Source organism: Cygnus atratus, chromosome 4 (genome assembly GCF_013377495.2).
Source record: "Cygnus atratus isolate AKBS03 ecotype Queensland, Australia chromosome 4, CAtr_DNAZoo_HiC_assembly, whole genome shotgun sequence".
NCBI classification, from domain to species: domain Eukaryota; kingdom Metazoa; phylum Chordata; class Aves; order Anseriformes; family Anatidae; genus Cygnus; species Cygnus atratus.
The window spans coordinates 21,166,027-21,310,205 of NC_066365.1; the positions used below are offsets into that span (position 1 = coordinate 21,166,027).

The window sequence follows — 144,179 nt, forward strand, 5'->3', positions numbered from 1 at the left end:
TGGTGTGAAAGAAGAGAGGTTTACTTTCCCAGATGAATTCTCTTGCAGTGTGGTAGCTGGCAGTGTGTGTGCTTTATTGAGCTCGTGACAGTAGGCAGGTGAGTTCGCCACAAGAGATCGCCACTCTTTCATCTATTTTGAGGTGACTATTTAATAAGGTAGGACTCCTCAGCATGGAGAAGACCTCTGTGTAAGCATATTAAAGAAGTATGAAGTATGAAAACAAATGAATTGTTTTGAGGTAGTGAGTTAACGTTAGGAAGCAGAGTGAACAAGCATTCATAAGAATGAGGTGCTAGTAAATAAAACGATCTAGCAGTGAGTTTACAATTAAAGGGGGAAAATATGATACAAGGCAAAACTAAACTGTGGAAGTTACTGTTGTAAGATGCTCTGGATGCAGTAAATATGTACTTTTCAGGCAAATTCACTGGGGGAAGGTCCATCAAAGGTTATTAAACATAAAGATGTAGGCTTGAAGTCCAAGTTCAGGAGATTTTTACACTGTAGGAGGAAGACAGTATCAATCTATCCTTATCACATTCTTGTCTTCTCTTCCTTCCCTGTTATCTGCTGCTGGGCTAGATAGACCTTTGGCTTGGCCTGCTGTCCTGTAGCCTTCTATCCACTTGTATATATTTGCAGAGCTACATTTACTAATACTAAGCTCAGTGATGTGTACATCTGCACTTTATTTATACGTTTCTTTAACTCATGTAGCTGCTATTTTTTGTACGAAATAATACAAAGATTTGAGTACATTGCAGATTGGTCACTTTATCAGTATCACTTGCTGTGTACTATGTAAAAGAAAAAGTAGATTCTTCTGTGTGACCAACGAATAAGAATTCAAAGCAGATGTCTGCTCAAGTGAACACAGCTTGTCTTTATGTTGGGAAATATGAATTGTAATAATTTCCACAATCATTTTCTTGCAGTCAGAACCTAAGCTCCTTCGCTGTCTTTCATTTGTGGTATAGCATTCTCTGTTTAAGCGTTTGAATCTGTAGTACAGAGGTAGCCCTTGCCTCTGTGCAAGTAGTGTTTAGAAAGTATGATACTCTGCAAAAGATGCTTAGCACTTTTGCAGGATTATTTCCCACATGTAGCAATCATCAGTTAGGTAAAAGGAAAATAATTATCACGTAACTGTTGCTGAGGCAAGATAGAGGTCTTCAGCAGTTGCCTCTCTCTGGGTTGCTACTGGACAGAGCCAGGCATTATCTCAATCTACTGATGCAGATTTAACCAGGACTCTGCAGTCTCACCTGTCTCAGCTATACAGTATTTTGCAGTACATGGTGCGTTGGATGTGTTAGTGGATTCTCCGCATCATCCTTCTCACCTCTGCAGGCAGTATTTGACATCAGAGGATGCTGCTGAGTGGCAGCAGTCAGTGAGAGGGCCAGGGGAAAGTGAAGGGAGGAAACTGCTCTTGTTTCTTCTCTCCCTGCACCCATTTCTTCCTCAGGGAGCCCGTTTGGCCGTGTAGAAGTCTCTATTTGACCCTTTTCTCACTGTCCTCCTGAAGGAAGCTGAATGAATAGACAGAGGGCTTTGGGCTTTTTGTGTGTAATGGATGGAAGGTGAGAGGAAGCAGAGGGAAGGTGTGGGAACGAATGTTACAAAAGATGATAGTAAGAGGTGTATGAATAAGTTTCAAATAATACTGATAAATATTAGTGGTTTAGTTTGTTAATGATGTGATGTCACAAACTCTTTCATGTATAAACTTGCTAAGATTCCATTTGTGGGGGAAGAAAAACTACTTTTTGTATCAAAAAGCTCTGCAGCATTAGAGAGAACAGTTATTTGCTAGGAAAGACCTTCCCTTTCTGCATCTCGTAGCTCCCAGCACTTTGAGAGGTACAACACTTAAACTGTTTAGCCAGTAGAATCTAATGGAAAAAAAAAATCATATTTCAAACTACTACAGAATTTGTTTAGCTGCTTCTGTCTCTTCCCCCTAAATCCTAATTGTGGCAGATGAACAAAACGCCACAGGTGTCCCTCACCTCCTTCACCTGTCAGACACTCTCATGTCTCATTTCACACCCTGGCTAGCTCAATGTTAAAAGATATGTGCAATCTTCTAATTTATGGTTAACAAGTCTATATTATCTTTGAAATCCCTGTTGTCATGCAGTAACAATTCCAAGTGCAGGTTCAACTAAGTGCTACAAATTTCTCATAAGTTTACTGAAAATATGAAACAAGTCTTAAGGAAAGAGAAAGCTTATTATAAAAATTGTTTGTGGGTGTCAAATGAAGAGCGCTGTAAAAATACGTGTGTAACACTTAAACCAGAGTCTCATAATAAGAGATAGATAATGATAAGCCTATACATTTCACAGCTCAGAAATTAATTTCTTAGACCTCCATCATTCAAGGAAATCACATTCCAATCACTGCAAGTGACCTGAGTTTTCATACTTATAGTAATCTCCTGTATTAACAGTGTATCAGAACTAGTTCCCTGAAGGATAAGGCTAATTTCCTTACCCAGTCAGCCCTCACTTTGAAGTCTGGATTGGGATGGTGATGGCAAAGTTCCTGCAAAGGTTGAAGTACTGAGCCTTAAAGCATTCTTTATTCTTCCAGTATAATGATGGCAAATCCACCCTCTCTCATTTCAATCTTTTGAGCAAGTTCCTAAAGCAGAGAGAGGCAGTTTCACCTCGCTGTGCTTAACCCTTTTAGTTCCTTTCCCTTCTAGATCTTGTCCAACTGCCGTTAATCCTACAGGACATCTAATTTCAAGATTTTGATTAATCTTGCAAAAGTGAAACTGTTAGCAAGGCTTTTCACTTCTACAAGTGCATTTCTTTTGCATCTGTAATACACTCTTGTTAAAATTGCTTAATTAATTACATCTGGCATTTGAAGAGGGAAGATATGCAGGGTTGGGCAGCCCTTGCAATACTGAAAAGCTGGGAATACGCCTATTTGAGGAGGGAGGCCCTTTTCAGAAGGGCCAGCCATGGCTTTGCCTTTTCTCCATGTCTGAAGGCTCCACAGCCCCTTGCTGCCTCTCCTGAAGATGCTAAGGGGCTGTGTGTGTGCTGAGCGCTCACCTGCTGCTGCTGCCCTCGCCCCAGCTCTGCCTCGTGCTCTGTGCGCCAGCCCTGGTGCAGCAGTGCCGTAAAACTGTCTGCAGCGGCTGCACACCAATTGCTGGGGTGCGCTCTCTGCCAGCAGCAGGGAGGGTGGATCAGAAGAGGTGATGTGGCCTTCGTGATGATTTGCTTTGCCTCTATTGACCTGTCCCCTTCTGCTGTAACTTCACAAAACATTTGGCTGTGTGTGTCATGGCTTCTTTGCTCTAGCAGCATCCAAGCACTCACTGAGGGAAGCTCTCTTTAGATGTAATACAGAAAGAAGTACTGTAGTCTCAAGTCATCACCTCTAAATATTAAGTTAGATATTTTATCGAAGTGTAATGACATCATGAGCCAACTCTGTATTTCAAAGTATAGCCTCTATTCCCCTTCTAAAATGGAAATGCTCATTATCTGCATCACTGGCATAACCCCCTCCCTGCTGCCTCTCTTCAGTGCTTTTCTGACAGCTTCTGAGTGTTCAAAATGAAGTATTGCTGTTGTGGATCAGATGTGTATGTAGCAACTAATGCTGTTCATACGCTGGATTATCTGGCTGAGGGTGTATCTAACTTGGTAGTGTTAATTTCAGTGGGGGAGACGAGGAGGAAATTAAAAGAATAGTAACAACTTCAGTAATAAATAAAATTCAGATCAGTCTGCTTCACTTCATTAGAAGGCTATAATATACCTGCTATCACTCTTGCAAAGTTGATGACTGTCAGCGTTTGAAAGCACATAGTTAATTTTTCAGGGAGAAGTCAGTCTCTTTTTCTACTGTGGTGCTCTGCGAAGCCCCCTGAAATTTTAAGATCCGCCAATACAAATAATTATTTTTGGCCCTAATGTCAAAGTTCACTTAAATGCGGACTGGAGTAAGTCAATCTGGCTGGCAGCACGGGTTGTGTTCTTTGCTTGATGTTTGTTTGCTTCCCTGAAGGGCACCAAAACCAAAAGATGCTCCAGCATCACAAAATGCGATCTTAGCTGGGTAAGAAAATGCTAACTCCCAAAACTTGCAGTTCAAGCTGTAAGGTGGGAGGCAAAAGACTGCCAAGCTGAATGAACTAACTCACTTGTAACAAGATGCTGAAGGCACTACCATGCCAGCTTCTGACAGTAGCTGTCTTTTGCTGGCTTATATAAGATTTAGCTATGGAAAAAAATCTACACACTGGCTCTTATTTCCATCTTTTGCATATGCATTTATAAGATGGAAATCCAAAGACAAGAGACACCCATAAATGATTCATGAAAATACTAGATATTTAAATGAGCCGTGGAAAATATTTAGGGAACTCAGTTCCCTATTTTCAGTTCAGTCTTCAGAATTAGCAAAAATTATGGCAGTGTCTGGGGAATGCTACTGGAGACGCTTTCACTTCATAGATCAGCACACTTTTGGACTGCTGGAGAAGAATAAACAAACCCTCAATGTGAACATGCTTATATCTTACGTAAGAACTGAAAATGTAGGAAAGAGTCAGTCAGTCTTTTACAATGCACTGACTGCTTTTGTGGGATTCAATTTCTAATCTGCTCCCAAAGTGCCGCACCTGATATTTCTTTCTGCTTATGCTGAACAGAAAACTTTAGTTAACTGTGTGGGCTGCAGAGCTGTGTACAGACAACAATTCCCCAATACTCTTTGCAGGGGGTAAAGTATTAGTGTACCTAGTGTACAAGTGTACTCTCTGGCCATGAGGTTCCCAGAAGAGTTAAGGTAGTGCTAAAGCTTTTAAAGGAAATACCTATTTGCAATATGATTCAGAATTCTTGTCTTCAGCCTGAAATGGTTTGTGGGGAGAAAAAAGTGTAATGCGCTCACCTGCACAAAATGATATACATGCTGATCATCCTCATTCTGCTTTAATCTAGCCAAAATCTAGTCTAGTCTACTTTGCAAATGATGCTTGGAGGTGATGAGAATGAATGAATGATGTGATTTCTAGCACTTAAAACAGCATTACGGAAATTGTAGGAACCCAGTTGTGCCCTGTGCTTTATGTTCATGGGCATCAGCTGTAATGGGAGCTACAAAAGCTTCATGTCTCACAGAACTGGCTGCTGAAACAGTCAAATGGCAACCGCAGCACGTGTGAAATGTACGGATGTGGGTGTCTGTGGCGAGTGCCGGGCTTTGGGAGGGTGTGATGCTACGGCGAGCCTGCTGCCTCAGTTCTTCACACTGAGATTATTTCAGCTGCTTAAGATGTTGTAGGATGGTACCCCTGAACGCTGCATACATTGGGCTTTATTTAAAGCCTACAGAAAAAGGTGCTCCAAGACCACGCGATCAGAAGCCCCTCTAAATGCATCCTCTCCCTTTGTACCTCAAAGCATGCTGTTCACTGATAGCTACACCACGTTCCTTCTTGGCAGCCTTGCATTAGACAAACACCGTCCTTGCTGCAGGGGCTGGCAGGGGAAGCAGAAGGGGCTTGTCCTGGAGCAGCTCACCAGTGTGTGGCCCCATGGCCTCAGCTGCGGGGATCCCCCAGGGGCGGCGACCCTGCCTGGCTGGCTCGGGGGGCAGTGGCCATCTCCACCGAAACCCCTTGAGATGAAAGGGCTGGTGCAGCCCCCGGTGCTTTGGGCCATGCGGCTGTCAGCATCTGGTTTATGTCATTGCTGGGCACAGCCCCACGTGGTGCGTGTCTTGTGGCTGCTGTGTATTGCCCGATTCTAACCCCTAGGGTCAGCACTAGCTCCTTCTGTGTAGGCACAAGTTGAGCAAAATAAATTTTTTCCAAGAATGAGACATTTTTAGGTGCAAGAGAAAGAAAGAAGTAATAGTGGGGAGGAAAAGTGTGGAAGAATCACAAGGGAGATAGGACTAAGACAGTTACCAATCTGAGAATTCACCTAATCTAGTTTCAGCTAGAAGCCCTTTTGTGTCTTTGTGGGCTTGCTGAGATTTTCGTAAGATTGATAAGTTCCAAGTGAAGGCATTTCAGACCTTGTTACTAGCCTGGCAACAAGGCAAATCTTAGCTGTTTTTTCTTCCACTGGAAAAACAGAGATCCTTTTATAATCTCGCATGGGATAGTATAAGGAAGCTTTTGCTTGCCCCGAGTTACTGTGCGGTTAACAGTAAGCTGCAGAACGGAATTGGCAGCTCTTACTGCTTCTGACTGCTATAATTTGAAGGCTGGCATACTGCTGCTGCTACGGTCGGCGTTAGCAGAATGAATGGCCTTCACGTGCCTGATCTTGTGCTTTCACACTGCATCGACTGTTGGAATTAGCAGCAGGGAAGGAAATGTTAAAGGTTCATAGACGAGGGAAGTGCAACTGGCTGCTGGTAGTAGTCTGGCAGTGACCATGATTTAAAAGTCAAATAAGCATGTAGCCCCTGAATGAGCAGAAGCACTCCTGAAGCGGAGCTGTTTATCTGAAAAATTATTCAAATGACATTATGGAGTTTCTCATTGAACGTCAGGATGATTTCCAGAACTAGTTTCCTTGCTCTGAAAACAGAAAGGGGAGAGAAGCAACACTGCCAAATCTGAAAGTGCAATCTGGAGTCTGAATGAATTTTTATTTCTTATGCCTAGTGGGTGGCCAAAGTTAGAGCCTTGCTTGCATCAATTTGTTCCCAGTGTTGTCTGTAATATCCTTGGTGATATCCTGCTCTTGTACGTGGTAATTTTTTGACCAGGTGTAAGTTGTTTGCCTGAGTTGGCACACAAGCATAGGGGAAACAGATCATCTTTCTTTGTGTTGGCTCTTCACAACTTGTGGCAGTAAAAACACGAGGGTTAGAAAGTTTTGGAGACCTTCAGAAGCAGTGCCATGCTCTTCCATCACCCAATAACCCATTTTGAACAACTGCAAATGAAAATACACGGATTTGTCAGACTTGGTACTGTATCACATCCAGCAAATGAAGCCAAGGAAGGCTGGAGAGAACCTCAGGGTTGTACATGCGTGCATGTTTGCTCTGCTCAGCTTTCTCCCATACAGGCTCTGCTGTTGCCTGTGGGGGGCAATAACAGACAAGTGTTCTCCCTGCTGACCCAGCAGACAAGCACCAATACAGCTAACGTGACAGCAGGAAAAAGCAGGGGTTCCTAACGGGGTAATGTCATAGTGGCATTTTGCTTTGATCAGAAAGGTACTAGACATCCCCCGGCCCTCGGGGCTCGGAGTGCCAAAAGCTGTTAGACACTAGCGGATGCTCTGTGCCATCTGGGACATGGGCTGTAGGAAAGGGGACACTGGGCTAGTGTAAGCTGCTACCGTGGTGTTGCTGAGGTCCTGGGGCGGGTACAGCTTACCCTGTCTGATGAGCTGCCTGAGTTCATTATGGTGGCGGGATGTCTAGGATTTCATTCTCTACGGTACTTTGACCATACCCGTCTCCTTTTCCCCTTAAGAGTCGGTCAAAACAAAGCCCATTTTAAAAGAAGTGAATGTAGAAAATGTGAAACGTAAGGATCTTTTACAAAGCGTCTTTTACAGTGCTGGGGACATAAAACAGGGCAGGGGAAGATAAGCCGTTATGTATGTTGAGGAAGTCTAAGAATAAAGATTATAGGCAAACAGTCTACCTTTCTTTACAAGGCCCTGATTTACATCCCTGAAATCTCAAATTTAGCCATTACAATGAAGTCCTGTTGCACACAGAGCTGACTTTTTATCACCACTTAAAATCTAATTAATCCGTATTGAAGCACAAAGATTTCCGTTGTGTTTTAGGGTGAGGGGTCATAGAGCCTTCTTTGTTCATCCTCAGGCTTGTAATCATCAAGCATTGGGATATAATTTTACCAAGCAAATTGGAAGGTAACAGATCAAATCCTTATCAGAAAGCCTAACTCATGGTTTAGCGAAGTCCTTCGTCCTTTATGTGAAACATTATATTCGTGAAGAACAAAACAGTGCTTGAGAGCTCACAAGGGGTTAACAGCAAAGGCTTATATTCGGGGCAGCAGAGAACTAAAATCATCATAGCGTCCACCACGGCTCAAGGTAGCAGTTGTTACAGAGCGGCTGGGGAGACCTTCCTCCTCGAGCCTCAAGGACTGCGCTCTTACAATGGCCTTGGTCTATCGGCCAGTGATGCAATTAGGTGGCATGTTGTTATCTCTGTTGGGATGGGTCCTGTCCTGCCTCACTACCTACTTACCCCAGTGGAAAAATCTTAACTTGGAACTGAATGAACTGGAGATCTGGACCATGGGACTCTGGCAAGCTTGTGTTGTCCAGGAAGAAGGGGGAATGCAATGCAAGGACTTTGATTCTTTCTTAGCTTTGCCTCCAGAACTCAGGATTTCTAGGATTTTGATGTTTTTCTCCAATGGATTGGGGCTTTTGGGCCTCTTGCTCTCGGGATTTGGGTTGGACTGTTTGAAAATTGGTGAAAGACAACAGGATCAGAAGAAACGGCTGTTGCAGTTTGGAGGAATGCTCTTCTGGATATCGGGGATTACAGCTATTGTCCCAGTTTCTTGGGTTGCCCACTCCACAGTCCAGGAATTTTGGGATGAGAATATACCAGATATTGTTCCCAGGTGGGATTTGGGGGAAGCGTTATTTGTTGGCTGGCTTGCTGGATTTTGCCTTATATTAGGAGGATTCCTACTTAATTGCACAATCTGTTCAACTGAAGTCCATCCATCTCCAGGCCATTACGCAGTAGCAGAACAGCAAGATCAGTGTCAACACTTGGAAACTGAAACCAGGCCTTAAAACCAGGGGTTTCAAGTAGTACAGAAAGACTGCCCTATCTTTTCCAAACTCCAGTGCAAGTCAGAAGCTTGTTCCGTAGTAATTCAAAGGACTCTTTGTTACTTAGCTGATTCCTAAACTTTTATGTTTTCTTCATAACTGGTATTTGAAAGTGGTGTATTTTCTCACCTGTAGAACTATTTAAAATGTTGTTTTACAGGAGAATGCTAAAGTTTTTCATAGACTGTGTAGAAAAGGTGCCTTTATTTTCTCAACTGCACTGTAAAATCCTCAAGATGAATATGCATGTTCTATTACGTCTTGGCTTTTAACCAAAATACGTACGCTTCCTTTTCATACGAACCCAGTTAACTGAGCCGCAAAGCTTGATTCCCTGTCGCAATTTTCCACTTGCCTAATGCAGTGACACATGAGCTCGAGTGTTTTTTTTCTCATCCTAAACAGTCTATGTAAATTCATTGCCTCAAATTGTTTTTCAGTGTACTAGCAAATCGCTGTGCTAAGAAAACTGTAGATTTCTGACATGCTACCGAGTTGCGGATGTCTTTTTGTGGATGGGGTGTTACGGTGTGGGTGCTTCATACCCAAGAAGTTGTTTACCCAATCTAGCACACAAAATTGCCCATACAAGTTATTCTAAGATCTGCGTACCTGATGCACCAAAAAGAAGCTGATACACAGCTTTCTAAATACCTACCTGTGTCAGAAGATAGTGCACTGAGGTTTTATGTGCTCTGTCAAAGGCTTCTTGGTATCTATTCACCTATAGCAACATGTTGCTCTCAACGTGTAGCCGTTAACTTTAAGCAAATGATACTTAACCAGCCTCAAAGCAGACAGCCTCACTTAAGTAGGAACATACCAATGTGGTATTAAAATACCTTGTATTTGTGGTTCTTAGTTTAATTTAAAAACAAACTATGAAATGCCAAAGTTAGCAGAACTGCTGTAATGCTCTAGCAGATCGATGCACAGCAAAGTATATAATTAAAAAAATTAAATAACTTACAAATGCAAACTAATGAAAGATGAGCCTGGCTGTGGTCACACCCTTCAATTACTGGTTTACCACACTACTTCCCAATCCCCCAAACACTGCACATAGCATAAGGCTGGAGGGGGAGGAGTATTTCATGCTTTACAAAGCATTGTTTTAACTTTTGCCAACGTTCAGTATATGTTGTCTGAAAAAGCAAGCAGTTCGGTACTTCTACGACTGCTAAAAATGAACTTGGTCCACAGACACAGGCTACAGTTAGTTGGATTGCTGTTGTCTACGCTAGGATGGATTTTAACCGGTACCTGTAACTATTTACCAGACTGGAAAAATCTCAACTTAGACTTAAACGAACTGGAGCTTTGGACTATGGGACTCTGGCAAACATGTATAGTCCAAGACGTAGGAGGAACACAGTGTAAAGACTTTGATTCTTTCCTAGCTTTGCCTCTAGAATTCAGGATTTCCAGGATTTTAGTATCTTCATCAAATGGACTAGGCTTTCTGAGCCTTGTGATCTCTAGTCTTGGTTTGGACTGCCTAATGATGGAGGACACAGAGCAGAAGCTAAAGAAACAGCTGTTACTTCTTGGAGGAATACTCATGTGGATATCTGGCGTTCTGGTCCTAGTCCCTGTTTCTTGGGTTGCTCATAATATAATCCAGGAATTTTGGGATGAAGAGATCCCGGAGATTGTACCCAGATGGGAAATAGGGGATGCACTGTTCAGTGGCTGGTTTGGGGGATTTTTCGTAATTCTAGGAGGCTCCCTACTCCTCTACACAGTCTTCTTGTCATCTGAGCATCAATTACCAGAACAGTATACAATGGCAGATATGCAAGACACCCATCAGTATGTGGAAACTGGCAACAGAAGACATTGAAAAGGGTAGATGCTGGGTTTTCAGATTTCGTACTCCTGCATTACAGTAAGGAAAGGCTGCTGAACGGACAGGTTATTGTTTACAAGACTGAGTGCAGGGGTTGTTTCTTACTGTGTAACTCCTTTAATTACACTAATGGATGAGCTCTGCAGATCCAAGTCACCGTTGTTTTTTCTCCAAAATCTGATCAATTGCAGTGTTTGTGTGTGTGTGTTTTTAAATGATAAATGAGTATAAAATCTTGGATCTCTAGGTATGCATGGAGACTTGACCATATTTTACATGGCAGAAGCTGTACTGACGTAGTGGGGCTGCTTTAAAGAATGTCTTTCCTACAAAAAATACTCAAGTCCTGAAACAGTTTGTAGTGCTAGTTCAACACACAATACAGAAATCTAATACAAGGTATAACCTTAAATGAAATTCCATGGATTTGTATTCATTTATACCAGTGTAAACTAAATGTTCTCAATGTCATGAAGTACAAGATTCTCCATCCAGACAGTGTGTGTGTGTGTGCACATACGTGATCAAATATATTCCAGCACACACACACACGATCTCTGGTAAGCCAGCAGTTTTGAATAATGGTAAGATGCTGCCTGGTGGAGAGTTGACTGTGCTCATCGCTACTGAAGTTCTTATTTAATGAATGTAAAGAACTAACTTAAGTGTATGAATAGTTTTCTTTATAACTTATCCTAAGACTTGTCAGTGATTTGATGTGAACTTTCTATAAATTGCAATGATTTTACATTGACAAACCTGTAGCAGCCATCTGTATCTGCAAAGAGCATATGAAGACATAGAACAGCAATAAAAGAAATAAAACACTGGTCTGGAAAAGAGCTTTGTTTAAAAAAAAAAAAAGTATTTTCCAATCACTGAAACACATGGAAAGTGCAGAGACAAGTTAATCTATGTGATGTATTTGTATACTCTTACAGACAAAATTAGAACAGAAACACATTCAGAATATAACCTGATTAAATATTTAGTTCAGTCCTGAGCATTTGATATTTAATACAGTATAAACATAGCAATAGTTTTAAAAAGATGATTTGTTCTATTAAAATTTCTGCTAACCTTTGCTCATTTGGCTAAATATTCTTGTACCAGTAATATCTAGATTTTGATATATGCAACTGCATGATATTGGTACCTGGAAACAGAACTAATTACACTTGTTATACCCTGCTGTGCAGAGTAAATTCTACTTGGAGTAATATTTATAATTTTAAACTGATGGGGGGTTATTGGTATGTATTATTTTAGCTTATTCTATTGAGTGTTTTGAGTGTGCATAATTTGAATTAGTTAAAAACAAAACAGAACTGTTAAAAGCTGCCCATAAATATATTCAGCCTTACCAATGTGGAAAGGGAGGAGCACAAATATGTTTTAAGTCTCTCATTTAAAAATGAGTTTTGCAAGCGAAAGCCAGCAATACTTACATTTTGGCCTTACCCCATGCTTACAGATCAGATAATACTTTTTGAAAATTATTCAACATGTGAGAAAAAACAGCTAAGCTGGCAAGAATTTAGACAGCTCTAAATACTTTTCACAACAACAACCTTATTTTTTATGGCCAGAACTGAACTATATTAAACAGAACATAAATAAGACTGTAAATAAATAAAAGAAAAATCATAAAGTATACCTCTAAACATTATTCTACAAACATCTTATATAATCAAATTGAGAAGTTGAAACTGCCAACCTTCATTTCACCTCTACATTAAATAATTCCAGACTTGTTTTTTAAAATTGACCTTTCAAATATGAATGTTATCTCAAACCCAAGAAACAAAAAACAAATGGGGCATTCATAAAGGATGTTCAACCAGTCATAATGCCCAAAATAGCATGTTTTGCTATACATTGAAGTGAACTGATGCGTTTGTGCATAAGAAAACCCTTGGGTGAGGCTTATACAGACCTCTCATGACAGAATTGTCACTTTGAACTTCAGACAGCTGCTACCATATTGTGGTTATAGGCACTTCCATTTTCTCACCAATTACAGCCTTTTTGAAAGATAAAGACCATGCATATGCGGCCTGTTGCTTGGGGAAGAAAACTTCAGCCACTGCATTAAATACATCTGAGTGCAACATACTAAGTAGAAAATGAACTAATTCTGTCTACGAGGTCTGCCTACTTGTACAGTCCAAACAAGGTAAAACCCCAACTGCTTTTACCCAGACAGGGCTGTGTAAACATCCGATGTTCTGGACTTCTAACAGAATGAATACAAGCTGATGTTTCTTCCTAGGAGGCTTCTTCATATAAAACAAGTTTGAAATGTGTTCTTCATATCTACTTATTAAACCTGTGCACGCTCAACTGCATACAGGGTCAATTGTGTATTTTTAACAATGTTTTGTACTGAAATATGCAAAGCCTTCTAGTTAGGATCTTTTCAGATCAGAGAGGGTTTACGTTACCAACAGACTGAGTTACTGTCTGACAGATTTTTCTATTGGTACAAATACTTTAATAAAAATCTCTTTGTATTTCTAAGCCTAGTGAACATTGTTATATTCTCCTAGTCAGCAATAAGAGCCTTTAGGACAAAAGATTCGTATAGAGGAAACCCCCACTAAGTGTACAGTGGCTGTAACTACTCTGATTTCAATGCTGGTGTTACAAATTTGATTCAGCTTCCAGTTCAGAAAGCAGCTGCCCTTTTGGTAGTCTCATAATAAGTTTTTAGGGTTACTTGTCTGCTTTGTCTTTCCTCACTCTCCCGCAGATGCAAGAAACCTTTTAGTGCAGGTTAAAGTACTGTACATTCACAAAACTAAACTCTGGACTCTGTTTCTTCCTATAAAGTATTAAAAACAAAAACAGAATAAATTTGTTTTCAGAAACAAAATTCCAATGTGAGTGATGAATCTAATTAGCAGCTGTTGTGAGGCAGCCTTGATGTTTTGGAAAGGAGTTTACAGTTGTAGTTAACTTCAAACTATGAAAGTCACACTCTTATACAAAAATATTGCATGGCAAAACAGCCATCTTCACAGTCTGCTCACATGAAAATAGTGAAAAGATAAACAGTCTTCTGTTGAACGTAATATTTCTCAACACAGTGCGGTTCAACAGGATACATGCTTAGTACTGCCTTTGTTCCTTTGTTCCATCTTTACAAAATAAAAACACACATGCAATACATACAAACTGTACAAAATCAGCATCAGTATACCAAAATTAATCTACTTTGGTTTTCTGGTTGTTGTTTTTTTTTTTCTTTTTCAGGCATACAACAATTCAATTCACTGTATTTTACAAATAAACATATCAATAGTGAATGTAAAATAGAAGATCTTTAAAGCAGGTCACTAGAACTAAAAAGTTCATCGAAAAAAGAGATGAGCAAGTGGGAAAACACTTCAATGAAAATGCATAATTATACGTCATCAGCTGGAAGGGCTGGTATACTGATCTTTGCTCTTGTGAAATATGCTATCTTCTCCCTGAAATTAGAAACAAAACCAAGTTGTTATTTCACCATTTATAGCATAACTCTAATGTCATCTACTGTAGAGTTGCTAATGTCACAGCATAGCTCTTTAAAATACAGGCTTGGAAAAATACACAGTGAGGAAAACACACAGTGAATTTATTTACAATTGCATTTACCAGAATATCTTCTTGTAATTCCTTTCTTAGGCAGATTTATGTAAAAAGCAGCTCCAATATTGAACAAGAAAAAGTCAATGTTTCAGTAATAACTGCAATGACAAGACTAAAATATTGATACAGTCACCGCATTTCCTATGATGATATCTGGGGTGGCGGGGGGGCGCAGCAAAGAAAAGGCAAAACATTTGATTCTGACATTGGAAAAGGGAAAGAAAACTTAAGAACTAGGTCTGGGCAAGCAGCAGAATTGTCATCCCAGTCTCCAGTTGTTTCCCCTGTGCTGTTACCATTTCTGTCTCTCACAAACTGAGAGATTAGTGAAGCGTAACAAGTTTATACGTGCTTGTCTGCCAGAAGGCTAGAAAGCAGATGATAAATACTGGGGGCTTAAAAATCAAAGCTCAGAAGAGACACTCTTCTTGAGAGTTTCAAAATGCCTCTGTGTGATTAGTCTGAGGCCACATCATCGTACCAAGTCCAACTAGCAGGATGACTACAATTCAGCCTTAGGAAGTAACTATTTGTCCAAGAGACTAAACCATCTTTTTCACTGGTAAGCTTGAGTTCTGGTCAAAAATAGTAGCCCAGAGCAAAATCAACTACATAAATGGGATTCCTGGGCTAATTGTGTTGTGATTAGGAGATAAAGGAGAAGGGAGGCTTACTATACCCTTCTTGCAGAGGAATGATAGTGTCTCAAGCACTATCACGTGTTTCTGTAAACTTATGCAGCAGCATTTCTGTGATGACTGTTAAATTACCATCACTGCCCCCCCCCTTCTTTTCAAAAAGAGTTGCTGAGAAAATGAAAACTCTTTGAAGATGCTCTGAATTTCAAACTGAAGTTAAATAGCCCAACTGTAACGCTTCTTTGCTGAGGAACCCTTTCTGCTTCTCTCACCCCGCTTTCTTACCACCACCACAGCTCAGCTTCTGTCACGTGAGCAAGTTACCCAGTCCTCTGAAACTCCAACTTTTAGCTGCGTTAGAAAGGCATGATGTATCTTGCAATTCAAAGGTGTGTGGACTTTTATTGCAGGTCATGTTTAGTTATATTTAGAAAAAAAGAAAGATACTTAACTACACTAAAAAAAATTTGAAAAAGCATAAAAGGCCATACCTGAATGACTGCACCTGCAGTGGCACTTTCTGGCTTTGCTCCCGTAACCGGCATACATCCTTAGAAGCTTTCCTCATCAGTTTCTCAGCACTTAAACCTTGTTTCTGCTCTTCTTTTGACTGTTCAGCCTGTAAAATAACTATAACTATATTTTGCTAATAATGAGCAACTGCTTATTTCACAGAAATGACAAATTCTTCTGTCAACCAATATCTCTACACAAAGGGCCAGCAAGACAGAAGACATTACGAAGTCTAAGCAATGAGCACTCAGTAAGGTAACAGAGCATTTTCTAAAAATATAATAAAAACAAAAAAACACGTGCCATCACAGGTAGTTACTAAGTGCTGTAAAGTTTGATATTTCTTAGGGCAATACCTAGACAGTTAAACAATTCTTAAATTTGTACAAACAAATGCTGTCTATCCAAATGTCTTTTTAGAACTGAGAAACAGTAATCCTCTTTCTGGGTAAAATATTTTTATTTCCTACTGTCAGCTGTTAGGAAAATTGTCTATACCTAATCTGAAATGACTAAATGATGAAATTATTAAAAAAAAAAAAAAAAGCTCTCAAAATACACATTCAAGTTCTGCTAACCTTCTTTGCAAAGTTAATATTCATGAATTCTTACACTTTTATTCATGACACAACACTATATTTCTATTTATATACAAACCATATTTACCATTACTCAAATGCATGTCAATTCTAATACTTGCAATAACACTGTATTTTTTTGTTAAAAATGCTAGGATGCACTAGTCTGAAAGAAATGTGAGACTAAAGACATATCCTTTCAAATTGCCTCCACCCAACTGAAAGTCTAGCTTTAGTATCCACTTCAGCTTAGAGGTATTCTGTAATTTTATGTAAGAATATACCTATTTTTGAAAAATGCTTACTATATACTGAACTGGTTAGTGGGAAAAACAAAGCTGTAAAATAATTGTTTTCTTCTGCAATGTATTTTTCACATCACCATCTTCTACTATTAAAACGCTTTATAGGCACGGAGGGCATAAACCAAAATGAGGTTAAGCTGATGCTAAATGCATTGGAATCAAGTTCCCCGTACCACACAAGCAAGTATGAGTGGGAAATACAGTCACTTATCATTAACAAACATATTCAGTTTACTACATCCAAATTTTCTAGTGAGATCTACCGTAAGTCCTTGTTTTATGATGTTACTAAGGGATTAAAAACAAACTGGTAGAAGGGTAGATACAAGACAAAGGCATTTTGTAAAAAACAGATGTGCTTAGCATTTTCTGTAAGGTAGCCCCTTCCTTATTCTATGAATCCCTTACTAGAGACCGCAAATAAAAGCTCAAGGGAACAGCAGCTTTGGAATAAACAACAGGCGAAAGATGAGAACTCCCAAGGGGTGTCTTTGCTCCATGGACACTGATTTCCATCTCAGCAACCCTCCCTGACTTGCTTGTCCCTAGAGCTGGTGATATCCATCAATGTTCTCTCAGTCCTAATGGTAGTGAAATCATAGACCTAGTGGAAAGGTACACGTAAGTCGCTTAAAAAACACAGATTTTACATGTGGATAAAGACTCATTCTTTCATTTGCATTGTAGCAGTATCAAAGCCAAGGCAAGAACACCAGCCTGGTACCAAGGTATCTGGCCTGGTTTCAAGGCCCTTTCTTGATATGAATGCAGTTCAGTAAATACCTACCCACCAGTAAGCTTGTGCTGCTGTTAACTTCAGTTCCCAACTCCAAAAGAGCAAAGATTTTAAAGTGAAATTAACCTGTAAACGTTGTTTCCCCTATTAGTTAGTGAACATAAGTTTGCAATCTACAGCTGGTAGTGTATTAATTAATTTTATGTATGTCACTGGCCATATGTTTTTATCAGATCCCCCAGCTAATATTTATCATCAATGCACTAAACATACAATTTTTCAAAACTTACTAATTTTATCTTTTCCGTAGTTATATGCAAGATTTTTGGGACTACTGCATTTCAGGCTAACAGCATAAATACAATGACTTTTTTCTTACTGCTGGCCATTCACCTTGCTGATATTGCACTCCTTATATTTTTATCAGAAAAAAACTTTAATTTTTTATATGCATGATATTACTCTGAGCCAACAACACATAGCGAGAGACCAAAGGTCTACAGACTTGTGATCTCTGTCAGACAGGTGTCAAATTCATTTTGAACTAGCGTGTCAGGCTGCAGGAAGCGAAGAGACATTCCCTGCTAGTGCAGAGCAGCGATCTCCAGCAGAAGGAAGGAGCAGACAACTGAGGGAAGTAATCTCTCCCATTTGCCACAGCTACCTCGAACATGGATTGGGACTCAGAACTTGACAGTTTCAGGATGCTCTCAGGTAGACTTTGATTTCAGTCTAGTATGAGAACATGCACGTGAGAAGGTATGTACAAGACCGGGACTGTATTAATATCATGTTTCTTGACTGATTTATAGTCAGTCAATCCTCCATCCATCTAAAACACAAAGGCACACTAATACTTTGGCTGTGCATTCCTTAAGCGCCAAAAATCTGACCTCAGCCAGAGAGGAATCTCAGTATCCGTGCTTAACTTAAGGATGAGATAACAAAGAATAAGGAAAGACAAGCAAAATTAAAGCTGAAATGTTAACTCCTGTCACGTTCATTTTTTTGTATAGAAGAATGAAAGTGTGCCTAAAGAAAAACTGTTAACTGTGCTAAACACCAAAACACTGGAAACAAGGACATGCTTGTGTTATTAATGACACAATTAAAGGTTACTTTTACATAGAACGTGTATTGGAAAAAAAAAAAGATATTTGTGGCTATACACAGGAATCTTTTTTGGACACATGCGAAGAGGAGGTACTTCAAAGGACGCTAGGTATCTGAAAACTTACTTGTATGAGGATTTAAGACAAACTTTGAAATCCTGGATGATTTCTCACAGAAATGTGACCTAAACAAGAAACAATGTTTGTGCTGCACAGAATTACCTACTGTTTTTGATCCCCAGTTATTAGTGGGCTTTACATTCTTGCTATACTTAGGAATGTGTGGTGGGCAGGGAAGGAATGGAGTCTGGGCATTGGGCTTCAAGCAGAGTAACTGCATGCTAGCAAGCAGCCACTGATTTTCAATATCCCCTACATCTGCAGTTTCTTCTTCCTCTTGAGACTCTCTCAGTTGTTCTGGCACTTCTAGCTGCCGCATTAGTCTGTGCCATTATAATGCCTGCAGGATCTCAAAAATAATGTATGATGATGTTCTGTGGACTGCTGTGTTCTGCTAACCCAAGAGGAAACACTGACAGCAGAGTACAGCATTCTCAGGGTTGTTTTGTTCCGCAGGGGAAGGCTTCAATGATACTAAGGGCAGAAATATTTCTAGAAACTTGGTAAGCACTGTTCAAAGAGGTGGAGTGGCTGTGATCATTGATCTCACTTTTAGCTTGGAAAGAGGGACTTAAATGCTGTGCTGCAGCCTGCATGTATTTTAAGAATGTTTATTACTGCCCTTATTCCTCATCGCAGCATGTGTCACTGGGCTGATAACTGACTCCAGAAATATAAGATATCAGGCACCTATCTCCTTGGAAGAGCTGGCTGAAATAAGAATGCACAAATCCCAAGGATTTGTAATATTAAACAGTGCTCTATTCTAATGGGAATAAGCTTGTGGGTTTTGTTTTAAATTAAACAAACAATTTAAAATGATTATCCTGCATTGAGCATTAGATACAACCTATAAACTTCTAAACAAATGTAGATAAATTTCTTTTATATAAACCACTATTCTTATGGGTTAAATTTTTCAAAGATCAAATACATCCTATGAATTCAAATAATAATAATAAAACATGGATACAATGTGATATTTAACCGTTGTGATGTCTTACTCCATTTTAATCAAGGGTCTTTCAAAATACTTTTCAACACTGAGCCTGAACTGTGCTAGTTTTTATAGCCATTTTAAAACTTAGCTAAGTATGGCCAACAGCAGAAGCCAAGGAAAGAGACAGAGAGGACAGCACTGGTCAAGAACAGACTTGGGAGAACATACTGGGAAAAAGCTTTGTTTTCTAAGCTGATGGTCAAGGCCTTCTTGAAGTAGGTGATATCACTCTGGTTAATGACCTCTGCTGGATTTTTCTTCCATGAACTTATCAAACTGCTTTTTGAGTCTACTTACACTTGCGCTATTCACAATGTTCGGTCAAAAGTACTGTTACAGCTTTTAAACAAACATGTTTATTTAACTATGTTTGTTTAACTTGCTACCCCTTCATTTCCCTATTTCTCATATTATAAAAGATGATGAGTATATAAGTGCTTGCCTTCACATCACTCGTGATTTTACAGTTGTTGCTTTAGTTGTAGGTACTTGGCGATTCCTAACACAGAATCTGTTTCCTTCCTTTGACCGTACTTGTTCACCCTCCGTAGTCTTATTATCTACTTTGAGATGGGGAACCATACTGAACAATGTTTAAGTTGCAGGTAGAACATGTATTTATATCATTAAAGAATGATGACTTGTTTTGTTCCAGCCTTCTAATTCCCAATGTCTTATTTGTTTTTTGACATCAGAGCACTGTGATGTTTTTGTTTCTTGTATCTGCAATATCTCATTCCTAATTCAGCTAATTCAGAGCCCATCTTTGTATGTGTAAATATTAGGATTATCCCTTCCCTACACAAGGCTATTTACTGACATCAACTTTTTTTTTAAAACTGTTACTTACATATTAAGAGGTCCTCTGCAGCTTGTTAAAATTGGCTTCCATTTTTACTACTTTGAATAACTTGGTGTCATCAAAAACACTCATCTATCAACTATGAACAGCTAAAGAACACTAATCCCTCCTGAATGTCACCACCAACCTCCCCCCTCATTGAGAACTGATGTTTACAGACTGACATAGAGAGGAAGGGGGCTCCAGGGGGCACCTACTCCAAGTGCCTCTTCAGAGCAGAGCAAGTGAGAGCTGCATGCTCAGGGTATTGTCCAGTTAAGTTTTCAATATCTCCAATAGGGGAAAGAGTAGAGGTTGTTTTTTTTTTTGTTGTTGTTTGTTTCTTTCTTTGTTTGTTTACAACCTCTCTGTGCCCTTATTTCAATGCATGATCATAGAATGGCTTGGGTTGGAAGGGACCTTAAAGACCATCCAAGTTCCAACCCCCTGCCATGGGCAGGGACACCTCCCACCAGACCAGGTTGCCCAAAGCCCCATCCAGCCTGGCCTTGAGCACCTCCAGGGATGGGGCATCCACGGCTTCTCTGGGCAACTTCTTCCAGCGCCTCACCACCCTCTGAGAAGAATTTCTTCCTTGTATCTAATCTAAATCTCCCCTCTTTTAGTTTAAAGCCATTATCCCATGTCCTATCAATATCTGCCTGTGTCAAAAGTCACTCTCCAGAAGAAGATGATCGCCCTCACAGTTCAAAAAACACAACCAAACGCTCCCCTAAAACAAAACAAAAAACACTTAACATCCAACTTTTTTCATGTATTGAGTCAGAATTTCCCATGGTCCAGCTTGTCACTGCTGCCTCTCATCCCTTCTATCCTTCTTGTCTTTACCCACATGAGGGCATCCCATCTTAGTTTGTTAGATTAGAGACTGAATATATATTTGTATTCTTTTAGAGACAATCCCGTGGAGAGCAGAATTTGGCTTTAATCTGCCAAAATTAGAACAAGTATGTCCTGCCTAAGGAACTAAGCCACAGTGGAAGTACCACCCTTCCCGTACACCCCCACTACTGTAAGTAATGGCCATTGCCTCTCTCTACCTGTTAAAATGATCTTTTGGCTACCAGTTCTGTGAAGGCTGCAAATCAGCTAATGCTGGAGGACAAAAAGCGTACGAAACTCTGTAGACATATGGCTGGGATGCAAACATTAAATGAACTTTCAAGTAGACACCTCTGCTATTTTACTACACCAACCACACCTATTACCTCAAATAATAGAGTTTCTACTCTGAATTACTACAGCATTTAGGTAGGGGCGCTACAAAAATGCTACTTCAAATTCTAGGTGTAAATGCTGTAGTATTGACTAATAGAGGAAATAGTGTTTACACATCTGAATTACATAGCATAAGTAGTCAACTCTGAGCTTCCGTAAAAATCTGTAAACGCATTTGTAGAAAAGGTAAGGGCATATCTCTGTTCAATCACACAAAATCTGTATGCTGCTCATACCTGTTTTTCAGCTTGTTTCAGGAGTTTCTGAAATCGTTCGTCCTCGAGCACACACAGGGGAAGGTCTGTCTCTCCTCTACCTTTCATTTCCTCGAGCTTCTGTTTAAGATCCCGCAAGGCCTGAAGCTCATCATTCAGTCGATTCTGTCGTGTGCGTGACGCCTGGAGGTCCAGCTCCAAGTCAAGGGAAGTGCGGATAGGGCACTCTTGCATAGCTCTTCGCATGATCGGTTGGCAAACAGGCTGAATCATTTGGGAAAGAGAAAAATAAAAATTAATATCCAGAAAGGCTAGTGCAGAATTTGACAGAATACATTCAGAAAAGCTCAACTGCTTTCTGTTTTCCCTTAGCAGAAAGTTGCTATGATAAGATCCACATCCAAACATCCATCTATTCTGCAATTATTCTTTGGTCAGTAAGTAAAAATAAGTGCAAAAGTTTCACCAACTACTTGTAGAATGATATATTGACAGGTTAAACCCGAAAACCCCTGGTCTGATCCTCAGGACAGCACAATACCAGTAGTCCAAAACTACACAGACTTCCAGATTTCAACTATATAATTTATTATATTATTTATTATATTATATTTATTATATATATTATATTATTATATATAATATATATATATTATTTATTATATATATATTATATAATTTATATATTTTTTACTCAACATTTATTTTTTACTCAACAAACATTTATTTTTTAATCAACAAACATTTATTTTTTACTCAACATTTGCTTTTTCAAGGCCCAAGCAAGCAAGGTTATGAACTCTGTAAACAGGCACTTTTTTCATATACTTCACATTTATTTACTATCCTTTCACTGTGCATTTTCACATGAATAAATTGGGCAGTACAAGCTGTCCTAGGCTACTTTATACTTCTTTCTTATGCCAAATGTAATCCTGCTACCTGGTAACAACCCTTCTGGGGAAGCATATTTTTAGTTACAATCAAGATTAAAATACACCTCACAACTTATAAGAATGAACTCTATGTAAAATAAATATAATCTTACTTTCTTCTCCTTCAGTCACTTTGTTACTCATACGCTCTTGGAGAAGAGTAAATCAACTTTAAAAGCATATCTGAATCCTTGAAATTTCCATCAAAATTTGCTCAAGATGCATGCTGCTGATGTTCACATCTGTGCAGCTTAAGCTGCCTTGGGTCTCTTTGTAACACTATGGTTCTTTAACTCAGACTGCTTTGACAGTAACACGTTAAAATCCAATAGTAGATGTTGCAATGCTGAACGCCAGCATCGTGCTGCTGGCTCCAGCCACAACTAGAGCAACATAAGCTTTGTCAGTGGAGGATGGTGAAGGATGAAGACCATTGTGGGGAGGTCTCAACCTGAAACTATAAAGTCTACATCTGGTAACTTGCATCACTTTTGCTCAAATACTTGAAATAAAGCATATGGCTTAAGTTATTTGCTATTCCTCATCTCCAAACTCTTAGCCTTAAACCATCCAGGTAACGCAGCACTCACCCGTTTAACTCTTAGGCTCCTCCTTTCTGTGGCGTTTCTCACAAAGAGAGACTTTTTGGCTAGTGTTGAGCTGTCACTGTCACTTCGATTCAACTGTCAAAATGTACATAATGAACAGAGATATAAAGCATCTTCACATACAAATATGTCTGTATCGATAAAGCCAGTCCGAAAACCTCAGTGTTGATCATACAGGTAGGTCATTCTTACTATAAAATACAAAAAAAAAGAACTAGAGCGTCTGCTCTAAATTTCTGTTCCTATGCCAAGACAATCATTGATCCTACTGAACAGTAAGTAGACTATTCAGAAATTACAGAAGATAACTGGCTATTAAGTACCACCAAATCACTGGCTGGCTTTTGTATGACTGCAGACTATACTATGGAGTTCATTTATTACGGATTTCATTTACTTGGGGCAGGCTTTAACAGATTTACCACAGGGAAGGAAAATTTCTGTAGACATGCACCTGTTTTTTTGTATTACTATTTGTAACAAGTACAGGTGTGCGTACAGCTTCATTCAGAAGTACTTTTTCCTTCTCAAATATGCACCACAGAACAACAGTAGTTTTTTTCTTAGTTATAGCATTAGTCCCATATACATCAATGCAGGCTGATTGTTAGATGCATCAACGTGCATGGTGGTAAATCTTCAAAGAAAACAGAAGCATCTATCTAAATATTTATTTTCACCTCCTCAGAGAAGGACAGATAAAAAGAATCACTCTGCTAACGTTTCAATAACCAACTTGCCAGAGCCCTAAAGCATGTTTATACAGGACTGACTGGGAGTTGGGGGTGAGAAATAAAATACTTTTGCAATATGAATACACTTCTCTAGAGAGAAGTCTGTCTTTTCACCACAGAGAAGCTGCTGAGAACTCACCCCTGGATACACACAGGTGGTGGTCATCACTGACCACCACTTTAAGCACTTTTCAAGGGAGATTTTTCAAAGGTGCCAACAGACTTCGGGTCTGTCCTTTAGGCCTCAAAAACAGTTTTGTTTGTTTGCTGTAACATCATATGAGAACAGGTGCTTTCTTAAGCTGGGCTACCTCTTCTGAAAAGAGACCAGCTGGCAGCTAGCCAGAGCACACCCTTCACATGCTTTCGAGTACGGTACCACAGAGCAAGGAACGCCGGCTATGCTGGTGGTGTTCACTGGGGACTAGGACCGCGGAGACACGAGTGCTCAGCCCTATCCACAGACTCGGATGCGGCTACAGTGCCCACTCTTGAGCCCAGGCAACAGACCACGAGTATTTCTGAAGCTGCAAAAGATGGATTTGTGCAAACGTGTTTTTTTTCTTGGTTACTTTGCTTCCAGGACATACTGTACGTATGGTCACAGCTTGTTATTTCAGGTTCTGGCTTCAGGCAGCAGGTACGTGGCAAGTTTCTAAGCTACAGAAGTGCAGAACTTTATCGATGCAGAAACCTCAGGGGTTTATACTAATTAAACCATCAGAGCACCTAGTGTTATTTCCTGTAGAAGACCTCCACAGGTGCTAAGTTAATGGCCCCCCCCCCCCTTTTTTTTTTTGCCACTACAGACAGTTGCCAGTATACAGGAATTAAAATGAAGGCTAAGTTCTGAATTCAGCCAATGATCTATCCAAATCATGTACAGATTGTTACAATACTATCCACTACTTTTCATTCGTATGTATGAATAGTTATTTAAATATTTACATACTGACTATAGATTTTTAGGTCAATGAGAATCGTAGAGAGGCAACCAACATTACCATTTCCAAATGATAAACACAACCACCTCTAACTGAACTGGAGAAGAATTAAAGCATCAAGTATTTTAAAAAGTCATACTTGTGTGAGTAGCCTGTAGAAACTGAAGATCAGAATAACCTGCCTTTTCTAGCGTGTCTGTAAGCGACAATCTATAGAGCTAGTAGTCCATGCTTTAAATCTTCAAACACATGATTTTCTCAGTTAGCTTAGCAGCAACAGGGTTGATAATTTAAATATTCTTTTTTTTTTTCTTCCCATACTACCATCTATAGAAACTGGAGAACTTTGTCGTCAAAGCCATGTTTAAAACTTAGCCCCTAGGCTGTGCTCACACATCCTTCAAAGAGGTAATTACAGCAGGATTCGGGTTGCCCAGGTTTAAAACCAAAGGTTTAAGATACAAAGTGATATTTACAATTGATGACCGAGCCCTTTCCACACTGTTACATTTAAATGGTTATATTATTAAAATATGTTAATGTAATGGCAATTTACAGTGAACTCTATTTTGTTTTAACAAATTATTTTGCCGTGTGAGAGCCGTAGCTGCTCATGCGCAGCAAAACACTTTTTGCAGACAGCCAGCACAGGACAGGACTTTGTTACTTCTCTCCAGTAGGAGCTATTTTTGCCCTAGTAAAGGAGTTTTGCAAGAGCACAAAACTTTGCTGAAGCCAGTTCGACTACACATCAGGTCAGTTAGGGAAAGAACAAACTGAGAGAAAGCACAGGCTCTGCCTCTTGCAGGGAAAATTGGTACACGACTCACTGTCATTAATGCATCATTCCCAAGAAGTTAAATGACTCTTTAGTTAATAGCTCTTCATTCCAAGTGTTTTTCCTCTTACCCTACAGATGTATTGGTTCCGCTCGCCTGGAGAGAAGGTTTGTGAGCGCACTATCATGCTGTTCCTGACAAAGGGACGCTGTCTGGAGCTCCAGCTGGTCCTGTCCTTGGGTCGGACTGTTGCATTCTCATTAACTGGTTCCTCAGTGTTAGTCTCTTTATCAACCTATCAAAAGAAATGTGGTTTATAAGAACTATTGTATCCAGGCACATGCCACTGCATAGTTTCTCTGTCTTTGGATTTTACAGGCATTCTTGTCTCCTTACAGGGGATGGAAAAATACCAGTAGCAAAAATCATCTTGCACATAACAGAGAAGCTGTGGCAAGTAAAGAAAAGCAAAACTCCCAAATGTGTAGAGGCACTGGGGGGAGTCTTTGAAGGTACCCTGTGTATCCTACAGAACAAAGGCTTCTGCCTTTGCTGCCCTGCAGATGGTCTGATACTGCCATGGTACAAGTGTTTTGGTTTGCCATTTGCAGAGATTATTATTATTGTTGTTATGACTATGCATTTTGGCTTTGTTCTGCATTTGCAGAAAAACGAGGTTCTGCCATGCCCGAGATGGTGCTCGGGCACCCTGCAAGCAGCAGCTGGGAAAGTTGCATTGCCCTGGCCCTTCCATACAGTTACACAGCCCCAACGGCCCAGCAGCAGGGCTTCTATGTGACAATCCACAGAGCTTTGCCAGCCTTGTGAAACGCAGGCAGAACACATTTCTAGCTGCTGTCCCTCAAAAGGGGCCACTGCCTAGTGTGGTTGCCCCAAGACTGTCATGGGGAGCCTCAGGTGCAACATCCCCATAGGTGGCGCAGTGTGTGCTAACACGCAGCAATCACCTTGACAGGAGGGCTACAACAAGCACTGCAGCAGCTGGCATGTTTGATATTACTGATGTGCATTGGGGCATTTTCTCCAGCTTGGGTAATTTAATGAGGTCCATGGTTTTGAACGCGCAGGTGATAAATACAAGGGCCTAAATAGCACAACTGCAACCCTGAGAGGCTCTGGCACAAGATCATCTGTGCTGTGGCTGGTTTGTAATGAGGTCTGCTATGTCTTTCACTCACTGTCCGGATCCAGCCTTGGCTTAGCAAAAGACTTGTGTGTGTGTCTAACCTTCAGATGGTTCTCCTTGATGTCTCCCCTTGCTGAGTTAGAGCTTTGATCTATATTTGTCTGCTACCCAGAAGACTGTCAGTCCTTTTATACCACAGCCTCGGTTCATTTGGCATCTTTCCACATTAATTGGAAGTTAATTACAGTTTCCAGCAAGTCCACCGAGGTGTCAAACTTTTGTATTGTCAAAACTTGAAGGATCAAGCTGTCATTCTTGTCTTTTTACCTTGCTATTTTACAGAATCTGTATGTCTAATATCTGCACCAGTACTTTCATTAAAATTTTATTTCTAGAGTTTGTGCTACCACATCAAGCATATCTGTATGAAAGGTTTTCTAAAGGTGCTCTCCAAATGGTGGAGTATAATTTTAGGTAAACAGTTAACAAGAACGTGGAATTTGTTGTGTGCAGTGTGTGAGTAGTTCAACAGTACACAGTTTAATGCACATTTTGGAATTTTATGTTAAATTAGTCTTTCTGCATCTGCTCTGCTAAGCAGTTTTTGTATTTCATGCCCTAATATAAAGAGAAGAAATAATAAAATCCCCTCATTGGTTTAAAGATCTTGACCCCTGTTCTGTTTTTCCCTCTATTTATTAGAGGGGAAACAGAGCAGATAAATCAGAAGAAAACAGGCAACAATGAAATGGGCATGCAGAAATATTTTAACTACTGAACTGCACCTGTACCTTAAATATTCTCACTGTGCAACAAAAAAAGAAAAGGTGAAGATTGACATTTTTAATTAATCGTCTTTAACTTAAAAGCTCTGGGTAGCATATCTGTTGAATGCCTTCCGTATGGTTCAGAAGAGACCACACCAGTTTTGTTAAAAGTACATACAAGTCCTACAGCAAATGCCACATCAAATTGTGAATGCTCAGATGTGACAGATTTCTAGATTAACTGCTCAGAAACAGGTCTTCAGACATAGCAAGATACCACAGGAATGCATATTCCAAGATACTCACCAGTGTTAGTATTACCGCAGCTTGCTGGCTTTCATGGCCCTCATCATTGTTCTCTCTGTCCTTGTCTTCCTCCGTTTCTGCTGCATCAATGAATAACCCCATGTCATCAGCACAGCTGCCTTCTACTGCCAGCTTAATGCCATCTTCCTCTTCGTCAACAATTTCATCAGATGCTTCTACAAGCATTTCTAACCTGTACAAACAAAAGTAGCCCAGGTTTATTCTTGAACTGATAAAGCCCACCATATCCACCATAAAGGTATTGGAAGGCCTTCACCCATGTATAATGTATGCGTTTTCCTGACAGGGAAAATGAGTATCACTGAAATGTTTCCAAGAAGTTCACATGAAAGCACTTTTCATTATATGCACCAGTAAAACCCAGCAAGCTCTACTACAGATCACCTTCGGGATCATTATGATAACACTGTGCTATATACTACAGCTGTGTGCTGGTAACATTGAAGGACTTTGGTCACAAAAAGTTCACAGCTTCTTTGAAAAGAAGATGATCAGTGGAAGCACCTACACGCTGACTCTGTTGGGCAGCAGGTCTCCCTTCAAATCCTATTAATGCAACTAACACTTAATATGACACATTTAGTACACCTCCAGTGGCTTAGGCACTCCAGATGGGTTCACAGGAAGACGTGCATGGAGGGGCATTGGCCATGGGAGTTAACAGAGCAGCCAAGACGCTGTAAACCTAAAAGAAGGTGAATGAATTGATCACAAAAGAGAATGAGGGTCCCCTCGCTGACATCTCCTCTGGAAGTACAGCCCTTTCATTTGTCTAAGGATAGGGAGAAGGAGCAGATTCAGGCCTGAACAGTAAGGGGAAAAAAGTGGCTTTACCAGTCTTCCTCAGAGCCCCTTTGCTCCTGTTCATCCTCCTCCTCCTCATCTTCAGCCAGCTCTTGTTCTACTGCTTCCAGCTCAGCAGATGTCCTCTCCAGCAGAGCTGACACAGCATCCTGCGTACAGGGAACGTAGAGGAAAAAACAGAACTGAGTGATATATAACATAAGCAAAAAATAAAATCACAACTCCCACAAGAGCTGTATTACCCTGGTGCTCCCTGGTGCCAGCAAAAATGCGACTTAGATCACAAATACAAGGGGTTTGAATTGTCATTGTATAGCACATTAACTAATAAATCTCAATCAAAAGGAGATTATTTGTAAAATGGTCATGGAATCAAATATATTTCTGTCATCATGTAATACCTTGTCTCTCTTTTCCCCTCATACTTGTAATATCACTAGGTAAAAAAAAAACAACATCGCTCTTTAGAGTCACATTTTTAAATGTAGTTCTCTTAAGGAGGCATTGAAGCAGAAAAGCTTATTTAACTAGAAAAAATTGGCAAGTGTTTTGCATAAATGGCTTTTTTTAAGCACACAAATTCAAAAAATAAATAGCAATTTTTAATACACGCATATGAAAGTCAATGGTAAAGTTAATAAAAGCTTTGTTAAGATTATTTTCAAGAAGAAACGGCTCAAGTGTTGTGAACTGGAGTGCGATTTTGTAATCCACTACGAAGCCTCATCCCTAGCCACACTTAGCAACAAGTTTGTAACACCATATAAGACCCACTCACACAAAAAGTCAATATGAACAAAACTGCAAGACTGGGTCTTGGGGGAGGACAATTAATACGCACAGAATCATAGCGCAATGACAAGTCTCTGGCTTTTTTCCTTGTTATTACAGTAATAGCCAACACATCACTCACCAAGTCCAAAGAGTCCGAAGACTGCTTGCTTAACAGAAACATGGATTCTTCATTCGGTTCCTTGTTTTTTTTGCCAGGAATTTGCTTGCAAGGCAAAAGGTTGTACCACAGAGTACAAGTCTCATCAGAAAACGATAAATCTGCCAGACTGATCTGAGTTCCAGCCTGCACAAAAATAAAGGGAAAGAAAGAAGTTTAAACGTGTCATTTTCCTGCAAGACAGCTGAAAATAAATTCTACAGAATTTATCAGGTAAATTAGGCAGCACAAATTTGACATGGATCTTAATTTTCTTTTTAACTGTACAATTTTTCTATTTCCCTCCCTTTCTAATTAAACAAAATAAAGAGAAGTACATGGGAAGGCCCACACTGTCCATTCTGCTGTCTTTTGTTTCAGTATATGGAATTTCTCCCCACATGCACGCACACAAATCCCTTTCTATCAACATAACACACGCCTGCTTCCTATAGCATTCAATAAGGGAAAACTGTGTCAGTGAAACCTGCAGCGTCAACTCATGGAGCAGCAAGTTTCAGTCAATTTTTTCAGTTGTTTCACCACAAAAATCATCAATACAGCAAACAATAATGGATGACCTTGTTTGCTCTAACCAGTGAGGAAGCAGATGAAAAGACACTATATAAAGGAGATTAAGAAACCCTTTCATTTGGACAAACACTAACATCCACTGAGTTGGCACTCTGGGAAATTATGAAATACTTGGTTTGGGGCTGTGCCTTGGAGATTACAACCCTTCGTTCTTTGGCAAAGCAAATCATCCTCACAGCTACTGGGCTGAGTACATAGCTCTTGCCAAGACTCTGGTCATGTTGCCCAGGGCTTTCTGCTAGGGGTCATATTCCCAAGTCTTTCATTTGATCCTGTGATTAGCCCTTATGTCTTTTGGTTTGTTGTTTTTTATTGTGTTTTTTTTTTTTTTTCCTTCAGCTTTGAATCCTCCATTCTGTTGCATTTTTGTTCTTTGACTGTTCCTTCACCTGAGGGGAAACCTCTTGGTTTTCTTCACATCAGTCAAGCTGATAAGTTCAGTCTGCTAACACACTGAGAAAGGCCAACACATCCCCCAGGAACTAAGTTAACTTCTGCATTTTTGAAAGTGAGAGGCCATTCCCAGTAATCTGGTCTGATGAACCCTTACAGAATTCCAGCATCTCTTCAGGGTGTTTTAACTAAAAATCTCACTGTGCTACTAAGACAGACTTGTGGTGAAAAAGTAAGCTGATTTGCACCAGAAAGTGCAAAAGCAATCTGAAAGTAAATGAAGCATCACGGATTAGGCAATGACCACAATTAACGACAGAATACAAGAAAGCCAGTTTGAAATAGGCTGGTCTATGAATGTGATGCCTTATTATTATTTCTACAGATCACAAAGACTAAAAATGTGGACTTAATATAACCTACAACAATGTGCAAAACTTTATTTAGCTTAATTTTGTTCTTTGTGACAAGTTTTGATAAGGAGGGTTCACAAGGATTTTTTTGGATTTATTGTGCCTCTCATTCAGCTTTTTACAATCTAGTGTTAAAGTAATGTTGCATTAAATTTGTGATTATTTTAATATCTAAAACTGCAAAGCTGCAGTACCAGTCTATAGCTAAAGGCTTAAGGTAATGCAGTGTTAGAATTATCAAAACACCTCCTAAAACACCCATCCAGGCTTAGATTGTGTATCTGGAATTTCAGAGAAAGGCAGTATTTTAAGTATTAAATCAATAAGCATGAAAAGAAAAAAAAAAATCTGAAGCAAGTACTGTGAAATTTCAGTGGCCCTGACCATCAAAAATTAGAGGAGACACAGTAAACAAATGCATGCCAAAAAAAGCCAGAAGTAAACCTGCATACCAAGCACTCCTCCCGACGACTTCTACTGACAGCACAAACGTCTATTCTCAGCGTCTTCTGGAGCAGTGTTACTTGGGAAATGGCCACTCTGAATATCTCATTGAATAAAATGGTCTCCATGGCCGGATGAACTTTTGTGCGGAACAGACAGCTGATATCGGTTGAGGATGGAAGTACTGCTACTCTAATATACCTGCCGGAAACAAAAGAAAACCTTTACCTGTATTTAAACTAGCACTTGCTGGTGATGTGTGATAGAAGTCGACCCCACTATCTAAAGGACTGCATGCCAAGAAAATCAAACAGCAGCAAATCAGAGGTGGAATCAAATAGGTGAAAAAGAGAGAAGGGGCCGAAAACCTACCCCCCCACCCCATGCCTTGCACAAGCATTTCCCCAAAAGGAATGTCTGCAACTGGGATGGTAGTAGCAAAACAGGTAGCTATTTCTGTCTCTATCCAAATTTATCCTCTGGTGTAGTACTGGGAACACTGAAGACCATGTCCCAGACAGGAGGAAACATGATCTTAATGTTAGTTACAAAAAAAAAGGTAGAGGTAAAAACTGAAGTCTTAGAACAGTGTGAGCAGCACTGAAAAGCAGCAACATGTCCTTTAATCTTTTAAAAAAGCAAATGATACAAAAACTTCAAAGAAAATAGAAAACTAAGAAAAATGAGGAAGAAAATAGTTAGGGCCACAGCCGCTTAAGACTAATTCGTAAGACATGAAGTGAGACTTAAAAGAATGCGGCCTGAAAGCCTGAACTTCAGTTCAGGAAATATCTTGAAATTGTTAGGCAGCCACATTCTATTTATTTAACAAATATGGATGGATACTGTGTGAATAAAGGTAGTTAACATCTAACTTGAAAGTCTCACTTTAATAGTGATTTGATGGAGTGAAGACATTCCTAATGCAATTTGTTGATGTTATTTACCTAGTGCACAGCACCTCATACACATGAATAGAGCACCAGTAATTGTTTTGCATCTTCTCTGTGCCTACTAACCTGTTTCTGGTATTGGTTTTAAATATTATTAATATTCACTGTAGAATAGAATGCAATGAAGCTAGCTAAAGCAAGAAGAACAAGTGGGCCAAGGAAAAGTATTCTGAAAAAAACTTTCTGAGAAAAAAAATCTCCTCAGAGTTACAGCAGTATTACTATATCTTTTGGTAGTGATTTTATACATACTGTTAGTATTATTAAAAATTTAGTTTTACATGAAATGAAACAGAAGAAATTAGGTCTGGGAGAAGTTTGATTTTGCTTTCTGAATTTAGGCATATCTTTTATTCCCCAATTATGTTCAGCTTCTTGGGGTAAAGAGTAAGATCTAAGTTGTTTGGCTATCAAGTATAGCCTGGAGAGCAGGCGTACAGCCTTTTGACAAACCAATCCCAAAGTGGCAGTGTAATGGAATTTCAGTAATGCTGCTGTGGTATTCACGTAAGTGTAGCTGAGCAATTTGTATGGTCTACTGAAGGTAGCCATTTTAGTAGATTAAGAAATACAATTAGGAATCGTTCAGAAAAGAAGTAGGAATAGTAGATAGAGTATATTAAAACTGTGTTTAAAAGATGGTTCACTGGAACATTCTTTTAATATTTGTTAGCCAATTTATTGGCATCAGGCCAGAATGATGGGTAAACAGACAAATAAAAGATGAAGTGCTCACTGGCTTTGTTTAATGTGAGTGCTTACTTTCATTTTAATTAAAAAAAAAAAGTTTAAATGTCAATCAATGCCTCAGATTTTGCTGTGACAAGCCTCTATCTTCCCAGGTGATCATAAATGCCCCTGACACAAATATTAATTATTCCACTTTAATGTGCAAATTTTCTGGTAACTTCTTTTTCCTGCAGCATTGATACAATCTGTAAAAGCTAAGTACTACTATGGTTAGAAATGTTTTATACGTATTTTAGTGTTCTTAAGCAGTAAATCAATCCATTCCTTTGGAAAATGTATACAGTGTATTATTATACTCTCATATTTCAACACTACTGCTCAGTGATTGTTTGACTTACACTTTAGAGCCAAGGGGGACAGAAAACGCTGGAAGATTTCTGAGCTGGACTATGATTATCACAAAACTTGAATTGCTGTGGTCATATCTGTTAAAGAAAGGACAATATGAGGAAAGCTCAACATTTACATTTACATAGGAAGAGAAATAATCCCTTTGCTGGTCACTCACCTGAGTCCTATTTGTACCTGGGCAGCCTCGAGAGTTGCTGCATCATCCTCACTATATACAATGTCCTCGGTTTCGTTTGGTCTAGGGCAAACAAGCAAATACTCAATCGTTAGGAAAACTGTACTTAGATTTCAGCAATAATTGACGTACGCACACACAGAACGTGTATATATTCTCCTAAACAGGCTGATTTAATTGCACCATGCACTCCAAATGAGAATTTCACGGCCTACATAATAGCAACTCCTGTTTTAAGATAGTTGGTGCCTGGATGTTTTGACTACTCCACTAATGAGCTGGAAAGGCCTTATGCTGATTACTGAGGCAGGCCAGACTAACAGGCAAGAGAAAAACTGATGACTTTTTATATATGTTTTGTACTTCTTTATCCCCCTGAACACAAAATTGGAAATTAAGGTTTCTAATAAGCACCAGACCACATGTATGCTGTATATGAAATACTGCTTCAGAGAACATTTAAGAGGAACTCTATAATGAAGAGGTTTCTGTGCAAACAAGAAAGATCTTTCTTCTGAGCCTGTTTTCAAAGCCATTCAAAGAACCAAAAGGACTCAATCCTTGTAGCTGAAGAGCAACTCTAGTACAGAATGGAATTACAGAGAATCAATGTGGCAAAAAAAATCCAGTTATTTTCTGTGAGGTTTGAATGAGGATGTGGTATTAATATGTTTCAATTATTTTTAAAAACAGACTGTTGGGATCACTAAACGGTGGTCAAAACAGGAAATGTGGAGAATGATACAGATATCCCATATGTTACCAAGACATGACAGTGTTATCTTAAGACTCTGCATTTAGAGGTTTCCCTGTACTAGTCATTTCCTAGCAGCTGGCTAATATGATAGGGTGTATTTATTTCCTCCCGTCTTAAATGACTCAACACAAAGGACTGGTCTATACAGAGGAAATCACTGTACTGTAACTTCAGGAGCACACCGAGAAATTTTAAGTTATTCCATACACAGTGCTCATAAAGATACTTCTACTAAACATAAGCGAATCACACAGAGGCACTTATTACCTCTTCACTACTTCCTACTCAGTAAGAATTAAGAACGTCCACACCTGGAGCTATCACAGGAAATCTAGTGTCTGTAAATCTTAGCGTGCACAAATGGCAATGGTTTGCTTTTGTGTACAGGCTTAGTGGATGCAACCGTCTCTTCTTCTCTCTTCCTGAGTAATAGCAGGGAAAAAACAAGAATTGGTTCTGTTTTCCAGCTATCCTTCCAGTCACTGGAGACGACAACTAAAGAGCTTCACAGAACATCCATGGCTTTTGGTCCAATGGTTGTTCATTTCTACCCACTGTGCTTATAACCAGAGCAGAAGGCAAATTCTGATCACAGTGGCTCAGAACTGAAAGTGGAAAGACACCAATGGCTAGTGAATCAAACCAAACAATTGCAGTCACTTTGTCAAGTGAAGGCTGAATTTTCACAGAGTGGTTGAGGCTGGAAGGGCCCTCAAGGTCATCTGGTCCAATCCCCCTGCTCAAGCAGGGACACCTACAGCAGACAGCCCAGGACCATATCCAGGCAGCTTTGAAGATCTCCAAGGTCTTCAAAGAAGGAAGCAAGTCTCCACTACCACTTCGAAGGAAGAACTCTGCTACCTCTCTGGGCAACCTATTCCAGTGCTCCATCACCCGTACAGCAAGGAAATGCTTTCTGAAAGAAGTAGTGCTGTCCTTTTTATACACAGAACTTTACTTCAGTGTAAGAAATTGCTTTAGGTCGAACTGAACATAGGGAGCAAACTAATACTAGGATTCAGAATTCAAAGTGAAGTATGGGTCCATGATCTACGCTGAGATGGAATGGCCATTGTAATACTTCGTGTCAAATCCTTTTTTTATTTGTGCTTTTCTATTTAGTGAAATCCATTTTTGTTACCTTTTAATTTGTGAAAGACTGCACAAGTAGAAATACCTTTACCAGAGGCCAATAAAGCCTATTTATGATACCATAATGAATGCACCTTTTCTGTCCTAATAAAAAAGCATTTAGCCTGGCAACAGAAGACATGCATCTACATCTTTGTAAGCATCCTGCAAAAATAGCCCTCACAATACTCGAAGGACAAAAAATTCTTAATGTCAAGAACTTGCCAACATTGAGATAGAAAATGAAGATTTTAGTTTCTCTCACAGTTTGCAACAGTCTTCTGTTATCCAGTCTAAAGTTTATTCTTCTTGCTGCTAGAAGAGTGAAAATACCATATAAACAAGTGTGAAGAATCCCATGGAAGTCATGTCTTGTCAAAAAGCAACGATAGCAAATACTTTTCTTGTATGCTGTCCACCACAGTGAAGTGTGAATATTAAACCCTAGCTTAGATTATTTTTATACTAACGTTTCAGCTAGGGATCTTCTCATCTTTCTAATCCCCACTTTTTTAACAAAGAAAATATTCAAGCAAAATGCTTTGCAGTCATAAGAGTTATACAAAACAGTAAGTAACAAAAGTCACTCTGAGCAGTGTCAATACAGCCACATGGCAGAACCTGTACAGAATGTCTGAACTCCCTACGCTGATATTACATAACTGCTTATAGGTATGTGTCATTTTTTGGTGGAAAGGCTTGCATTATTTCTCAAACCTACTGTTTCACAGAAGCTTCATATACACCACTATCTCCAGCTACAGACTCATCAGACACGGCAGCAGATACACAAGCTGTTTTCTCTGCAAGCAGGTGACCAGCTGCTCTTCTTGGTAAGTCAACACCTATGAAAAGAAAGAAGAAGGAAAATTAGTCCAAGAGATTAATAGTCAGGAAAAGAGAAGTGCATAGCTTAGAAGGCTGTCAAGTTGAAAGCAGTGACCCTTAACTGAGTATCACAGACTAGTTTTGTTCCACATCATTAAACATTTTGAGACTGTATTACTGTTACCGCATATTCTGTCTAGGGGATATTTCCAAACTGATGAACTTCAAAATGTACAACTATTATTCCTTTCCAAAGATACATGCTTCTATCATCACCTGTATCAGTTGAGCTAGTTATTATCCTTCATTATCTTCATTATTAACTCCCATTATCCTGATCTTTGAACCTGCATTTGCCATGTTCACATTCTGCACTGTTGTAACACTTCAGCTACATGCAAAGTGACTGAGTGCCGACTGTTTATTAAATATTCAGAAGTCAGACAGAAGCCCTCTTCCCAGCAATTTAACTACTAGAAATGAAAAACACCCTCTAGTTTACTATCATCAATTTTTTATTTTATTTTATGAAGTCTTTACTATCAGCTACTGCTCACCTTTAATCTTCAGCTCCTACTCATGTGCTAGTCTCACAGAGCAAGGCAGCAGCACTCACTGAAAGCCACGTTCTGCAGTGTGGTGCGGTAAGGGCCTGTGCAGTACTTTTATCTGCCGAGCGGTGAGGATGTTGGTATGCATTATCATCCCCGCCTGAATCATGACTTTACATCTTGTTAAGATGTTTAAAATTTAAGGCTTCAGATTAGATGATTGATTGCTGCATTTGTGCTTTTATTTATGGCAGTAGGAATGCTTTTTCCTTGATGATGAAGTGCTCTTCCCCTTCCCCCCCCACCACGAGGGGTGAAGGTGATGACATGATTTATTGATTACCCTTAGGAATTACCACAGCAGCCTGAATTGACTTTGACAATGACAGAGACTGACTGTGGAAGAACTACATGATATTCCAACTTGGTTTCTGACAGCAGGGACGTGTACAGAGGGGCAAATGTGTGTATGGTTCACCTGTGGAGAAAAGTCAGGGACAGACAGAAGGTGGTGAGCACTGCATCTAAATAGCCACGCTAGCTTACGACATGAAAATACTACCTACACCGTCTTCAGCTGTTGGTCTACCCCCAAATTCAGATTCTGTAGTATTCAGACTCGTAGTCCTGTAAAACTTGCACTATCACGCTGAAATTTTCCGTGCAGGTTTTATGCCTCAAGCTTAGTTTGCTGAAAACCTTCCCATTCACCACTGCAGCAGCTCCAAGAGGGAAATTAGAGTAGGAACACTGAACCCACCCCAGCTCACTTCTATCGTATTGAAGCCTCACCATGAGGCCCATTCTACTGTGGAAACTTGTCGTATAGGAAGCTTAATTAACTAATTTCTGGCTTTTCAAAATCTGAGTGCTCGTTTTGGCAGTCTTAATGCAGATTTTAAAATAATTTACATTATATATGTGACCCTACATAAGAAAGTATCAGTGTGAAGAATACCAGGATGAATTTATACTTTAAAATCATAACTGCCTGTAGAATTAAAAGATACCCTGACATTATCAGGAATTACAGGTCCTCAAAAACCTCAAAAAGACAACTACATAATGCCTTTGAAAAACGTATTTCTTTAAATCATTATTTTTCCAAAAAAAAGAAGATTCTTCACAGCCTTGTGTTCCCAAATTCCAAACAGTCTTAAATTCAGCTTTCAGACCAGATGGATTGCAGCCAGATTGCAAAGACAGACAGAAAGTTGGTAGTTTGGAAAGGATATGCTGCTGAAATATGGGCAGGGAAATTAACTATTTTTTCCATGTTCTGTAAGATAGCTCAAAAACAAAATAATTACTGAAAAGACAAAGGACAAAATGGCACTCCCTCTCCCTCCCCACCTCCAATTTCTTTCCATGTTTCCTGCATGGTCAATATGGAAATTGCACTGGTCAATATGGAAATTACTAAAATATTGCACTAAGCTAAGCTAATAAATCAACAGTTGTGACAACAATTCCTTGATATTAAAAAATAATAATAATTTGCTCATTAAAATGTGTCTGTATGTATATGCCCTGGTACTTTTTTTTTTTTTTTTTTTCCAAACTGGCAAATTCCTGGCACAAGAGTTCAAACTTGGTAACATATCTGGACAATGCACTCTCTAGCTACACCGTATTTTAATTCTGAGACGCCCAAACTTCTCTGTTAGCTACTTCACTATTAGCTCAGCCCCAAAAATGCAGAACTGGGAATATCCGGTGCTGATGAGACGCATTTCATGTGGTTTTTTTTCATGCTCTGTGCTAGAGGAAATCTGGCTCCTTTGGTTCGTCATTGGCAAAATGGATCCACTGCATGATACTAGGAAACGTCAATAAATAAACGTGCAGAGAAAGCACAACACACTGTCAACCTCAACAACTGGCAGCAAAGTCAGCGCTCTAAGGACAAGCCTTTGATTCCTGGCAGCTGGGATTTTTGAAGTTCTGACTCTGCCAAAGGCTGTGACAATATGAGAACCCTGTGTTGCACTGCCTTTACTACAGACCAGGAGCGGAATTCATTACACCTAATTCTGCCATCTCAAAGTTAATATTACCTAGTTACCTCAATAACTCACAGGATAATTCATCCATCTTCCTTACAGGGAAGCAAGTTTTGGGATCGGACGACTCATCCTTCTGGAAGTTACCCACAGACTGTAGGGGGAACCTAGACTAGCTTAGGTGCTCTGTTCTAACTCGCAGGTGGATAAAAAGCTGAAAGCTATGAAATCCATGTTAAAAATGGGCAGAGAGTTTCACTGTAACTTACACGGCACGTGGTAACTTGTCCTGTCCCTCAGCTCACATCCAAAATGAACTGCAGATCTTTTGGTGACAGTAGGTTCAAATACACATAAAAATTCTAACTCTAAGTCCAGAAATCTCTTACTGAGGATGCCAGCTTCTGAGACAGCTGTTGAACAAATGTAGATGGAATTGGGGTGATCACAGCTCTCTGCACCTGAAGCTAGAAGTTATGCAGTGTCCCTCCGAACTAATGCCCACAACGACAAATGTATGTTCAAACTACTCCTCAGTTACAGGAGATATCTCTCTATTCAAAAGCCATCTGTTAGTTCGAAATCTTCACGTTACGTATACATTTGACATTACATTTTTTTTAATTACCTGAACTTCCTTCATGTAGAGAAGGCAGAGGCTGCCTAATGCTTTCATTAAGATCTTTATCGTCTGTAGGAATCTGAGATCCTGCTCTGGCTTCAGAGTCCAATAACATTTGGTTCTCACAGAGACTAATGCCTGCAAAATCACCTGAAAGGTCACAGTCTTCAAAGTCTGTAGTGAGGTGATGCAGAGGGGAATTTTGAGCCGAGACAGAAAATGCAGCTTCTAAAACCAAAGGGGAGCCTGGGGGGGACAACGAGGACAGCGAGGACCTGGAAGACAGCGATGTCACGGATTTGGGAGGCTCAGTCAGTTTGGGGTGGTCTGCAGCTGAAGGAGAGTCACTGTAACCCAGTCTCCCATGGGAGCTGACCACTTCATTTTCATGAATAGTAGTGATAGGCCCCAAAGGAATGTAACCACTTTTTTCTTGCAATATGAAGTCAAGTTTATACTGATAGTCCAAGTCTGTTATCTGATCGCCTGGGTTATAGTAGAGATCCGTGGAGCTGAGTGAGTTTAGCGACCCTCTGCTTGACGTGTTCAGAGACCCCCGGCTGGATGCCAGCGATCCCAAACTGCTCCCTGAAGACACAGACAACGTGCTAGCTGAGAGGCTGCAAAGAAAGAACAAAAACGTACACTGATGTTACTAAACTGAACCAGCAGAAACAGCAGGAGCAGAGATAAGACTGACTGGGAGCTGCACCGTAACGATTTCTTACACTGAATGCTGCTCAGGGCATTTTTTTTAATGCGATCATACGTGGTTTAGCTCAGTGTGCCCAACCTGCACACCATCAATGCACTTTAAACAGCTTATGGCCTGTTCCCAAGGCCCCTTTTCTTCCGGAGAAGGCTGCGCGTTTGACAAACTGGTCTGGCAGCGACAGCAGCTTTCTCAGCTGCTCTGCTCCCTCAAATGACCCTGGTGTGGGTGCTCATGGGGGTCAATGTCACAGCAAAAGAAAGAGCTTATGACAGCAGAAGACTGCTGCCACCTCCAGAGAAATTTATGCGGCCTGCTCTCTGCCGAGGCACATGGGAGAAATGGCAGCTTTCAGAAGCAGAGGACTCACAGCAGAACTACTTCACGTCTGTAAGACACTCCACACGCACAGGAAATACATAAGCTTGGCACAGGCCATAACACGCAATCTTTTCCTCTTAACAAGTGAAGACAAGGAACCCTGCCAAGCCAGAGAAACTGCGTGCCACTGCCTTGGCTCAGGAGGACTCTGATGGGGAAAAAACAGCAGGAAAAATAATTCAAGGCAGCCCCTTTTAAACAAACAAGATTACAAACTACATTAAAAAAGGGTGGTGGTGGTGGATTTTTAGAAGACTAGAAGACTATTTCTCTAACTGATCGCCAATCAAGATGCAATGTACAGGATCTGGCTGAGATGTTTGAAACAGTTAAGCCAACCTAGACTGCCAAAATAGGATGGTATGGCTTATTGTGAGGGGACCTTTAAAAATGCTTAAAAACATTTTTCCTCTTAAAGACCCATTTTGATTTTTAAAGCAGTACCCAAACATTAATGCAGGTATTTGACTGGTGTATCCCACTGGGATACATAAGGAGTTTGACCAAATTCAGGAAAATAAATATACATATAAACATAATGGACACATGGTTTGGTAGCCCAGAGTGCAGTCCAGAAATGGGAAAAACTCTTCCTCAGGACAACACATGAGCTGTTAAGTATTAGAATTCCCATCAGAGCAGTGAGTTTGAGTTCACAATTGCTGTAACTGATTACTACTTTGTTATCACTATGAATTTCATGAACCCAGAGTCATATTTTGAAACAATGACTGAGGAAAATATATCCTGCTGAGAGTACTTCTCTGTCTACAGAAGGCACAAGTCAGTGTTGAAGAATAAAATCAGAACCAACTATTCACACAAGTATTTACATGTACACATGCATGCGCTGAGCCACTCCATTTATTATGCAGATCAAAGGCTGCACTTCTCATTTTACATAGATGCCTGAGAAACAATTTTGTCTCCTCAGTGACAGCATTTTGGAGATCTGACCAATTAGAGAATTCACAATTTGTTTATTTATTTACACTGGAGCAAGAAAATGTACCTCTGCTTAATTATAGAAACAATACCAAAAAAAAAATCCATTTAATCTGGTCTTGAATATTTACTAAAAATATGAAGGTACACCAGGTTCACACAGAGGCAAAATGCTTGAAGCTATTATACTTGCATTTTCTTACTTAAATATTAAACAAATTTTGTTCAGCCTCCAGATAAGAGAAAAATCCAAGACTGAAGTTTAGACAACCAAGTCCACCAGACTGTTGCTGAAGCCAGGTTTTACATTATGCAGTACAGCCTCACCTCCTAAGTTGCGAATGCAAATAAGTAGTCAGTTTTGTAGTTTCTTCAAGTTTCTGTACCAACTCTTTTCTTCTCTCCTCCAGTTTCAACCTGGAAACAGAGGTACATGTAAGTAGAGGAAAGCATTACTGAATAATCACAAGGCTAAAATACCTCACAGGTAAGACAGAAACAAAGTGAACATCCCTCGTTTTCATCTGGTTGCTGACTACTAAAATCCAAGAGGCTGCGTTAGCTCTCAATCCTGTCATTAAACCCCAACCACTCCAGCAGAGTGACTTTGAGTGGAGAATACTAAGCACTGTAACAAGCCTGCTATGCGTGCAAGTGAGCAGCACATTGGTACGTTCATACTGCACCAAGCGAAACAAGGACTAACACACAAGCACTGGGAAAACAGCTGCAACTTCAGGAAAATAAGATCTGCACTAATACTAATAAAGCCACGCTACAGATTGGCTTCTCACTTAGTATACTTTCAGGGGAAGAAAACAACAGCACCACAAACAGCAAAAGACACCGATACCACTACTGACGCTGACAATGCGAGAACTTGGGGTAGCACTGCAGGGAGTTTAAAATTAAAGCTCTCCTTTTGATCTCAGAGTCTTCCTCAAGAGATAAAGCACAACAAATAGGCCGGATCCAAACGTAAGGCTCTGAGATGGCAGATCCTATTTAGGAGTCCTTGATAAAGATTTCTACATTCCCAACTGCTTTTTCATCACATCTGAGCAACATGGCATTGTAATGCTCATTATCGAGGCTCACCTTTATTACAAAGCAGGATTATTACCTCCTGCACTGCCATCCAGCCTAGCTCTACAGCTCCAAATGGTAGAGTTCTCCCACTCCTTTTGGCTGGCTGCTAACAGAAAGGATTCAATAACCTTTACAGTGGCTTTTCCTTTTATAACTCCCTTTTATCACTCCATTTGCAACACCAAATAAATTGCTTTCCCTCAGTGGATTCAGCTAAAACCCTCCTGTAGTTGTGGATTAGTATATTCTCCTCTAGCCCCTGTTCAGTCAACTGATACATGTAACAAGTTCTTAAGCAACTAATCTGAGGAAGGGCAAAAATTTCTCTAAAAAGGTTTCAGGTTCATTCTCAGAAACCTTTCCTCTGGCCTTTCTGGCATCTCAAAGACGTGTAAATTAAAATTCAACTGCAGAGAAACACTTCAAAGAACAAAACCAAAAATCAACCATTGCTTTCTTATGCAAACTGAAGGAAATACTCCAGAGTTCCCAGAATTCGCTCCCCCAGTGCAAGATACCAGTTAAAAGGCATTAAGTCCTCAATTCAACAAAGCATGAAAAGCACTTGCTTACACCCATGCTCATTCAGCGAGCGATTCTGGGTTATGCAAAGGTGAATAAGTTACCCCGAGGTCAGCCAGGGTGTGAACTTCCACTTCACTGCGTACGCCGCATGTGCTCCTACACCGCGGTAACGCCTTCATCTGCCAATACCTGCTAGCGCTGGTAAAAGCATAACACGGTATTTCATTCTCTGCTCATGCACACAGGTTTCCCAACCAAGAATTAAGCTCAACTAGGGTATCAGACATTCCTTCCCAGCACATTTTACTACATAGTGCCTTCTGCCTTCTTTTAAAGCACAATCTATCCCGCTTTTCTCAAGCAACAGTGCTCTTCGTTAACTCTTTTGTGACTTTTCAATAAATAAATTCATTATCCCACAACTAATTGAGATTCAGGCTATTTTTTCCCTCCTACATCAAACCAAATTCCATACTTTTAAACCTACTTTATAGCATAGACACGATCTTTAATATGCCATAGACCATGTAAACACCCAAACCATCAGCAGGGTAAACTCCCCCTGCAACCCTCCTATCTGAATTCATCCAGTGCTCATTGCAGGAGTGATTTGAGACACCTTTCTCCAGTTTTGATCATAGACTGTAACACTGATGACAGAGGCATAAAATCTTTAACGAGCAAACAAAAACATTAAAATGTTAGCATGTACACACTTCACCTTTCAGTGGAAATTTATGTGGACACGTCTGTTTGCGAGACACAAGACTGGGGGGCCAGTACTACAGGCAACAGCACAATCAAGGAGATTAACATGCATCCATCTAAAGGCCTGTGATTACTTAGAAGATTTTGCCATGGACTCCAGAATTAATGGAATCTCTCCCTAACACAAATGCAGAGGAAAGAAAGCAGCGGACAGTTCTCAGCAGTTCCACAATGCAGCTATTTCTGAGCAGTTGCTGGAAGGCTTCTTCGAGCAGTTAGACTAAGCCCTGTCTGCTTTTTTGAAGCTGATATGTTACGATTTATACCCTCCTTCTGCAAACTGACTCCAAGTACATCTACTAGTGGCAGTTTCAGCACTCTTCTCCAAAATAACCCAGGGCTACACTGGCAATGTTTGTAAGTCAGAGCAAGTTTTCTGTTTATTCTTCTCCCTTTTAAAAAAAACACAAAAACTTACGAAAGGAAAAACAACTTGTCATATCAAGCTCTTGACACAATCCACAGCTTCTTATGCTGTTGCTTTATTATCAGTATCAGTGAAAGACCAGAAACCTAAGGTATTCATGAAACTTTATGAAAGAAAATAGTAATGCAATGACAGTGCTGCACTTTGAAGGTGGGGCGGCTCCTCCACTGATAATGGAGAGCACAATCTTCCTCATCTCTAAGGAATAAAATGACGACATTTGATCTGACACAATTAACTGCAGTGTTTTTATAGATTCAGGAAAAGTTTCATCATCTGAACGCCTCTACAAAAATGAGGATTTTCTTTACATTCACAGCAGACACACCAGAAACAACCCCCAAAATAGCTTGGTGTGAAAGAACTGACTCGTTCTGAAGTCATCAAGGGAAACACAGTTTTAATATGATAAAGAGCTGCACGTAGAGATTATTGGAGCTTCCCTGGAATGGCACAAAAGTAAGCCAGAAAACACCATAAATACTGCCTCAACTAGCAGAGTATGACATGAAATCGTATGGTAACCTCAGAAGACAATTCCACATCTTCAGCTGCAGAATAAAAATCAAAGGAGAATAACTTGAAGAAAATAGAGAGAAAAGAATAATAACTTACCTGTGTCACTATCAATGGAAAAACAAAAACAGAACAAAACAAAATAAAAAGCTGCTGTTTCATTTTTACTTGAATGGGAAACAGTTTTTTTTGCCCTTGGTACTCCAAGTTTGGCATCTGGCATGTATGGGAAAAAGGTTATGTGCACAATTTTCTTTGGCACTAAACATTCAAAACCAAAACCAAAGACTAAGTAAAAAGCTAATTATTTACAGCAATAGTCAAGACTTAGCTATTACTTACAACAGCATTATCATCAAAACCTTAGTTTCAAATTTTTTGTCAATGTGATTTTATTATTTACCACTTATTGTCCATTTATTAATGGAAGCCAGATAGCAATGGAGCCATTGTAATTTGGATACTACTAAGACAGACAGGTAATTTCTCCTGTAGAAGCGTAGTTCCAGTAGGACACAACCATTATCCTAAAACACTTTTGGATTCTCAATATGGTACAGTTTAAAATATTAGGATGTATACAAATACATTTAAAAACCATGCCTAATTCACACACACCTATTTGGAAACAAGAACAAATTTCCTCACTACTCAGCTAAAATTTAGGAGCTGCCTTCTAACGTCAATAATAAGAATTTCACCATTCAGTGAAAACGGAGGACCAGCAGGTGTTTCCTTGCTGTGGGAAGTAGGAAGTCTTACAATGCTGATTATATTACTTCAATAAGGCATACTGCACTGATAAATAAAGCGACATTTTGTGCTTATTGCATTTTTATGTGTGCTAGAGATTCCCATAAATTTATTTCCACTTACAGTTGATGAAAAGTCCATTTGTGACAGTCACCTTTGATTTTCTCCAACTCTGAATCTGTCTAATACCATTTATCGTGGGAGTTGCTTCAGTTGCCAGTTAGGAAGCAACAAGTTAGGAAAGTTTTGCAGCAATTATGCTTCTCCTCTGAACTTTTTTTTTTTCCTTTCCTTTTTTCTCTTTCAGTTGCATTTTTGCATGCAATAAAACTCACAATGAAAGGCTTCAGATGTTGCAACAATCAAGATAATCTTTGTAACCTGAGTTCAAATAGTTTGCTGCTATTATCAGACACCAGTGAATGATGTATTGCCCTCCTGCTGGTATGTTGACATTCCTCAGTTATTTAACATCTGTCACAGGCATTTTCATGCTGGTAAGAAATGCAGAGCAACTGATATTGCAGAGCACATACAGGGTGTTCGCATTCTCTCAGAGGACAGAAGACTTCTTTGTGTTTCTGCCCACTGGGCTAATAACAAATTTAATTAAGACCTACATAGAACAGTTACTGAAGGAAAACAGCCCATCAAGGCACAGTTCAGGGTCTGTAATGAGTACAAAGGTTAGACTGCAGAAAGAGGCATTTAATACCAGCAGAAACAACTCCTTACCTTTCAGCAAGTGCTTGACTGGGTGTGCTCTTTACAGAATGCAGCTCCTCTTCAAGCCTCTTCCTTTCTGCTTCTAGCTGCTCTAGCTCATCTTGAGTACGTTTGCGTGGTGTAATAAACTGGAGTTCCTTCAAAAGCTCTTCTTTTTCATTGATTAGCATCAGTTTTTCCTTTTCCACATCCAGTGCCCCAGGCCAGGCCTCACTATCTAGCTTAGACAGTTCGATCTTTAAGTTAGCCATGCTAAAATAAAACATAACAGATTTGTCTGAGCCCAGCACAGCACACAATTCCAAGGAAAGACAGAAGTGATACAATATTTTGAAAGGCATAAGTATATAACTACTTTTTCTACTTTCTCCTTTTCTTACTTAACATACTTTTAATTACATTTACTTCACAAGAAAGCAGACTTTGCCAGAGAAGCAAGCCACCTATCCAGGCCAACAGGCTGTATAGTCCTCTCTGCCCTAAATACCTCAGAAGAATGTACTTCTGAGAACGAAGAAATTAATGCCAAACCTTGGAACTATGGTGCCCTTTCTAAAGTTACCTGCTTCATATATGGAAGAATGCTAAAATGGACAGTAACATGCATATGCATTAAAAGTGAGTTCCTCCTGAGTTGAATTAAGCGTCTCGACATTAATAAAAGCTTTACTGAAAAAGCTTTACTTTGCTTTACTCATCTAGGAGTATGATCTATTTCTCCAAGCTGCTGCAGACTGATTGCTTCTCAAACAGCGAGGACCACTGTTAAAGAACACACACAATATCAAGGTGCTCACTTCAGCAGCAGATACGCATGCAAATCTTAAAAGGCAAAAGCATTGTTCTTCTGTGTGATGAAAAAGAAAAGGTAACATGACAGTAGACACCTGAAGGAAAAGTATCTGCTTGGAAGTTTGTGCAACTGCTATTCCATTGTAGACGTCTGATCACAGAGTTAGGAGCCCCAAGATTTGGGGTAGCAAAGGAAGTTCCCTACATTATTATTGTACGATGGCTCAGTTCTGATCAAGAAAGGTTATTGCCAGTATTCAGTCTCCAGAACCGCTCTGCCATTGGGCTCAGCAGCATAGCACAAAAGTGCAGGTTTTGCAATAAAGACTCATTGTCCACTGGAAACCATATAAAGTATAAAAATTCCCATTATAGGTGCCACATATCTAGCCAGATGGTAACTTCTAATCACTTCCAGCCTTAGCTATGCCTGAAATAGCTGCATAGAGAGTTATGGGAAGCTCTGAACTACGTAATGGCTCTGAGCCTTCCACACCGCTTTATTGTAGGCTGGGAAAAGGCAGAGAAAGGAAAAGTCAAAATAGAAAGATATTCCCTGACAATCTAGGGCAAGAGGAATTTATCTGTTGCTTTTATTTATAACTATCACAGTTAAATGCACCTAAGTTAGCTCACAAATTGACCCAAGTCTGTGCAACTTCAGTGTTAACAGGCACTGCCTAAGGTAATGACCCATGCCATGTTGCATCATCACGCACACATAATTTGGTTTGTGTCATATTTCTGTAGTCCCGACAGATTTCTAGGAAAACACTTTTCATCCTTCCAGTCTGTTTTCTGTCATTTATAAAACTAATGATATCATGCTTATTTTGCAACTCAACTATTAATTTTGCAGTACATTAAGGCTTTTATTTATGGTCAAAGCTAAAAATAGTTAATATTAAATCTAACTATCCTGTTGCTCATACTAGAAGCTTAAGGGGAACCTCCCCTGTCTTTTTCCATGGGTAAAATTTATCTCATCTGCACCTCAATGAAAAAACAACAGCTTAAAAAATATTAATTAAAAATACACCCACCAAAGTGCTGCAAGAACAAGTTTGACTCTGAGCATTTTCACAAAACAACAATGCAAAATAAACAGAAATACCATCAGCAGTGTTACCATAACCAAATGGCAGGATGAAATGAAATGAAGCATTTCAACATATTTTGCAGCTATGTACACAATTTAACAGTCCTTTAGAGGAGCTGTATGCAGAGGGAAAACAACTGAATCGTTTCAGATGGATAATGAGGTGTTAAGATTTCAATCTCCAGGTCACTAGCTCCTGCTAACCCTGTTCTGTAGCTAACCTTGTTCTAAGTAGCTGCTATTGACAGCTGCTTGATGGCTAACGGAATGGGATGCGGGTCTCCCAACAGTTCTTTTGCTCCCTCTGCTACAGATAACCCTCTGCTATCCTGATACCCTTCTCCACAGACAACATTCCACCTCTTCAAGACACTGCTGGCTAAACAACATAAAATATGCAACATACAAAATTATCTGATAATTTTGGAAATAATTTTTTGAAGTAAACAACTTCACTCACAAGATCTTCTCTCTCTTTTTAAACACAAAGCAACTAAGAATTTGCACATTTAATATTTCAGAAAAGATGGTCAATATTTATTAACTTCCAGTGATGATTATAATGGCCATAATAATTAGGGGGAATGTAATTAGATACTGCATTTTAGTACATTTCTTCGTTATTCTGAGATTTGTACACTTTATTAAGTTTACCCTACAGTCACTGATAAAACCATTCCAACGGTGTCGTCAAGTAATCTGTCTTATTTAAAGTGGAAAGGAATATCCATTATTTGGAAGTTCTCAGACAAAACTGAATAAAGACACCATTTAAAAGGTATTTTAAGCTTGAAACACACTGATGTTGCACAGAACAAATACTTAGTTATGTAAAGATTAAGTACTTGAGCTACTGCAATTTTGACCCACATTCTTGGCTAATTTATGAGAAAGTAAGGTCCTGTGCTGCAGTAGTCCATACCCCAAACACTGTGCTTTTTTATTAGCTGGAAGCGATACACCAATTTACTGCCAGGGTACCTTCTTGTTCCTGCAAATGAGATATAGAACACAACGGTGGGACTTCCTTGTAACAAGACATAGACAAAAGAGAGGATGATCTGGTTTTTGATGAAGGAAGTTGACAGAAAATGCCATCTACATGCACCTGAAACACCATCTGACAATTAATACTACGTACACAATGATTCTGAGGCAAAATCACCCAAGTTCAATACCGAAGAAACACAACAGCCACAGCACTCTTTGTTGACTGCATTGATTATATAATAACTTTTTATGATCCCTAATGAGGCTATAAAGGGTTACTGTTGTTTCCAGCAAGGATCATAGCTACTAGTATATATGAAGAGGATATATATTTGGAGCTAGGCAGGAAAACATCAGTTGTGCTGCCTCCTGCTTTTAAAACATATAAATACAAAGTAAAGGCTTACAATATCTCTTCCTGGTTTTCTAATTGAGCATGCCACAGTATTCCAAATGAGTTAATTATTAAGTCACAGCGTAAATGGAGTTTTCATCATAATTTTCATCTGTGGAAAAGTGCTAGTTTTTATTTTATTGTCTTGCTTTGTTTTTTAACATAGAGTAGGAACCTTGGGTGTGAGACTTCTATTTTTGTTAAAGTACATAACAAAGCTGTATGGTTTCTGAATAGCTGATACTTAATTTTGTGGAAAATATTAGAAAATAATACAATACAATTAATACATTAATAAATAAAAACATATCCATGATTTTTTTTTAAAATAAAATAAATCTTCCCCCAGTATTATGCAGCACTACTCCTCTGGTGTACCAGGAGGCATGTCACTCTAACCCAGAATGTTCTGCTTGCTGATGACCATTCTTTCAGTGCTGTGGCAATCCATCAAAATGACACCGCTTTCAAGAGCAACCACTGCAGAACTTTATTTGAAAAGCATTTCACATTCAGCAGTGGGACAGTTCCTGACTTCTTCTCTCCTCAGGTTAAACTCATTAAAAAAATAACCCCACAGTGATAACAAGTATTTAAATTATTCAAAATCTCAGGGAAAAAGAGATAATTAAGCCTACCAAACCTGCACTGAAAATTTGAAGCAACTCTAAAACTGAAGAACCTTCAATGGCATAGTGAACTGAAATGATGACCCCTAAGAAGGATTTACACGGACATAAATAGACTAGCAACCCCTGTCAGTGGAACGCCATTTCACTCTATTCCCTTAATCCTGGATCTGCGCTTAACTTGTCACTGTCTGCATTTTATTTCTTAACATATGCAACTTAGCATTAAATGTAAAAACTACTGCTCAACAGCATTAAAGGCTCCTGAAAGCCTGCTTTGCATTCTGGAGAAAAAGAAACATTTTGCAGTAATGCCTACAGTGTTTCCAGAGAGGTGTCCACTAGATGTCACTGTGAGCACAATGTTAGTACTGGAGAGGTCGGAAACCTCCCAGCTCAAGACTGTAATTTAACAAAGCAACTAACCCCATTACCTTCTTTTTGCCTCTTCGTACTGAAGACTTAATCTGACCTTCTCTGCTAAATTTGATCTACTTCTTGCTCCAACCTGTTGAGAAAAAAATATTAGCCTTATTACTGTGTAAAACTGTAAAATGAATCAACAACACCAAACAAATGCACAGGGTAGAAAAATTACCACTTAGAAAATAAAACCACACCCGCCTTCAGCTACACTGTTGCTGCCATATACACGGTTAGGAATATACTCAGATACACAACAGTGCTGTTTTCTTCTCATACAGTTCATCTGCTATTAACTTCTGTACTACCTACCATATTCTATCAGAGTAAATCAAGTGCATTTTCAAACAAGTCTTGCATTGATTGCACCCAAAATTTTGAACTTTGAACTCCACTGAACTCAAAATTTAGGGTTAAGTCAGTACATCTTAAAGGAAAACTTCAAAAATTTGCTGCAAAACATAGACAAGTGTAGCTCTTTGTTTGGCAAACGTAGTGCTATCTGTTCCTTACAAATCTAGCCCACAGAAGTTCAAAGAAGGTGCCAAAATTAAGCACAGCTTTCTGTCACTGTAAATACACTGTCAGTGAAACAGAGAAATTATTAATGAATCACTGAAGAGGTAGTTCCATTAACAGCGTTTCAGCTGTGTGAAATGAAATTGCACAGTTAAATTCTGAGATCTTGTTTCTGAAAATTAAAAGCATCTTCAGATCAAAGCAAGTCTGTAAGGTGCAACATAACCATACAGACAGATCCACAAAACACTACCTACTTACGCTGAACTTCACTGTACTGGAACTGTTTGATTAAATCAGATGCCAGATAAATGTTTCATGCCAAATGTAAAAACTTCATCTGAATTCTGATTTGAAATTTAAGGGGAAAATCAGTTAACTACGGAATTTTCTCTTTAAACATGCATATATATACACCTATCAGCAACAGTAAACAGCCATTTGAAACAGCCAGTTCCATTAACCACAGCATTCTGCTTTAATTTCTCTTTACATTTGACAAAATGAAAAAAGCTCACCTCACCAGAAATGTCAGTCTGAGACCCTGTATCCAATGTTTGTCTAGAAAAACACAGCTGGGAGTTTACAGAGCTCGAACTCAAGTCTGGTTCAGATGTCCCAATGGTCTGGTCAAGACTGAATTTCTCTCTCAGCTTTGCAAGACTCTGTTCAGGAAACAGAGAATGAGGTGGTGTTAAAGTGCCTTTGTACTTTACAGCATTTGTACCAGTTTCTCTTCAAAAGATGTTTACCTAAAAGATTCCAGTATAAATTTTCTAGTTTTCATTGTTCAGATTAAGCAAACTAGCCTTCTAACCAAGCAGTTCATAGATGATACTAAGTATGACCATTCCATTCTTGTTCTCTCTCTCTTTCTCTCTCTCCCCCCCTTTTATCAAACAATTAAATAACTGGATGATTAAAAAAAGAAAAGATATGGTTTCAGAAATTGATTTAGTGCAATTTAGATTTGGAAGACTTGCACCGCTTACACATCTAAATGTGTATCTCAAGTTTTGTCCATTTAATATTTTAAATCGTTTAGAAGTAACATGCATTGCACCTTACCTACAAATTCAGATATCTACATTCTCTGACTGCCATAGAGTGACTTTTTGAATTAAGAAAGTCACAGGCTTCAGTTTCTGCATCTGAAAAGTGATTTTAATGCTACTTTCATTCACAGTTTTGAGCATCCCTTGAAAAAGTCTAACATGTATTTAGCATCATTAAAGCTCCTTACAATAAAATAAATCCACACAAAACTTACATCAACCCTATGAAATACCTTCATTAAATCTTGTTTTTCTCTCTCCCCTGAACTTATCGCCTTTCTGATAGATTTCAGTTCACTCAGGATGGCTTTGGCCTCACACAGTTCATACCCACTCTGGCCTCCAGACATTTTTTGGTCAATTCTGTGGAAAACAAAGAGTATTAATACTGAATGCAGCAAATAACACCTCTGCTGTTTTGTTTCTGACAAGCATAGTTAGAGAATAGAAGGGAAGGAGAGACTATTTCCTTTAACAGACGTGTAAAGAGAAAACAGGACACCGAAGTCTGCATTAAAATACTTACTATTTAATGCTTGGCAAAAGCGTCAAGGCGTCTAACACACACACAGTGGATGGGTTTCGCTGACACGGGAAATTTTATGGAAAAACCTAACACTGGCATTAAAACCACCTTAGCTAAACTATCAGGGCCTTACCAAAAGCAGAGACTCCACGTTTTTTAGTTGATCCAGTCTTAAAGACATGTGGGGCATAGAGCAAGCACTATCTGAAATAATACTCCTAACATGCTACCAGAATTATAGTGTATTGCTGACAACATAATCAAAAATCCCATCCCCACCCTAACTCTCTGCAGCAGAGAAGCAACTTTGGGGTACAACTTTAATAATATTAACTGCGCGTGAGCCTTACAAAAGCAGAATTTATTATGAGCAGTATTCCTCTACCCAGACCCACAATGTGACATCCAACAGACAAGCAAGCTTCTTGGTACTCATGACCTTTGCAGAGAAGACATTTAACCATATTCTTGTCTCAGCTTCCATCTTGTTTACTCTAATCCTAGGCATTAAGCACCTAGAATAGCTGTTCTGCTCCCCCAGTCACCAGGCTCTTTTTACTCACAAAATATTTGGATAATTAATACCATGTCATAAACCAGACAATTTACTGAATACCTGGAATATCAATATTTAAAAAAAAAAACAACAACAACAACAAAAAAACTTAAAATTCTGAGTTCCCAAACTCAGAGAAAAAAAAAAAAGAAGCTATTTTATTTCAGTCTTGACTTAAAAGTATAGTTTGTAAACACATTTCTCCAACCTCTAGTTTAACTGAATATTTCATAGCATCATATAAATGATTGCAGCTGTGCTTTGCAAAATTAAAAACAACAGGCATCTTCACAAAAGCCTAGCATCTAGTAGAGAATACATTTTTATATTGCAATTGGTTTCCTTTTTTTTTTTTTTTTTTTATCATCACCCATCATCTTTCCTACAAGACATTAACCTTGTGAGTGAAGACTGATCAAATGCTTTAGTGATCAGAAGTGATCTTGAGCATCCCCTGCAAGAACACAAAACCTGTAACAAAGTATTCTGTTTTTCTTCTAATTTTATGCACAAAGATATCCAGGTTCTAAAGCAGTCATTAAAGATGTGACAGTATCTTTTTTCCTTTCTCCATGTTTCAGTTTTTATGCAAAATAGAACAGCCTTTTTTTTTTTTTTTAAAGAAAATTTGATTAAAAAAACACGACTCAACACTCAAGATTCCCATTCAAGAATATATTTGTTTCAACGTGAAAGATCCTCAAATGCTTTCATAGGTATGCACACACTTCACAGACTTATTCTCTGCAAGCACCCCATTTCTGGTAACTCATCAGGTTGCTAAAGTCAAAGAGATAGAGGATATGCCAACAATTGCAGCCATGAATGAACAGCTGGGTAATACACCACATGCTGCCTAGTAATACAACGTGTCACTTTCAAATTGCAACTACTTTATTCTGTATATAATTAAGATGGACAAGAAGGATCTCTGACACATACAATATTCCATCTTCCTGTTTCAAATTAATGGGATTAGTACTGTTCAAAAGTGGCTGACTGAATTTTTAGAACAAATATCCATTGTGTTTCTGTGGACTGCTGTTGACAGTTTCTGAAACATGCTTTGGATTCCTATCAAAATGGCTTGTGAGCAAGCTGCCTCAAAACAATACTTCATTGTTGAATTAATATAATAAAACCAGCATGATTGGCTAACCTTTAATCTTGGGACAGCAGCATGAGTTCTTATTACCTTAAACTTTAGAATCAGTATGTCTGTCTTTTCTAAACTCTGCTTCAAATGAAATCTAATTTATTAATCTATTTATTAAATTCAGTCAATTATCTTTTTCTCCCCTCCACTCCAGTCTTTATATATTTAAATAACAACAAATGTTACATTTCTGTGTTAGTCAAAAGGAAAGAGGGTTTGATTGGTATCCTCCTAAAGTGCCAAGGGTTTTCAGTTCCTAATCAACTTCAAACTCTTCATACTAAAAAAAATAAATAATTTGCTCCATTTGGACAAGTCTGTAATTACAATAGCATTGATGGAGCAACATTTGCTTTCACCATTTTTCCTGGCCATTTCTGGGACCAGAATTTCTTTCTCCCAGTTCAAAAAAAAAAAAAAAAAAAAAAAAGAAAGAAAGAAACCAAAAAACCTACTGTGCAAAACTGATCTACTAAAATACACAGGAAACAACCTACAACATGCTTTGGTTAGAAGTGGGAAATTAACCCCAGTCACTCAGCTCCAAATACAGATACTCTGTCATCCTGGGCAAATCACTTCTCTGTGTTGTAGCACTCTACCAGCAAGATAGAAGTATACTTCCCTTCTCCTACATTTTGTCCATCTTCCCTATATATTCTGCGAGCTCTCCAGAATAAAGGTTATTACTTATACGACATTACACTACCATACACAGGAGGTCCTGAGGAAAAGGGTAAAAAAAATCCAGACAGTATTACATTAACAATGAAACATTGCTTCTGCTACTGGAACTAGTGTACCAAGAGCACACGGCTCAGCATTTTACTGTATTAATGTATGAGTACATACCACAATACAGATAATGACTACCATTAATAATTCTTTGTTCATGTTAGTTAAGAAAACATACTTGTTAGTAAAGTTTCCTCTGCAGCAAGTAATGTCCCACAGTGAACCACCATGTTCTCTGTGGTGATAGTTTTGAGTTATGTTTAATACTTTATGGCCCAACTTTGTAAGTCAAGAGCAGCTGGGACTGTTCTGACTGGGAAGAAATAATAATAAAAAAAATCAGTTCCTAATAGTCCAACTGGTTAAATACCCAGAATGTTCACCCAGTTCAGCATCAGCCCTTTGGAGCCCAGGCATCCCAGCAACTGGAACAAAGGAAGTCAGGTCTCTAATCCTCAAATTGTGACTCACTTCAAACCCTGCACAGTTGTGGCACCATTTATACCTCTGAGATCTGCACCCTCCTCTCTCTTGAGCTGAGATTTGGGGAAGGAGGAAAGACAGACCTAATCACTTTGTGTGTATGTGTGTGTGTGTGACCTTCTTTCTGCTTCTTTGCAACACAAGCTCCTTCATGAAAAAAATAGAAGGGGGAAGAGATTTCTCACGTTAACACTTGCATAATAGGTTTGCTACTTCTACTGATTTCCTGTTTCCTAACTGCAACAAAAAGAGTTGTTATATTCTCATTTTTCCACCAATAATTATCTCATATAAGATGTATTCAATTCCATGACAAAAAAAAAGAAATCAGATGACTGAATTAAGTCAATTTCAACTATTTTATTACTCACTGTTGCAGCGTTTCAAAGCCCTGTTCCTTGTACAGCAGCTCTTGCTTCATCTGAGAGAGTTCCCTCTTCAGCTTCTTAACCTTGTGTTAAATCAAAGCAAGACTTAGAAAATTCCTCTTGTTAAATGGCATAACACATGGCTTTGAAAAATTAATGTATTCTCTACATCGGATGAGAAAAAAAGAGAGTAAATTGCTCTACTGACACACATTAAAAACAAAAGGATCTGCTCTCTTCCTTATGTCTGTGGGCAACATGCTTTAGTATTAAAGGGACACAAGCAGATTAAATCACATTCCTTATTTGTATTGATACCACACTGCGTTATTAAACCTGAGAGAACTTTAACAAGTAATTTACTTCTCACTTGTTAAGCATGCATTCCAACTGTCCTACAGGGACATTCCTGTTTATTTTTAAGCTTATTATATTTTCGCTTTTTCATTCCAGGAAGCTCTCAAGTCATTTGCACAGTAAAAGACAAAGTGTGGACTCCCCTTTTTTTCTGTGAATTACCCTTTCTTAGAAAGCTTTACAAACATTGGATCCCTATGAATAAAATTCACATTCATTTAATTCCAAAACAACGTTAACTAAGCACATTAGGATCACAAATATACGCATCTATCCAATAGATATGTCTTTGGCAAAACCTTCCCTGCTTTCTCTAAATTTGCATGCTCAATTGTTTTTTAACCCCAATATTGCTCTTTCAGAGGCTAGCAGATGAGTACACTACAAAATATTTACGAACCAGGATTATATTAAAAGTTAAATGGAGGGTTGTTTTTTGTTTGTTTGTTAATGTCACCCTTCCCAAACACACTAAAACAAAGTTTCTGGACTACCCATAAAACAGCATACTTCTAACACAAATTAAAATTAATCCTCAGCACGCACAGAGACAGAAATGTGTACATGAAATGTGGACTCCCAAATTTTGGTATTTATACACCTACATCTGCCTCATTTGCACTCCACATACTAGCCAGATGTTTATTTTTTTTTTAAACTCTCCAATCAGTAAGGTGAAAAAAGGAAAAGCCTGCTAGAAGTCCTCTGCTCTCACTATCACTGTGAAACTCTTGCTTGTTTTCATATAGGTCTTCAGATGCTCAACTGCATTTTGAAAAACAGACTGTATTAAAATAAATAATTTTGACCACTTTAATAATTTCAAAATTATGTCTCCAAGACTGTTTGCAAGCATTTCCTTTTAGATTTCCTACTTCATGCTATTCTTCAAATCAAAAAATGTGACCAAAAGCATGAGAAGCAGCTGCTGTAGCTTTCCAAGAGACTTAAAATGCTTCCTATGTCTGAAATAATCAGTGATTTGGGTGTTTTTACACATGGGTTTGTAAATGACACTTTGGCATTCAAGTTTGTATCTTCTGGCTAATGAATTTTCTTTGACAGAAATAAAATGCTTACGATCTCCATTTTCTCCAAAGCAAATCTGCTACTAGATTATTAGGGGTTCCATTCAGACTTTTAGAAACTATCATCACTAGTTGCTTTAATTGACAGAAAACTGCTTTTATTTTCACTATACTGAATATTTAGTATAATAAATTGGCAATGCCCCTAACTAACTACACATTCAGCTCTCTTCAACTATTTCTTCCCTGACTAGCATGATGCTTTCCTGCAGTTAAGCAGAACAGAGAACTAAGCGAGAATATTAAACCGCAAGAATAATTTCTCTCAAGAGTTTCAGTCAGGTTCATAGAAAACAAACATACCACCACTGGGTTTCAGGTAAAGTAATGTATAGAATATGAAAAAAAGCCACAACTTTTCCAAGAAATGAAGAATGACTGAACTTTTTTTTTTTTTTTTAATCTGAAATGTGAATTTATAGTAATTGCAGAAGGCACACTCGCTTTCAACTGGATCTCTCAGAAGCCCTTCCATTTTTCTCAAGATCATCTTTTGAGTGTCCTCTTCTGCAATTCATCATCATTTCATTATCAAGAAATGTGAGTTAGGTATGTTATCATAGAAGGACGTGACCTACATCATAATAGGGACTCTGTGTTTACTGCACTGTAGTCGCATTAAACTATACTTGTGCTCCTCGCCTTCTCCTTCATAACTTTTATATAATCCCCTCTTTTTTACAACTCTTCACGTGTTTTATCCTTCACCCCCTTCCTACTGCTTCTGCACATCTTCCCAAGGCACCTGGCAGGCCTCTTGCTTCCTCCTCCTAACTGTATCTTCAATCAGGCTTCTGTGCTAACCCCTTCTACCCCCAGCACTCAAACTTAATGGAACAACAAAAATCTTGTTATTTCATAAAGGTTCAGCCCCTACTTGCTGCATATGCATAAAACAGACTTTGATCACACATCAAATTTTTGCCCCTGCTCTCATATTTCTGTCATGTGTTCTCCGTGACATATTGTGCACTAGGCAGTTCACGTATCCAAAAGGTTCCGTGTGCATATATTAAGCCCAGCTAACAAGGAAAAGGCCAAAAGCCACTTCAGAACTTCCTCGAATGCTGAGTTTCCCCCCCTCCAGCCACCATTAACCTGACGATGCCAGTAAGCCTCAGCCAGTGTGAGAGAGAGAAACAGGTTTAGTACATCTGACCTAATGGTTCACTAAACAATGTGCAAATTCTAACTAGCTGGCTCGCAGCTCGCTAATGACTAACTTTGTTTCCCATTAAGTCCATGCATGCATGTACTGCAGAATGCCGGAAGGCTGAATATTAGCAAAGCATCCTCAAACATTCAAAGAAGGGTAAACTATGATATAATACAGTCATACCTCTCTTGCCATCTTCCTCGAAAACCACTTTCCAGCCCTAGCATCGCAGGGCTCCACTTTTTGTTATCTCAATGATTTTCATATCCAGTGGGTTTGGATGACAGCACACTTTATGCTGATACAGATATTCTTGGACTGCACCCTTCTAAACTCTGCAGACAAGATTCAGGTCACCTACTTCAGGCACATACGCAACTTGGACTTTGCAATGCCATTAAACCTTGTGTTGAGAACCAGCAGGATGCTAGGTTTTCATTGACTCCAACAAGCAATGAAGAGAGGGAGGCACCTCCAAAAACTTAACTCCTGTGATTAGCACATTAGCCTCTCACCAGTGAATGGACAATTTGTAGAACTGTAGCCAAGAGGTGATTCAGTGTTTGTGCATTCCGAGTTGGGAGCTGACCAGAGTATAGTAACAGGAAAAACTGAGCATAGGACCATGTTTGAATATTCTCCTCTGACTCTCAGGTGACTATATTTACTTTTGGTCATGTGTTTTGTTCTTCAACACCACCATTAATTTCCCAAATATACCAGTGATCCCCTTGCCAACAGGGAACCTCTTTTACTGCTGTGCTGGCTTTAGAAAGAAGCTCTGCCCTTGTCTTTTCAATCTTGTTCTTGGCCGGGGTCCTTATTGTCACAGATTCTCCCTCTGAAGCTTCAGATTTTTTCTCCAACATTCTAACTGCTGAAATGGGTTTTCTCACTAATAACTTTCCCTTCTGTTTAAAAAATAAGGTACTACAAACTGGTATTTCTAAGGAAGGGCAGCCTGTACAAGCAGTCAGGAGGGCAACATCTGGACACCAGTTTTACAGTGTACTCCATCTTTCATTTATATCATTTTCAAATTTTAATGAGCTATTCCACATTCCACAATTCCATTTAAACATAAATTGTTTAGACTCCTAATTATAACTCATTACTCTCAGCGAAGTCTCTGAGGCTTCTGCGAGTGCTGCTCTGTGCAGAAGCCAGGAGGGGGCAATGGAGGAGCTGAGTAACTGGCATCGCCTGTGCTGTCTCTGCTCATGCAGCATCTGTATCCCAGCCCTCATTCAAGGACTGTGCTGTGAGGTGCTGTTTTTTCATCCTGCATGGTTTGATCTGATTTTTTTTCATTACTAACTACAGGAAGTCCAGGTTATCCATTGAGCACTATACGCCACAGCTTAAATAAATGAACTCTCTATATGGATTTTAAATGTCTTCCACACCGTTTCCTCTTCATTCAAGATGAATTCACTAGAGACTAACCTGTGAATGAAAGTTCTTTGTACGGAGTTTGTTACTGACTATACCGAAAGGAGTTGACCAAATAATGTTTTTGCTTGTTAGCAATTTCAAAAAATGAATAACTTTCAATCTTGACCGAAAATGTTCTATTTTGACAAATCAAAGCAAAGTTTTACACCATTACTGGCAAGTTTTTAAACCAACAGAAATTTGTGAGGCAGTTCATGTAGCTAATGGTCCATTTCTCACAGAAGAAAGAGTGCGTAAAAAGTCACCTAGCTGCACCTCATCTTTGCCTACTACTTTATTTTCACCTAATTATTTTTATTCTTCCTTTTAAAAGCAGGAGCATAGAAGTGAAAATAGACCTCCCATTTTTTTAAACCCACATCTTGTTAGAATATCTGTCAAAGTTTCACCAAAGTGTGCTCTCTAGAAGTAGCTGAGACAGCTTTAAAAATTCACTTAAAATTCATTAAAAACCCTTGAATGATATTTAATGACAATATTAGGAGGTTTCACTATCAGGGTACAACATACCTCTGCTAGTTCAAACTTCGCATTCTACAGTCAGGAAGTCTGCATACAGAATACAAATGAATATGAATTAAGAACTCTCACCCTTAATCTTGTAGTGGAGATTTCAGCCTTCAGAATGTCAGGGTCATACTTCGTGCTTGATGAGGAGCCTGAGAACACTTTTTTAAAAGATGAAAAAGGACAAATATTTAAGTACTTTTAGATCACTAATTACTCCCTTCCTTGACAAAACCCCATTGACCTAAAACTATAAAGTACAGAAAAACATGAAATACTTTACAAATATATGTCCTTTTATAGAACAGTCAGCATTGCAGCATGGCAATAATAAATGAACAATCAAAATTTCCCTTTCTTTCCTCTATCACTATTTTGTATCTCCCCTCCTTCATTCTATTGCAGAATCCAAAAGTAGCATCTCATTTTCCCTGGCTTTCTAGCCCTTGCTTTCTGTTCCTGTTCTTCCAGCTGAGACATCTCAAAATCATGCAATCACCTCTTCCTGGAAGGCATAGCTTCTAAGGAGGTTTTTGGAAAGCAAAAGATTTAATTCAGAAGTCTCAGAGGTCTGCTGCTCAGTTCTTCCCAAGCTGCACATGTTACTTTTATCACACCATCCATTTCTAAGAGAGATATTTAGCCAACAAACCAAATACAGGCTTCTGAAAGCACTTCACCATACACTAATTCCTCGCCCAATACTGTAATACGTATCTCTGCTTCACACCTTATCACTTCATACGTGCTGCAAGATTATTGCATGAAGCAGCAACAAATTCTCTTTTTGGTCTACTGCAGGTACCTGTCAACATAGTAGGGTCATTTCAGTATGCAGCCACGAAATGCAGGAGATCCTATTTACTTTGAACCTAGATTTGGCAGAATTTTATTCTGACAAACAGCGTGACAAAACAGAGTTCAGAGCCAACTACTCTAAACCAGGGCTCAAAGGAGTTCAATTGTATTGGACAGAAGAGAGCTCTTTCCAGCAGAATACCTTTATATTAAAAAAAAAAAAAAAAAAAAAAAAAAAAGAGTGATGCTACCTCTTAAAAAAAGCCAAAGTACAAGGTGTTCATAGCAAACCTTGAAAACTCATCCTAAAGCGAAACACGATCTCCTGCAGGGCACAGATCAAAGAGGTTACATTGTATTTTCTACTGTACTTACAGCTTGTACGAGAGCTTGATTTTTCTTTGTAGGCATCATTCAACCGTACATACTCATCCAGTGCAAGTGCTAGCCTCTGTTCCTTCACCTGGTACAGCTCTTTCTGAGTACTGAGAGCATCCTGGGCTACCATAAGATAATCCTTTAACATTCTCTCTTGCTCTTGCCTCCATTGTTTCCTGGGATCTTCTATTTGTGTTGTTTCTTTATGGGAGGAAAAAGAAAGAATTTAAAGGTACTTCTGCTGAAACAACCGAATTGTTTCTTTGCTTGCAATCCACAGTTTTGGAAGTCTAAACCACAGCTTGGCTTTGCTTACTAAGCAGATGCTCGGTTTTATAGAAGTTTCTCTTTGCCACAATAGTGTGCTTCAGAAACAGTACTTCAGTGACAACTTGTAAAACTAGGAATTAGTGCACAATATGTAATGCTATATGTAGATCATTCTTACACCCCCAACACTGAATTAAAATATATGAAAACTTTTCACCCGTATTTTTTGCATCCAAGCATTTGGAAATAATAGGATCAATAAAAAGTCTTCGAATGACACCTTAAAATTAAATGCATTTCTGAAGAAAAAAAAAAAGAAATTTATTTTTAGCTATTACATTAAAAAAAACACAACCCCCACTTCATTAATTTTTGCAGCCATCTGTTTTTCATGTTTTATTGTGGTTCTCTCTCTCCTTTTCCTCTATGAAAACAGTCTTTCTGTTTAGCTTTTCCACTGCAACTGAACTGACGATGTAACATAGTTTTATTTATGGTCAACAGCAAGAGAGGGACACACCTGAGACACGTGCCTAAGACGTATGGGACCAAACCACCTTTCTGAAGAGCCTCCTCCTTTCCACTGACTACCCAGGTAATATAACCAAGAAGGCTGGAAAAGGCCCTTAAGAAGATTTTACGTGAAACATTTTAACTCAAGTAGCTACACAGAAGTAAGACTTGGGTAGAAAGCACAGAGAAAGCCATCAGACATCTGGCAGTGCTATATATTACAGAAAGTAGTGACTATCAATCTAACCAGGACCAGGTTTTGATTTTTTTTTTTTTTTTGTAAACATGCGAAGAGGAAGAGTTAAGCTGAATGTTCAACCTTATCATTCGTATTTCCAGACTTAGCTCAGCACGTTTTGAAGCTGTCCAACGAACAATCTTCCTTTAAGGCTGTACCAAGTAGAAAAACTGGTGTTCTCGTAAGACGTAGCCATGAAAAGTTTGAAAGCTGCATGCAAGGTGGGCACCACACAGCATTTTCTTTCTAAGTTACATACTATAAATCCATGTGGATCCACATTGACAGAAACATTCAGTACTAAGGTATTTAAGCACAAAGTATTTACTCTTTTTTTTTTTTTTTTGCAAGAAGCAGGTGAAAAGGTTACTCTCTGGCTTAAGTTTTCTGCCACTTTGATTCCCTAAATTGGTTCACTGTGAGCACCGGGGCAGGGTGGGAGAGGGGAACAGGACTGTGTGGCTGAAGACACAGGGGAGAAAAGAACTGCAGCACCCCATTGCCCCAGCCCCTATCTGAACTGCTGTCCTGGGCAGAGGGCATTCACTCAACTACACATTTTCATATCATATCACAGCATGGGTTGGGAGGGACCTTAAAGCCCACCCAGTGCCAACCCCCTGCCATGGGCAGGGACACCTCCCACCGGCCCAGGCTGCCCAAAGCCCCATCCAGCCTGGCCTTGAGCACCTCCAGGGATGGGGCATCCACAGCTTCTCTGGGCAGCCTGTGCCAGGGCCTCACCGCCCTCTGAGAGAAGAATTTCCTCCTAACCTTTAATCTAAGTCTCCCCTCTTTTAGTTTAAAACCATTCCCCCTTGTCCTATCACTATCTATCTGTGTCAAAAGTAGCTCTCCATTTATTTTATAAGCCCCTTTTAAGTACTGAAAAGACTTTTTGTAACTGCTGATAAGGACAAGTTCTGGTTAATAACAATTTCTCATAACAACTAACTACCTGTTTTTCAAAAGCTCTTCTTGGTGCTAACATCCCATAAACCAGAGATGTGGAAATAAAAGAAGCTTCCCACAGACCTAACTCTGTAAAATCCTAAACCGACAATGTCTGTGTAACTCCTGGTGCTCTGACAAACAAACCAATTCACGTACCCCCACCCCATGCTGGTGACTCCCCCACCATTTACAAACACGTCATGCTTTTGCGTTTATACATGGGAAGGTATTTCCTAGGTGCACACAGTGGAAGCATGGAGAGTATAAATCACATAACCCAGGCGTGGTGCATAAAGGATTAACATGGAGAAGCTTTATGCACAGTCGGTTTTCCAATAGCCCCAACGCGAACATTCTCCAAAAAACTACCTCTAGCTACAGCCGCACACATCGGTGTTTGTAGCCACCTGCTCTTTTCCACAAAGCTATCAGGAGCACAAAGAAGCAAATCAATAGCTTTTCTTTCCTAAACAGTCAACACATGTCCCTATCTGTGGCCACTTAATGCCATTGTGCTTTAAGGCACCTCCACATTCCCGGTTATTTACCCAAGATAAGAAGTGCCTGTTTCCAGAGGTGTCCTTCTTTGTGAAGCGGGATGAAGAGCATGAAGCAGGATTCTCATGGGTCAGTGATCAAATAGGATAAATGCAGTTATGTTGCTTTTTTAGAAGAGTGTAATGATGTGATTGTGTTTTAAGAGTGCAACCAGCAGCCACCGAATAATCTTACAAGATTGGAAGGTCTCATCTTCGAGCGTGTTGTAGGTAATTGCCTTGTAGGTTTTAAGTGAGGATTGCTCGACATGCAGCCCAAAGACCAAATGTAGCCTGCAGAGTCCTAAAATGTGGCCTACAGATGCCCTGTCCTTGTGACTGCAAGAGAAGGACAAAGCTGATCAAGAGCAGATGATTTTTTATTGCTGACAAATACGACCATACATTTTCTTTTTGCCTCTCAAAGCTGCACGTGCAAAACAAAGCTCTGATGATATGACCTAACTTCTTTTACTCAGACAGTCGTAGATGAACTGAAGGTGACCCTGCCTTTTAAGAAGTGCAGCTTCAGCACACTGAGGTTTGGGTAACTGCCCAGGTAGGTAAATTGGCTGGCCAAACTATGCTCAGCCAAGTCTATCTGTGGGTATTTTATTCCAGAACGAATGCTCAGTCAAGAAAACATAATCCCGGAAAAGGCAAAGCGTTATTGGGATCATTATCCCAGAACTGATACTGGTGTCAGCTTTCACCACGCAGGGAAGGCTCCAGAGTATTTTTCACTCCATGTCTTCTCAAATATGATGAAGTGGAAACCCCCCCATATTAAATTACTTGTTTGGCAAGATGTTCATATATATATATATACATGTGTATGTGTAGCAGCATGAACGCTTGTTCATTTATAATTTTCAGTCATCTGAACTGTAATCAGCATTTTTACCCCACAGAGGGAAAAAAAAAAACATTGACAGAACTATGGATAATAGTTCTGGTATTGTAATGCTACATTGTGAAAAGTAAGTTCATTGAGCACACGTAATTTGAGCACATGTAAATTAAAAAAAAAGGCAGAGTTCTCCTTTCAAAAACAAATATTTATAGTTCTCAAAGCTAAAGCCTCAGAAAGATAAGATTATTTTTTTTTTCCTTGAAAGAGAGTGTCTCAAGAACCTGCTGTTAGGGTCATATTTGTACATACAGAATATTATTGGGGCAGTTACATGCATGGTACCGAGGGCACAGCTTGCTGAGTGTTTCAAAGTGAGATGTGAAGCCCTTTATCTTTAAACTACAGAGTGGGATTTAAACCACAAATAAGACCCCAACAGTCTCCTACCCTTATAATTCAACAGCTGATGAAAAACAAACTCCAGAGAGGCCCATTCCTTTTTTAGGGCAGATAGGTGTTTCCACTGGTGACTGCAACAGGGCTTACAACTTTGTCTAGAGCAGAAATGAATCATGCAAGAAACTCTACGGTTATATCTGTTCTAGAAAACGCCAGCTGGACTTCCTCCCATCATCAGCAGTGGAGAACAGACAAACCACCTCCCTAGGCATCACCTCTCTCAACCCTTTCTGCATCACCAGATAGTTAAATTCACTAGTTCAGCTGTTTCTTGCAGAGAAAATGAAGATTTAGTGGCCATCATTTTCTGTGGCATAAACTTTGATATGAACAAAAGGCATCTCCTTAAAATGGATCTTTAAACAACTAAGAGTGGTACATCAGGCTCTGTCGAGAGCAGTGACTAAATTTAGAAAAATATATATCAACTTTCTCAGTCCAATCACAATGCAAAATAATAAACTCTAGTAGCAGAATTCATGGGGGGGGGGAGCATGTCTAATAGTTATGTTACACATTCCTGATGTAATTTGGTTTTAGCATCATTTGGCAAAGCCATTTGTGAATCAAAATTACTGGATTCTATTAAGAGATCTTGATTTAAAACCAATTAATTTAACTTTAAATAAATTACTCCAAGTATGTAGATAAGTAATTTATGCAAAATTACCAACCAGCAATTTATTTCCTTCCATTTTTAATGATCTGAGCGACTACCCCTGGCTGAGGGGAAGTTCTGGACGGGCGGAACTGCACAAGCAGCAGGATGGCATGCTCCACCCAAGGACGTTCCTGAGCACTGAAGTTATCACAGACCTGCAACGTGGAAGATCGAGCTGCGTTGGCTTTGATCACCCTGCTATTAATGAAATACAATCTTCCTGGCTCACTGCCAGCCAGGTTTGATGCACTTAAACCGAGTGAAGGATCTGGCCCAAACAATCACTCGGAGCCAAAATACCAGGACTTCACTGCCCTTGAAGCGAGTTCTAACCAAAGAAATAAACAAAGCTTTTCAAGCTATAATGTTACACTTGCCTCATGTAATTATGCATAAGATATATATTATATATAGGACACACAGGATATGCAGGCATGTCTTTTTTTTTTTTATTAGATAGTCAGATGTTATGTTTCTGTCTGCTACCCAGACACTCTGCCAAATTTTTACAGTCTACTTCAACAGAAGGAAACTATTACCTTATCAGCAGTAGATCGTATTTCTCTAAAATACATGGAATTAAAATCCCACTAGAAAATCCCACAGGGAAGGGAACGGCTCCCTGACGCCCTACTGCTAGACATGAGAGAATTGGACATTTTACTACGGGATTAACAATATGTGGAAGCAATAGTTTTTCCAGCATCTCCCTTTGCCAAATAAAATAATAGTGTCAATTGGCTCTAGAATGACCCGTACGAAAGCTGTCTTCAGTCCGGCAGGTTGTTTTCAGGCACCACTGTTAAGACAGCAAGCGCTCCGAAAGGGCCCCACCAAAAAAAATGCCGGAGATTCTGGACTGCTACTTGAGAAGGACACATGCAGAGCAGGTGGAGACAACGCTGTGGCATTACACTTCTCATCCAGATGACAGAGCTCTCATCTGTTTAATCACTTGCCCGTATTACTCCAGTTTGTAAGCGTATCAGAATCTCAGAATTCTGGGACAGAATTTGCACTTTTCTGGTGCAGGTTTTCACTTGAAACTAGTTTCAGGATTTCAAGTGAGACTAGTTGACCTTTATAGAAACACAGACCAGAGTCCCAAGACCTGTATGGCAGAGGGGCATGCTAGAGCAGGGGGAGTCTCATCCATCACAGCTGTAGCTGTGATAAAAGCCCCCTTTTTGGGGGGGAGTTTCCACCATGTTGTCTCCACCGATGCTCCACAATGCTGCACATTCACATGTTCTCCTCTGCACAGACTGTGGTGTTCACCCAACCCAGCACAAAGCCCATTCGACACACTAAATCCACCCAAATACTCACTCAGCCAAAAATATTATATAAAAAGCAAGTGTATCGTGTCCTGGCAGTTTCTCTGCCTGAAAAGTTAACTGATGAAAAGATAGCTGTTACACCCAGCATTTCTGGTTATCTTGCATCCTAATTACGTGACTACCACCTCCAACCAAACAGATCCCAACTTTAAGAGAACAGCATGGGCCTCGAAAACTCAAACGCAGTAACTGACTACATTCAGGGCTCCTCCATCCCTGGAGTTTCTCCTGAAGTACAGCAGCTGAAGAAAGTGTTCAAACTAAGTCCAGTCTGGTCTTTGAATAGTCCCCGCTGCCTCTGCTGTGGTAGCGTTATGTCCTGTTCCACAGAAGTGGTTTGAGAAGGAGGGGACAGCTGGAAAACAGCCCGCAGAGCCTGCTGAGGGCAAGTCCCTGCAGAACGGCTGCAGCGAAGCCAAACTGGGGGTAGCCGTGGTGAGAGAGAACCGGGATTTCAATGGTATCTCGCACACAACCACCTCACGATGGCACCGGCACAAAACCACCACCAACCCTTTGATATATTACATCAGAAGCGGAAAACGGGTGTCTGATACCAACCATCACAGGGCAATTCAAGCTAGCTTAATGGTGGGTGGTGAAAGCAATTTTATAAACAGCATTATGTAACCACCATGGATATGTTTATTCTACGAGTATATCCTGTGTTTCTTGATAAGCAAACTGGCTCTCAAATCTCCATTTTTTTGCCTGCAATCAGACGGAAGTACAGGTGAGAAAAAAGAGTGTAAATATTACTTCATCATACTTCAGCTGGCATAACAAATATTGCAGGTAACTGAGCTGCAAGCCCTAACCAACAGCAAGGGAACAAATGCACTAGCACTAGTTTCAGGGAGCATAACAAAGTGTTCCCGGACTAGCGTAAGGAATGTGCTTCATTGTTTACATACCAGAGGCTTTCTGAAAGACTTTTTTTTTTTCTTATTCCTTTTTCTCTTCACTTCCCTCCTTTCAAAATACTTAGTATATACTTCGTAGTCAAACTCGAACAATAAGAAAAGCAATTTGCACCCGCAAATTTGAGGACAAAGTCAAGAAATATTGCATTGTTTCAAACTGATGTATTTGTTCAATAGGTACATAAAATGAAGAGCAGCACATTACAGAGAAGCAGAAGACTGTGCAGCCCAACAAGGTGACATATGCAGTGTCTTTACAATGATCTAAAACACTGCTGGATACTCAAAGAAAATCACAGTCTACCACATTATATAAGATGGAATATGGCTTCTAAAGAGAGACATGAAGGAAAATTAGGTTATTCAGAGGATGCTTTGAACTGAGCTCTCTACAGTTTGTTTCCTGCCGTAGAACTCGCACAAGAACAATGCTTCCTCCCTTCCAGAAGCCTTATTCACTTTTCCATAAAATTATTCTGTGCTTGAATTGAGAAATGAGAGAAAATGAGAATGTTTTCCAGCTCTACCGTGCAAGCGTGAGCAGATTTCCAAGAAATATTTATTCAGAGGTTTTTACTAAGAAATACTGAGCAACATGTTATCCTTATGGCACTTTAGTTTCTTCTAGACATTGTGGTAGCATATGCTTACACATCTTAGAGACGAGAGCAGTAGAAACTCTGAGCATTTGTTCTATAGACATTATCTCATAGGTAGGCAGGTAATGTTCTACTGCTATGGCTATCAGAAATATGACATGCGGGGAAAGAAAAAAGAAAAAAACAAACAAAAAAAAACCAAGTATAATCTTTACATAAAAGTCAGCAGCTAAAACCATCTTTAATCCAGAGCCTTCATTGCCTTCTGTAGCCAGCACAGACCAGATTACTCTAATCCCTTCTTATTACATAGGACTCTCTATAGCCAGGGGGCAGGGAAGATAGCAACCTATAAATGAGATTTGAGATAAGATGCACTGCTCTTGGGTTTTCACCATGCGTCTGCTGACAGTAAGGAGTTTTCACAATTGTTTCCCAAATGCCTGCATGGCACCACTTGCTTAAAAGACAGTGATGTGTCGTGGGAACAAACAGTACACACTTACAAAATACACAATCCTACTCTCTCAAGCTAATGCTAAGTGTAGACTCATGGTGGGATTTTCAGATTTTTTCCTTGTCCAAGAATATGGTCTGGCAACATGTGTAGACGTACTTCAGTCCCAGGCTGGAGCGGAGAAGTGTCACTCTATCCACAAAGTCCCTGTGACAGATAAACCAGTCACACAGGCATAAAATGGCATGAAAGCCTCTATGATTACAGCAAGAAAAAGAGCACCTGTAGTTAAAATATTGTTAGAACTGTCAAACAGTGTATGTGAAAGCTAGGCTTTGAAATTTTAAGAAGGAAGGAAACCAAGTGGGGAAATAGGGACCTTCAGTGAATTCTCATCTTGAGCTAAGTAGACGCAAATCCCTGTAACTCCGTGCTTCCTGACCTTTTAGCATCACTCTGACTTAATTTTCTTTTTCTCTGCGGAGGAATCAGTGGCAGAAAACAGCCTCTGGGAAAGAACCAAAATGTGCATTCATGCTTCCAAAGTGGAAAATTAAAACTAAGTAGGGAGGAGCTGCAGAAGCAGAGAAGGTAGATGCTCAACTTCTTCTTTGAAGAAAAGTGCTGGGAGCAGAGGGGTGGAGGGCAGGGAGAAAAAAAAAACCAGAATACAATGTAAAAAGTTAAAAAAAAAAAAAAGAGATGCAATGAATTGAAATACAGCTGGGCTAGGAGTAGCTATTCCTCCCCATCCTTATCTTTTAAATACTGTCACTCAGCTCCTTTCTAATACCTTTGCCACTAACCTACCAACAGCAGAGTACCTGTTTTCTAGGTTAGCTAGATCAACGCCATGAGGAAAACAACCTCTTGCCTGGTTATTCCTGAGCCTGAAAATAAATCTGGAAGGAGATGAGTTATTTAGGAACATGTAGGGTGCTGAAAGCATGGCAGAACTTGTCCCAGCCCAGGATTCCCTCAGACTATTCATGTTGAGCCAAAAGTAGAAATCTTTCAGATAAGCCAAGGTCTCACAAAGAGAGAGTGTTTAGAACGACAGGACTTTATTCCCTGAGCTCTGTAAATTCCCAAAACGTACAGGAAACAGGCTTCTTGAGTACCATTAATACTAATAATGGAAATCAACTAGTCACGTTACAAAGTAATCTCTCAAGTTTCAAGCATTTAAGAAAACAAATCAGGATTTCAGCACTTCAATCTATTATTATAGAAAGTGCTAATAGTACATTGATATCTCTAGCAATGTTGAGGAAAATAAAATTTCTGTCATAGACTGATACATCCCTGTGCATCTATACTTGCTAGCTTTTTCTCTTTTTTGCTTTTGCTTGTCTTTAGATATTGAGATCTGTTATTTGGACCCATCCAGAAACAAATGAAACATCACCACAAGGAGACACAGACTCAGTAAAATGAATCTGGAAGTTTACAGCTCAAGCGCAATCTTGATGATGACGAAGATCTGTGCAAGGATTTCAGTTATCGCCCTTCCTTCCACCAAAACCACAAACCCACTGAAGTTCATCAATTCAGTCATGATAAAACAAAAGTTAACTTATAGTAATTCCCTTTGACAGTAGGTTGTTTTTTTGTTTTGTTTTGTTTTTTTTTGAGAAACTTCCTAAAATGTGATTCTAAGCATTTTTAATAAAGTAAAACTCTCTACTTAACTGGAAAAGTTGAAAAAAACTTTGAACAATTGCTAAACTGTGATGACCACACTTCTAGAACTGAAAAAAAAAAGAACCCACACAGCAAAAAAACACGACTCTCTCAACTTGCTATCAATTACAGCAACTATTGCTTAAAACTGTATTACTTCAACAAAAATCCCAAATCGCTGTCATACTGAATGACACATTTACTAATTGTTCATTTAAGCCCAAAGTAAAAGTTGTTGAAAAAAGCTAGGGTCTTAAAAATGTGGCTTATAGCAATGGGAATCTACAAAATTTGAGTAATAAAGTCCAAGTATAAATCTGCATAGCATCAATTTTCACCAATGAATTACAAAACACAACAACCCTGCCCATCATTTTGGAAGTATATACGTGTTATTTACACAGTATGGAAATGAAGACGTTCATAAAAACAGGTCTGCTACCTATCTATTTTACCTCTGTATTACTTGAAACTTTAGGCTTTTGTTTTGTATCCCAACTGACTAAAGCACACTACCTGAAGTAGAAGATATTTAGATACTTGGCCAACCACTACGTGCTAAGAAACCTAGAAGTGTGCAAACAGTTATCATTTCTTAGCGATCCCTCCCTCTTTGTGTCAAATACAGAGTTCCTAATTGATGCTATCTGCAGATGCAATAGAAAAAAAAAATACATATAAACATGTTGACTCAACTTCCTAACTTCATTTATTCAAGAAAAGAGGAACAATATAGTTAAATCTAATTCACTCATTTCAATGAAACTCTCATTTTCCACAGGCCCATATACTTCTGCACCTACAGTCTGTAGACAAGCATGTTTACAGGGTGAATGTCCGTGGCGTTGACCATCCTTAAACTTGACTTCCCTTTCGCAGACCGTTTCCCACACATGAGCCACTTCCACCAGCTAAAAGGGCTCCCACCCTACTCTTCTCCCATTGCCACCTTTCTGCCGCTGTTCATGTACACTCATCCGAGGCAGCGATCCAGTTCAGAAAAGATAAGCAGCAGCGGGGAAGGAAGTGGAGGAGGGGGGTGACGACTCACACACCTCAGGAAGCAGAATGCTCACCCATCGTCCTTGTTCCCTACACGGTCACACTGACACAACGTGGGGCAGGAACCAGAGTAAGCAACGATTACTGCAGCTGGCACCACCATTTAAGAACCGCACCTGGATATCACAGCCTCACAGTCAAAACTACTTCCTGGCAAGCCTCCACAGGGCACAGACCAGATGAAAGTTCAGGGGTGTAGTTTCAAAATGCCTTTAACCAGTGCTACTGCAAAAAACTGCTGTCCCCTGTGTCATCTACCTGAACGTTCATTCATATTCCCGGGTCACCTTCCCTCCCTTGCATAAACAGGGGTGTGGAAAGGAGAACAAACAGCAACTTTTTTTTCCCAGTGCCGGATTAGTTTCAACTCGAATCAGCTCCCTGATCTGATTCACTGTCTGGCCATGCAAATATTCATGCCAGTATAAGCAAAAACACTGCAGGGACAGAACAAAAGGCCAGAGGTAACAATAGAGCGGGACCAATTCTTTCAGAGATTCTATCAGCTTAAAAGTGTTTGCAAATCCAATCTTTACAAGCACAAACGTTTGCACCTAAGCCACTTGAAATCTGATGTTGGAAAACCTGCAGGAAAAAAAAAAAATGGAAAAATGTGGAAGTGACGTCTTTGCTTGCAGATATATGAAATTAAGCGGAATAATAGGTTTGTGTTATTTTTTGTATTGCTTTGAGTTCCTAACCGTATTATTTAGCAAAATTAATGAATGTTAGCAAATTAGACATCTAAAGTGGCTGAATACGAATACACATGGGTAACAAAAACTTTAAGTGTGAACAACACAAGATAAAAATCTTTGAACTCTCCCAAACCACAGCAAGAAGGATCCTGCGCGAAAGGAACTCCTCAGTCCCTGATCACCAGATAATATCCCTTCAGTCATCCCTCTAACAAAGGGTGCTACTGAACCACAGGGTAAGCATTTAGTTTCTTACGGTATTAGCTACCCACATCATATGCAAGCATGTTCTGCCGTGACAGATGGCCTGTAATCTGGTCTCCCTTGAGGCTGGAAGTATCACATTAAGACTCGTAATTGGGGTAATATATTCATAAAATAATGACCTCAGTCAGTGTTTCTCAAAGTGGGTTACATCATCAGAGAGGATCATGAGAAAGCTCTAAGGCAATCACAAAGAGCTAGAAGAAAATTGTACTTGAAAAGAACTCCACAGAAATATATAAAAATACACAAAATGTGTGATGATAATAAAACCAAATTATACTTAAACATATTGACACCAAATGCGCAGTTCCTCAAGTTTGAGGCAGAGTGTTTACGATTGCAGACTGCTCACAGCCAACTCTTACCCCTCTTTGGAGGAGAAATTGAGTTGCCACTGGCAATTAAGGCTTTTCTCAGTTTGTATGGGAGAAGGGAAGGTAAAGGACTAGGACAGTTAATTACAAAGCTGGGGAAAATATTTACAAGGTTTTATTTTAAGATCTATTGATATGAATATTTGAAGAATTTAATCTTTCATTATAGAAATTTGGCAGAATTTTTTATAACATTGCAAGTTCCAGCCTAGTACTTTTTTCTTGAAATCAACAGGACTTTTGGCTCTATCCATCCTCAAAAAGAGTAGACTAAGTCTTAGCAATGTGCACTAGTGGAAACTCCACCATTGAAATTTTCATCCTTAAGTTTTTAACAGAAGAGGAGGGAACAACCAGAAGTAAAACCTCCTGAATTTACTTTTTTTTTGCACTAAGATCCATCCTGCTGCTCATGGTTTAATGGTTTTGATTGAGAAACCTAACAAGATTGGCCAGTTTTACTACTGTTGCTCCAAGTTCTGTGGACAACCTGCAACTTACATCTGCCCATTTGGTCCTCCTCCTAGCAATGGATGCAGTTTGTTTTTCTCCCTCACTGAATTTCTTTGTCCACTAAAAGAATTAACAAAATTGGAATTGATACAGTTAAAAGAAAGAGAGTCTTCTAACATATCCACTGGCCTGACACACAATTTTACCAGTTCAAACCACAAAGCATATCCAACACATCTGAATTATTACATTAATAAAGCAGTAAGCAGGAGCTCCATACTAGAGATGTCAATAATACCAAAACAGTATGTTGCACTCCAGTAAGATGAAGTAAAAGTTTTAATGTCCACATTTGGCACATTAGACCTGCTTAGAAGACCCTTAGGCAGCTTACTGCCCAGCAATTTGGTTAATCCTCACCCAAACATTGCAAAATACAGTGCACAAAAATAAAACATAGTTTTGTTTTACAAAACAATAATTTTCACCAAAATTGCTATAAATCAACCTGTATTAATAAAACAGGAACCAAATACTCTGCCAAACACTGGATGGAAACCAGTTTAACCACACCAAGGTCCAAACTACACCACTGTCACACATCATATGTGTTAATATAAAGAAACCCAGCTAATCACACTTGTTTGTACTAGCCTCAGAAAGATGACCATATTCAGATGGATATACATACACTATTCTTCTCTCTTAGGTGGAAGCATTAGTGTTTGTAGTATATTACTATTTTCAACATAACTCCAAGACAATGCTGTCCAGGCCTCAACTCTTTACATGTGTGAAACAGAACTTCAACCCATGAGAAATTTCTAACACTCAGGAATTCACAGTCAATGCACAACAATAGCATTTAAACAGACAAAAAAAAATCTAAAAACACTCATTTCTAAAAAAAAAAAAAAGGAAACTATACGACTGACATTTTTAAAAGTGATTAAAAATTTTGAACATATATAGAATAAAAGAGCATGATTATCAGAGCAGTGATCTGAAAGCACTTTCAAAGCACCCCAAAATGTTGATTACCTGCTTTACAGCCTAAGTTTTATAGTAAGACAAGTTTCATCTTGTAATAGCATTTAGATTCAGAAGCAAATCCTTTTCTTTCTTCATCTTCTAAATTCAGTCAAGTATGTCCTCATTATTTATTTTTTAAGTTCAGAAATGTTTAATACATGTAAGATCAGTGGTCTTTCATTGTTATTCCAATAAAATAGGACTATAAAACCCCAAATGAGGTTACTGGATGGGATTCAGTTCAAGATTATGATTAGGGGTCTACCTGCAGGTGTTCAACAAGCATAGCAGATGTCTAACGTCCCATTCTATTTATCAGAGTTCCAGTCCAAACCAACCAAAGGAGCTTAAATCAGCTCAACGTCAAAGCAAACACCCAACCAGTCATTTAGATCACACTGTTCTTTATACTGGCTATACTAACTACATAGCTATTGACTACAACAGCGGTTTAGACATCTTGGGCTTGATTCACTTGCACATACATCTGAGATGCCACTGGGTGAAAGCTGAAGAGGAGGCTGTTTCTGAAGACAACCTCTCACCACCTCTGCCCTACCTACTGACCTTGTGCAGTAGTGTCTGCTAATGTAAAGCATCTCAAATGGCCACTGTCTTGGGTTTACATGGCAAGGGCTTGGTAGCAGAGGGCTGCAGGGGTGGGCTCTGTGAGCGAAGCCCAGCAGCTGCCCCATGTCAGATCAGAGCCGGCTCCAGCCGACTCCAAAAGGGACCTGCCGCTGACCACAGCCAAGCCAGGGAGCGATGCTGGTTGGGCCTCTGGGACAGCAGAGTTAAGGAAGGGGAAAAAACTGCTGTGCAATAGCAGCTGGGAGAGTGAGAAAATCTAAGAGACACAGCCCTGCAGACCCGCAGGTCAGTGCAGCAGGAGGGCAGGAGGTGCTCCAGTCACGCAGCAGCAGTTCCCCTGCGGACTACGGAGAGGCCCCTGGTGGAGCAGGCTGTCCCCCTGCAGCCCATGGGTCCCACATGGAGCAGATCTCCACGCTGCAGCCCGTGGAGGAGCCCCCGGTGGAGCAGGTGGATGTGGCCTGGAGGAGGCTGCGGCCCATGGAGAGCCCCTGCAGGAGCAGGCCCCGGGCCGGAGCTGCAGCCCATGGAGAGGAGCCCACGCAGGAGCAGGGGGTCTGGGGGGAGCTGCCGCCCGTGGGGGACCCGTGCTGGAGCAGTTTGCTCCTGGGGGATGGACTGTGTGGTACGGAGCCGTGTGGGAGCAGTTCTTGAGGAGCTGCCACCTGTGGGCAGCCCCTGCAGGCTCAGTTTGGGAAGGACCCCACGTGGAGCAGGGGCAGAGAGTGACCGTGAAGGAGTGGTGCAAATGAAGCCGCAGGGACTGACCACAGCCCCCATTCCCCGTTCTCCTGTGCCACTCAGGGGGAGGACATAGAGGAGGGTGGATGGGGGGAAGGTGTTTTTGGTTTGCTTTTCGTTTCTCACTGTGCTAGTCTACTAGTGATATGCAATAAGCTACATTAATCTCCCTACAGTGAGTCTGTTTTGCCCATGACGGTAACTGGTGAGCAATCTCCCTTTCCTTATCTCAACCCTTGAGCCCTTTCCATTGTATTTTCTCCCCTTTTTCCTTTGAGGAGGGGGAGTGAGAGATCAGCTGGAGTGGAGTTCAGTTGCATAGCAGGGTAAAACAACCACAGGCACAGGCACCTTATTATTCTTTAAGTACACTGCACTGCTAGCACATATACAGGCACTTACAATCAGGTATTTTAAATGGAATCCTTTCTATTATGTTATAAAAGAGCATTTCTAAGAAAAGAGAGAAAGGTATCAATTAGGATGGACTAATGAAGACATAAAAAGACAGAAATGCTTTCAGTAATGTATTCATTTGGTTAAGTCTAACATGGATTGCATTTCAAATTTTTTTGCTGTAGTTTTGTATGCTTTAGCTATAACTCCTATGCAATTAAAAATATATGTAGAAGTAGATGTAGTCATTCTGCAAAAGATTTGCTTGTAAGCCTTGTGAAGCCAATAACATTATACCAAAGGTCAATTTTTCCCTAGCATTTTGATCCCCATTCCCTTTCCAATTACTGCAAGATACGGCATTATATATAGCTTGAACTGTATTCTACAACATTCTTAAAACTACAATACATTTGCCAGACCACACACACAAATTGCAAATTACCCCCCACACTCCATACTGCCTAATCTACATAGCTCCTTTCAGTAGTCTGACTGAAGCCAGTTTTTGGTTACTCATGTCTGACTATACTCGTACCCACCAGTGTGCATTGCTGAATATGTAATAGCCATCCAACATCCTACACTTTACAGGTACCAACAGATGTAAACCATCTTTATTTACCATACATTACATGGACTTCTTCCACAGAGAAAGATTAAGAGTGAATAATTGTGAATAACTTTGAGTACACTTGCAACCATTCCCAAAACCAGGCACAGCAATGTGATAATTTGATTATTGAACATGACGAATCATTACTATAACTACAATTCTGTATTGGGTTTACGTCGCAAGGTTTTGGTAGCAGGGGGGCTGCAGGGCTGGCCTCTGCGAGACAAGTCCAGAAGCTGCCCCATGTCAGATAAAAGCCAGCTCCAGATGGCTTAATTTTATCCCCCTTTCCCTTCGAGAAAGTGGCTGTGGTAGAGTTTGGCTGCCCAGCAGGGTAAAACCACCACATAAGAAATCTTTTCCTACTCCTCGTTACACTTCAGGAGCTTCTCAGGAAAGTCTAATTGTGATGAGCCTTCCTATAAAATCAATATGGCAAACTGAAAAAATACTTACGGTTGATGTGATCGATATAGTACACACCAATCTGAGGATCGTACGCAGCTTCCCATCCCCACGGCAGTTCATCCCCAACACAATCCGCAAATGACAAGGGTTTTGTTAACCTACAAATAAAGAAACAAGTTCAAGGTATAGCTTCTCTCTCTTCCCTACGTATGTTTGTTATTTGTATGAATTCCTATTGTGACAAAAGCTAAAGAATGACGATACGAAAAAAGGAGAGTTATCCCACCAACCCCCCTTACAGTTTAGGCTCTTGATTCTTTTTCCCCTACTCCATCCTTATGAATTCATTAACTCCAAGAACATAACATAAATTATTGCAAACATTTTCCAGTACAGGTACTCAAGTGAGAAATTCATTGCAACATCTTTCACATTTGACAGTTCAAAATTAAACAACAACCAATAGCTTGTAAAAGAACAATCTACATCCCTATTTGTCCTCAGAAGAACTGGACCCTTCAACCTTGAGACTGTGATGACAACACTGGATTTCAAGGTCATCTTTTCGAACGACCATAGACAGAAAACACAGAAAAGAAAATATAACCATCTAAGATACTGCTAGTAGCACTTAACCAATCCATGTACTTGAATAAAATTAGCAGCAGTTTGGAGAACTACATAGAGTAGACATTTTATAAGTAACATTCAGTAGACATTCAGATGTTCACATGGTTCCTTTTTAGGAAGATAGATAATTAAAGTTTTTCATTTTAATTACCTATTTGCAACACGAAATAGTTTGGTAACAATAATGCATGCAATTTTTTTTGACTGGGGCTGAGCAAAGCTTGCATCATCATGTTATTGCTGGTTTGGGGGAAAGAAACAAGTATTAAGTATTGAGTTTCCTGTTGATAAAACCACAGCTATGTCACTCACTGATATATTTAAAAGGAAAAACAAAAGATTTAAGATTATCACTGTAATGTTAGTACATACTCAGAATTTAAATTAAAAATCCTGACACTAGGATTACCAAGCGCAGTTTGTGGGACACACAAGTATCACCTCCTTTGCTCACCGAAGCTTTTATCTCATCATGAAAATTCCATATAAATAAAAAGTTAACCATCTAATTCACATAGGGTTTTTTGGGGTTGGTATTTTTTAATAATTATTTGCAAATTTCCAAATTTTCCAAAACAAACCAGTTTATCAACATTTTTTGTGAGGAATGGCAGAGAAAAGATTGGCATATTTTACTTTCTACAAAATGAAAGGGCTTTTTTGTGCAGAAAACACTACAGAGAAAATACTTTAAAAAGCTACTGAATTAAGTTTTTCACGTAGCTGAGCACAGTTTTGATTTCAAAATTATTGTCCCACAGAAAAATTATTGATGGATTTGACCTATCAATTCTTAAAGTAGGGCAATACTTTGTTCCTGCAAATTAGGGTTGTAGAAATTACAAATAATCAAGCTCTAATGCTCCAAAATTTCTGCAGAGTGGACAGTTGTTTTTTTCTTAAATTGTAAGCATGAATCTATGTTCTTGTATTTCTCTAAAGTTTAAAATATAATCCCATGAAAGTTACTGATACTTAATTTTGACAAACAAAACAAAGCAAACACAAAGCAAGTTTCCTAATTTACTGCCACATACAAACTGCTGTGCAAAACACTAAACACACTGGAAACTATGACAAAACTCAGGTGAAAACACCAATGTGAAATTACATCTGGATCACTAAGGTATAAAATACAGACTGTAAGCAGCACGAGAGAGCAGTGAGAAAAGTTTATCGGGAGAGGTTATCCACAAGAATGGCCAGCCACCGCCACTTTTCGCAGCACCGTAGAAAAGATGTAGCTTCTGTAGTACCTGTTTTCCTTCTTCTCTGTCGTAACCCACCGCATGCCGCCTTGCCACAGTCCAGGAACAACTACTGTACAGGAAAAAGCTGCAAGCTGCTGGGGTTACCAGCTGCCCTGCCAGATCAAACGCGCCTGCCCAAACGCTACCGATTAGCAGTTACCAGCATCACAGCAAAGATTACTGCCTTGTTTGCAAATAGGAACAGCTAGACAAAAAGAGGGGGATCTTAGGAAAGCAGGAGAAGCCTTTGAAAACCAGGATAATACAATCGTAGCTTCAGTCAGGCTGTCCGCAGCACGCAGCGGAGTGAACACCGGGTACCTGTGATAAAGAGTTCCCAGGCCGCTGCTCAGAGGAAACATCAATGGCATGAAAGCAAGAGCCCTTCAGCGCGGCCGGTTAGTCATGTGGACCTGTGCCAGCTACGAAGGAGCATCGTGCTGCGAAGAAAGTCCTGCCTCGAATTACATTACAGACGTGGATTTTCATAAAACATTTCTTACACTGAAAAAAAATAATAAAAAATCCGCTTCATCCTTCTTAGCTTTAACGTTATAGTATTGAACTGCAAGATTTGCATTTTGATTTAAGGAGTAAAAATATTTGAAACACAGTATTGCAGAGTGGGGATCATAGCAAACTCGTATAAACATACACAGATGGTCTTTCTAATAAATTCACTTAAAACTCTGTACAAGCATTTAATACTTTCACCAAAGACACAACACAGCTAGCAACAATCAGAAGTTGCGACTTTTAAACCACCTCTACAGGAAGGATGTATTCCCAGTAATATCCTGGCTTTTCATCTGCACTCCTCGCCAATTTTATTTTTAATCAAATACTGACTTCTTACTGTTACAGCTCATTCTGCAGCTTGGAGCTGCACGGACCACTCTGGCCATATGGATGTTGTGCCCAGGTGTTATCACCTTTCAGAAATCGGACACCGTGAGAATGAATAGCAGCCGCCGTCTCTTCCCACTCTCCATAAATTAATGCAATTAAAAAAAAAAAAACAAACTCTGTGGAAAAGTACTACTCAAGTGACCCACTCTAGTCCTCAAACAGAAGAAGAGGGAGGCAGAGGCACCGAAGTCCAGATAGTGCCAGACAGATTCTGTTCTTCTGGATCATGCTTGGACATACATCACAGCTGTGACAACTGAACTACGTCAGAACTGCTCCTGAGTACATATTTAAAACTTGGGCAGGTTTGTACATAACAAGATCCTAACTACCCAAGAGTGTTACATCCCCATGGCTCTCTTGTTTGTTCCAGAGTCTTTTAATAGCACAAGATTTTTGAGCCAGACACTTTTTACGATGAAGCAGCAATCAGCACAAGGAGATACCGGGCTGGTTTGAGCCCTCAAAACTGTCCCCATATATACTATTTACTTTCAAAATACATACGGCAAATGGATGAAATTAATATGACATGAAGACAAGTAAAATGCAAGAGAAAATCTGTAAGACAGAAGTCGAAAGCAAGGAGTTATGAGATAGTTATGAGATGTAACTGGGAAGGAAATAATACCTGAGAGCAGGGGCTGCAGGAATCTTGCCTTTGTGAAGATCATTATCTGTGAGATAATAACAGCTGATGGACGGACTGCCATTACATTCATTAACCGTGACCCAAGAAAAATGAGGTTTATTGCACCATAATAGAGGATTAAGTGCTGCGTCTCAGGGCACTGATATTCCAAGGTAGTAGTTTGCAATACTTCTTCGGGTTGTGGTTATCAATTTACATGTTCCTGAAAGAATGCCAATACTCAGAAAAGGATGACTTAAAGTCCACATTTAGTGTACTATGAAGCTGAATCAGTTAACAGAAGGTTTTTTAAATACATATTCATTAAACTCGAGTATTCCCACCTATGGGCAATATTTTTATTTATTCATTGATCCTTTTTAGAATTCTATCCAAATGAAGACTAAGTCATTAGCCTTAAACTCATAAATAGCAATTTTTTTCTACTCAACCCTGTACTGCTGCAATGTTCCCATTTCAGCCTATGGATTGAAGCATGCTCCAAGGACCGCGAGAACAAGCAGCGGGTGCGTACCACAAGAAGTGCCTACTCCTAGGAAAGCCAGGAAGAACTCTCTAACTCCACTGTGCAAACAGTATATAACTATGCTGTTGCCAATCACTCCACAGATGCCCTGGGAAACCCAGGAGAAAAATATGGCTTACAAATTGAGAAGCTATATTGCCACGTCAAATTCACATTTTTCTTTCGAGTTTTCAAAATACTTACCCAAGACTTTGAAAAGTAGATTCTCCAATGATACGTGTTATCCTTAATGGCTGCTGCTTTTATAGACATGACTACAGATAAGTCTGTATATGCATTCAAACTTAATAAAGAGGAGGATGATGTTGTAAAATGGAAACGTAACTACAGACTGACTGACTGTCAATGCAATGTTGTTTGATTTGGTCAATTTTGTGCACTTTTGTGCTTGAGATACTCCGTAGACCACAAAAATATACAGAAGTGATGTTTTTTCCTAAGGTCAATGACCACAAAAAATGAGAACTTTACTACGTGTAGTAGTAAATGCTCTCTTTCTGTTAGGATACAGACTACCCATGGTATTTCACACTTCCTTGATGATCAGTGTGCATATTCTTCAAAAGGGTATGCGTATGTATACACACAAAAACATTTCCATGCATTATTCGATACAAGAGTAATGCTGCATTCTGCTGCATCCCTTCTCTGAGACTTCATTTCTCTCCAAAATCTCTTCAGGATGAAGTCACAACACTGAAGCAGAAATTACCCATATTATGATTAGGACTTTACTTTATCAACAGGAAACTCCAGAATTTGGTCTTTGCTCCCTTCTAAATTCATCTGACTTCCTTAGCATATTTCAAGTGCTGATGTTACCCATACAAGCAAGGACTACACGAGTAAAGCTTGAGATGTTTTGCTTAGACTGATGTAATGCAATTTATAATAAATGTGATGAAGAATGAAGGGAATAGAGAAAAGTAAGAAGGCACATCTCAGAAAACTGAAGGAGGACAACAAAAAAGAAACAAATCCAAGACTATTCCTCAATTAGAGAGGAGAAAAATGCAGGTTGGTAAGAGGTTCATAAAAGATACCCGAGAACTATGAACAGGTTCATCCTAATCTCTTTCAAAATGAATTCCAAGAACACCTCCTTTGTTGTGCAATGCTTGACCTACAGTCAAGACTCGGAGGTTTGAATTCAATTATAACTAGGGTCAATGCTCGACTTCTATAGCAATTTCGACATCCATTTGAAAACCTTCTCCAAATCCCAGTTATCCCCTACCCAAAATGCCCTCATGTGCTTTGCCTTGCAGCAAGATCTAGCACGACACTTATCTGAAGTGTTACACAGATTAAATTTCATACCCATTCATTCTTGTACACCGAATGCTATATAACGATGTACATTGCACATTTCTCTTACAATGCAGGACTTGCTATTACTTTTTTTAAAAGAGATTACCAACTGTTCTGAAAAACACGACTCTTCTCCACACTCTATGAACCAAGAAGACAAAACTTTAAGGTACATCTATTAAAACATAACTGAAGAACCCCAAAGATGGAATGACACATGCACACTTACCTGGAACCTGCCTCACTTAACTACACACACCCTTACAAAAGTGTGTACAGGTGACCTACCAGCCACACAATACAATGGTAACACCACTTTTTCTGAGCACTTCCTTGCAAATACTTCCAGTCAGCACAAGGACACAGAATACAAGCATATATGATGAATGTCAGTTACTTTCTTACTTATTTTGCAAAAACACAACTGAAAATATTCCATTCTTATTTTCATGCAGTAGCTCGAATGTAAATATTTAAATGAACTGATCAGGCAAAGGAATGTACAGAGAAAGAGAAGTGTTCAAATTCTTTACGAGAACTCCTAATTTAGTGTTCAAGTTGGATCAATTGTTAAAAGTTAAAATCAATTCAACTCTTACCCAGTTTTCTAATGCTACAACCATTATGAATTTAAAAGATCTATTAACCTATCTTCTAATCCCATTCCAAATATGCTGCCAGACATGGATTTTACTCACTTCAGGCACCCAAGATGGATTTCTTATATAAAACTCATGGGTGCAATTCATCCCATCAACTTTAAGAATTCGTTATCTAACCTGAATTACTCATTTAGGTTCCCTATGGAGACTAATTCAGCACATCTACTTAGACTGAGGATGAATAACACTCTGAAGGTTTCCCTCTTTTTCTACCTGACTGTAGAAATCATCTAAATATGAGGCTCCTGACCGAAAGCAAGGTGACTAAATTTAAGCAGGATGAATACTTAGCGGTACTGTCCAGGTAGCAGACTGCATACAGCACTGCAGAGGAGACCAAGCTGCATCTCCATGCTGCAGGCTAGGGTTAGAAAGGGAGCACTGCGGCTCACTACTGCTGAGGTCTGTATCCACTGACAGCACAAAAGTTACATTACATTACATCAGGAAGACAATTTTCTCTTCTACAAATCAGTGGCTGAAGCTGCAACAAAACACACTTGATTTCTGTTGTCAGCTCCCTAACTTTAAGAAGTGGTAACTGGACCACCTGTAGAAAGTGGCAGAATTTGCATGCTCATAAAACACTCTTCACTATTTTCTTCGATCATTCAAGTCTATAAACTAGCCAACCCCACACACAATTTCTCTCTCCAAAATCTCATTCATGGTTCTGTTGACAGGATTTCAGTTTCTAAACACTGTGTTCTTAACACAGCAGTCCCTCCCATTCAGACAGCAGTCCAAGACGTTATGTACAAACTCTGCAACGCTTAGGTACATTCTCTTTTAACAAGGGTATTATTAAGATAAACCACCAGTTCATTACAGGTATTATTTTGAACGAGTAATTCAGCGAACATCAGCATGACATGAGAATACGTTAAACAAGGGCTAGCATGCTGGCAGCCTCTGTTTTATTATAGTCCTTAAATATCAGAGGGTCAAGAGTCTTGTTTGTCTTGCTCACAACATTTGTGCAATCATTTTTCAGTGGACATTAACATACACGTTACCTTTTCTACACCAATACAGAATTAGTAAGAATAGTTCAAACTAAATGCCACCCCAGTCTTTAATTACGAAAAGCTCTCAATAATACCAGATAATGCTGATTTCCGCCTACAGCCACCATAGCATGCGCACCATTAGCCTGTTCAGCATTACACCTGTATGCATACATCAGTATAGGCATATAAAGGTTCCTAGCCACACACCTCACCTGTACACGTAGCTGCCAGCAGTACCTTGAGAGCACCGTGCCTTTGCTTTCTTGTACCACAGCTGCATACTCAGAAACTAACTGCAGAGATTAAGTCACAGGGGAGTTGTGCACATTTAGCTGAAAAAGAGTTACTAATTCCATCAGCAGGTATTTCTAGGATACACTGAACATTTTCGCTCATTTTCCAGATCTCAGATCCTTTTGCTCCTGATAATACAAGGACGAGTAAACGAGTCAAATTTGTATACAAAGAATGGGAACCTGCAATAACTGGGAGATGACTCTAGTTTTCAAAACACATTACAGGTATAGTACCATTTTTAATAGCTTGCAATTTCTATCCTATAATTCCTTTAAACCCCCAAATACTTATGACAGCAAGTAGGCCCTAAAGAAATGTATTTTTTGTGTTTTAGAGGTTTTTTTGGTAAATGAAAACGTACATACACGCAGGTAAGTGCTTATCCTAAGAGACATGCAAAAGTTCACCACCTTGCAGCAACACAGAATGGCTGGACAATATCTGGGGATGTATTGTTGGGGTAACAGCTCTCGCAAGTGTTTTACAAGCTCAAGCACTTCGCTCCAGTACTGAATTCATTCTGGCAGTGGTTTACAATGACATCTCCCATATTACAAGCCAGTTATGGATTTGTGTAGATAGGACTAGACCACATGCAAAAATGTTTGAGGGAACCTAAGTAGGGCTTGGAAAAATAGAGTTTCCATTAAAAGACTCTTGTCTAGCTAGCCAGCAGCCCAGGTCAACAGAATATTGTGTTCAGGCAGCGTACAAAGATCAGAAAGAAACTAAACAATCTTTTTCCTTCCTCATAGGTTTTTGTTGTTTTTTTACAATCTTTTTTAGAGTACTGAATAAATGGTTTCTTCTCTGTAATTTAGGCAAAGTACTCAAGGCTGTTTTGAAATGCTTTGCTGAAAAGGGCAGTGTGCTGAATGGTGTCTTTCTTGGTTCTCATTTAGAGAGCCCTTCAGAGCCGCAGTTACATTAGCACTACCATGTGAAATGGCCGTGGCAGCCCATTATCTGTGCGGGCTGTTACTGCCAAAAGGCCTTCCTGAAGACCAACTCAGTTCCGTATGCTGTACCATGGCACACAGCCGCTCACAATATTCAGTGCATACTGCTTAGAAACAAGCTGGTACCTCACCATCAACAGCTTTGGAGACAAGCAGTAAGTACTGTAGGAAACTGTACTCCGTTCCTTCAATGTTTTCCAGTAACTACTCTTCCCAATTCGGTCAAGAAACACTCAACTGCCAGGACAAGGATGAAAACAAGCCAACCTACCCATCTGAAACCCTACTACAGGAAAAAAATCCTAAATTCAATTTGTTTACACATCACTTTTACTAAACTTCTATAACATCAAATAACAAACTTTGAAAAAAAAACAAAAAAACTTGTTTCCAATAAGACATCTACAAACAGAACCACTCTAAGAGAATGCAGCCTATGTAGTTAAGAGACAGGATGCACTGCACATTGAGAGCAGCAAGTTTTTTAAAACAAATATCTACTCACATCTGCAAAGAATGAATCCACTTAATTTAACAGCACAAATAAAGCCTCCAAAATTACAATCTGATAATAAGAATAACTGAAGAAAAGCTGCTACAGAATGAATGCTGTCCCTTAACAAAAAGGTGGGTGGGTTTTCTGTTGTTTGTTTTTGTCTTAGAAAAGCCAATAAAATCTGCAGAAGTAGTGAACCAAACTAAAAACCAAGATACCCACCAAGCAACCTAGGAGGGATAAAACCAACCAGACCAAATCCAAAGTGCTGTGAAATATGTAAATCAAAATTCTTATATGATGGAATTCCCAGTTTTCCCAAAAGATCCCTCCCTACCTCACTTCACTGTTTTGCTAGTGTCCTATAGAATCATCATCAGTGCTCGCAGTATGTGAACAAGAACTATTGTGCTTTTATTTTGAAAAAGGCATATCCCCATTGCTCAAACTTCCTACCCATCCCCAAATTCCCAAACATAGAAAAGTTAAGGATGGAAAAAAAACAACCACCACCAAACAGCCAGGGAACTGGTGTCCTCCTCACACAGGCACACAAGAAAGCATGTAAGAGGGAACGTGCTGCCGCCCAGCTTACCATAAGATGCTACGTGCATCTTCAAGATGGCCATAGCATCCATTACAGCAGCAATGAAATAGAGCTGAACTGCCTCTTCCCAGTGCCCAAGGGGTTAACATTAGCTCGATGTCAGCTCGCTCTGTCCCTTCACAGGTGCTTCTGAAAAGGCACACAGACTGAATGGCCCAGACCCAGAAGGGGAAGAATGCTTTTGGGAAGGAAGGGACCCACACCCACTGCTCACAGGACCAGGTCAAACTGCCTGCTGGCATGGTTTTTTGTTTCCTTTTCCTTTTGATTATGATAAACTGTTTTTGCTTTCTACTTAACAATAACCATCAGCGAAGAAAAAAAAACACACGGAACACAGCTATACGTTTTGCTACATCATTTTAGCAATAGAAGATACCGGAAAAAAACAAAGAATGAAAAGGAGAATGAGTAATATTTTGTAAGGGAAAAAAACCACAATCAGATCACTTTACTGGTAATTTGTTTATCCCCTCAGCATTGCCAAGTTCAACGCAAAGCAGACATTTTGCAAGGCTATGGGGTGGGGGAGCAGGGGGCGGAGGAGTGGAAATGGGTAATGCCACGCATGTTTTCTCCTGCGTCTTTCTTTGACGCGGCAGTTGGTCCTGTGCTGGCATGTAAGCACTATAATATTAGACACCTGGAATGTCAGGAATGTCTGATAACCATACCCTCGTGCAGGGATAATTCCACAGCCATAAACCAGCGATACGACCTTTGAGCTTTTCCCCTGGAAAGCTCGAATGCAGTGACACTATGAAAAGGCTGTTATATGCAGCGTTGCTATAGGTTAGTTGTATACGTGCTTGTACACTGTTGATAGATGGAAACCATGATGTCAGTCAAGAGCCCTGTTAAGAAAATTAGCTATTAGTTTTAATCTGAGGCCATAAGCACTATGATATTTTTCCAGCTAGATTAAATGTTATCAACCCTACAATCTCTACCTGCAAACTTGACTTGGAAATGTTTCCTTTACCTGGCTTCTCCCACTTCGCTTCTCATTTCATATATTACCAAACTATTTTTCTACAACGGGAAGACATTTCCTCAGAAATACATGTTTTAAAAAAAAAAAAAAAAAAAGGCCAAGCATTGGTTTGTGAAATTCAAACTCTGCAAGAGCTTCTGTAAGCAAAACCAAGCAACATCTGTCCCCAAAAGCTTACCATTTAACCGAAGCATGATATAACAAACAATAGGAGGAAAATGACCGCAGGCTGAAATATTTTATCTGAATAAATCAAGACAGATGCACTTACTATAAAGGATTAAAACCTTTATTTTGCTATTTTGGATGATTTATCAGCTTGGGTATGTCAGGCAGTAAGTATCAAAAGCACGCTTCCTGGCAGATAGCTAACCACAGGAGGGTTAAAGACAGGACGTTACTGTAGCATGAAAATTAGGTCTGGGAAAGAGAAACTCAATGAAGAAACACGGTCCAAACCAGAAAACAATCATGACAGTAACGTCAGCATTAACAGATCTTCCTTCTCCCTAACCTTTCCCTTTCTTCCTTTCTGTAATTTCATATACACACTTGTCCAAATGAGCTCTACAGAAAATAATCCTGAAAATGTTGTTCTGTGAACTCCCCTTCGCTCCTCTTGCAGACGAATGCTTGCACTACAAGGAACCTTTGGATTTATGGAGAGTGTATTTATCACACTCCTTTGCCTAACTCTGCTCCCACTGAAGTCAGCGGGAGTGTTACCAATTTCAGTAGCAGGAAACTTAAATCTGTGACAAGCCCTTTTGAAAAGTCCCATCCATCTGAACATCTCAAATAACCTCACAAACATTCGACTTCAGCACCGCGAGGCACTTCGGCCAAGTACACCAATCATTCCAGAAGCAGGGAAGAGTGAACTTGAGTTAACTGCCCAAGGTCACCGCAATTCAGACACAGACCTACAAACTGCACCCTAGGGGAGACTACACCATCTCTAACCATAATTCTCAATACCGAGCTCTTCGTGTCTGTATTTCCAGCTTCTCACCCAATCACTTGGTTTGTAGCCATTTTTACCGCAGACCTCATGAAACCATTAGGTACTTGATGGTATCCCCGCAGCTCCTGCTGCAAAAAGACTGCCCTAGTTCTAACAGTACCAAGGACACTTGGCCAACCTCTGGCACTGGTGAACTCTATTTCCAGATGCTACAAGAGTAGTAGCAGTCTTTAAAATGGAGTAACGATTGTTTACATGGAAAAGGAACAAACACACCACTGGTTTTATACAACTGCAAGCAGCACACTACTACAAAGAAAGAGAGGGGAATACGTTTGCATCTTAGTATTAATAACAGACCATAAAAAAGTCTGACAACCCTTGGTGCAAATGGTTCAGAAAGCTGCCTTAAATCATTTTGGCTACAGTTCCACAGAAGGCAGCATCTAGAAAAACCTTTACATCCGTGAGAGCAGAGCGAGGGACCCTGCAGCTGCCCAAGAAGCCTGGACACCACAGCCTGACCCAGACAGTGAAACTGCATGACTGAAATAACAAATAAGGACTGCGACAAACGTGCTTGCTTCACACAAATCTAATCACACAACTTACAAATACATGGTGCTGAGGTGTCAAAGTACTCTAAAATCCCAGTTACAACAAGGTTTCAGATATATGTCCTGGCCTACACTTAATCCCACCTTCCATTTTTATATAATATATATAAATATATTCATATATTTATATAATATATATATCCATATTTATATAATATATATATAAATTAATAATAAAAACATAAAATAGTTATAAATACATTTAGTGAAATTAAACTGCCTTCCTCTGTATATTTCAAGACGCCCAAAATAGTATTCCATTAAACAAAATAGAGTTCCTTCAGCACCTCTACTGTTTTTACATTCTTTATTCACAATATTAATTGAATTCAAGTTTTAGATGAAATTTATTCCCACTGGCAATACGATTTGAGGAATGGGAAATATGCAGCAATTATATAACAGGAAACATCCAAGTGTTCTACTCTGACTTCCTTCCTGCACACCCACTCCCAGAAACTGCCTTCAAAAAGGGGAAAAAAAAAAGAAAAAAATGCTATACCAAAATCTTGAACAAATGCACCAAACTTTCTAGTACTCACTAGCAGGAGTACTACATATACTCCATTTACTTCGCATGGCTCTGTGTTTAATAAAGAAATAAACCAGCTTTTACCTCTTGTGTCAAACTGACTAAACATCTTTCAAGGTCAGATATGCTTTTCAGTTCCTAGAAAGGCAAAATTCAAAAAAAGGAAGGAAAAAAAAAACCAAACCCTTACAAGCCTTTCCTCTACCCCCTCTATCCCTCTTTATTGAGTATATTTGGCACATGCAGCTGTTCAGAGCAGGGGAAATACTTCCTAGGCAGTAATTTGCAAAGATTGCTTAGGAATTCTGCGAGACATTATAAAAGGCAACCTGGACCTGCCAGAAGAGCTGATGCTCTACTTACCAGACTGGAATAGAGCTGTCTACCTTTCCTACATGTGGAAATGCTCCCTTCAAGTTTGTGAGGAGTTTGCATCACTGGTTTACAAAGATAATTCTAATCCAGGTTAAGGAATTACTTCAGAGATCACAAAGTATGTTAAAACCTATTCCGTGGCTCTGGTCCCTAAGCACAGAGTAAATTACCATCATTTCTTCAAATAAGTGTACAAACATCAAAACTATATTCATAATACTCCCATGAGTAGGTAAAAGCAATGTTTTACCAATCCTGTCTTTCAAGGTGAAAGTGTATGTGAGAAGGGGAAAGAAGACAGGAACACCAGCATGAGGTTATTTTGCACATTCGCAAATTTAATTGCTTAAGCTAACACACAGAAACTCCAAATAAAAAAAAGGAAAGAGGTTACACACAAAAATCAGCAAAGAGATTTTGTATCACTGAATCACTTTTAATTGGAGCAAGAGACATTAACTATGTTTGCCAATACTGCTGAAGAAGGCATTCAGCTCCTCGTAGATGGTTTTGCATCAGCCTAATATTTAGCAGCATTCAAAAAGCCAAACAGCTCATTTACAAGTTACTAGGAAAGGAATATAAAACCAAACAGAAAATATCATCATATAATTTCTATAAAGTTACCGTGATTACACTTTAACGCAGCGTTAAGCTCTGACAGCCCTGTACGCGCACACACACACATCTATAACATAAAACCACAGATGAAGATATGGAAAAAAATGGGCAATAACAATCAGGGTATAAAATGCATATGTAACTGAACGGATTACAATTACTCATCTTGAAAGTTGCTTACAGAGCAGAAATATTGCATTCAAGGAAGGGAGCAGGCAGCAATTATTTTCTGTTTCTCACACTATAAGGAGGCACAAACAAATTACAGAACAGCAGGTTCAAAACAAAGTTGTGTACAACAAAATCATAGTTGAACTCCACTGTCACAGGATTTTGAAGTCAAAACTGTAATTGCTTTCAAAAACAGACTTCACAAAAATGCAAAGAGTAGCTCCACAGTGATAGTAAACATGAAATCCATACGCAGCCATTTTGTTATTGGAATTTCTGTTCTGAGTTCACTCTTCTGGCACATGCAGACTGATGAATTAAACCCATTACTGCTTTCCTTCCTAAGGCTGTTAGCTTTGGAAATTAGAATTCCAAGGACAGAAACCATGTCAGATGCAGTACCTTGTCTTAAAGTAAGCTTAAAGAAAAACAAACAAACAAGCAAACAAAAAACCAACATACACAGAAGCTGCTGACCTCTATATTAATGACCAAAGGAAAGTTAATACCTGATCCAAGATAGCTACCAATATATTAGCATAGCTAAAACAGTGTGGTACAATCTTCGTTCTTTGGCAACATAAAAGAACACAAGATAGACAAATCTTAAGGGTTAATTTACAATGATTAAAGGGAAGAATGGTCCCCCCTGGGATTAAAAAAATAAATAAAAATACTTTGGCCTTGCACATACACCTCAAACTGGACCCCTATTAGAAAGGATTCTTCTAACTGCCTTACTATAGGCATTACAGAGAAACTCCAAACTCACAGGGAAAGTTATCTTTTAAGTCCCCTTAATGTGTTCTTACTTAATAAGCATTTGGTTATTTAATAGTTTATGAGTCAATACGCCAATTGAGTTTTTCCTAAGACACTTCCTTTTTTAGCTTCTGTTGAGTTGGTCACACAAAGGATTTTGTTTTAAATTCAAAGATGTTGCTTTGAATCCAGATTTCTTAGATTGTTATTAATCACATTTGTAGCAAATAATACATGGTCAATATTGAATTTCAGTAAAAGCTAAAGGCTAACCTAGCCCTGAAATCACAGAACGGTTTGGGTTGGAAGGGACCTTAAAGCCCACCCAGTCCCACCCCCCTGCCATGGGCAGGGACACCTCCCACCAGCTCAGGTTGCCCAAAGCCCCATCCAGCCTGGCCTTGAGCACCTCCAGGGAAGCTGAGAGTTACAAATTAATTCAGCAGTACCTCTTATACAAAGTTTCCAGGAATATGTTTCACCTTGAGTTGAAAGCAGGAAGTCATAGCTAGTCTCCCCTGACCAGACTTTGTTTGACCAGAAACGCAGTACCAGTTCTCTTCGTCTGTCCCAGTGCCGTAACAGAAGCCTGGAGCCCAGGCTGGCCTTCTTTTGAGCTAGTGGTCAGTGGGTTGTAGTCTACCTGGAAGAAGTGAATTATCACAAGGATCTGTCCTGCGTAACATCTATATCCATGATTTGGAGGTGGCATCTGAGTCCAATCTCATCAGACTTGCAGATGACACCAAACTGGGGGCAACAGTCAACACTGTCAGGGATATGATCACCATTCAGAAGGCCTTAGGAATGGGCTGACAGGAACTGTAAGAAATTCAGCAAGGGTAACTGCTAGGTCCTGAAGGCAGGAAGGAAAACCCCTTGCAACACTACAGTCTGGGACTGACCAGCTGGGGAGCTGCTCTGCAGCCCTGGGGTCGTGGTTGGCAGCGAGCTGAATGTGAGGGACTGGGGTTTCTCCAGCCCTGAGAACAGAGCGCTCAGGGTAACCCAACAGCAACTTCTGAGGAATTTTTTAAGACAGTTGTGTCAGGCACTTTACACGGATGGGCACGGTAAGAGGACGAGAACAAATGGGCAGAAGCTGAAACAACAGGGTCAGACTGGATGTAAGGAAAAAAATCTCACCATGAGGACAAGCAGGCAGTGGAACATGTTAGCCAGAGATCTGGTGCCCAAGTACCTTGGTCTGATCTCACAGCTGGCCATGCTTTTTGCATGTAGTTTTTAAATCTTTGCTATCGCCACACCTCCAAAGCATGCACGCACATAGACAAGCAGACTCACTCCTGCCTGCCTGCCTTTGTCTTGGTGCTTAAAAACCCCATCGTAAGATATCTTGCCTAAAGAAAAATAATTTTTGTTGGTTGCCTATGCCACGCCAAATCCTGAAGTTCCCTACCACTTCAATCAGCTCTAACCTGACTTTCACAGTTCTGCTCTCCCTCCACTTCCGAGCTCCATGTTCATAACCCCGTCTCTTCCACTCGTGCTGACACTCATGTGACTCCTGAGTAAGCCAGATCAAAGAAATAAACTAGCAGGAGTGGAGAGATTTGATTATTTATTTCCACACCAGTTCAGCTGCCTAACCAGTTCACCACTGGTACAAATGCCCATGCTACATTAAATGGTGGAACAACTGCAGCCCCAATTCAGGTTGGTACGGACAAGTCATGGGACGGCCACTGAAACCCTGCTCCTTCATGGAGGTTGCATACAATGCTGTAATATGCCTGACTGCTACTAACACTCCCTAAGATGAAGCTATTAAAACAGATAAGATTAAGCATGCAAAACTGGAGAGGTGTTTAATTACAGCGTGCAGTTTTTATGTGGTTAAAGTTAGGAGATCGCTTTTGGTAGGTGAGGACTTTTTTGGGCTAACAACAAACTGGAACTGGTTGCAAAGTCCTGCTTTGAAAAAAAAGGAAGAAATGACTGAGAATGGCATTTAATTTCCACAGTATTATGAACTGGAATTGCTTGGGCAATTAGGAAAATGGCTACTCATTGCAATACCTTGATCTCCTGGCTACTTGAATTTCAAAGCAAAGCCTGGTAAATCACTGAAGAGCCCAATCCTGTGAATGCTAAGCACCTTTCCAGAGCAAGCCAAGGAAACACTCCACATACAGCCTCCTTCTACACCAAAGTCACATTACCTGACTTCCATCATGTTTGCCAAAAACAAATCTAAGAAGCATTCTGTCCTTCGGTGAGAGGCTTTACCTTTTTGATTTTTAAAGCTAAAACTAGTTCCTTAATGAGGCTCCAGTAAGAAGTGTTTTCAAAAATTGCCAACGCCACTGAAAGCTACAATACTGTCTCAAACACTGAGCAGAGGCACCTTCATGGAAAAGCAACACCTAAGCATAAACAACCGGTTAAGCAGTAATCTCCCACACTGTATATATCTTTTGTACTGGAAGAGGCAAGTTGCCATATAAGCGATGTTTCAATAAATTCAGCTGACTGGAAAGCTGCGATTTCACAGACTTCTGGAATTTCTTAGGCACTGTATTTTTAAATGATTACTCCATAAAAATCACTCAAGTGTTGTGTTAGATGTAAAGTTTTTACACAGTTTGAGTAATGAAAAACCTCAACAATAGCTCACACGCTGGAAGTACGCAGTCACTCCTTGCCAAGATAAGCATTACATCTCCATTTGCCATTTATTATTCTTTTAAACTGAACAGAGAAGATTGCTCTTAAGAGATAGTCCAGATACAAATCTCCACTATCCAATTACTTGTGTAATCTCTTTAAACTTTTCAATGAAAGTCTCATACTATCTCTCATAAATCAATCTACATCACTTGCTTTTGTGAAAAATCTTTAACATAAATATTAATACTTTGAGATGCTATTTTTCCTCCAATTCTACATGATATCCTAAGGTTCCTTTGGGAAATTACTTCATGTATCATTCAAGCTTTTAAAATAAAATGTATCTGCTTGGAGGCTAGACTTCTGACTCTCCTCCTACAAACATCAGACGTCTAATACAATTTCCAGAAGGATTGGAAAGCTTAAAAATGGGAGCAGTGCAATTAAATAGGAGCCAAACTTCTAATCTGTTAAAAATACCATTAAGTGCCTGCATGCATTTCAACGCTCTACAGTATATTAAGTAAAGCAATTAAAACAAATACAAGGAAGATTAACATTTAAAGAGAACGTGTACGAGCACGGACTTGGACCAAACGAGGACAGATTTCCAAACTCCTGACACTCAATGCAATTCCTTTTTAGCTTATCTGCAAGCGCTCAGCATGGCTAAAGCTCTGTTTTAGAAAGCATGTGAAAAGGTTAGGGAAGAAAAAGAGGATCGTGATTATTTGCAGTCCAGCAAAAATCTGTTTTCTGCATTTCAGACTCTGGGGATTCCACAGTAAGTTTAAGAGAAGAAGCTGGAATTTCCTGATCTGGCAGATATAACCTAGGGTGGGGGAAGGATAATTCTCAAAAGAGCTTTCAAATGTGGGCTTGGAAGTTTGCCGGACAGAACAATGATTGATTTAAATCAGCCATAAAAAGAGAGATTTGATCTTCTGTCAAGTCTTTGAAATGGTAGAAGTTAAGAGGAATCATCAGTGCTGCATGCTTGTTTAATGAAAAATCCATTCTTCCACATTCAGTTCTGAACATTTTAATGCGCTTGTGGGATGACCAGTTCATTCTTTCAGTTGTCAGTACACTAAGCATCTCTTTTTGTGCTATGCTGTAAAGATTTGAACTTTATAGGCAAACACATTAAGGAAGAAAAGTAGGGTTTTGCAATAAAATAAAGCAGTTAAATTCTTTCCTAAAGGTGATTTGCATAGCTCTTCACTCACTTTTTCAGGATATGGTAATTTTATCCTCTCTCAACCCCAAATCCTGTGGTCATTAGTTTTTACACTGGTCACATAGTGGAAAAACTCTGCTCTTTTTTGAAGTCCGGGTGAAAGGGCCTAAGTTCTGTCCTTTTTGCTGACATCACTGCTTCGTGCCAAAGAGACAAGAAGTGTTTCATTTTGCCCATCGCATTTTTCTCCTTCACTTTACTACTTTCTGTGTGTTGAAGTCACTGTGTTTCTAGCACTTACATTAACAATAAATAGATTGTAACGAGGTCTCTGATTTGGTTTACACAGCTTATATAAATAATAACATCACTTTAAAGAACCATAGACATCCACCAGCAGTCTGAGTAACAGTACAGCTCATTTCTTAACGTTACAGTATTTCAGCCATTATCAGCATTTCTGCATCAGCACTGTCCAGAAGTGATTTCTGCCTTCAAAAACCTTCATAAAACACGTTTGGTTTTTGGTAGTGACATCTGGCTTCGCTTGACCAGAGTCCGCAGAAGAAATGCACAGCCTTGTGCAACAGAGACAGATAGGGTTTGTGAAGAAACAGTTTGTCTTCTTGTCTGTCCGAGTCCAGACTGTTCTTCCTGCTGTTCCTCTGCAACCAGCCACGGGGAGATAGGCAAGGAAGCAGCAGTGCTTGGTGACCCTCATCGGCAGCCGAGGAATTAGTCCGGTTGATGGAGCATGGTAATCCACCGTGCCAGCTGAAGAAAGCAGGCTGGAGCATTTTTTGATCCTTTCAGCAGGCTTTGAGAAGACAAAATCTTTTCCTCTCGCTAACCTTAACTAATGCCCAAAGGGCCTTTACCGTACCGTCACACGCTATGTTTAGGCCGTAACCGAAGGCCTTCATGGGTGGCCCAGGTAGCAGCAATGTGTTGTGACTGACAGTGTTCTGGATAAACCTGGGTAATTGCTGCAGGCCGTGAGGACACGGGCAAAGTGATCCATGTGGTGGGATGCTCCTGTGAAAGTCACTTTAGGCAGAAAGACCGCTAAGTCTCTGTCAGCAGAGCAAAGCAGGACGGAGCAGCGCCTGCAGAGCATGGTTTGCAGCCGCTGCATACAGAACGAGGCAGAGAAGGGTCAGAAATCCCTCAGCTGAGGTACAGGGGATATCTGCAGCCTGCCATAAGAAACCAAACTCCCTGCTAAGACAATACAAGGACTGAAACACCCCAACGCTGACCTTTGTGTCCTTGTTTCCTTCTGTCTTGCTTCCTCCAGCGGCTATAATACCTCAGAAAAAGAAAGCAGAAGGGGGGAAGCAATTTCCAAGGGCAAAGGTAGCCCGAAACTCAGCTAGAACCTTGTGAACTCGGTTTTTAGGGATCTGCAGAAGGAAGGCCTGGCTCAGCCTGCCTGCGGGGCCCAAGGAGCCAACCTAACAAGAACCGTACCGAGCAAATCCTGCTCCCCATGCCAGCCACCAGCAGCCCGAGCTGTGCTGTTAGGCTGCCACACTCAGCTGGACGGTGGACTTGAGCACAATGAAAAATGTCGCTCTCCCCTGCTGCCATCACCCTCACCTCCTTTTATTCATCCCACGCTACCCTTACAGACGGGGTGAGATACCTGGGCGGGCTACGGCCCCCTCTTTCCATCACCCTCCCATCTTCTGCTCGTTCACTGGAGCGATGTTCTGAGTGAATACAGGAAGGCCGTGCACCAGGAACGGAGGGAACACGGGGCACGGCAGCTGAAGCTGGAAACGGCTGTTGATAAAAATCTGAGAGGAATTTATGGAGATTATGAATTGTCTCTGGTTAAATATTTCTAGTGATAGGCACACCTCACTGCTATCGAGAGGACAACAATTACATTTCACAGGAATTTTTACAGCATTGTTTCTTTTTATTCCTCTGTTTGCTTTTCCCCTCCAGAAAAACTTTTGCAATGTTCCATTTTCCAAACCGGAGGCTGATTTCCCTCTTGCCCCAGGTTGCAGGCATGAAGGAAACGAACCAGGGCATTCAGGTATCTGCCCTGTCTCCTTTGTCAGGGGGAGATGGCTTTTCCACAGCACCAAGTCACTCTGAGTCTGGACGGGGACTGGAATCTGATTCCTTCACATTCCAGAGCAGCGCCCTGCCTAACAAGCAATAAAACCTTCCCAGCCTTTCACGCTCCCAAAAGGGCTCCCTGACAAAATTTTCATCAACACAGAAAAATGTAACATTTTACACAGACTTATCAACACTGCAAGTTTTGTGGAAAAAAAAAAAAAAGCTGTTTATTCAAAATATTTCAGCTAACTTCAACTGTCACTTTGTCTCACGACATTCATTTCCTCTCTTTTCTTCTGCCTTTTTAGTGACAGTCCAATGAAACATCAACCTCTGAAAAACATGTAGCACATTACTGCCACAGTGATACTTTAATAAAGTATTAAAGCAGCATCGCTTTTGTACACCGCTCTTCTGGATGTCACTTGGCGCTCTCCCTGCGACAAATGCATCTTTTATAAATTAAACAGTTTCCAGTCCATCAGCAACTATTAGTAAAATAATCATTCATTACAAAATTTACATCTTCAGGGGAAGAATAATGCAAAATAAACAGCATGTTTATCATTTTTGAAAGAAGCATCTCTGAATATCTTAGCTCGAAATGACTTTTTTTTTAAGAAGAAAAAAATTAAAGAGAATGATTATTCTTCCTAAACTTGCAAGAGTCTATGAAACAAAACTGCAGAAGAAAGAAGATTAGAAAATGCTAGGATCATCAAGAACCCCATGTAATTTAAAGACAACTTCAAGATAGCCCCCAATCAAACCAAATATGCAGCCAGCAGGGCAATTCTTTCAAGTATTCATCCACAGGTAGTAATTTAAAAAACAATCACAGTGGTGAATAAAAGCTGTTATGATCTATGAAGTACAGCAAGGTGCCATTCAGGAGAGTTGTTTTCAATCATCCCTATCTCTCAAAGTGCTTTCTGGAACAAACTTTAAAACGTTGTCCCTTCCAAAGTCACACTTGGAGGAACTGACAAAAATAATAATGAGATGTTTTGAGTACATATACTAGGACTAACTTTAAGATTACACTGCAAATAACATAGCCCTCACGCAGGTACCTTTAATAAACCAATCACTAGATGTATATTACATTTTCCCCATCAAATTCTAAAATTCAAGGTACATGCTAACTGCTGGGTGTCAGAGATCTATTTCACTATTATGTAGCGCAGAAGGAGTCTTAAAAAGAAGAAAGCAAGCTGATTTCTATACTTTTGCTCATAGGACTTATTGCAAGAGCAAAATAAGATCTACATTATTTTGTGGACACCGCTGAAGCAGGTAATGATTCTGTTAATGTCATTACATGGCAAAGCACCACCAGTAACCTCCCGCTACCCCTCATAATTCCCATTTCAGTACAGCACATTTTAGTATCCTTGTCTTGTAACTCCTTGGTCATCATTTAATTTTGCCATTAAAGGTACAGGTGTTTGGGATTAATGACTTCATGGGAGGTATGGTCCTAGGTGCTTTCCCTGAATTTAAACAGTTTGGATGAACACATTACTTCTCTGGAACAAGGATTTTTTTTTTTCCAAAATATCACGTTTAGTTAATTTGATGATCTCCCCCAATAAAGCCACATTTTGCCCAGTCAATAATGCAAGAAAGGCAAGTTATAAAACCCTGAAATACTTGTTTTAACACTTACAGGTCTGTCTTCCACAGAATACAAATAGGGACAGGAAATAATGGGTTTAGGAGGTTCTAAAGAATTTATTTTATTTATTTATTTAAAGGCAAAATACTTAACTCTTCTACATTTGTCCTCAAGGCTTATATTTCTTGCCAAAATTTTGCCTGGAAAAAAAAGAAAGTTTTGATGATTTTCACATATTCTGAGCAAATTGGCCAGCGAGGTCCTGAATGCACATCAACAACCTGCCGCGGCACAGCATTTTGCATCGCTGTAAGCAGTGCTAGCAAGTGAGGCAGAACAACACAACAAGCAAGCAACATGAACAAGACCCCAAAAGCCTAATCCACATCACCATAATAATTTGCTTTGCTATGAGCAATTCACCTTCTAGACTGTAGTACCAGTAAATTAGCTAACACAGCAGTCTAACTAAGAGAAATTCCTTAACGAACCTCAAACTTTAGTTCACTGAAGTCTTTCTCTGAAAGAGTAGATAGAAAAACAGAACTTAGGGATAATAAATGGGGGGGGGGGAGGGGCACGGCAAAAAAAAAGGGAAAGAACATCAGAAAGTCAGAAACTTGAAAAAAACCATTTAATGTCTAAGTTCCTGTGTATTATGCCTTACTTACTATAGTAGTAAACCACTGACTGTGTGAGCCTGACTAAAGAGCACACAGTGTTTGTGTGTTTTGCTGCATCCCATAATTTCCCTAGTCATTTGAACAGTATTTCAGGAATGTCCCGCAGAGGTCTCAGATGATTATTCACATCCATAGCGTTCTACCATTTACCAGAATGATTGTAAATACTTTAACTGTTCGTTTCAAACACTGCAATACTCACGACGTGACAGATGAAAGGTCTTTACTCCTTGTCAGACTACCCTGAATTGCATGCTCTTATGAACAATTATTTACTACTTGATGTCTCAGAAAAAAGTATTTTAAATATTTAATACTTCCATTCCAAGTGATCCTTCTTCACGCTGTAACTCACTGAAGCACCACCTCAGCCTGCCACTTCTGTGCAAAACAAAGCTGACAACTGCAAAAGAACGTGGGAAATAGGAAACACTTCAGCCAACCTGCTACTGTACAGGAACATTAGGTACTGTAACACAGCAGTAGCTGGAGCTTCTCTCCAGGTCTGCATTCCAAGCTGGTATATTAAAGGGAACGCTACCCTTTACTTCAGAGGGAAGAAATTCAAGTCAGACCTTCAGAGGCTGCAGCATCCGAGCAGCATTCTGTTTTCCCTCTTTCACTCCAACGCTATGGACATTCCAATTCCAGTTTTGGCAGTTTATCGCTGCACTCTCTGGAATTTAGTACTGAACAGTTTCATGCCTTAAACTCCTATCATAGCTCATCTTGCAAATCTCTCTTGGAGAGAAGGCCACAGCACTCCAAACGAGAATTGCTCACCACTCTGCAGTTGTGTCCAAACTGAAGAAAACAAAACAAAACAGAGAGGAGCGGGAGGTGAATGCAAATCTCTGCACCTTGTACTAAATGTCTCAAGCAACAACAAAAAAAAATACCATTTAGGTCAGATCGTGCAGACAATAAAACTGTCCATTACTGAGAATGTGAGAAAAATCAATCAGTGACCAAAAAAAAGATATACGTAATGTTTGCAAGGTCATACTTGAAAATTTATCATAAATGGCATAATGTGTTAAGACAGCCTATGACAGAAAGAACTAAAAAGGACTTGATTTTTTTTTCTTTTGGTTAACGTGAATACATATCATATAGGTCTTGGGAATATGGGGTCAGATTGGAATGGATTTGAGTGGGCTTTGGCATGCCCAGGTACACATCCCCCAAGAGTGCACAAAAAGCATAATTAAGCCCCATATAGCTCTCAAGGCAGAACCATGACCCAACTTTTTTTCAAAGTTACGACAACAAGCAACAAATTAGGAAGGGAAGCTATGAGTTAATGAATTCCCATCCAGTCATTATGTCCTAAAGAAAGAGGCTACTAAGCTCCTAAACTTCTGAAAGCTCAGAAGTCTCTCATGGGATGCTTGCTGTATCTCTTTAAAAACAAAAGAAAACGTTTGATATTGCACTAGTCAGTGCTTCACCAAGGAAGCACGTATACATAAAAATAATACCTGAAACAAGTCTTACACAGTGTAACTCAAGGCAGCCAAGATGTTATGAAATTGAAATCAAACCCCAATTAACAACACAAATTTGACAAGAAACGTAGAAGTGCACCTGAATGATGGACTACCTATGGAAAAGAGACATCATTTAGTTCACGAAGAATTTTTTTATCATGTGCACGTCAGACAAAAATGCAGAAGGCGACATAGTTGAAAGGAGCCTTATAAGCAATAGTAACCGCAGAGTACATCAGAGGAGCAAAGTGCATTACATTCTATGACATGTCCCACTTCCCCAGTGCCCTCCCCAAACAAACAAAACCAAAACACTCCCTCCCTTGTTTGGCTTGCAACTACTCCAGCCTTACTGCACTACAAACCCTGCTCCCTGGCAATGGTCCCCACTGGGTCTTTGTAGAGCAGAAGGCAAACCAGCATCCCTCTGCTCAGGCTCTGCATCAGTCAGGCTACAGCGAGGACAGCAGCACCCAGCTGGAGGTCCTATGCAGCCAGAATGGCTCCTGAACATGAATCAAATCACAGGATGGGAACTGTAACCATTTGCTAAATAACTGCGTTTTACAGTGGAGTTTAAAATCAGAATTACATCTTTCTCTGATGCACAGTAGCTGTTTATTAACCAACTGAAGCTTTGCACGTGGTTACTTCTAACAGGAATTAGCTTTCACAGAGACATTTTGTTAACACCCGTGAAAAGGCAGAAAGTGTTAAGTCTACGTAAATGTTTTCAGCTTAATCAAGTAAATGCAAATTAAGAATGAAAGGACAAGACTTTGAGTAAGAGTAATTACTGTTCCTCGGTCAGATTATTAGGCCATGAGACAGATGCTTCTGGACAAGACCACAGTTTAACAGCTGACAGCATTAAACAAAGGAAAAATCCCACCCCATTGTTTCCTCATCAAGAGGAAATAAATTTCTTTCTCTGACAATTTTTCTGCAATCTACCACGGGCAGCAAGAGAGGTTACAAAGCCTGCGTTTTCAGCAGAAGTGGGCCATGCGTCCCCCTCCTCCAGAACCACTACAGAAACATCCAGCACATCCCCCAGTGCGTGATCAAAATAAATGCTCTGCTGTGCAGCAATATGGCGAAGGGCACCTGTGCTATAGGCAAATCCTGTTCCTTGACAAGATGCTACCAGGACATCCACCTGCCACGTAGCTAAGACGGGCACTGTTTGTCATACACTGGCAATGCTCACTGCCATGCAGCACCATGGGCTTGTGCTCAATCCTCAAAACACCAAAAGTTCACCTGCCATGTGACTGGCGATACCTGCAGCTTTGTCAAACATTCTCAGCTACACGAGGCAAGCTGTTAAGAGCGAAGGGCACGGCACCGAATCAGAGCAATAATTCTTCACCAGCCAGATCGGCAGGCTGTAAGATAAGCTTATCTGGGCAAGACTACAGTTTCGCACTTGAATGTACTTTAAAAAGAAACAATAGGTGTGTAAAGCACTCTTCATCATTAACAACATGAGAAAGTTGCTAACACAAATAGAATGTCCTAGAAGGATTTAGTTGAAAATACAGAACCTTCTAGATCTTCTCCCCTACACTGAAAGTAAAAGCAAGACTGGTATTTCTAGACATTGAAATCCTGATTATAAGAACAAACTGTTTATTATGGAAAGCATTCCAGTATAGCTTTTTTATTTTTTCAAATAAAGATTGAAGTTTGATTTAATGAGTTGAGAAAAATAGTACAGATACACCAAAGTATGTCCAACCTGCAGTATTTTATAGCATGAATCAAGAGCAGACAGATTTTGAGTTTGCTGTCCCAAGACAATACATGTCTTTACATATCCAAACAGTTACTTTGAATACAATATGTATTCAGAGTTGATGAGATAAAGTTGCCTTTCTTCAAGTACAAACAGTATTCAAGTTCAAAGGATAGCATCTGATCTTGTTCTATGAGATGCAAATGATTGTTCCAGTTGACAGAATACATTCATATCACTGACATACTGCCTTAGCCCAGAAGTCGTAAACAATTTAAAAAAAATCCAAAAGCAAATTAGCCTTAAAAATGTACGTTTTAAGAAAATAAGAAAAAAAGAAACCAACTTCTCATTATCCTTTTAAAAACACAAGAGTCAGAGACTGACTTCACTGGGTAGGAACTTCAGCATTACTGGTGGTTTTAATCAGAAAACGCCACTGAGAAGAGTATTCAGCAAAGCTCTAGATGTGCTATTTCAGAACAAAATAGAATAAAAATCCCACACCCACAAAGCAAAACCATATAGAATACTCAAGTAACGAAAGGGAAAAGATAACTTCTGCATCATGCTCCTTTTCAGCCACTGGCTGCTCCTTCCAAACGAGGGGCAAGTCAATTTGTCCATATAGACAAACAGCTCCAGTGTGCTTCACCCAGAAAAAACACTCAAAGCTTTGAGTTACATTGTCATTCTGCTTGCCTAATTTTACTGCAAGCCAACATCTGCAGGGTGAGATACTTTGCAGCTGAGTTTATAACATGTTGTATGAATAACAAGAGAAAAAAAGTACTCCAAAATCAAAGAATTTCTGATCTACTTTCATAGACAATGGAAATCAGCCATCCCCTCTTGCTCCCAGCTCTGGACTCGTCTCCTCCCTCTCAGCAGCACTGGTATCCATTCAGTGACACAAGCCAATTCTGCTGGAAAGTAATCCTATAGAACAAGGGGTCTCATTTTAGCCAAATCACCTCCTGGTTTACTATTTATCTCCTCGTTTACTACTCAGTGGCAGGAGAGGGATGGGTAAACAGGACCGTGACAGTCCAGACAGAGGGATGCATTACCCCTCTACAAACCTCTTCCACTTGCCTGCAGGTTGCGGTAATCAGAATTTATACATCTCAGCATAACAGTTTGGGAATCTCCGCATTGTTTTTATTCGCATCTTTCTGAAAATGTGTCACCATGGAAATACTGCCCTTTGCTGGTCCATTTTCAATAGCTTCCTTTATTTCCATGAGTATTCTTCTGATTTCTAGTCATCTGAGTGATACAAAAATTATGAAAACTCAAATATTTGTAACATTTTCTAGACTAAAAAGAATGCCAACAACAACAATATATTTCACAAAATTCAACTTGTCTATCCATTATAAACATTAGTAAGTGAAAGCAGGGAATCCTCTTAGCTTATTCTTCCTAATAGTCTTAATAACATTTCCGAGCACTGCATTTTAACTAAAGCATTGAACAGAAGTGTTTTTTTAAATGGAAGAAGACAAGAACTAACACAAACTGTACAAATCCTTAAAATTGTAAATAACTTGTCCTATTTGATCTCTATATTGACATTTCTCTGTACAATGAGAACTTTCTCAGCCATTACTTCAAAGTAAAGCCAGTTTCCTTTCCCTGAAAGTATCAGGTAGTTCCGAAGGGTTCCTTTTTTTTTTTTTTTTTTTTTTTTTTTTAAATCTGTAGTAGGAAAACATCTCTAGCAAAGAGCTCTGCTCCACTTGAGAAAAGGTGTATTTTCCTTCTTGCGTACAATTTCTCATTAAGCATGGCTTACATTGCGCGTGAGAACTACAGTAATGCTATCCTGCAAGTCAAGATAGGTTTGAATCAACATAGCTCCAGTAGGTAAGCACTACAGACACAGGTCTGGATAAACCACAGTCTAGACCACTTGCCCCATTTTACGTAACAGGCCACAGTCCTTGGCTTTAGCAGTGGTACATACTTTGCACACATAAGCAAATAGCCTGCATTTCCTGACTTGTTAACTTTACATGCTCCGAGATGAAAGATAAAGAGCAGCCCTATCACTCCCAGAGAAATAAAGAATAAAAGCATTATCTGAGAGTTACGCAGCCATTTTCACTAATGCTAAAACCAACAACACATATCCTCAAGCAAATGACAGACTGGTTAAAAAACCCACAGACACAATCACTATGTATTTTAACACTGTCTGATGCTATCACAGCCATATTAGCGCTGTAATACTGGAATGCTACTTTACACTGGATAAACAAATGAAGGTGTCAGAAGTTCAGACACGGCTAGTCTCTCATTGCAAGTTCAGTACTTGCATCACAGGTTTTATTTTGAATAAATATTCAATTAAATAAAAGCAGTTCCCAACCTGTCATTGAAACCAGAATAAGATACCAGACAGTTTCACAGGGAATATGCACATTCTTGGACAGACAAGCAGACACGAACAAATTATGAATTACGTGGAGTGAGGATAAAGAACAAACAGCAAACGATGCTACAGGCTGAAACAAGGCAGGAAAAGATACTGGGAAACACAGGTGGGGAAAAAAAGTAATTGTTCTATCTCACTACACAGTTATTGCAAGTTGTACACTTCAGTGTGTCATCAAATGGTCCTCCACTGATTTTCCAGAACAGGCAGGTGACTTTCATGTTAAGGTTATTATTTCCTAAGGTATGGTGAGGCAATCACTCAACAGCTCAATGCCACCAAAAAGTGAAGGCCTCACTCCATCCTCCACTGCTAGCAAACAAGGGAGAAGCAATGGAAAATAGAAAGGGAATGAGAAGGTGAATCTTTCAGGGACAGTTTGCCATTAAATTGATTCTTTGCAAGCAGCACCCTGAAGAAAGGATTTATCAGGTCATTGCTCCAGTTGTACCTTAAACCTGCAATGTGAAAATCTGCACTTAAAAGAGAATTAAAAACCATCCCTTTCAAAATGTAATGACTAACGCTTCAATTTAACATCATAATTCTTCAAAGGACAGGTGAATCATCCTCCTATTTTTGTCCCAACTTTGTGGACACCACCACTACTACAGCTCCTGGGGCAGGGGGCAGACGTGTCAGAAGTTGTTCCTGACCCACAGTCACCAGCGTCCCACAGAATTGTACCTGCCTAGCACCTCTGACACAGAACACCTCAGAAAGTAAGTTATTTTACTTATCGTCACAACACAGCTTATGTCTGTGCAAAAAGAACTGATCCAAACGTATTTTTAAATCTCTGATGGTATACCCCCATCATGCTATTCTCTCTTCCACTTCCTCCCCATTTTTGACGCTACCCTTAACTTCTACCAGCACAGTATCCCATATGCCCTGTTCCTCTGCATTTCCAACTTGAAGTGGCCTGAAGTCTCCTACCAAGCACCCCTGAGCCACAGCAGTATCCAGGAAGGAGATGGGATGACAGCCCTCCTGCTCAAGTAGCTTCAACCTCTGCATCTTCCCTTCTCACAGCTTCTGATGTTCACAGGACAAGAGAAAGCAAGTTCCAGTGAAAAAGAAAGAAACAAAGTGCCCTTCTTTTCTAAGGGAAAAAGGCATGCAACTTTTAACCACCAACAACTAATAAAGTTCTAATTCAGACAGACAAATCTCACACAAGTTACAGAAGTCCATGGTAGAAATTGTAGTGTCTTCAACTCCCTAAAAGATGAAAGCAGCAATGGAAACCGCATTACCTCCTTATGTCAGCACTATGAAAATTCTTTCACAATTTCTAAGTAGAAAAGCTCTCTGGTTTCTGCATATCCTGTGTTTCTCAAGCACCTGTTGTTTATGTAGTTATGCCTAAAATTCATTTTAGACAAGCTATTAAAAAAGAATATATAAAGTCAGTGATGCTGAGTAGTGGAGCATGGACCACTTATTATGCAGAAACCAGGAGACGAGAAGCCCTGCATTCCTGATGAGAAACCCAATCATCATCCAACTGCTGAAGATTTGAGCGTGCTGAGATTCCTACCTCCTATTCTGTTTCTCCTTGGTGCTCTACTCTGTTGGTTCCACCTAGGACTGTAACAAACATGAGGTCCACTTAAAATGTGCCAAATGATGGAAAAAAAATAAAGTTTTCCTTTCTAAGTTTCTGTCTCCACTCCAAGGCCTTCTTAATTGCCTGTCAGAAAACAAACACACAACAACAACAACAAAAAAAACACCTTACTGTATTTCAGCATCCTAGAAACTTGCAAGAGTTTCAAGGGAACTTCAAAGAGAATATAAATTCCTCTAGCCCTTTCACAACTTTTCCTCTGCCTCACTTTCTCCAGTCCATAGCTGTCTTTTCCTAAATTTATCAAGTAGCAGTGGGACACAATTGATATTTCTGGCTATTTCCCTTTCTACAATAAATCTCTTTCAGAGGAACTGATAAGATCAGTGAGTTCTCAGTTTGCTGTAGCTTGGAGGAGTCAGAAGAAATAACACCCATATATTTAGCCAGTGAAAATGTTACTACAACTCCCATGTTCTTGCCATTACATCTTCTCCTCCTCACACATCTCAGAGTGCTCTCTCACTTGGGCCACCAGTCTTCAGAACAAACCAATACGATACCCTAAGTGTTCGGAGAGAGAAATCACTGTTGAACAGCACAAAACAAAACAAACTACAGAGCAATTCAAATAACTTTCACAGCACTCCCTGAAATACACAGGTCAAGTCACTCTTGCCCTTGCAAGTGTGAGCTTCTCTAATGTCAATGGGTTTACTCAGATAAATGAAGTGGGCAAAACTGAAAACTGAGCCACAAGCCTGAAGCTGATGCGAGATTTTCTTCACAGCTGTACACAAAGTTATCTTTATTGTCAACAAACCTGCACCACATAAGCAGTAACAGTTACACGTACTAACAGAACGTCTAGAAAAGTAAGTGAAACAAGTACTGGTACATTTAGGAAACAAACAAACAAACCCCACAAAATTTTCCAAGAAGCCTAGGAATATGGTATTTTCAACTGTCAGGTTATTTCTAGACATGAATATTTTATACCAGTAACAAAGGCTCCTAGTTGTGCCCAAACACACCTGACGACCCACAGACATATGGCTGTCGTCTCACAGTGCTAGTCTCCACTATTTGCATCTTCTAAATCAAAGAGGATAAAAAATTATTTTAAAACTTCAAGTGTCACTTTTCTATGTAAAAATATCCAGGGAATGCTGTACAATAAAAGCAGAAGAAAAACGGTCCATAAAAACATACATATTCCACACTTGCTTTACCAGTGAAAGATGTTAGGAGCCTGTGTACTGTAATATTCCACAAGTAGATTATGAAAACTTTATGAAAAACTCCATCAGAAAAAAAAAAGTTGAAAACAAGGTCTGCAAGTATCATCGTACAAAGTAATGTGTTTCTCGTCTTCCTGTAGAGTCCATAGTCTTCATTTTGATGATCTCAGGTAAGTTTCAGAAATAGCACAAATCCAGATTTTACTGCAATAACAAACTTGGAAGATCACTTTTCAGTTTTTCTGACAGGAAGCCCTCATTTTGTCCTACATGGTTTCAGAACATACATTCTCTAAATACCTGGAAAATACAATGGAATCTAGAACAAAGTCATCACGAGACTTTCAAACAATTCTTAGACACTTTTCCAAACCAGGTCACCAATACAAACAGATTGTAAATACAGATATTGTAAATACAAGCAATGTAAACTGCAGATAAAATGGGCTTGTCAGGCTCCTGTGCAGGCAATTCAGCTTCACGGTTGAGCCATATGTACTAAATTATGGATTTGCTGGAGCACCTAGCAGAAAATCTCTGTTTGTTTTGCATAACTGACAAGGGTTAACAATTATTTCCAAACACCACACTTTCTGAAAAAGGTCTTTTACTTCCTTAGTTGTCATTACAGGCTATCAGGTCTCAGGACTTGATTTCCCTCTCGCCTGTACTCAACATATTAATGAAACAATATTTATCCTATACCTCTAAGATGGCAAACAGACAACTGTTACTCAGTCAGCTGCCCAGTCTATTAATGAGTGAAGACTCGGATGTTACCACCAAATATTACCAATAAATACCCTTGAAATCTTCAAGGCTACAGAATGTGTAAAAAGTAAATAAATTAATATACTTATGAGGCAGTATTATAACGAGTAGACTCAAATTTTCACTTTTTGCTTTACCTCAATTACACCATCTTAAAATCTGCTTTGCAAACACAAAAGTCTAAAACTAAACTTTAAATATGCTATTTCTAGAAACAGTAAAAACAGGACTTATTGTTTGCAGTGAAAAAATAAACTCAATGACCCCAAAAGGCCTATTTATTACAGGTGTAATAAAAACCACTGTCCTGTATACTTTACCAGCTCACTAATATTTACAAGGTATTTAAATTCCTTTGTACTTCAAAACATGCTAAGCATTACGTTTGCCATTACTGGAATTTGCTGTTATACCAAGTACGACAGAGCAGCAGGCCTGACACAGCATAGGATGCTTGTCAAAGCCTCCCTTTGCAGCTCACGGGCCACAAACTTTGTCACAACGGCCTTTTCTCATTCCACCAGAGACATACAACGCCGGGCCTTCATTTATAATTCAGCACAGCTTGTCCCATAAATTTATAATGCCTTTTAGAAGGTTTTGATAACTGGAATGTATTGTTGTATTTTATATGTAGTTGCATATATAGGTTATGTATTAGAGGGAACACATGTAATTTCGTCATATAGGCAAAGTTTTGGTTTTTAAGAACTTTTCAGGACCGCTTTGGCCACAGTGCACGTTTTACCCCAGGTATCCGGGGCGCCCACCCTCGTGCTGTTAAAAGGCAGCCCCTTGTGGAGCCTGAAGCCCCCCCAGAAAGGCAGGAGCCAGCCCCAGCCGAAAGCCCTGCCCCAGTGACTCATGTGCTCGCAGCATGCGAGCTGCTCGCCCGCCTCACGCCGCGTTTTAGGGCAGGTTTTGCCGATTTTAGCGCTGAGAGCTGCGGAAGGCAGCCAACGAGCAGCCCGGGGGGCTGAGAGGAGCGAGCCTTGCCGAGGCCTAGCGGACACACGAGGCCTCGGGCAGCCCGGGCTCCCTCCCCGGGAGCAGCGGAGACCTCCTCGGGCGGGACAGGACCGGGACCAGGACCGGGGACAAGGCCAGGACCGGGACAGGACCGGGACACCGGAGGGGGCAGCGCCCGGGGGGCGGCCCCACAGCCGCCGCGCTGGGGGCGGCGGGGGAAGGAAGGATGGCGACCGGGCAGCGCCTGGGGCTGGGGAGGGAGCCGCAAAGTTTTGTACCTGTTGGGAAGCCCGGCTGCTTTCAGCGCCCGGGGCCACCTTTTGTCCCCAGGCCCCCGCCACCGAGGCATCCAGGCAGAGTTTCCCCAAACTCCAGCGACCCCGCTTGCCTCCGGAAAGAGTTGTGTTGCGTCCCGTCCCCCCCCCCCCCCCCCCGGTCCATAAAAGCCTGACAACATCAAGTCACCGAGGGGCTCGCACACAGTGTGCCGATGGGGAGGAGGAGAAAGGCACAGGGGCTTTCTCCCAGCCCGTGCCACCGGCCTCGCACCCACCTGTCCCTGGGGTCGATCCAGCTGGTCTGCTTGGTGTTGTGGTCGATGTAGAAGACTTTGCCGTCGTAATCCCTCGCCTCCTCCCAGCCATCGGGTAAGGGGAGCTGCCCATTCCCCGCTTTCCTAGGCATGGTCGGCCGGCGGGGGTAGCTGCTCCATAGGGACGGAAAGAAAGAAGGGAAGCGGGAAAAGCCCCCGCCCGGGCCGGGGAGGCCGGGGGACACGCTGGAGGGAGCCCGGCAAAGCCTCGTCGGCCGCCGGCTCTCAGTCCACCATGTCGGGGCGGGCGGCAGCCCGGGTCAGGCTTCCCGGCGGAGCCCAGCTGCCGTCTGGGCGCGGGTGCGGGGAGCCCGGCTGAGCCCCGGGCGGCCGCGGCCGCCGCTCATTAGCATGAGATTAGCATCCATCTCATCTGCATGCACATTCCTCCCGTCGCATTCCTCGCGGTTAACCCTGACGGCGCTGCCCGCCGATACCGCGCCGGGCCCCGAGCGGGGCGGGACGAGGACCGGGGCGGGGGGGCAGGAAAATGCCCAGCGTGGGGAAGGGGACGGGGAAGGCGGCGAGGGAGGCCCCGCGGCTCCCCAGCGGGCTGGCTTCCCGCACCGCTCCGTCACCCCGAGCCCTCTGTCCCCCAGGTGCCCAAAACCCCGGGGCGGGGGGAGGGCTGCCGTGTAGCGAGGGCAGCGCTGCGCCCCGGCCTGAGGTGCGCCCGGCGCCGTGGCCCTTTGTCTGAGGGCCGGGGGCCGGCCCCGAATCTGGGGCTGGCCCCAGGGGCTGTCCCGGCCCCGGAGGGCACGTCTGAGGGCAGCCTCGCCCGTACCTCGCTGCCCCGGGTCGTGGCCGCCCCGACGGAGCTCCCTTCGCCTTCCAGTCGGGGCTGGTGAGAGGTATTGCTCCTCACAAGCCGCGGCCCTGGAAAGCATTCAGGTGGACTCGCTCTGAGCCATGCCAAGGCTCAAGGGTTGTGGAGAGGACCTTGACGTTTAAAATACCTAAGGTTTTCTTTTTCATTTCAATTTTCAACTTTTCTCCTTTAACCCTGGAAGTACCTAAACTTTTCCTTCTTTCTTTTTAAACAGAAACACCAGCAGAGAATACGTATATACTGTGTGCACAGAACCATCCCGGCCTGAAAAGCAGCCGCCTACGTTGCATTAAGTATAGAAAGCAGGTGTGAGTTACTCTACGTTTATCTCATGTTTGCCACAGGAGAAGAGTATGTGAGGCTAGTTACCATGGCTCGGCTGATAGAAGGTAACTTAATGAGCTCTATTCATTTTCATGTGTATCTGATTTCCGAGATTTGGTACCAGAAGTGGAGCACCGGTGGTAGAGTATGGCTGTAGTTTAGCATCTGGGACTCCTAGGTAACCCAAGTTTTATTCTGTTTTCCAGAATATGTTGTCTCTTTCCACTTAGCAGTTATTAGATTAAACATATTTTTCCTGGGAGAGGGGGGTCTGGAATCCAGATCTACCTTCTCCTTTCCTTCTTTCTTAAATCTGCTTGCCTACTCTATTATAGTTACGTTTAGCACTCAGCTTTATGAATTATTCTTCCCATACAAATTACACTTATTAAGAACTGGACTTGTCCACTGCCTAACAGGGTTTTGGATTCCACTTCAGAGGCCAGATACCTAACCACTAGGCATTACAGTAACTAATTTGCAAGCATCTAAGTCCCATTGTTGGTTCTGCTCCTAAATAGAAAAAAATACCATTAAGATATGATTTTAATTTAGCTAATTACCAATCTGGTAAAGACCTATGTAATTTTAGTCATTCGAATTATTTTATTCTGTAATACTAATCTGCTTTTCTATCTCTGCAAATGGCTTCTATGTCTCCCAAAAAACACCTGTTTGTTAAGCTCCAGACTATCTTAAAGTTTTTATTTTTACTTCTGCTGAATTAAGGTAATGTGCAATGAAAGTACATACTTGACATAAGGCCCTGGTGGTTAACAGTGGAGAAAAACTGAGCTGTCCTAACCGCTGGATCTCCGTCATAGTTCAGCTACAGAACGCAACAGGATTATTGCCTATTAAAGTGACAGACTCATTCATTTTCATTGAGAGTATTAAGTTTCAGTCAGCTGATTGATTCATAAAGTCCAGTCTTTTTTTCTATCAGTATAAAGAAGCACTTTTACTATCCTTTGACATTTGTGTCTCTTTCAATTGTCTAATTTTATAAACTTTCTTTTAGGTGACATTCTGCAGTGAGAAAGTACATGTAGCAATTATGGGACAGGATAAGCTGGATTTCCTTTTCCATTTCAAAGTTTAGTTTGCTTTGTCAATGAGGTTTCTTGTTATGTAAGCTGAAAAAAGCTACAGAGGATATTTTCTCTGAACCTAGCTGCCAGTTACTTATCTTTGGCACTAAAAAGAAGCTTTTATAATGGTACAGCCTTTTTCATTCTGAAAAAGGAGGCCTGTTATACAGCAACATTCCTATATTCCTACCCTCTAAACAATCCACACAAAAAAGCACATGCAGTTAGAAAACTTCTAGTATCAAGCCAAAACTGAAATGTCACTTCTCTCAAAGTTAATTATGACATCTGAGGTAGTAACTAATCCCTATTCTATGTCACCACCACAGCAGTCCAAACCACGTCTGTTTTTTTATTGGTTAGATGAGATCCACATGGATGTTGAGCTGATTTCTAACTATCCTTTGAAGTAAAACCTCTCATCAGAAAACATCAACACTTTCATTTGTACAAACAGATAGAAATGGCACTTCTTAATTTTTTGGGGAATAAATGTATTAAGACCACTGCATACTTGTCTAATTTCTATGTATATGCTTGTGTGTGCATATACAGATGTGCTTACACTTAAATGCAAACTGTTACATGGTGAGTGTTAGGCTTTCCCTGTCCCCCCTCCACTTTCTGTTGTTTGAGTCCTTCATTGTAGTTAAGAGTCCACAGTCCAGAATACCAATTTAGAACTACTTAGGAATGACAATAGTTCAAGTCATACTGACAAAAAGTATAGGTAATATTTGTGTAAATAAATAACAGACCTTTATTGTTACCAATAAGAACATTTAGCTTTTTAAAGGACTACTTTTGTTGTAGGTAACAGATACAAACTATCATCCTGTTTCCCACTGTTTTGCAATTTGAACTGGTGGAAAATAGTTTCTTCCACTATCCTTTGATATTCTTTCATATGTCTAACATAGGAAGGTAGAAGGAAGTTCATAATGATCCTTTTTAGCCTGAAATATGCTATAAATTTTAACTGAAAGTGGTTTTGCAAGTATACCTCCTACATCTCAACTGATAACCTTCCTAGCATGTTGTGCTGACATTGTCAGCTGACAGCATACCACAGATTGTTTGGCTTAATTGCATAAGACAGAATAGTTCAGAAGATGTAAGCATGCTTTATTCAAAACAGAAGGGTGCATATGAAGGAGTTGTCTGAAAGCATGGAGTAATGTAGCTTTGGCATGACTTAAATATTTATTTGTAAATATGATTAATAACAAGATAGCTCCTTTTCATTGAGCCTAATTGTTCCTCTGTTTTGCTTTGTGCATGCATGTTTAACACGTCTGAAGAAGTTCACATTAGAAGTAGTACATAGTTAAAGGACTGAGTTAAAGGGAATTAGAATCATAACTATTTTGTGTGCTTTCTACTTTACTCTTATAGGCTAGGAGAAAAAAATGAAAATTTGGAACACAAGAATGGAGGTTGCTGAACCCAGAAACAGGTAAATGATTGTGCTCCTGCTATGTAGCAAGAAGCATTCCCTACTCCAGTCTGTACTAGCGTAGTTAATCTCCTGCTGTTCCCTGCTTGCTTCTTGATTCATGGTAAAGCTGTTTCTGGAACTAACTGTGATTATAAAAAAAGGCATGTTTGTGCCCCGTCCCTCTATAACAAAAGGCTCCCTTAACTTGATGATTCTCCAAAGTGATGTCCTTGAAGAAATTTACAGCTGTTACAGCCCTAACTCATACTATCCATAAATGGCTCTGAATCAAGAGCCACAGCTGTCTCCCTGATAAATCTACATAGTTCAGTCTCCACTGCTTTCAAACAGAATTTGAATACAGGATGAATTATGAAATATGCTGACAGAATTAATCTCTGAAAACATCTGACAAAAATGTTTGAATATATATGTATTAGTTGTGTTGCTATTTTTTTAGACACTTAAACACTATACAAACCAATCTGGACAGCCAATCTGACTTCCCTGACATATAGGTATTGTAGAACTGTAAAAAAAAAAAAAAAAGTCAATATTTTCAGCATTATAAATACTGGCTTATTTATTTATAAGCACAGTGATTTTTATCTAAGATAGCAACATCTTCCAAAACAAAACAAAAACTACCCCCCAAAAAAAAAAACAACCAACCAAAAAAAAGAAAGAAAACAAACAAACAAGCAAAAATAACTAAGACTCCTTTGTGCCAGGAGATTTTTAAGAATGTTTTTAAAAGACCTGTAAAGCAAAACAATGTACATGGGGGATGGAGGAAAGGCGGAGGAGTGCTTTTACTATTGTCAGCTTCTTATGCATGGATACAGCTGAGAGTAAAAGATCTTTGAATAATAGTGTTTCTAGTTGAATTTATGATGAAACTCTGCAGAAGCAATGGAGCCAGTGAACAGCTTTGATAATGCTCATGCTCATTCAGCTTTTCTCTTTACTCCAAAGCTTGCTCTTTCCCCTGATATTCAATTGGACCACTTGCTGCTAAAATAGGATGTCCTACAAAGACTTCCCAGAGTATTACTGAAAAAGCCCATACAGGGCTCTTCTTCAAATGAATATCTGTATATATGTTCATCATATATATTTATATATATAAGCTTTTTCAAAATTTTGGCCTTATTTTTGCTTTCAGGTGTACATAGAAGAAAATCACAAGAAATTACACGTTTTGAGTCCTTGAAGGCATAGTTTTCTAATCCCATACATCTGAAAATAAGTGCACAGAAGAATTTTAACTGATTGTTAGTCAGATTAAAAGTTTAGGGTAGGTAGAGTAGAAATTATGTGGTAATAGTATTGCCTGAAGCTTAACTAGGGAAATGTGAGTAATGTTTTCATGATAAAAATCTTAACTCAGCCCTCTTTAAACCACTCATTAAAACTAACTCAGCATTCAGTTCTGTTAACTCTGATCCATACTGCTGAAATATCAGCAATATTGCTGTGGACAACAGAAAAAGAAGACGGATAATTTTTGTTGTTCCAAAACCCCTAAGCTTGATGAGGTCCAAATTAACCTCTGAGGTTAATCAGAGAGGTTAATGAGAGTTTCTTGACGCAATCTTGGTACATATTCTTGATGTTATATCTTCCATAGTCTCAGTGTATTTTTTTTTTAAATGATCTCTCTCATGCATACAAATTTAACTTTCCTACATTTCATTGTATCTGTGGAATTGCAGTGTCTTTCACTGCTGTCTAATGGCTTTGGAGAATCACAAAGGCATGCCCAGTCAGCCAAGGAGGTTCTCAAGAGCTTGGCCTTCTCTTTTGGCCATGTAGGGCAGAAATAGACCAGCAGTAGAGGGACTCAATGAAGAATGAAAAAGTTTCCCAACATCAGCTCCTTTGGTGAACAGCAACTAATTTCTTCAAGTAGTTAAGATACTCCAACAAGATTTACAGAGCTAATGCTTTTAACAGTCCCTTTCTACTGGTACAAGGAGTAAGAGCTCCCGCCACGGCGAGAAGAGTCTGCTGTGTTGTATCTAAAGGAGGCAATGGATGAAATACAAAAAGGAATGTTTTATCAATAACATTCTCAAGTATTACTCTCTTCTGTATCATCCATGTACTTTCAGAAACACAGTGCAGTGATGAAGTGGACTGGATTAATTGCTTGAGTATTTAAGATTTGCATTACAAAAAAGTGATCTGACTGATTAAGAGAGTTAAAGAACCTGTTTTCATAACAAATGAAAAGTATTTTTCAAAACACAAAACGAGTACAAACCCAGCAAACTTCTATATGAAAAAAATGCTTCTTTTCTCTTCCACCTACTTCCCACCTCTTTTTTCCCTTCAAAAAGTGCAGTTTCTTTGCATGAATGCAAGGTATTTTGACTTCTGTCCTGGCAAACACCAAACAAACCCCAATTCTGATTGCTAACAGAGGCTAAAAACTATGTTGCAAAAATAAAATCTGTTCAAATCTGTAGCAAGAATGAGACTGATGCATCAACACCAAGATTTAGCACTTCTGGACTGCTAGAGGTGTTGCTGAGTTGTGCTAATCATCCCATGGCAATTTTCATTCCAGTCTGGTATCTAAAACCCAGAATCCCAATAAAAAGTTTTCAAGATCACAGCATGGTATTACTACCTTCACTTTGTGGTGGACATACCAAAAGAGATGTGTTAAGTGACTTGATGGAGTAAAAAATACCTAAATGAAATAGGATAGGAATGAGAACATGTGATGCTTTCAGCTCCTGAGCTGAATCTGTCGAACTGTACTGTGTCATTTTTATTAATTCAATATGTGCTCTCGAAAACACTTAGGATAAGCTTTCTTATCACAAGGAAAAGATTAGAATTCATACAAAAATTCCTTTTATTTTGAATCTAATTCCCAGGTAAAATATGGTGTATAAAAGCTATAAAGTCCATATGGTGAAACGTATGTTATGAAATACCCATGTCCACATATAAGACACATTACACTATTCCTACAGCTCTCTCCTTTGAATTTTTTTGGTGGAACAACATTACAAAAGCATGAATTGCTATACTTGTATGTTCATAAATGAAATGCAGTAATAAAGAAACAACTTCCAACAGTGTAAAAGATTACAATAGATAATAATTCAAGGAAAATAGTTCAAAGCTAGGCAAAGTCTGCAAAATTTAAGTATTAAAACATAATCCTTGGACTGAAATATCAGAGCTGTTGCTGATAATCAGCTGTTTTGTAAAGGTGTGAATGTAAAACCTAAGGATATACAGTTGATGCTTACAGCTGAGGAATCACAGGATGGTTGAGGTTGGAAGGCACCTCTGGAGGTCATCTGGCCCAACCACCCTGCTCAAGTAGGAGCACCTAGAGCACATTGCCCAGGTGGCTTTGGAAGATCTCCAAGGATGGAGACTCCACAACTTGTGTGGGCAACCTGTGCCAGAGCTTGGTGATGCTCACAGTGAAAAGGTGTTTCCTGATGTTCAGAGGGGAACTACTGTGTTTGAGTTTGTACACATGGCCTCTTGTCCTGTCACTGGGCACCTCTGAAAAGTTCCTTGCTCTGTCCTCTTCACACCCTCCCTTCAGGTATTTGTAGACATTGATAAGATCCTCCCAGATCCTTCTCTAGGCTGAACAGTCCCAGATCTGTCAGCCTTTCCTCGTAGGAGAGATGCTTTAGTCTCTTTGTTATATTCATGGCCCTTTATTGGACTCTCTCCTGTATGCCCGGGTCTGTCTTGTACCGGGGAGCCCAGAACTGGGGACAACACTCCAGGTGTGGCCTCACCAGTGCTGACTGGAGGAGAAGAATCACCTCCCTCGACCTGCTGACAACACTCATCCTACCACAGCCCAGGATGCTGCAAGGACACCTGCTGGTTCATGGCCAGCTTTTTGTCCACCAGGACCTCCAGGTCTCTTTCTGCGGGGCTGTGTTCCAGCTGGTTGGCCTGGAACATGTAATTATGCATGAGATTATTTCTCCCCATGTGCAGGACTTTGCACTTGCCTTTGCTCAACTTCATGAGGTTCCTGTTAGCCCTACTTTAAAGAACACAGAAGAGTGGCGCATAATTCAAACATACCAAAACAAATAAAGTGCTATGCTGCAAATATGCTTCTTGAATTCTAGAGCAGAAGTGTCCCAGCAAGTGAGCCCCTGGATGTTTAGACTCAGTGCTGATTTCCTTTTTGGTCTAGCTAGGCAATTAGAACAAGAGTTACAGGGAAAGAGCTGTACTCAGGTTATATGTAACCACTAGCTATAGGTTTCAAGATGCTGTTAAGAGAAGACAAAGTTCTGACCAATAAAAATGTATATTTTTAAAGTTTAGGTTGTTCTCATAGGTCATGAACAGATTAATGCAAGCTTTTGTTTGTTTTGGTAAGAGGAGGAAAAGAAATATGCTGGGGCAGGGGAGAAGAAAGTAAGGTGTTGCTTATTAAAAGAGATTTCCTTGAGTCAAAGCAATCCCTAAAGGAAATCATGTTTCAAAAAAAAAAAAATCTCAAAAAGAACATAGAAAATTCTCAGAAGCACATATGTGCAGATTTTGTGTGTCCATAACACCACATCAAATATTAACATTTTTCTGCATATATCTCTGAGACATCTTTTTCAGTGTCTCACTGTCAATGAAGAAAAGGTACAAACAGAGAAAACTTGATGGCTTCAGAACACTGCTGTAATGAACCTCTAGTGCTACTCCTGCCCTTCATCCTAAAAGCCATGAAAGAAAAAGTAGTCTACAGTGCCTTTTAATGCAGCAGAGGCATCTTGGAAGTCAGTTTGTTTAATCTCCCTTCTCAATATTCCACATCTGTGGAATACACGTCTCTAGCCATCTCATTTTAATAACATATTCTAATCCATTAAACTCGCTCTGGTAAGCTTGCAGTGAACCATGACGTTTCCAAATCAAAGTAAAATCAAAGGCCTTAAACCAGACTGCAGAGCTAAAATTCTCTTTCATATCCCTTTCACTTTATTTACAGAAGACTCATATGTTCAAATATACCAAATCATCCTGACAGAATAATTATGATGTCTTGTCATGTCATATTTTTGGAAACAATGTCGAATAATGAACTGAAGAACCTGCAGAAAACTAAGAAATAGCAAAAAGAACAACAACAAAACAAACAAAAAAGCAAAAAACAAATAAAGCCAAACATTGATGTGTGTAAGACAGCCCATAATTAGTCTGTCAAAACTTCCTATTGCCTCTTCAGCTTTATGGGACAGTTGATACTTTTGTAGCACCGTTGGGAAATCCTTTTTCAGTCAGTCCAATGACTTAAAATCCTTAGCATGACCCCCCATGCCAAAAGCCATCTAGCTGGGTACAGGGCAAATGCTGTCAATGCCAGGATATGCCAGGGTTTCATCACCTCTGCAAAACCTTTCTTTTCCAGACTAGCATTGGGATCTAATCTACGTTGGTTGTTACATGGGATTTGTGGGATAGGAGATTGTCTCAAAGTGTAGCTAGGCTTATCAATATTTTAAGTGTGAATCTGTTTGAGCAACTTGTTCTGGGACAAATCGCAAAAGTATGTTTTCTCAAAAGGAGACACATGTCAGTTAGGAAGAAAACTACATTACTAAAGTACATAAGGATAGTGGAATACCAAACCAAATAGAAAAAATCTTTTTTAGGGTTGCCTTCAAATGACTGCAGGAAACCCGAAGAGCTAAATGCTAGTAACTTGAATTTTTATTTGAAGCAAGTCAAGCAAGTGATTTTTGCATCATCTTCAAATATTGGATTTTAATTATATTGCTCTATACATAGCTGAATTAAGCATAGCTGTAGAAAAGAGGTAAACATTTCCATGCCAGAATTCTCCAATCTTGTGTTTTGTCAGACCTATTTAAATCTTTTTTTTTCCACGAGTGGAAATGACTATTTCTATTTTACAAATGCACATAATGTGATCAAATTGCTTCCTAATCTTCTCTTTGATAAGATTTCACTCTATAGCTCAGTTTCCAGCCCATTAATGATTTTCACTTCTCTTCTCTGACTCCACTCCAATTAAAGGAGATTTTTCTTCAGTTTAAATTATCAAAAATATAAATAACAGTCACACTAGTGTCAAATATAGGGATATGTGGCATCTCTCCTCTTCTACTATAGATTCCATGTTTTTTTGTCCATAGATTGGATTAACTCCTGCCACAGCACCTCACCAAGGATTACTGCTGTGATTTAAGGGCTCCATCCTCTAAGGATAGCCTGCATACTTGTTTCTCAGATACGTGACTTTATATTTGTACAATGTCATTTACTTTTGACCAGTGTATTCCAAAGCTCTAGTGCCAGTCCCAGTTCCATCACAATGTTTTTTTGATTTATTTTTAGAATGGGAAGTATTTTATCAGCATCATTTATTAATACTTAATGTGCCTTTTCCCCAGCTGCAAGACAGAAGCATTTCATGAGCATGCCTGCTTTTTTCTGCATTATTTATAGTTTTATTGCTTCCATCCAGGAATGGACCCATACCGCTGGTGATATCAGAACGATACAAAGTCAAAATACAGGACTGAAAGTAGACCTGTCTTTTTGAGTCCTGATGCCATCAAAATTATTCTCTGCAAGTTAGCATACGTCTTAAGGTTTTCCAAGCAAGGATTTATATATACCTTTAAGTTATTCCATTCTGATTTAATTAATGTAGCATTAAAAATTTTAAAAGGGGTAATTTTACTTTTGTCACAACTTTTAGTGTAATCTTAATGCCATCCATTAATCTTAAAATCCATAAGATTTCTCTAGGAAGGCCACAAAATTTCCTATATTTTCACAAAAATAAGGGCTAATAGCTATAATACTATAAGGAATACCATTTTAGACCTTACTTCAGCACTGCTGTTCTTGCTTTACCCCATGGGTACTGCTTTTCACAATGTGTAATGTTAAACTAACTGTAAAATAATGCGGACTATCTTTTTATTGGTTAGTCTGGAATTGTTTTGTAAAAAATACAGTAACTATGTTTCTAGAAGGTAATTTTGGAACCCAAGAAAACACAATAAAAAAGCTGGGCTTAGAGAAAATCAGTAATCTTGAGTTCCTTCTGCTAAAGACCCATTTGACATTTTACCAAATCTGAGAACTTTTCATTTCCCATCTATTCCCAGATGACCTTCCTTTCCCCAACACTGAACCCTCCTCCCTCTCCAAAAATCTTGCTCGCCTTTCCTTCAGGGCCAGCTTGACAAATAGATGTGGTGACAAAGGATTATCACGTCTGCTGCTGCTCTGACTCACCCAGTCTGCTCGGAAGAGCTATCCTAAGAGCACAGAAATGGACACAACCCCTTGCTGTAGCATGTCAGATTCTGGGCATTTTCCTGCCCTATTTGAGCTTTATGTCTCAAATTAATGAACACGCCCACACCCCAGGATTTTAGAGGTAACTTTTTGAGTCAGCATTCTGTGACATCGGAAAGCGGCAGACCCTGTTGTTTTCTGGAGGAGCAGCACCTGGAGCTCTCCTTCCTGCTGGAAGCAGCAGGGACAGCACTAGGTATTTTGTCTCCTGGACCATGGAAACGGGCAGCTTCTGCCTTGGCAGCCAGGCTTCGTTGCTTCACTGAGCGGGCCTGACTGGTTGCATTCTCATCCTGCTGCCATCTGCACGGTGTTAAGTAGGGAGGATGCTGGCATGCCTCTTCCCTCTCAGCAAAGCAGATTAATAGGGCTTTGCTCACTGCTCAAGGTTTCATGTTTTCTGCAGACATTACAAGAGGTATTATGCATACCAAGATCTACTTTCAAACTTCCTTCCAAACCACTAGCCTAAGCTTTTGACAAGTACTGATTACCATCTGATAATTTCAAAATAATAATATTATTCCGGAGGGCTCTAAAATCAAGTTTAACTTTAAAACGTGCGTAGGGAGGGAATGAATCAGAGTCAATTGTGTTAATACATTAATTACACTAATATTAATAAATTTATATGTTTAAATTAATATATACAGGTTTATACTATTAAATCCAGAGGGCAAAAAAGTGTCGCAAACAGGTGAACAAAAGTTTTCCCCTGGCAGGATAAAATCATACGAAGCAAAGGATTCACAGTGTTTCAGAAGGCCTGAGGAAGTTTCAGAGTTCAGTCTTTCTAACCTATTCCTAACAGATTCAAATGTGTCTGCATGCTTAGATTCTAAGATAGCATGTGGATAACAGGTCACATATGTGCATGTAGAGTGTTTTGGAGGAGCTGAACTTTGTAAATTAGCAGGTGCTTGGAAGCATAGCGAAATACCATTTTAAGTTAAATAGTAAAAACAGTAGTATGCGTATACATTTATAATTTGACAATACATTAGGTTTTGCTATTCTCTCTTAAGAATGATACCTTTAATCTCTTGCTGCATCTGAACATTCATTTGACAAACATAACCACAATTTTTTTCATCAATATTACAAAAACAGTGCCTCAAATAAAAATGTTGTTCTCATGGGACAAAACTTTAGATAATATATGCAGAAGTTACAGTAGCATCCAGGAGTTCATATTTTGTAGCTGTTTTCATTAGGGAAAACCTTTATTAACATTTAGCATTTTTTCATCAGCAAAGTGCTTTCAAAACATTTGCTAATTAAAACCTTTATATCTTTTAGACAGTAGAAGTGCCTTTTCCAGCCTGCACATGCTATGTAACTTATTTTATTAGTGGTTTGGTAATAAAGTCAGATAAACCTTTGATTTAATAATTAGCATTTATAGAGTGCTTTCTGCCTTCAAAGCACTTTGCAAACATTAACTAATTAATTCTTGCAACTCCCCTGTAATTTGGGGATGCAAGCATATTCGTGTACATTTGCATGTAGTTTAGGGAAGAAAGTATTATCTGAGGCATTTTATGAAACAAGAGAATTAAGACATATAAATTAAGTTATTCACTTAAGTCCACAAAGACAGAAACACTGTCAGAATAGGAACCGAAACTAAATTATTCTCACCCTCTCCCATTCTCTAATCACTCAGCTCTTTCAGTGATGGTGCTCGTGTAGCAATTCATGCAGTAGGTCTGCCTTTGCACACTGGTCATCAGTCAAGGAGTAGGTCACAGCAAAGGGTTGCAGTGAGGGCCAGCAGCTTCCAGCAGGCTGTCGGTAATGAACTCTGCCCACGCTGATCCACCAGGTGTTGTCTCTCTGGTCATCACCACAATAGGAAAACAAAATTGAAAAAAAGAAGCGGTATTCTGCTGACAGCTTCCTTTATTTCAGTCTCCAGGGTGGGTACAGCTTGCTACAAGTATGCGTCATCATAAAAGAGGAATATAGTTTGTCCCCGTTTCTTTTCTAATGTGCTTACTGATTCGGTACATACAATAATACAGCTTTCCTTTCTACCTCAACCCATTTAGCTAGGATCTTATACTGCATTTTAGTCACATGATAGACACGCACCTCCACATATGCTACAGGTGGAATGAGAAGAGTATGGGCTCTAGGAGGGCTGCACCGTAGACCATGGTATCAGAGGTCTATGAAGAGCATGAAGGGTCATTTGCACTGTTTCAACTCAGCAAAGCAAGTCAGCTCTCTTGACTTACAGACTTCAGGTAATTTTCTGGAATTAAGATATGTTCTTAAAACATGTAATGGCCATTGACAAGGTTTCAGAATGAATGGTTTGTTTGTTTTTGCTAGATGTTGGGAATTCATATTGTTGTATAGGTTTTTGTGTTTGTTCGTGTATTTTTGTGTGAGTGATGAAGTACTAAGCCAGAAATGGGTTGCTTCACTGCTGTGTATCAGTTTCTCTTCAGCCAACATTTAAAAATCCAAGAAACTTCAGGACATTTTTAATAGCCCGACTGAGCCAAGTTTTCACATGTCATGGTGTCTTCTTCAGGCAAGAGAAACAGAGTGAAACAACAACAGATATCTGGCTGCTTGCTAATGCACCTTTCATCATTACATTCAGATAAACCATGCAATTAAGTAATGCAGGAGGTTTGTAAAGATTAGAGAATTAGGGACTAAACATTCCTTGGTGGTCAGCTATTCGTTAAGAATCGAAGAGTAACTTTTTTGTGATTCTGTTTCTGTATGCTGAGTCTATCAAGTAGAGACTACTAGAAAACAGAAAAGTGCTGCAATTTGTATTTGGTGTGCCAAGCACTATTTCTCAAAGGAGATGAACAGATTTTTTTTTAATTTGTTATTTTATTGTATTTATAATTAGCCGTCTGGAAAAAAAAAAAAGTTCTAGCATCTGCAGTGATGCATTGATTCTTTCATTACAGCAAATACACATGACCCCCGGTGTTCAACTGTAAACAATAATAGTTACTGGCTTCATTAGGAAGCTAGCAGATGGCTTATAAGTTCTCATGGTAGCTTTTATCCATTTGAGGCTTGCAGTGTGCAAATGTTTGTCTTTTAAACAGGATAAAACAATGTAAAAGGGGCTCTGTGCTTTGTTTTTATTAGTAGCAATTCATTTGGATTGTAGATTTGAATCTGAGTATCTGAGTGCACTGTCAATTTTTCCTGGCTGCAGGTGAAGTACTTGCTGGGCCTTGCCTCTGCCTCTGTGGCATTTTCTGTACTAAAAGAAATGAGGTCAGGTATCACTTCTGGAGTTTGGACAGAGTTGTATTTTTCCTAGTAGGATTCATGTTCTAAACCCAACCCTTCCCTTCCCTTCCCTTCCCTTCCCTTCCCTTCCCTTCCCTTCCCTTCCCTTCCCTTCCTTCTTTTCCCAAATCAAGTGGTGCCCCCTTTCAGCAAAGAGGCAGCACTGCCTCTAATTTACCCTACCTGGAATGGGAATCTGACCATGGAAACCATTGGTGCCATTTTGTCATTCCAACTCTTTACTTAGGCAGCCAAATTGTTGTGTGTGGTTTCGGAATACCCGATGAGTAGCAGCTCATCTTCTGTCATCGCCAATCTGGCGCCCGGAGTGTGATGAACTTCAGGATGCTTCCCTGATAGGCTGCACGCAGGTGCAATGGCTGTCAAACCTAACCTCAACGTCTATTATGGAACTGCACGGAGCTATCTAAAGAGCAGTTAATCTTCAAAACATCTGGTAGAGTACATTAGCTCTTTCAAAGAACAGCTTTATTTTACTGTGTGAGACTTTGATAGCTTTTCTTATACTTCTAATACAGGCTCTCGTGACTATTTTTGTGTACTCGATTATGTTGATAGCTGGAATCAAGCCACATTGTTGAGAAATAGAAGCTGAGGGGCATATATTAAGGACCAGCAGGTGTTAAATATCTTCACTTCTCTCTGAAAGCATAGACGCGTCACTGCAAACTCTCAAAGTGTTGCACCACTGTGTTTCCACTGGATCTGTACATGGAGGAGCCAATATGTAGTTCCCACTTTGTGTTATTTATGGTTCGTTCACACTAATGTGTAAGCATTTGACTGGTTGAGTTTTACAATACAAACACCTCTGTTTAGATAGAAATCAGTCATTTTTTTCAGAAAGGACCATAAAAAATTAGATTTTTTTTCCTTTATTATAGAATGTCTTATTTTGAGGGCTTAAATGAACCATGAATAACAAATTAGGGTGCTTTTTTGACTAAACAGTGATCTAGTGCATCTTTAGGTTTTTATAATTTCATATTCTATGTTCTTTTTTTTTTTTTTTTTTCATATTCTGTATTCCATTTTAAAGTTCAAAGTAACTTTTGTTTGGAGAGACAACTATATCTCCTGGAAAAAATACTGGGATTTTGTTTTCAGAGCATATATTTTCACTTTTTATCCTCATCTGTTTTTATTAAAAATACTGTTTGCATAAAAACTTTCCTTCTTCTAAGCACATCTGTTCTTGCTTTTACCTCACCTGAAGATCTAACCCTTTGCATGTGACATCCTCAATGAAGAATAAGCAGCAGGAGCAGATGAGCTTTCAAGAAATAAAGATCCCATTTTCATGCAAATGTACTAGTAATTAAAAATGATGGGAGAAAAAAAAAAAAAGCAACTCAATATGCAATACCTTCAAATTTAATTTGAAGTATAATAGTTTTAAACTTTCCCATAAGAACTCCTGGACTCTTTAAGTGGTTTAGTTTTGAGAACAGTAATAATTGTCATTCAGATTAATGGGCTGGTTTTTCTTATCAAAAGACACCTTCAAAACAAGTTTGGGGGTAATGGTAAGAAGTTTTAAATGTTTTTTTCCCTACGGTTTGAAATAAAGTTAATTAAATTCCTAAGTAAACTGAACTTCCATTTAAGTCTGTGGGTAAAGTATAGCTGTACTCAAAAAAGCCAGTTTAAGGACTACTTCAAGCCCCACACGACTTCTGTTACAGAAAGCATGCCAGCTCTATCTTCAGCATTTACTCTTCATTAACCAGCTCACCTTTCCTGAAGGAGGTATTTTATGAAAAAACAAAGACTCTCTTTCTATTAAGTTTTACCATCCATTTTTAATCACTTTAAACACTGCAAAATCAGGAAGGGGAAAACATTTTGTGGTAATAATGCAACCTATGGTTTGATCCTTTTAAAACTGCTGCAAAAAATGAGATTTAACTTATTTCTCTTCTCTTCTCTTCTCTTCTCTTCTCTTCTCTTCTCTTCTCTTCTCTTCTCTTCTCTTCTCTTCTCTTCTCAATGCTCTGTCTACAGTAAAATAGAGTCTGATGTGTTGAGCATTCTCAATTCTCATGATAGGCCAGGAGAGTTATAAGTACACAATTCACAATAAAATCAAATCATTGCCTAAGCATCGGAGCCAGTTCTGTTCATCTTTACTCTGAAGCTGTAAGGTTGCAGAGCTGGAATGCATAAACAACTTCTGCCATTTTATCCTGCGCTATTTAAATTCATTACTCAGTATATAGAAGTAGTTACAACTCCCATGATAGGTGCACCTTTATTGATTAGAAGTAAGTTTATTTCCGATGGGTTTGGAAAGGCTGGGCATTACCTGTATATGTATAGGAACAATGGAAAGCTGCATAATTTACATCCCACAGAATGAAAGAAAAAGTGAGGTATTGATGATTTATTGATTACAACGTTCATTTAGATGAGGAGTTGCAGGAGCTGATGAATAATGTAAATATTTAAAAATTCTGTCAGTGATAATCTAAAGGGAATATTGTGATTTGCAATAATCCTTGGAAAAATTCCGTCACTAATTCTAGCAACTAGAATTTCTTGTACAGCAGGCTGAGATACGGCCCATGGATTTCACAGGGACTTGGTAATGTCCCATATGCATGAGCTAATTCTTTCTTCCTTTGCATTGTTTTTTTTGTTGGTTGGTTGGTTACTTTTTGTTTTTCCTAAAGGAGGGAGGTGGGCTACAAGATAAAGTGAGGCAGCTCTATGGAAAACCATTACTGCAAATGCTATGGATAGGACCTACCACACATTTTAGTGCTTCCAATTTCAGTAGAATTAAGAAAATCAGGAGGCTAACAGAGGTTGGGTGTAGCTATGGTGAGGATGGCATCCCATGCTCTAATAAATATGTTCCTTGAAAAGATTTACTCAAATATTTCAGATTCACTTTTATGCAAACTATTAGAACTACATCATAGGTTTGGTTAGCTGGTGCCTTAGGCAGCTACACCAAGCATTTGAGTTTCTTCTGATAATGAACAATTAAAGCTAACTGAAAGCGCCTATATTTTTTAATTGATTTAGCAGTTGATCGTCTCTCAAGATTAATGATTCCCTTGTGCTCAGAAAATAAGTTGTCAGCTGATGCCTGAAGCCATATTACTTTTATTACAAACTTCATGGATGAAACATTGTTTTTGTCAATTATGATTTTAGGGGATGAAACAGATTCATCCCCGTTCATAAATGTAGAGGACATAAAATAGTATGTAAAGGTCACCATATAGACCATAGCTGATGACCATCTAGCTATAAATGAGCTACCAGTAAGTATATTTGATATATTAATTCTTCTCCACATAATAAGATAAAGCAAGCAAACTTGCAATGTCTTTTTTTCTACAGTATAGTAGTAAGATTGCTTCCAGTTCTGCTTCTACCCTCATTTCATTTTCATAGCTTCATTCACTTACATACCTATTAACAACGTTATTACATTTCTTCCAATCTAGTGGAAAGACATATAAAAAATTCTGGATGTCTTGAAAGCTTTGTAAAAGAAACAATTAAATGGAAGATTGTCCAGAAGAGGATCCCAGGAAGCCATTCTTGTGTGCATTGGGCCTATTTCTATTCATCATTGTACTCACAAAGAGCAAGAATAATACAACTGATGCCAGTGGTGCTAACAGCAGATTACTCTATTTTGCATATTCTACCAAAAATGGTCATTAGTATTGCAAAACTGAACATTCAGAAGTTTAAAACTGACAATGTTATGAAAAGAAGCATTAGGAGATTGCTCTAAGGAGGGAGAGGGAGAGTAATTTGCATCTTAATGTGTGGATACAAAATCTGGAAGTCTACCAAAGGTGGATATCTGAATGTCTTTGAGGAAAAATTCCTTATGAAAATATTAGATAAGAAGCATAGATATAAGATTCATTGGAGCGTTTGACAGCACCTGTGTGTTACAGTCATCCAGTAAGATGATGAAAATATCTGAGATATGTAAAGAATTAAGCAAGAGCACCCATAGTTTGATTCAAGAGAATGATTTAAAAAAAAAACAAAACACCAACAACATGAAGACTGTCCATACTGACTGCTGCTCTGAAAGGTTTTATAACGTAGAAGATCTACAAAGAGCCACATAGAACAGGCCAGCATAGCAGAGATTAGTTCATCCCTTTGTTGTAAGAAGGATTCAGTGGGGCAGGGAGAAGGTTCATTTTGTTCTCAATACCCTGATCCCCAGTGCAAAAACCCATGAGAGACAATCCCAAGCAATCACTGCTCTCAGTCCTATTTTCTCCATGTGCATCTGACATCAGTAGGCAGGCAACTGTGTTGCTTTGTATAGTGAAGGTTATAACTTACTGTAAAGAAAAGACCTCTTTTGTTCTGTTCCATTCTTTATACTGCACTCACTATATTAATATTTTAATCCCTTCCAAAAATGAGGCTATCTATCATCTTTTAACCCCTGCCTTAACAATATAGGGAAATATTTTTAATGAGCCAGTTTTATGGTGTAGCTGGTTTTGCACACAAAATAGAATGTGGTGACCTTGTGTGACCCTTTCTGCAACAAATGATTTTGTGTTTTTTTCTTTGACCTATGCTCAGCCCCTACAGAATTGTGTTTGTTATCTAGGTATGTGTTATCCTGATAGAGTATGACAAAGAGGCAACTTGGTCAAACCATAACTTCATATTCTTCATTCCCTAGCTTTCAGTTAGTTTGACTCGAGGTTGCAGAATACTGAGATCTCAGATATAACTTTGAATCTATGAAAAAGCAATATGGGGAAGTGGAGAGTGAGTTTTCTGTGCCTGGAACTGATTCTGATTCCCAAAAGATGAGTAACAGGTTAGAGCTTCTGGAGAGCTGCAGGTTTCACAGTGCTTTGCTGTAAGCTAGGTAAAATGGAATGTTATAATCTGCTACAATTCAACAAAGACAACTGCCTGAGAGCTAGCATTTGTCCCAGATGCAAAGATGCAAGAGCATCAGTGAGAATCCACAAACAGTCCTCAGTTATAGACTGAATTGGCCACTTAGAGTTTTGTGTTTTCATTTGGAGTAGACTTACTGCCTCCGTGTGCTCTTCAAGTAGCATCACCTACTTGTTTGCATCAGCTTCAGCCAATGTTTATTTGTGAGTTGCTGCTGTCAAAAGAATAAGCCATCTTGATGCTAGTGAGTATGCTCAGATGTGGTGAAGTGTAGCTCACACTTGTCTTAATATTGCCTAAATGGTCCTTCTAAAGGCTGCATGTGGAAACTGAAAAGGCAGGTGGGAGACAGAACTTCCACATGACTATGTAAATCAAGGATTTGGTAGCAATAGGACTGCTTCCAATCACTCTTCTTGAGTTTGCACCTTCTGGGGCCACTCAAACCTAAACACTCAAAGTACAAGGGCAAATATAGTGGTGATAAATTTAGCATATACTCTGTTGGGTAGAGAATATAGCAGTGAAGAACATCTCTTAGTGCTCTAATATATGCACTTTTGAAATACAGTGCACTAAATCCCTCTTTGTTCCCAGAAGTATCACAGTAGTCTTCCAGCCAGTACTGTCCTCTCCTTGTATACCTCCTAATTTACTGAGAACAACAGACAGATAAGAGAAAATTTCATTTTGCTATTCTGTCAGTCACTAATGTGTCTGCTGGCTTAATTATCAGTTCATTGCACAAAGACAGCCAAACGAGTAAACTTGAGCTGTTAATCTTTGTCTTCCTGGGACAGATTCAAATTAATATTCTGGTTTTCAATTCTTTCCATGCTCATTTGTAGTGAGTCTGGATTTAGCATTCTCCATCTTCTGCATCGCATTTTTGTCCTTTCTAGCTGCTGCTAGATATTGAACAGCTAATTGTATTTATGCAGCATTTTATTCTTACCAAATGATTTGAACAGAATTTAATATAATCATCTAATTACCTGTTGTTCTAAGCTTTGCATCTAACGTTTCCGGATCTTTGACCTGCTCAATACAGCCCATAACTTAGGGCATAGCCTCTGTTATTTTTTTAACTTCCTTATTCTTACTTTTAGACATTTTACATTTATCACTTCTAAGACATATACATACCATTTTTTCCCATTCATTTCCCATTCAAAGGAGTGTATTTTCTGCCTTCCTGTTCCTGACGGGCTGGTCCCTGCATTCCTGACACATCAAATTGCACACCTCAAAGCTCTCTCAGTTTTCCAGTTCATTTATACGACAAAGATGAGGACCTAATGCTAAGCACTGTGGTGCTGCATTTGTCATCTTCCTTTAACGTTTATGATCATTCTCTGACTTTGTAAGCAAGCCATTTTGTTAGCCAGTTGAGTATTACTTCCTTACCTTCTTACCCTATTCATTAATAATGTATTTGGTACTGTATTAAAAGCTTCCTTGGAATGCAAGTGAATAATGTATACTTGTTTATTCTTGCCTGGTTTTGTTGTCATTTCCTCAAAGAAACTAAGCAAATTTGTTATGCATTATTTTCATTTTGGTGATCTTCACACTGAAATATTAAAAATTCTATTTACATGGAGGGTCTGGGCAGTTTAACAAAGCAGAAACATTTCTCTTGTATTTTTAGATACCTTTCACAATCCCATAAGCATTATTTAATATTTTACTGAGAGACATTATATAAAGCAATGTATTTGGTACAGTACCCAATGCAAAAAATACGATTTCACAAAACAGAAAGGAACTACAGCCTAATAGAGAACAAAGCAGATTCCATCAAGAAATACTTTGAAATGTCATGAAACATGTATTTTACACACAAAAATCTGCCAATCAAGTTTTTACATCAGTTACAGTTTCATAAAGTACCCTGGGGTGCAACTCTGTAGCAATGCGAAGACAACAAAGGAAATACGAGTCTGCAAAAATGTCACAAACACATAAAATCCAAAAAGCACCCATTAAATTTGATGGGGGAAGAATTACTGTTCCAAATTATTAGGCTGTTACATATTTAGAACTGGAATTCCTTTAAAGCTCGTTGCCATTGAAAGCCCTATGAATTCAACAGGGATTCCCAGTGAAAAGAAGCCTGGCTGGAGATGTTTGCATCTCACTGGAAGTTCTGCGGGCATGTTAAGGGCAATATAGACTTCAGAGCAACACTTTTTTTCCTTAGGTACTTCATACTTTTTTCTTCTTCTTCTTTTATTGATACAGAGTTTAAATAACAAGAAACAGAAAAATGGGAGTTCCCTTCTTTTTGGCTGCTTGAAATCAGAACAAGGCCTGTTCCCAGCCAGAGCATTACTATTCCATATGGAAAGCATGGTCCCATAAACGTGACCACTATGGCCAACTTCACATATCAGTAGTCAGACTCTAGCTTAGAGGACAGGTTCTCTAGCCATTTGTGTGACTTAATGCTTTTACTACACTGGCTGACATGTCCTACCATTGCTGCTTGAGGTTTTCTGGCCCCTGAATGACAATGACAATTGGTCTCTTGGACCGTTCAAGCCCAAGGCTTCCTGAACCACACTAGATGTATCTGTAACTGGGGAGCCGAATACTGACAGAGTTGATGTCTCATACATAGTATTGAACCAGTGGGTAACTTTCCTGTCATACTTTATCTCCTTTCAAAGACGAGACCTAGTTTGTATTGTATGTTCTACGGACTTCACCAGTCTCTGGGAGTTAAGCCATTCTTCACAAGAAACCTTTATCCCTCTAACCATTAATTTAATGTTATTAGCAACACACATTGTCATCTCATTATTGACTCCCATTTCCAAATCATTTATGCTGAAGAACATGTCTCAAACCACTGAATCTTCACTTGCGATGTCCTCCACTATGAAAACTCACCATTTACTTTGATGCTTTCTTTTTGATCTTTTAACCAACTATTTATCCATGCAAGTAGCTTCCATTTGATGCCCTCACTGTTTATGCTCAGAATCACTTAGCCTAATGCTGTCTTTGCAAAGCTTTTTAAGGCCTGCCGTCCACTTCCATGGAGTCCCACCATCCCTGTGAGCATTTTATTTAAACAAATCTTAATCATGGCCTAGCCAAAGCTCAGGTTCAAATGCTCCAAAAAGAATAATAAAGCAGATATTGTTGTGGAATTTACTTGTGACAGGTCTTTTCTGCTTTCTAGACATCTTCTTCCACGTTGAATCAAGAAGCACACACTTTTCAACTACCTTTTCTGAACTTTGTCAAAGGCTAACATGAAGCTTAGGCTGAAGCCTCATAGTGTGCTTAAGGTCCATCAGGTAGTGTTCTCTGTGGGAAACCCCTGGACACCTGGCCTGTCCTTTCTTGGATTCCCTCTTCTGCCATCAGTCTCATCACACCCTGTAAGCATTCTGGTTTATCACACCTTAACCCCAGCCCTCAGGACTAGCCCTAGCCTGAGACTGGATGCATGTTACATTTAAATCCTGTTATGGGCAGAAGGGATCATGCCTTATAGAAGGAGGTAAGAATGCACTGTTAGTCCCATTAATGTTTTAACAACCTAATGGTAGAAATCATCCCATTAATGCAGAAAGAATACATTAACAATACAGTTAAAATCATTGTATATAAACTTGTTTGTATCTACTCAGTTTCTCTGGTGCTGTGCTCACCTTCTGTATGTACCACTGGGTCCTAAGGCCAACAACTTCCATCTTCCTCACCTTCCTGAAAAAATTGCAGCAGAAGTGGGGGTGTTATGAGTCCCTGGCCTCCCACATCTTTGCTGGTAGGAGTTTGATGTTCATGGGGGAGAGGGGGCCTTTCCCCTCTGTTTTGGGGTCTGCTTGTGTTTTCTTACTACAGTCTGCATCCTTGTCATTGCTGAAGACTGAAACCTGCCCCACAGATTCTCACAACCTCTTTTAAAGGAAAAAAAAAAATAAAAAAGATAAAAAGGCTATTATGAGAGTAGGGTTGTTAGGCTTTTACTATGTAAAGTATCCACAGAGCCAAACTTAACCTGGTTGGTTAATACCCACATGACCTCTAGACAATTGTAATATACTGAAAAATATACCAAACCAGCTTAAGTCAAGACAAGCCCGGGTAACTCCCATTATCTCCTGCACTGCCAGGTCACTACGCAGTCTTTGGCCTTTTACTAGAATTGGCAAAATCATATTTACTGGGCTACATCTGAATGCATTGAAAAGCTTTTATCAGAGTTGTAAGGTGGTACTTTCCTAAGCAGGATGCTAACTCTTCCCAGATAAATCAGATCTGTCCAGGTGTCCCCTAATTCTGTTCCTTATCATTGTTTCTAGTTATTTGCCCAATACACGTGTCAGACTTACATTGCTACCATTCCCCAGATTTTCTCTGGAACCTTTTTAAGGAATTGATGTCACATCTGCTGCCTTCCAGAAGCAAGGCAATTTAAAGCAATAGGTTACACCCTGCTGTGAGTAATTCAGCTCTTTCGTCCTTGAGTTCCTTTAGAAATTTGGAGTGAATACTAGACAATCCTGGTGATTTTCACTTTATCTATTTATTCCATAATCTCTTCTACAATAATTTCAATTTCAGACTGATCTTCTGATGGGTCCCCTGCCAAGAAGGGTTCTGGTTTCAGAATCTTCCCAGTTCCTTCCACAGTGAACACCAATGCAGAGTTCACTTAGTGTCTCTGCAGTGACCCTGTCTTCTCTGAGTACTCTTTTATACCCTGAAAACCAACTGGTCTGACATATTCTAGCAAAATTCCTGCTCCTGATGTATTTCATAAAGGAAAGGATTAGTAATTTTGATTCCTTTGTTACTTATTCTTCTGGTGCTTTTTGGTCTGCCTTGGTACATTTTCACATTTAACCTGCCAGAGTTTGTAACTATTTCTTCTTGTGTCATTTGAACATGACTTCAGCATTTTCAAAGATGTATTTTTGCTTCTAACAACCTCTCTTACCTTGCCGATTAGTTACATGAGCTTTCTTTTGCCCTTTCTGAAGTCCTTCTCAAGAGAAAGCATGTATTTCTAGTACAAATCCTTAAGTAGGTTCCTTGGGGCCTGTACAGAGTTGAGACTGACTTTTAACAAACGTCCTCTTTCTTACTTTGTTACTCTTTTTTGAATTAAAATAAAACCATAGGGAGCAAGTGCCCAGGAGTAAGCTCCTAGCTGTTCCTTGACCATGCTCTAGTCTAGGAGACTGCTGGCAGGGATCCCTTCCTCAGAGCTGTGTCTGTAGAGAACCAAAAAATGAAAACGTGGGGAGGTATGTGCATGTGCTGCCCTAGGGCTTCCCAGGCTTTTATCTGCCTTTACTTTGTCCCCTTACTCCTGTGGATAATCCACTCAGCTGCCTTGTACTTCTCTCTCTCAAACCACTGTAAGTTTTGTTGAACGGTTGTCCCTATTTGCATTTCTGTGGCACCCTTACTGCCGTTTTGGGACCATGTCAGTGGGGAGTAACTGGACTTTCTCTGCTGCCATGTCTGGAATGACAGTGGTAATCAGGGTGATGCTTTGCTCAGTAGGGCTGTAGTAAATAGGAGCACATGCCTCTGGCTCCTTGCTAAGGCACCAGGGAGAGCTCTTCATGGTGCCTGCTCAGTGACCCAGCTCTTTCACAAGCCTTTCACACATAGGGGCAGTTGTGACAATTACAATGAACACTAACGAGATTGTGCAGAAGGAGGGTGTAGGGCTCTCCTCATATCAGTGGAAGGACTGTGCACGCCACAGGTAACTCGGCCTCCAGTCAGGCTGGTGGAGGGTCCCCTGCTCAGGGTGACGGCCTGCTGCTCTCAAGCGTACCATGCCTTCTGGTGCGAGGGAACTGCCATCCATTCTGGGGAATCTCTATCATTGCTAAGAAAGTTGAATTATGATACTTCGAAAAATTATGAGGTGTAAAAATAACGATAGACTGGGATTCGTCTCATTTTCTTTCTAGGCTAGATCTTTAGACTTCTGTTCTAAGGATCCTTACTACTCAGGTTTCTCTGCAACCCTGCTCAGAAGCCTTTTGAAGAAGAGCTGAGAAAAAGCTGAAAAGATTTCAGCTGAAAGATGAAATTCAGAAGCTAGAACTTTTTTCCATGCCATGGCACTTTCCAAATGATGGCAACTGGTAAGAAAATTGAAAGTTTGGGTCCCACTTACAACGTTAATGAAAAAAAAAAGAAGTCAAATGTGAGAATAAACATGTAGGATTAAGCCATTCTGACATATTCTAAATTTGGGATAAAAGAGATAAGCTTGTCACAGTGTGCTCCCACAGAAGTTCGGGAGATAAGATTCTTGAGACTTTGATCAGTTTTGGCTGATCCTGAGCTGTCATTCAGTGGTTTATATCCCTGGAATATATATATATATATATATATATATACATATAGTCATGGTTACAGTATGTTCCTCCTCTAATATGCACGGATCTCTGCTCTTCAGAAAATAAAATAGTTGAACCTCTTTTAAAAGATAACAAATCAAGATTAAGTTATTGGATAGTTTAAATACTGTTTATTATTATTACTTATTTATTTGCTCTCTAGCAGTGAGGCAACACTATTATGGTGGATTTCTCCTTTATCACTTACTATATCCCATTTCCAGCACATCTGTTTTGAGCTATAGCACATCTTACTTATTTTTGTTCTGTGCATTAGTGTTTGCCAGCAAGTGGTCATGAGTACAACAGAATTTCTGTGCAAGCAGTCGGTACTACTGACAGGGTTTCCTTGGTCCTCTTGCTGTTGAATTATCAGGAGAATAGAGAGGAAAAACATTTTTAGAAAGCTGTGCTGGATGCCAAGTAGAAACAGAAGACTACTTCCATGAAGAAACCTTTCTTTACTAGGTACCTGATGCACTACAACTAGCTAAATATAAATAGCTTTATTAATATTCCTTACAGCTTCAGGCTTTGAGAATAAAAGCATTAGCTCTTATGGACCGTAGTAGTTCTCATATAATCTGCAGCTCATTTCTGCAGCCATCATCTTTCATTTGTCAGCTCAGAAAAATTGACAAACTCAATGTAATGTCTGTTATTGACTGCAAAAGCTGCTATTTTCCTGGTAATTATCTTAGTTCATGCCACAAGTCTGAATTTAAATGCATAATTCAAATTCTTCTGAAGTTATGAGATTTTAGCCATTCCATTCCTCTGCATTATGCTTGACAAATTTAGGTCCTATTTAACATTTCTAATTATTTTTTTTTATATTCAAGGAAATTACACTTGTCAAGCTATTCCATAAGTACATAATTTTGCAGTAAGAATTTACTCACGGAAACATATTGTCGTCTTCACATAGGCAGAAATTATGAGTCAGCTCCCTTCCCCAATAAATTATTTCTTCATTTGCCTTGTGACTTAATGGACTTTCAGACTCACTTGGTTTATTTTTTAAAAGTAGTTAAAATTCACTTTTTAACTACAAAGTCTAGAAAGAATGTTTTTTTCTGTAAATGACAGCTCACATTTTCACACTAGCATTTACTGGCTCAACCTCTAAGTAAAACATCAAATATCACAAGGTTGGAAATAAATAATCAGAAATGGTAATTATGAAAGCACCATAGAAAGAAGAACTTTGATAACTAATAGTATAATTAGCAACTGAGAAAGCAATGGAAATTGATGTTGACAAATTGTCCTTTAAAGTATATCTGGAGTTGCATTTGTTTGCAAAACTGAAAGTAAATCCGTTTTCTTGTGAAAAAAAAATCTAAATTTGGAACCAGAATAATATCATTAATTCAAAAGACAGCTTTTTTTTTTCTTTTTTCGTTTTTAATTGTAAAATACAGAAATGTAGCTTTCTAAATACAGTAAACAACAGCCAGTCCATGAGATCCATTTGGATAAGAACTGAATTTTAAATGAGTCTTGAATTTGAAATGTAGGCTTGTAAAATGTAGAAGTATTCTAGCATTCCTGCAAAAAGGTGAGGTAGATAATCTGATGAAAAATTATGGAATGGTCAGCTTAGACTATGACAAAAGTACAAGACTTTGTAAGAAAATGCGGGTGCTAACATATAGTGTATATATATGTTAATGTATAATATATAATATAAATAATATGTAATTGTCAATTTTAAGTTAGTGATAGCTAAGATTAATTTTTTATATTTTTAAAAAAGCTTTGAAAAGAGACTCAATAAAATTTTGCTTTGCCTCTGTAATTGGCATGTGATTGTAATCAGAATGTGATTGTAATTGGAAATGCTTGGATATCAATGAATGTTATCTTCCTGACTAATGAAAAGTTAAGCAATGTAAAGGGGAATAACCTGAAATGAGGTCAGAGTTCCTGACAATTTTTTGCAGCTGATTTCTACAAATGAGTCACTCAGGAATTTGTCTTGGAAAGGTAGGAAGTACCACAGACTATACAACTGTAAGACTCCAGCATTCTACTGCCTGCCTGATGAAGTGAATGTAACCACTGTATGGGATAGACTAATGAAATAAAACATCTGTGGGTGTAGTTTCTTCCCAAGCTCTAGCAATTTATGTGTGTTTTATATGTAGAATCATGAGAGTTTATATCCCTCATACATTTTAATGCTAACATAACTCTTACTATTATTTTTATTCATATAAAAACCGAAGTCTTTTAAAAGTGCTATTTAGCTCTCATCTCTAAGATGTTTTTCAGACACAAGTTTATAGATTAATTATATATCAAATTTTTTAAAAAATCATTATTGTCTATTTTTTCTACGTGTCTTGTATTACAAAAAAAAGAGTAAATAATGAAAAATATTTTACCTAGTCATAAACATTACAGATTACATCTTTTATGGTAGTATTTCATCGTATCTTCATTCTCCTTGAACATGGAAGCATCTAACTGTCTTTGTTGCCTTCCATTGTATCTTTTCCCATTCTCTTGTAACCTTTCAAATTCTGGTAACAAGAATACTGAATACAGTATTTATGAAATGCTGGTGGCAATATCTCACCTTGCAGTGTTTTGGAATAGCACAAAAAACACAGATACACAGTTTATTTTTATTCCTAGTAATGTTATTCAGAGAATATGAATTTAACCCTATGTCTTGGCCAACAAATCTAATTCTTGAGATTCTTCCCAGGACTGGGTTAATGTGTGATTGTCCACTAGAGAGCAGGCTGAGACCAACAAACCCATTTTGTTCTTGTCATAAACTGACTTTGAACCCAGGTGTCTTAATGTAAATCATTAGTACTTGAAAGCATTGCACCTTCTAGCTTCAGCTGTGAGTATATATACTGCTATCAAACTTGATGGATATAGCTTGTGAAGCTTAGTGACCTAAGGTGGTGATAATAAAGTATTCTGGAACCTGGATAACATTTTATTCTGTCAGTATGGTTTTCTTGCTCTGGTGACATCAACTAATTTGTACTGCTTTACAGGGAATTTCTGTATCCAGCTTTTTAGCTAGAGTCTCAGTTTCCTTACACCGCTTTTACTTTTTTCTGTCAGACTGAATTTCTTTCAGAAAAAAAATATTGCTCAGTATTGATTCCATTGTGCTAGCTAATTTGAGGTTCTTGTACTGCAGATCATCTGAAGCACCATTCAAAATCTAAAAGAATTTTCTAATGCAAAATCCACAAATAAAATAACTCGCATAATATCACCCAAAAAGAAAAACCTCCATTTTCTAATCCTTTAAAAACCCTAAGGTCAAATTAACAGGCTCTTTGCATTTTTACCCTAAAAAGTTACACTAACAAGGGTAAAGAGTTCTCAAAAAATCCATAGAATTCTTATCATTTTTGGCCTATTTTTTATTTTGCTTGTGTAAGACATTCATCTTCTGTGGAAAAATGCTGACCCCTAAGGACAGATACACCAGTGGAGAGATTTAGAGATCTCCTTGCTATTCTCCCTACAGAACCTATTATAGGGGTATATAGGAATTTTTGTAGAAGTAATAGGGAGTCTCTTAGTTTGCTTTCCTGTAATTGAAGAATATCACATTTCAATTCCCTTTGCTTCCTCAGTTTTGAAAAAATAAAGTGCAAGTGTTATTTTAATTTCTTTATCTCCCTAGGCTGCTGTGAAGGCTGGCCTCGAAAGACAATTTTTCTTCAGTACTTTGAACCCTACCAATACTCTCTTGTATTTTGAAAAATAAAAAATGAAAATATGTAACTAATGCCTGTCTTCTCTTTCCACAATCTATAGTCCTTCCACCTTTGAATTTGTTAACGATTCCTTCTTAGAAGATCACATCCTGCTTTTTGCATCCTTTACCTAATCATATGTTTTCTATAGCCCAAAGCTGCTGTGGCTCCATGCTAAAATTCCTCATTTACCATACACTGTTTTTGCTGTCTGAGTCAATACCTTTCTAATGTGAATATGCTTTCATTTATAATGTTTTCAAAGGTACAATATATATATATTTTTAATATGAATGCAACCTGAAAGATAAAAAATCATGTTAGTAGAGACAAATACCCAGGTTGGGTTATTTCAGCCTGAACAAATCATATTTGTCTGATGTAGACAACTAAAAGCAGAATCTCATAATGGGAAAGTGCCAGGAAATCTTGAGAAGGAATCACACTGCCAACTCTGCTTATAAAATAAATTAGGTTTACTAATGATTATATTTCCCCTCATATCTATAGATGGAGCGCAGAGTTCCTGCTCTTCAAAGCTGGGATGTCAAATGTATTTCCTGACAGCTCCAGCTCACTTTTCATTATTGATAAGTTAAAGCATCGTGGCTGTTAGCTGCTCTTCGGTAATTAGTTCAATGAGTTTAGGAAACAGCCAGAGCTTGCGTAGGAATAGATGAAAAGAACTCACATATAATATGATAGTGGCACCTGAGCTCCCTCTGCCCTGCTGCCAAGCGAATGCTGGGACGTCATAAAATGAAGGCTCTCTGCCTTCTGCTGCACAGTTCGCTTGCTGCTCTGTCCTAGGAATTGAGCAGTTATTACTGAAGACAGGAAATACCCCAGGTGCTAATGGGTATTTGGGGAAATGGGAATATTGGCAAACTTGGAAGGCAAATAGGTCAAAGGGATCTCCTCATACTGAGGTGAGGAACAGGACAAAAATAGGGTGATAACAGCAGTTCTTTTTGTTTCTCTTAATTTAATTTTGCTAACTAAAGAGGTGTATCTAAGAATCCTGAAATACTTGTCTATTTTTTTAACCACGATCCAGAGGGTACCTGAAAAGGTAACTTGTATCTTACCACAGGATGGGTTTAGCATGCTTACTTAAAACTGTCCATGCTAAAGCCCATATAAAGATGTAAGAAAGCGACTCTGTACAGCAGCTCGTATATGAAGATTTAAGTATTATCACACTGTAACAATGAAATCTAAAGGTACAGCTAAGATAAATGACAGGAAATGATACACTGAAATTGAAGAACTCTCTATAGAAGAAAGCTAAAGCTTACCATAAACAAAGAAAAAACTGAAAGGAACAAGAAGAAAGATGGAGAGGAAACCTACCTACTGAGGTAAAAGAAGAGAAGCATAAAAGGAACTTTTATCAATGAGGAGAAAAAGAAAAGACTATATGAAGCAAACCAGTTCCCTAGATATGAAGGGATACATGTGTTCACGATTATTTATATGTGATGGCAGACTAAAGACTTCCATCTTCAGAATGTGTCTGATGCAGTGAGTACAGATCATCTTATAGTCCAGCTAGGGTTACTACAAGTTGATGCATTGTAAGAGATTTTGGGACTTAGGCAAAGTTCATGGAAGTAATGTAAAAAGCCACTGCATCATGATAGGAAATCATGGTAAAGTGGAAGGTACAGAAGTTGAAAATAATCTTCTTAGTTATCAAAAATAGCCTTGAAATATAAGTGGAAGGTAACAGAAGAAATAGAAAGCTGTGAAGTACGTAGGCAGGTGCTGAATACAGAAGCAGCATGCCAAGAAAGTGAACTATTATATTGAAAGCAGAAAATTAATTTCTCACTTCTAATTAGGGAATAACTGTGATTATGACTAGTATGGGTGGGCAAAGAAGGTCTTTCATCTTTTGGAAAAAAAACATGAGGGTTGCCAAAAGACTTGCAGTCTGAGACTTTATATCTCAGTTTACTTTCCAAAGGATGACCTAGCAACATTATCTGGGATTTATTCTTGATAGAGGGATGGGAAGAAATCACATGCAGTATCACCTGTTTTTCTAGCACTTGTCTCTGTCCTGTCAATTATGCTACCTTGCATAAAACAGGGAATTTGGCTTGCAAGGGCAGGTATGAATGGAACAAGGAATTTAAAAAGTAGAGGACTGATCAGAGTCATAAGTAAAAACATAAAAAAATAGAGAAAGCAGCAGCAAATAAGATATAGAAAGAACAAATCTAGCTGGAGAATATACTGATATCAAAGTAATGATGAGGCGATCAGGACACTGGGAAGACAGTATTTGCCGATATTGGAATGGTCAGTATGAATAAAACAAGCAAACAGTCAGAATTAGGAAGAACACCATACATTCTTAAAAATTTTAGGTGAGATGAAAAATAGCTGTGATGCTAAAAATCAAACAGAAGACTGTTTGTGACCCCAGTGAGAATAAAGTGCAAATAAAAGGCAGATCTCAGAGAAGACACTTAGCTGCTATCAGCAATGTGAGAAGCTGGATTTAGGGAGTTGGTAAACTGTGGAAATTTTGAGTCTGGAGGACAGAGAATGTGATATTCAAAATAGATAGTGTTAGACTTTGACAGGAAGGAAGAAAACTTAAATCTAGCACTCAATCCTAGGTAAGGTAATATACAAATCAGCAAATCTAAAAATAAAAAAGAGAACAGATTTCCATTCGGCCTTGAAAATCACAGAAATACCTTAGTATTGCATGGATTCTGTCAGAGATGCTTATCATGCACAGTTTTACTGACTGCATCAAGTGTTTTTGGCATTCTGTGTTCACAAATCTGTATAACTGTAGGCATCTAAACACAGACCTGACATCCTGAATTTTGGCACTTGAGTTTGTAAACAGTGGATTTGCAACAGGCTTTCACCTGCACCAAATGTATCACAATATCATCCTACTTAGTTTTGATCAAAGGATGGTAATAATTTAAAACTCCTGTAGCAATTCTGAAATGCTTATGCTCCCTATACAAAATGATATGTTATACAAATCTAACAGGTTTTTGCAGTCTATTAATGGGCTGGTTTACTAACAAGCTGTTGCAGCTAACCCTGTTTAGGTCTTCCAGCAAGAGGGTTCCATCAATAGGAGTCTGTTCACAGAACAAAGCCTTACATTGCTACAAATGTCATTTGATCAGTGAGGAAGTCATAAATTCACGATTAAATTGGCTATAGAAATTGAGACGTTCAGCGTATATGAGCAGCTGCATTTGCATTGAGTGTGTTCTCAGTGTCTAAGCAAGTACAGAAGAAAAAGTTTAACCCAAGTAGAAATTCCTATTTGGAAAAAATATTTGGATGATGAGGCTTGCCTAAAAATGACTCCCCATCTCTAACTATGAAAATTATCCTGTCAGCTAGCTGTATTTCTCTGAAAGACAGGTAAGAACCAGATGTAAAGAAATAGGCAGATATAGACATACTGCTGTATTTATTTGACTTTTTTTTTTCTAAATCTAGTAATTAGTTTCTGAAAACATTATTCTATTAGAGAA

General features: G+C 39.4%; 3 protein-coding genes and 1 long non-coding RNA gene across 4 annotated transcripts; 3 read left to right on the top strand and 1 right to left on the bottom strand.

The window, feature by feature from the left end:
* The first annotated feature begins 8,138 nt into the window (after window positions 1-8,138).
* On the top strand, window positions 8,139-8,792 carry LOC118253510 (putative claudin-24). Its single transcript, XM_035557936.1, has one exon. The coding sequence runs from the start codon at window positions 8,139-8,141 to the stop codon at window positions 8,790-8,792; it is 654 nt and encodes a 217-aa protein (XP_035413829.1).
* Window positions 8,793-10,017: 1,225 nt separating this feature from the next.
* Window positions 10,018-10,674, top strand: LOC118253500 (claudin-22-like). Its single transcript, XM_035557927.1, has one exon. It carries the CDS (start codon window positions 10,018-10,020, stop codon window positions 10,672-10,674), a length of 657 nt encoding a protein of 218 aa, XP_035413820.1.
* Window positions 10,675-11,511: 837 nt separating this feature from the next.
* Window positions 11,512-111,992, bottom strand: WWC2 (WW and C2 domain containing 2). Its single transcript, XM_035557827.2, has 23 exons — window positions 111,290-111,992; window positions 78,030-78,139; window positions 61,855-62,058; window positions 60,766-60,842; window positions 56,122-56,201; window positions 52,528-52,657; window positions 51,758-51,904; window positions 50,732-50,805; window positions 46,403-46,645; window positions 41,917-42,006; window positions 39,558-40,171; window positions 36,269-36,392; window positions 33,642-33,722; window positions 33,472-33,558; window positions 31,439-31,631; window positions 29,569-29,733; window positions 28,686-28,804; window positions 27,831-28,023; window positions 25,741-25,905; window positions 23,136-23,228; window positions 21,632-21,874; window positions 15,443-15,570; window positions 11,512-14,153 (listed from the first exon to the last, which is right to left on the bottom strand). Exons 1-23 carry the CDS (start codon window positions 111,418-111,420, stop codon window positions 14,087-14,089), a joined length of 3,558 nt encoding a protein of 1,185 aa, XP_035413720.1. The 5' UTR covers window positions 111,421-111,992; the 3' UTR covers window positions 11,512-14,086.
* Window positions 111,171-120,122, top strand: LOC126913300 (uncharacterized). The gene is made up of 4 exons (XR_007708249.1): window positions 111,171-111,383; window positions 112,372-112,546; window positions 114,968-115,028; window positions 116,176-120,122. It is a non-coding gene; the product is annotated as an uncharacterized LOC126913300 (long non-coding RNA).
* The last annotated feature ends 24,057 nt before the right edge of the window (window positions 120,123-144,179 follow it).

Excerpts from the sequence above, each read along its gene's own strand:
- LOC118253510 (XM_035557936.1), top strand. The coding sequence starts at position 8,139 with ATGGCCTTGGTCTATCGGCCAGTGATGCAATTAGGTGGCATGTTGTTA.
- LOC118253500 (XM_035557927.1), top strand. The coding sequence starts at position 10,018 with ATGAACTTGGTCCACAGACACAGGCTACAGTTAGTTGGATTGCTGTTG.
- WWC2 (XM_035557827.2), bottom strand. The coding sequence starts at position 111,420 with ATGCCTAGGAAAGCGGGGAATGGGCAGCTCCCCTTACCCGATGGCTGG. Across the intron at positions 33,559-33,641 it reads CAGGTACAAATAGGACTCAG|ATATGACCACAGCAATTCAA; the intron begins GTGAGTGACCAG and ends TTTCTTTAACAG. Across the intron at positions 21,875-23,135 it reads GGAGCCTAAGAGTTAAACGG|CCTGTTTGCCAACCGATCAT; the intron begins GTGAGTGCTGCG and ends CAAATGATTCAG.